Source organism: Heteronotia binoei, chromosome 13 (assembly GCF_032191835.1).
Source record: "Heteronotia binoei isolate CCM8104 ecotype False Entrance Well chromosome 13, APGP_CSIRO_Hbin_v1, whole genome shotgun sequence".
In the NCBI taxonomy this organism is placed as follows: domain Eukaryota; kingdom Metazoa; phylum Chordata; class Lepidosauria; order Squamata; family Gekkonidae; genus Heteronotia; species Heteronotia binoei.
The window spans coordinates 78,990,637-79,134,815 of record NC_083235.1 but is presented as its reverse complement, the minus strand read 5'-3'; positions in this window follow the sequence as shown (position 1 = coordinate 79,134,815).

The window sequence follows — 144,179 nt, the reverse complement described above, 5'->3', positions numbered from 1 at the left end:
TTAAAAAAATTGGGACTAAGATAGTGTCAAGCATACAACTTATTCTTAGTAGAAAGCTGTATTATTTATTATCTTGCTATGCTGGTGCATATCAAAGCTATGTAACCCATTTTCTAGTTCGCACCTCTTGTAACAAATGTAGGAATGCCAGCTTTGAAGATAGTGCCTCCCTGGGATGATTCCCAGGCCTGAGCCTGGGACCCAGGTTGTTGCTAACCACAAAAGATAACTGAACCTGTGATTGTAGCTTTTCACATGCATATGCTAGAATTCCTAACAATCTTTAGTATCTCTTTGATGTATCCCTTAAAGCCAGCTACTATGTGTTAAACTGTATCACTTTCAATCTGGTCTTTCCATGAGCACAATGGATTATCAATAAACCAATACTTTGTTTCTAAATCATTGCTTGGTTCTTTTGCTATTCCTATGCTTGACAATTTGAAAGTGATCCACGTTAAAGTTCAGCTGACCTGGTAACTTTTGAACAAAATGGCTTAGGGAGTTCCAAATAACAGCGAACCTATTAATCCACTGGAGAGAGGGCTGGGAGATAGAATAGAAGTGCGGACACCCCCCCCCCCCGTGGCACTTTTTGGACGCGAGGAGAGTTGCGGGACACAGGTCCCCTCTACACATACAACAACTTTTCATCACCCCGTGGATGTGGGAGCCATGGACTTCGACCACCCTGATGGAAGAAGCCCCAGCCCGATGAGACGCCATCCTGAGAAGGCATGCCCAGCCCCGGGAGGTGAGCAAGATGGCAACCCACCCGAGGAGGGCGAGGAGCGAAGGGAGCCCCGACCTGATGACAGCGGCGGAGCGCCGGGGGGCTCCGACTCCGAGGGCGAGGATGGGGGCAGGGGGCCAGGTGAGCTGGACGTCCTCGAAACAATGAGGGAGGAGATGGGTACCATGGCGAGAGGCTTGAGGCTCAAGCTCTTCATGGCCTAAGAGATGCGGAGGCAGATCGAATGCTTGCTGAGACCGGGAGACCCGAGAGTGTCAAGCATGGTAAAATTCCATTGATAATTGATTGTTTTAGGGTCCTCCATAAACACTGGTCTGTGAAGTATCTTGGAGGACCAAGGTCTGTTAGCTTTGTTATTCTTTCCCCTCCCCCTTCCTGCTTTATTGCTTGCAAAGTAGAAGTAGAGAGAAACGAAACTAACTATAATATAAACTTGAGAAGAAATAATCAGCACCTTCCCATACATTCCTGTTAGGGAGTGCGACACATCTGGGGAAAGCAAGGACAGATTCCTGATAACGCTATGAGAATGTTTATTATGATATTATTATTTATGTTTATTATGATATTATTATATCATATTAATGTTTATTATGATATTATTTATGATAGTTTATGTGTGAGAGCTATCCCTCGCCCCCACCTTTTGGAATCCTTTTGAAGTAAGCCTTAAAAGTATTGTATCAATGTATTTGCAGCATTACTCTCAAGAATCTGTTACACTGAAAGTATCGGCATATCAATAAACATAGTTTTGTATCAACTTCGACTCGTCATTGAAACCGCATGCTTGACAGAGAGGGATACCAGGGATCCTTTGGGGAAGACCACCACTGCCCCCCCAGCTACCAGTGCAACTGGTGATACCGCCACCACCAATCCTGGCCCCGCAGCTTCCCGCACCGCCAGCAGTACCGGCCCAACTGCTGGCGATTCCAGCCCCCCGGGACTATGGTAGGGGGAGAGAGCTCGATGCGACCTTTGATGGGGACCCCAAAGAAGTGGAGTACTTCTCCATCTAAGCCAATAGTTACATGCACTATTGGGGGAATACGTTTCCAGATGAATTCAGTAGGATGGACTACCTGGGTTCCAAACTTAAAGGAGCCGCCAAAAGATGGTATGTGAGTCTGTACGAGACCAGAAGCCCAGAGCTGGACACTGTAGCGGCGTTCCTGCAAGCCCTGCTCACCCAATACGAGGACCCGCTGCAAGAGACTCGGGCCCTAACCACCTTGCGGGACATGCAACAGGGGTCGAAGTCGGTGCGTGAGTATGTGGCCAAATTTAGAGCCAACTCTGCTAAAGTCCGGGGTTGTAATGAGCTGATGAAAATAGAGCAGTTCCAGAGGGGCCTGAATGCTAGTGTACTGGATCGAGCCCTCCAGCAAGTGCGCCCCACCACGCTGGTGGGGTGGGTGCAGCTGGCAGGAGAAATAGAAACCAATATGAAGAGGGTGGCCCTACAACGGCAATGGCAGCAAGGGGGAAAGGGGGGACGTGAGTCTCGGTTGGGGGCAAAGACAGAAGTGAGGAAGACCCTGCAAGCGGGGGGAACCGCTAAGATCCCCCTGCCACGTAAGTGCTATCAATGCGGGGACCCGAATGACTTAGCTGTGAACTGCCTGGAGAAACCTCGAGCCCCCCCCCCCGACCCTGAAGCCCATTGCGGCAGCACCAAAGAAGGCCCCATTCGCGTCAGGGAGTCAGTGAAAGGGAGCACCACCACTCCAATCATCACCGAGGAGGAAACCATCATCATGGACGAGTTGAGTGAGATGTCCTGGGCGGAAAACGAGGATGGACTGCACTGAAAGGTGTCGAGCAGCAGGTCATGGATCTAACGGCACCACTGAGGGTGAGAATAACTGGATCTTTGTTTTTTGTCCTGTTGACTTTACTAAAGAGATTTGTACATGAGAGAGCCCTGATGGACTCCGGGTGTACGAGGGAGATAATTACGCCCAAGTTGGTAGAAGCCCTCGGCCTCTCATGAACCTCCTTGCTCCACCCTATCCAATTTGAGCAGATGGACGGTTCGGTAATGAGGGGGGAGCCCTGCATAGAGCAAACCCAGGCAGTGCCCATGGGCATAGATGTCAGAACTTGTAACTTTATTATTGCTAGCTTAATGTAGAACCAGTATAATTGATGGTTGGCAAGTATGCATAGGGTGGACCTGAACGTTGAACCAGACCGACCCCATATTGTAACCTTTCTTAACCTGAGTAGTAGTTAACCCTGCCCCGATGGTATCCAAAGTATTTGGGGGCTGTGGACTGAATAATGTTGTATCTCTGTACTTTCTCACACTGACACCCTTTGAAGCCGAATCGTGTGGCCTTCAGAGTAAGGAGGCAATGTCTTTGCTGATAGCACTGGTGGGAAGACAGATGTGCCTGTAACGGGGTGAATTAAAGCTTTGTGGGTTGTTTGTTTTACTATATAAAACTGGGCCAGTGCTGGCTCTCGCCATCACTGTTATCTTGTACCTTGTATCTAACAGTTCTTAGTTCTCTCTAATAAAATCCTAGCTTGGAAACTAAGTATGGGATCTGCCTGGAGTTCTTAAGTTCTGACATTATAACAGTGATCCCATTGTTTTGGAGCTTATCTGAACTGGAAACCCGGCCCGATGGCTGCAGAGGTTCCAGACAACGGAGAGCCCACCACTCCAACGGAGGACCCGCCGCTCGACCCGAAGGTGACGGGGGTGAGGCGCAAGATTAAGGTGCCCGCACCTTTCTCGGTGGACGCGTTCGCCGCACCCCGATCCTGGAGCCCGCGGAAGTCCACAGCGGCGATCGACGCGGCGGAGCAGCGGTACAGAAGTATGCTGGGCGACGGGGCAAGCGGAGACGGAGACGACGACCAGGGCGAAGGTCCAGAACCGCGAGGCGGGGACGACCCGGTCCGGAGCCTCCGCAACGACCTGTTCGACTATGTACGGGAAATTCACAACGACGTACACGCCTCCCGAGTTATAATGGCCGAGGAGATGCAACAGAACCTTGGCGCGATCTACGACCAGCTCCGCACCTTGCAAACGGCGGTCCTGGGGATCCCCGTGGGAGGGCTGCCGCTGGGGCAACCGCCCGTGGCTCCACCGGCCCCGCTGGCCCCCGCGCCGCCGGTGGTGCCCGCTCCAGCCCCGCCGGCCCCACAACCAGTGGCGCCTCCGGCCCCGGGGGCCCCCGCGCCGCCGGTCCCAGCGCCCCCGGCGCCGCCAGTTCCGGCGCCCCCGGCGGTCCCCGTGCCCGCACCGCCGGCGCCGCCGGCCCCAGCTGCACCAGCCCTACCGGCCCTGCCGGCCCCGGTGCCCCAACCCGCGGCACCCCCGGCCGCAGGGGGGGGGGAGAGAGCTGAAAATTACATTCGACGGGAGCCCAGAAGACGTGGAGTACTTCACCATACAGTGCGACACGTTCTTTACCCACTGGGGTGCGGACTACCCGACCGAAGCCAGCCGGGTGTACCACATTGCGTCCCGACTGAGAGGTCCAGCCCGCAAATGGTACGTCGGGCTGTTCACCGCGAGGAAGCCCGAGCTAGCAACCGTAGCGGGGTTCCTGCACGCAATGCTCCGCCAGTACGGCGACCCGCTCCGCGAGGAGAAAGCCATCGCAGCCCTCCAGCGCATCGAACAAGGCAACCGATCCATTCGCGAGTATGCCACGGAATTCCTGGGCTACTGCGCGGCAGTGAGAGGGTGGAACGAGATTATGAAGTATACTGCTTTTTGTAACGGGCTGAACCCGAACGTCCTCGACCGCTGCTACAGCCACGGGCGACCCGACACCTTGGTCGGGTGGATCCAGCTAGCCGGAGAGGTCGAGACCAACATCCAGCACGTGGGGCTTCGCCGACAGCAACTGGCGAAGAAGGGGTTGAAATCCACACCCACCAAGGCGGAGGGGCGACGGGCCCCGACAACCTCGACCCCTACCACTGCCCGAAAGTGTTACCGGTGCGGCGACCCGGACCACCTCGCCTCCAACTGCCCAGCCAAAGCGGGGTCCACCCCGCCGACAGCCAGGCCAACCGCATCGGGGCCCAAGAAGAAAAAGAGTAATCGGCCGAAAGAGCCCGGACGGGGCTCCGTCGCCACCACCCGGGCGACTGACGAGGATTTTACCGCCGAACCAGAAACCGTGGAAGAATCGACCGGGGAGTCGGACGACACCGAGTCGGCGGGAAACGACAACGACCTGCTTTAATGGGTGCCGCGAAGCAGGTCCAGCAACAGCCGGCACTCCTCACGCTTACTCCGGAAAGACCCTGGTGCCACGTCCTTCCATCCCAGGGCTCCGCCGCCCCCTCCGACGACAGTGAGGGGTCAGAGTCACCATGAAGTCCACGAAATCCTGGACTCCAAAGTCAAACGGGGGAAACTGTATTACTTAGTCAGGTGGAAGCACTTCCCCCCGAGCTGTGATGAATGGGTCGAATCTCAGAACGTAGCTGCGCCGCAACTGTTAAAAAAGTTTCACCTGCTGTACCCGCACAAGCCCAAGCCGCCACCCCCCGGGGGAGGGCGCTTAGGGGGGGCAGTATGTCAGAACTTGTAACTTTATTATTGCTAGCTTAATGTAGAACCAGTATAATTGATGGTTGGCAAGTATGCATAGGGTGGACCTGAACGTTGAACCAGACCGACCCCATATTGTAACCTTTCTTAACCTGAGTAGTAGTTAACCCTGCCCCGATGGTATCCAAAGTATTTGGGGGCTGTGGACTGAATAATGTTGTATCTCTGTACTTTCTCACACTGACACCCTTTGAAGCCGAATCGTGTGGCCTTCAGAGTAAGGAGGCAATGTCTTTGCTGATAGCACTGGTGGGAAGACAGATGTGCCTGTAACGGGGTGAATTAAAGCTTTGTGGGTTGTTTGTTTTACTATATAAAACTGGGCCAGTGCTGGCTCTCGCCATCACTGTTATCTTGTACCTTGTATCTAACAGTTCTTAGTTCTCTCTAATAAAATCCTAGCTTGGAAACTAAGTATGGGATCTGCCTGGAGTTCTTAAGTTCTGACAATAGAGGACCAGTGGGACATAGAATTGTTTGTGATCTCCCCCTCCGCATCCTTCGATGTGGTCTTAGGAGTCGGCTGGCTAGCCAAGCCTGAACCAGACATTAGGTGGAGGGATCAAAGCATAGACTTTACGGACAGTAAATGCAAACGCCACCAGTGGATCAAGGCGTGGGGACCAGACCCTCCTCCCCGAAATGAGAAAATATGCTTAGCTGTAGAGGAGGTCCGGTCCATCCCTAAAGAATACCGGGACCTAAAAAGGGTGTTCAGTGAGGAGGAAGCGAATGAACTCCCCCATCACCGAAGCACGGATTGTGTGATTGAACTCATCCCCGGCCAGGAGTTATCCAAGGCAAAATTGTACTCTATGGGGTGGGCTGAGAAAGTAGAGCTGAAGAAATTTTTAGACAAAAACCTCAAGAGGGGCTTTATTAGACCGGCGACTACCCCACATGCCGCACCCATACTTTTCAGGAAGAAGGACGGCAGCCTCAGGCTCTGCACAGATTTTAGAGGGATTAACGGGATTTCAACCTCCAACGCTTATCCCATCCCCCTAATCAGAGACCTCCTGAGCACTGCCTCAGAAGGAAAAATCTTCACCAAACTGGACTTGAGAGACGCGTACAGATAAAGGAGGGGGATGAATGGAAGACAGCCTTCAATACACCGTTGCGCTAGTTTGGGCTAATTTGGGGGCAGGGGGCCAGGTGAGCTGGACGTCCTCGAATTGTCCTCCCTGGGACAATAGTACCCAGGCCTGAGCCTGGGACCCAGGTTGTTGCTAACCACAAAAGATACCTGAACCTGTGATTGTAGCTTTTCACATGCATATGCTAGAATCCTAATGATCTTTAGTATCTCTTTGATGTATCCCTTAAAGCCAGCTACTATGTGTTTAACTGTATCACTTTCAATCTGGTCTTTCCATGAGCACAATGGATTATCAATAAACCAATACTTTGTTTCTAAATCATCGCTTGGTTCTTTTGAAATTCCTATGCTTGACTACCAAAATTCCATCAATAAGAAAAAAGTTAATAGCATTATTCTGCTCTGCAGCCAAACTTTTAGCACGCTCTTGGAAGTCTGATCATATACCTACAGATTCTGAATGGCTTACAAAATTGTGTGATCTTTGTGTAATAGATAAAATAGCTTCAAACATTCACGAGTCAGAAACTGGGATTTTTACCACTAATTTTACCACTAATATATATATATATATATATAAGAGCCCCGTGGCACAGAGTGTTAAAGCTGCAGTACCTGACCAGGTCTGCTCATGACCTGAGTTCGATCTCCAGTGGAGGGCTGGGTTCAGGTAGCCGGCTCAAGATTGACTTAGCCTTACATCCTTCCGAGGTCAGTAAAATGAGTACCCAGCTTGCTGTGGGGAAAGTGTACATGACTGGGGAAGGCAATGGCAAACCACCCCATAAAAAGTCTGCCATGAAAACGTTATGAAAGCAACATCATTCCAGAGTCAGAAATGACTGGTGCTTGCACAGGGGACCTTTCCATTTTCTTTCTAAATTACCTTTCTAATCAAGAACCTATTCCATCGTTGTCGAATACTATCAAAGCTATACTTATTTGAATAGTCATGTCTGTAGACAATATGGTTTCATTATCGAAACATGTAGTCTTTTGAAATGTATGTTAAGACTGTTTTTTTCTTAATGCTATATAATTTAGTATGTTGCCTCTTTGATGTTTATATAATATTATCCCACTGATTGTTCATGTATTTACTACTTGCAGTTGTCATATTTGGTCTAGTTTTTCTAAAATTTATTTTAAAAAAGCAACTGTCTCCACAGTTCATGACCTTTAATTGTTCAAAAATAAACTGCCAGTTCAAATTATCAAAGGCTTTCTCAGCGTCAAGAAAAATCAAAGCCAATTGTTTTTCTGAGTATACTTCATAGTACTCCAATACATTCATAACTGTCCTTACATTATACCTCATTTGTCTTTTAGGCAAAAAACCAGTTTGGTGTATAGTCTGCACCAATACTTTCTTCAGTTTTACAGATAAAATTGCTGCAAAGATTTTATAATCAGCATTAAATAAGGAAAGTGGCCTATAATTTTTAATTTCAATGGGGTCTGTTTTTTTCTTTATGAATCAACAATATATTAGTTTCTTTCCAAGAATCAGGTATTTCCCCCTGAGCAAAAATAAAATCTATAAGTTGTTTATTTGGACCTATCAGAGAGTCTTTAAATGTGGAGCAATATTCTGCTATTATTCCATCTGGGCCTGGAGTTTTCCCCTTTTTTGATTTTTAAAAGTTTCAGTAATTTTTTGCATTGTAATTGGGGTGTTCAAAATCTTTTTCTGATCTTCATGTAGCTTTTTAAGCTTCTGGTTTTGCAAGTATACATTCTGCTTCTCCTTACTAATTTCTTTTCTTTGGTAGAATTGCTCATAAAAGTTTTTCACAATCTCCTTTAAATCCATCATCATATTTTTTTAAAAACCATTTTTATCCTTTAATGCATAAATTAATTTCTTCTCCTTTTCTTTCCTTATCTTGTATGCCAAGCATTTTCCTGGTTTATTGGCTGACTCAAAAAAGTTCTGTTTAGCATAATATCCTTTGCAATTTCTTCTAAGAACAGGGTAATAATTTGATGTTGTACAAATTTAATTTTCATTTTCAAATCTTTCTCTGTGGCATTTATTTTTATTTCTTCACATTTTTTAAAATGTAGGTTAATTATTGTGATTTTTCTTTTCCTCTTTATTTTGCCTTGCTCTATGTCTTATTGTGATACCTCTAAAAAGGCATTACGTGTCCCAAACTGATTTAATTGCAGTCTCTTGTCTGATATTTTGTTGGGGAAAGTTTTGCAGTTCATTCTTTGTCTTTTCCTTAAATTCTTCATTCTTCAGAATTTGAGTATTCAATATCCATCTAAATTTTTTCAATTCATCTTTCAATGTAAGCAAGACTGGACTATAATCTGCAAAGACTTCCTCAAATCTCAGTCTTCCTCAAATCTGTCATCAAAATAGCTGAAAGTCAGCAAATATCTATTCATGACCATAATTCATGCCTCTGTGAATAAAAAGTATCTAGTAACTGGGTTTTGAGTTCTCCAGGTGTTAGCCAGCCCATATTCCTCTGCTATCGTCAAAAAAACCTCTCAGAAATTAAGGCCCTTTTCTTTAGGTATGTTTACCAGTTTTTCTGTCAGTTTAAGAGCCCTGTGGTGCAGAGTGGAAAAGCTGCAGTACTGAAATTGGAGTCCTCTGCTCATGACCTGAGTTTGATCCCAGCAGAAGCTGGTTCAGATAGCCGGCTCCAGATTGACTCAGCCTTCCATCCTTCCGAGCTTGGTAAAATGAGTACCCAGCTTCCTTGGGGGAAAGTGTAGGTTATCTTCACCCCCCCACACACACACACACATTTAAACACTCCTCTCTGGTGTTTAAAAAGGGGGGAGTCTGGAGGTCCCTTTGTCTTCTCCCTGTGATGGAGAAGGCAAAGGCAGGTGATCCCCCCATTTTTAAATGGCAGGCGATCTCCCCACCCCTCTGGGCTCTCCCTCATTTAAACACCCGAGCGGGGTGCCTGCTTGTCTTTGCCGTCTCCCTATCAGGCAGGGAAATGGAAAAAAGAGCTCTGGGTCCCCCCCCCCTTTTAAACACCCTGATGGGGAGTTTAAAAGAGGGTGGGGAGGAGAACGTCTGCCTTTGCCATCTCCCTGCTAGGTCCCCCCCTCCCAATGGGGTGTTTAAAAGGGGGGGAGGAGATCACCTGCCTTTGCTGTTTCTCTGCCAGGCAGGGAGATGGTAAAGGGAGCTCCGGGCTTCCCCCACTTTTAAACACCCCAATGGGGTTTTTAAATTGAAGGGGGAGAGATCACCTGCCTTTGCCATCTCCCTGCAATGAAGGGAGATGGCAAAGGGAGCTCCGGACTTCTGCCCCCTTTTTAAACAGCCAGGCAGGGTGTTTATATGGGGGGGGGGGAGAAGGTTGCAGGGAGAAGATCACAGGCAGGTAGGAAGATGGCAAAGGGAGCTCCGGGCTCCCCCTCCTTTTAAACACCACGTCAGGGATCCAGGGATGTGGCAATTTTATTTTCAAAAAAGCTAAGATTTCAGCTCAATGACTCATTAATTGACCCTGATGGGAGGCTTTTATTTTTTTAAAAAAACAACAACTGGAGGACAAGATGGTAACAATAGACTCAATATATGTCAGATAAAGATCAAATCCTGTACATTAAAATATTTTTTTTCCAAAATTAGAGACCTTTAAAGAAGGGGAAGTAATCCTTGGAGGGAACTTAAACTATTTTGTTTGTTTGTTTGATTTAATTTATATCCTGCCCTCCCTGCCGAAGCAGGCTCAGGCAGCTTACAGCATAAAAGCATTACAAACAGTTAAAACAATACATATTATAATTTTAAAGCAATATATACTGAACAACATGCAAGGCTATGTATAAATGCTGATCTTACAGAAGACATGATAATTAGTAAAGGTACAAGACAAGGTTGTCCACTTTCTCCACTGTTGTTTATAATGACTCTTGAAATATTACTGATGCAAATTCAAGAAGATAAAGAAATAGAAGGATTAAAAGTAAAAAGATTTACTTACAAATACAGAGCATTTGCAGATGATATAATGTTTATAAATTAAAACCCCATACAAGTCACACCTTTGTTGTTAGCCAAAATACAAGCATATGGGGAGTTGGTGGGACTTTGTATTAGGTAAGGTAAGGTAAGGTAAAATTTTATTTTTATCCCTCCCTCCCCGCCTAGGCAGGCTCAGGGCGGCTAACAACATCTTATACATATACAATAATAAGTGTAAAAACTTTAAATTTAACAATAAAACTTAAATTTAACATCATAAAAACCCGTTAATGTTAATAAAGAAAAATCAAAACTTCTATGTAAAAATATGAAAATAAATAAGCAACAAGAATTGCAGAGACTAAGGGGCTGTGAAGTTACCTCCAAGGTAAAATATTTGAGTGTGGAGATGACAATGAAGAATATTGATTTGTTCAAAAATAATTATGAGAAGCTATGGCGTAAAATGGATGAAGATATGTTAAAGTGGAATAAACTTAATTTGTCACTGTTGGGTAGAATAGCCGCAATTAAAACGAATATTCTACCAAGAATAATGTATTTGTTTCAAACTATTCTGATTGTGAAAGACAGTAAACAATTTAATAGATGGCAAAGAAAAATTTCAGCGTTTGTGTGGGTGGGGAAGAAACCAAGAATTAAAATGAAAATTTTAACAGATGCAATACAGAGAGGCAGATTTCAATTACCAGGCTTAAAATGATATCGTGAAGCAGTTTGCTTAGTATGGATAAAAGAATGGATAATGTTGTTAAACAAAAAACTCAGCGTTGGAAGCTCATGGAAATAAATTTGGCTGGCACGCTTATATGTATTATGGGGGAAAAAAGATAGACGGCTTTTTCTCTTACCATTATATAAGAAACAGTTTGCTAAATACATGGATGAAATATAAGAAATATGGAGATGAGATAAAACAGTTATGGATAGTGCCAGCTGAAGTGATAAAAATAACAGATGAGATGGGTGAAGAAAAGTGGTTGTCATATAATCAACTATTAAAAATACAAAGTGGCAAAATAGAATTGAAAACTGCTGAAGAGCTGACTAATAAATTTGATTGGTTTCAAATGCAACAAATAAAGAGAATGACACTAAAACTGAAGGAATAAGAAAACAGCAAACAGAAATGAAAAAAGTTCTGCTTGGAGACAACGAAAAATTAATTTCAAAATTATATAAATTACTTTTAAAATGGTTTACAGAAGAAAGTAGTGAAATCTCAAATGATTAAGTGAGCAATTAATGTAAATAAAGAAATACAGATGGAAACTTGGGAATATTGTGGAAGAACTCTATGAAGCTTTCGACGTGTTATAGTATTAAAGAGAACTGTTTTAAAATGATGTATAGATGGTATATGACTCCTAAGAAATTGGCAAAGATGAATAATAAGATGTCAGACAGATGTTGGAAATGTAAAAAACATGAAGGTTCTTTCTACCATATGTGGTGGACTTGTGAAAGAGCAAAAAAGTATTGGCAGATGATTCAACAAGAAATTTCTCGGATCTTGGGATATGAATTTAAGAAAGTTGCGGAGACTCTTCTGTTGGGATTACAAATGGAAAAATTTCCAAAAGAAGATAGAACTATAATTTGGTACTTGCTTTCAACTGCTAGGACATTATATGCGCAGTTGTGGAAGCAAGAAAATATACCAGAGAAATGGGATTGGATTGTAAAAGTTATGACATGGAGTGAAATGGGACAAATTAACAAGAATTTTAAGAGACTATGATTTAGAAGTTTTTAAGATGGAGAGGAAAAAGTTCAGAAGATATGTAGAAAAAGAGTAGAAAATAAAAGGACATCGGACAATTTTTGATAATGATTAAGTCTTAGAAAAAAGAAGAATATTAATTTTTAGGTCCTACTGTATATATCCAATCTTATCCAGATACTATTTCCCATTGGAGCTATGTGTGACCTCTTATTGGCAGATATTGACTGTCCCAGTAGTAAAATACTTGGCAGTTATAACGGCATTATAATTGCAAACATGTGGCCAAACTAAATACATATGAGGCCAAATTGAATGCACATGAAGTTGCAAACATTAGGCCAAGTTTCAAGATGGTGACTGGCGTGGAGCACTAATGTGGAGCTCCTGGCTGTGGATTAAATTATGCAATTATTTGATCCCAAAAAACAGCAGAGCGACTCACCCTTGGAGAATGAGGAAGGCGGTGTCATGGCTTGTCAATCAATGAGTCAGTTGGCACTGGTTGGAGACCAAATGTGGGAACAATAAGAGGGGACCTTACAGACCAGCATTGTCTCCTTGTGGCAGCATCTTCCAATCCAGCTGCAGGATCTGTCGTAGCATCTGCTACCTCCACCATAGCTCTTGCTCAGTGTTCTTGCTGGACCTGCCACCACTGTCTCTGCTGCCATTGGCAGTGGTCTTGTGCGACTGAGGGAGGAGAGTTTGATGGGTTCAATGGAAATACCTGGCTGAATGTCCATAGCTGAGTATTTCTGACATTTCTAACAGAACTTCTCAAGCAGTTTCTCCTAGAGCCAAACTAGACATTATAGTGGCCACATGTCCAATCCATGGCATCTGATATCATTTTACAGAAGAATCCAGGGCAATCTCATTTCCCCACCCTCAACATGCCTTTTCAAGTGCCAGAACAGGGCCTTTGAGGTATATTTAATCAGCCAAATCCTTCTCTAAAATAGGATCTGTGGCCATGGAATGGATCTCTGACTACTGTAATGTCTAGATTGACCTCTAGACTAGGTTGGTCAACATTTGGTTGGTGTTAAGAGACTGGAAACCAGAGACCAGGCAATTGGTGGGTCCAGTTGCAATCAGACATGGCTCTCAACACACTCTTGAAATGAAATAAAAGTGATGCAGAAAATAGCCTTAGCCACAATCAGGCAAAAAACACAGCCCAAAATGTTGGTAAATTGAATGTTAGAAAACAAAACCACACAGAATCCAGTACAGAGATGCAGGTAGAAGCATAGTAATCAAGATTAGGCAGGAGAAGTTCCCTGGCATTTCCTTTTCTTAGAGGCCAAAAGAACCCAGCTGCTTATATGATACCCAACACCCAAAAGAAGAGGTATGTGTGTGCATTTTAATGGATACCACAACCATTTTTTCTACTACAAGAATACATTTGAAGTAATGTCTAAGTTGGGAAATTTTAAATCTATCCCTAAATTCATGTATTTATTAATGTGTTTTAAAATATGCAGTTGATTGTGGTCTGATGGTTAAGTGGTCAGCCTAGGATGTGGGAGACGAAGGTTCGAATCCCCAGTCTCCTGTGGAAGCTGACTGGGTGATCTTGGGCCAGTCACTCTCTCGCAGCCTAACCCACTTCACAGGATTGTTGTGAGGATAAAACTGAGGCAAGGACAACAATGTGAGCTGCTTTGCATCCCCCTTGGTGAGAAGGGTGGGTATAAATAAAGTTAATAAATAAATGTGCTTAAGATGTTTTCTTCTGTGAAAGGCAATTCAGCTCTAATGGCATTTTTATGAACAACTCGGGACTTTTTTTTAAGCAGGAACACTGTTCAGCTGGCTGGTTCGTGCCAAACTAGCTCCAGGGTATACTCCAGAGCTACAGAGCATGAAACAGGAGCTGAGATGACTTGAGTGAGGGTGGTATGTGTTGGTGACAAAGCCACAAGGACATCTTATAGGGCGTTTTTGAAAACCTATTAGGATGAAGGGAAAGCCACTAAGGAGGGATTCTATGCAGCCATCATGCACAGCCCAATTATTTAGAATGATTTGATCTTTGACATCATTGCTGCAGGGCAAACCAAACAGTATTGAATTGGACATTGGTTTTGAGGCTTTAGTGAGGCATTTCATGGATAAAGTCTTGTCACTCTCTGTGACCTCCCTACCACAGCTGAAACAATAGTGGAACTGGAAGCCCCTTGGCCATCTTCTGGCCCTATTTTGGACCATTTCAGCCGCCTCTCCCAGGAGGAAGTCAACAAGGTCCTTGAAGCTGTGAAGCCCACCAGCTGCCTTCTTGATCCATGTCCATCTTGGTTGGTCAAGGCCTGAAGAGATGGGGTATGGGCCCCCCTGTGTGAGATTGTAAATCTATCCCTGATGTCATGGGTTTTCCCAGGGGGATTGAAGGAGGCAGTGGTGCATTCACTCTAAAAGAAGCGATTCTTGGACCCTATAGTCCCAGCCAACTGCCACTCAGTCTCAAACCTTCAATTCCTGGGTAAGGTAGTTGAAAAAATAGTGGCCAAGCAGCTGCAGGTTTTCTAGGATGATGCCACCATCCTGGATCCCTTCCAATCTGGCTTCTGCTCTGGTCATGGGACCAAGAATACTCTGGTTGCCCTTACAGATAACCTCCAGAGGCAGCTGGATCCTTGATCTGACAACAATGTTCGACATAGTCTATCATGATCTTTTGATGCACTGCCTTGCTAATGCAAGAATGGGGGGGGGGGGGAAGTCTGTCTTACAATGGCTCTCCTCCTTTCTCCCGGGTTGGGGACAGAGGGTGGTAATAAGGAAGGGGGTTTCTCCATAATATCCACTGGACAATCCTCTCCCTGATGTTTTTGTGTTTTAACAATTTATTGATATCATATGGTTATACAACTTAGTTATTTCTTAATTATCTCAATATTAATCCGTATGACATTTCAATCCCCCCTCCCTCCAATGTTGTATTTTAACAATTCATTAATAACCTACGGTTACGATGTTTAGTTATATCTTTTCTATCCCTAACCCATATGATATTTTCAATCCCCCCTCCCTCCGTTATAAGACTTACCCCGAAGTTATATATTTAAATCCAAATATAAAGGTATCCCAAACCCATCAAAACACACTGTCTTTTTCTTCTCATTCATATTAAAAGATTGTCCAATGTCTTTTTAAGTTCCATTCTAACTCTATATATTTTTTAAATTTCTTCCACTCCTTTTTAAACACTTCCAGATCATAGTCTCTCAGAGTTCTTGTTAATTTATCCATCTCGCTCCACGATAAAACTTTCACAACCCAGTCCCATTTCTCTGGTATTTTTTCTTGTTTCCACAGCTGCGCATACAATGTCCTAGCAGCTGAGAGCAGATACCAAATTAAAGTCCTATCTTCTTTTGGAAATTTTTCTATTTGTAATCCTAGCAGAAAGGTCTCTGCCACTTTCTTGAATTAATTTAGGGGAACATTTTATAAGAATGACGAAAGCAATATATACAGAACAGCAAGCAAAATTGTGCATAAATGCAGATCTTACAAGAGAATTGATGGTAAGCAAAGGCACAAGACAAGGATGTCTGTTATCACCATTGTTGTTTATAATGACTCTTGAAATTTTATTACAACAAGTGCAAAACGACAAAGAAATAGAAGGATTAAAAATTAAAGGATTCTCTTATAAATATAAAGCTTTTGCAGATGACATTGTGTTTATTATAGAGAATCCGATTCAAGTAACACCGTTGCTCTTAACCAAGATAAAAGAATATGGAGAGATTGCAGGACTATATATAAATGCAGAGAAGTCGATGTTTTTATGTAAAAATATGCAACCAAGTAGACAGAATGAATTGCAGGCACTGACGGGGTGTAAAGTTACTTCTAAAGTAAAATATCTTGGTGTAGAAATAACTATGAAGAACATAGATTTATTTAAAAATAATTATGAAAAGCTTTGGTGCAAGATGGACAAAGATTTGATAAAATGGAACAGACTTAATTTGTCTTTATTGGGCAGGATTGCTGCAGTTAAGATGAATATTTTGCCAAGAATAGTGTATCTGTTTCAAACTATCCCGATTGTGTAAGATAGCAAACAATTCAATAAGTGGCAAAAGAAGCTCTCTGACTTTGTATGGGCCGGGAAGAAACCAAGAATTAAGATGAAAATTTTAACGGATGCAAAAGAAAGAGGAGGCTTTCAGCTCCCGGACTTAAGATTGTATCAGTGGCGTAGCTAGGGCTTTGGGGGCCCGGGGCCCAAGATTTATGTGGGCCCCCCCATGTGTGTGCACGCCTCCAGAAACAGGATATGATGTCACTTCCGGTGATGTCACTTCCGCAAGATGGCCACCACTTGCGAGGGAGCCCTGCTGGAAACAGGAAGTGATGTAACTTCCCCCAAACGGCCACCACTTGTGGGGGGGGACAGGAAGTGGTGTCACTTTGGGGGCGGCACCCCCCCCCAAGATGGCACTGCTGGTGCGATCTAGGTCATGTGATTGATAACCTGATTACCCCACCACACCATGTGACAGGGAGAAATGCCACAAGCAGCCTGCTGGCCCAGCTGTTCCCCTTGTGCCCTGAACTTGTGGGACTTCTATATTAAGCAAGCTTACAAGAAAAACAAGGAAAACAAAAACAGGCATACTGATGGAAGATGGGTCAGGAACCTCTGAGATGAGAAATGCGAAGGTTATAGAGAATCATTGTTGAATTCTGTATGGGCGCCGACTCCCATGAGTTAGGGTCTTTAACTGAGATTGCCCATTTGTATACTGCTATTGAACTTTTTAAGGGAAGAAACACCCATAGTCTGGAGCATTGTTTATGTATGCTTACAGTCTGTACTGTTCCATACTCGGTCTTTGACAACAGGCCGTTTATGATATTATATACTACAATATAATAATACAGTATATGTTTGCAGTTTATTGGGTAGCACAGAGATGTCTGTAATGAGTACTTGGTTGATGGCCCATTGGTCAGTGTAATTTCTTGCATTGTTCCTTGAACGCTGAACCCCCACAGTTGTTGTTCCCTTACTGGAGTGTCCCAGAGGGCCCAAGGGAGGCAGGTGGGGCATAAGAGAAGCCCTGTTGGATCAGGCCAATGGCCCATCCAGTCCAACACTCTGCGTCGCATAAGAACATAAGAGAAGCCATGTTGGATCAGGCTGGTGACCCCTCCAGTCCAACACTCTGTGTCACATAAGAACATAACAGAAGCCATGTTGGATCAGGCCAATGGGCCATCCAGTCCAAAACTCTGTGTCACATATAAGAACATAAGAGAAGCCATGTTGGATCAGGCCATTGGGCCCTCCAGTCCAACACTCTGTGTCACATAAGAACATAAGAGAAGCCTTGTTGGATCAGGCCAATGGCCCATCCAGTCCAACACTCTGTGTCACATAAGAGAAGCCATGTTGGATCAGGCCAATGGCCCATCCAGTCCAACACTCTGTGTCACTTAAGAACATAAGAGAAGCCCTGTTGGATCAGGCCAGTGGCCCATCCAGTCCAACACTCTGTCACCCAGTGGCCATAAAACCAGGTGCCATCAGGAGGTCCATCAATGGGGCTAGAAGCACTCCCACCGCGCCCCCCCACCAAGCACCAAGTTAGTCTTTAAGCTGCTGCTGCTGGACTCTGACTCATTTCTCCTGCTAGTAAAGGTAAAGGTAGTCCCCTGTGCAAGCACCAGTCGTTTCTGACTCTGGGGTGATGTTGCTTTCACAAGGTTTTCACGGCAGACTTTTTACAGGGTGGTTTGCCACTGCCTTCCCCAGACATCTACGCTTTCCCACCAGCAAGCTGGGGACTCCTTTGACCTACCTTGGAAGGATGGAAGGCTGAGTCAACCTGGAGCCGGCTACCTGAACCAGCTTCCGCTGGGATCGAACTCAGGTCGTGAGCAGAGGGCTCTGACTGCAGTACTGCAGCTTTACCACTCTGTGCCACGGGGCTCTTATTTCTCCTGCTACAGACAGACTAACTGGGCAACCCATCTATGCACCAAAATTCCCTCAGCCTCCAATTTGCCACTGGAGTCGATTTCAGCAGGATGAGCTCTGAAAGGCCTTCTCTGGGAATGCTCCCACGAGGGCTCTCTGGACATCGAAGAATAACACAGAAGGTGGACTGAAAAGAGTCATGCTGGAAGTCAGACCTTCTTCCAGAGTTGTCAAAGCTTAACTATTCCCCCACCTCACCCCCAGTCTTCTCAGGGCCCTTCTGAAGACCTCCTCTCTCTGCTGGGGTTGCCACCTCCAGTTAGGGTAAATCCTGAAACTTTGGGGGGTGGAGCTTTGGGAAGGATGGGGTTTGGGGAACGGGTCAGCACTAGTAGGCAGTGTTCCTTCTAAGCTGAGTTAGAATCATAGAGTTGGAAGGGACCTCTGGCAGTCATAGAATCATAGAGTTGGAAGGGATCTCCAGGGTCATCTAGTCCAACCCCCTGCACAATGCAGGAAACTCACAAACACCTCCCCCTAAATTCACAGGATCCTCATTGCTGTCAGATGGCCATTTAGCCTCAGCTTAAAAACCTAGAATCCTAGAGTTGGAAGGGACCTCTAGGGTCATCTAGTCCAACCCCTTGCACAATGCAGGAAACTCACAACACCTCCCCCTAAATTCACAGGATCTCAATTGCTGTCAGGTGGCCATCTAGCTTCTGTTTAAAAACCTAGAATCCTAGAGTTGGAAGGGACCTCTAGGGTCATCTAGTCCAACCCCCTGCACAATGCAGGAAACTCACAACACCTCCCCCTAAATTCACAGGATCTCCATTGCTGTCAGGTGGCCATCTAGTTTCTATTTAAAAACCTAGAATCATAGAGTTGGAAGGGACCTCTAGGGTCATCTAGTCCAACCCCCTGCACAATGCAGGAAACTCACAACACCTCCCCCTAAATTCACAGGATCTCCATTGCTGTCAGATGGCCATCTAGCCCCTGTTTAAAAACCTCCAAGGAAGGAGAGCCCACCACCTCCCAAGAAGGAAGCCTGTTCCTCTGAGGAGCTGCTCTAACGGTCAGGAATCCTAGAGTTGGAAGGGAGCTCCAGGGTCATCTAGTCCAACCCCCTGCACAATGCAGGAAACTCACAAACACCTCCCCCGAAATTCACAGGATCTCCATTGCTGTCAGAGGGCCATCCAGCCTCTGTTGAAAAACCTCCAAGGAAGGAGTTAGCATGAGCGAGCTCACGGATTTTTCGCCTCCACCTCACACATTTTTGTCTTAGCTCAGGAAAAATGTCCCCAGAGCACAATCACTTATGCAGGGGCTCACAAAGTTGAATTTTTGCTCACAAGACTCTGAAGCTTAGAGGGAACATTGCTAGTAGGGATATCGATGCACCTTGAGTCCCCCCCAGCCAACCTCTAAAGCCGCCCTTTTCTTTCTGCTGAACTCTGCTGTCTATAACTGTTGTCGGAGGCCTCCCTGGAGGTTGGCAACCCTGTCCCAATCGGGGCACGCATCCCGCAGCAGCCCACTCCCCATCCTTCCCCTGGACGCCCCCTACCTTTCCCAGCCCCCCGGGGCACCCCCAGGGGTGCCCAAAAGCTGCAAGGAAGCACCAGCAAAGGGGCGAAGGGAACCCAAATCCCACCCCCAAGAAATCTAGACTGGGCTTCCCTGGGTCTTCCCAGCCCAGGAGGTGGAATGCAAACTCTCCTCTCTCCTCCACTCGTGGGACCCCCCCCCTTCCCGGGTCTGCAGCTCAGGCCCTGCAAAAAGCGCACCCCCAGCGGTGCCCAAAGGGTGCAAGGAAGCGCCAGCAAAAGTGGGAGGGGCAAACCCAAATCCCCCCCCCAAGAAAACTAGGCTGGTATTTGTTTGGAATCGAGTCCCGCTGAATGCTATCAGAGGGCGCAGGCAGGCCAGTGCCTGTGCCCTGAGATTGCTGGGAAGTGTGCTTGGAAGAACGGCAGCTGGCGGTGTCAGTGTTCCACAAGCATCTCTCTCAATCTCTCATTTGCTCTCGTCGCAGTTCTCTCGGGAACTGCAGAAAGCAGCCCGGCTCTTACGCGCAGGCTCGGAAGAAGACTCCTTTGGCCTTGGTGAATGGCGGCAGTTCTCAAAGCAGGCAACTCACCGGGCATTGCTCGGCTGCCAAACCGCCCTCCGGCCGCATCTCCTCGGTGTCAGCACCACCACCCCGCCGCGCAATCTCTTCCTTCGCTCCTCCTCCCGCCTGTCGCTTGCGGGCTGGGCAAGGGGGCGGGCCGTGGAGTAAACTCAGCCCCGCCCTCCAAAACCTGATGGGCCAAAGCGCCCAGCGAACTGCAGCCGGGCTCCAGGCGCTTCTCTTGCGCTGCCTTGCAGGGAGGCTGTTGCGGCTGCCCTCGTAGCTCCTGCGGGAAGAGAGCTGGAGCCGGCCCCGCTCTCGGGAGCCAGCGGGCTGCTGCCTCTACCTCGGCCTCGACCCGCGCCAGGAGTCCGGTCAAAGCCGTTGTCGGACATGTCGGCCTCCTCAGTCCTTCCCGGCGGCGGGGACGCCAGGCAGCCGGCTTCTGAGGGGCCCCTTGGCATTGCCAAGGGGCCCTCCAGACCTGGGGCGACCCGCCACCCCCGCCACCCCCTCCCTACGCCACTGGATTGTATCATGATGCTGTTTGTTTGACGTGGATCAAGGATTGGATAATGCTGTTGGATAAAAAACCTTTAAGGTTGGAAGCTCATGGGAATAAATTCAGCTGGCACGCATATTTGTATTATGGGAAACACAAGATGGATGGGTTTTTTTCTCATCACTATATCAGAAACACTTTATTAAATACTTGGATAAAATATAAGAAATATGGTGATGAGAGGAAGCCGCTTTGGATAGTGCCAGCAGAAGTAATAAAAATAACAGCTAAATCTGAGGAAGAAAGAGTGATGTCATACAATCAATTGTTAAGGATTCAAGGTGGGAAAGTTGAATTAAAGTCAGCAGAAGAGCTAAATAATAAATATGACTGGTTCCAAATGCAACAGATAAAAAGTCTGATGGAAAATGATATGAAATCTGATGGAATTAGACGTGAGCAAACAGAATTGGAAATGGTTTTGCTTGGAGACAATGAAAAATTAGTATCAAAAGTATATAAACTATTATTGAAATGGTCTACAGAAGAGGAAGTAGTAAAATCTCAAATGGTTAAATGGGCAATCAATATAAACAGAGAAATCCAAATGGATACTTGGGAGCACCTTTGGAAGAATTCGATGAAGATATCAACATGTCAGAATATCAAGGAGAACTGTTTTAAAATGATGTATAGGTGGTATATGACTCCGAAGAAACTAGCAAAGATGAGTAAAAAGATGTCAGACAGATGTTGGAAATGTAAGCACCATGAAGGTTCTTTCTTTCATATGTGGTGGACCTGTGAAAAAGCAAAAAACTTTTGGCGGATGATACAACAAGAAATTTCTAAAATTTTGGGCTATGACTCTCCCTGATGTTTTTTAACATCTATATGTGCCTCCTTGCCCCATTAATTAGGGGGCTTGGGCTGAGGTGTGATCAATATGCTGATGACACTCAGCTTGATCTGTTAGTGGATAGCCAGCTGGACTTGACCCCAGATATCCTGCACAAGGCTTTGGGTGCAGTAGCTGGTTGGTTGCAGCAGAGCTTGCTAAAGCTGAATTCAGTGAAGACAGAGTTCCTATACCTGAGCCACAGGAGACGAGATATGGAAATTTGGTTCTCAGCACTAGATGGAGGATTACTGACACCAGCACAAAGAGTTCAAACACTAGGGGTGATACTGGATACCTCACTATTGTTGGAGGCCCAGGCCAGCTTTTTTCCATCTGCAGCTAGTGCAGCAACTGGTTTCATACCTCTCCACCCATGACTCAGCTACAGTGATCCATGCAATTGCCACTTCTAGATTGGATTATTGCTCTATATGGGCCTATACTTGTACCTGATGCAGAAACTGCAGCTAGTGCAGAATGCGGTAGCACACATGCTGACTGAAATTTCTGCAGGCACATTCAGCAGGTGCTGTGTCAGCTGTACTAGCTGTCAATAGAATTCTGGATCTATTTCAAGGTGTTGGTTTTAACCTTTAAAGCCCTTAGCAGACAGGGATCAATATACCTGTCTCTTCCCATATGTGCCCCAATGCACCTTGCACTTACTGGACCAGCACCTACTGATAAGCCCTGGTCCAAAAGAGCATCTAGCCTCAACAAGAGCCAGGGCATTCTTGGCCCTGGCCCCAATCTGGTGAAACAAGCTCCCAATAGAGATCACAGCCTTCCAGGATCTTTTACAGTTCTGCAGGGTCTGTAAAGGAAGGAAATCAATAAGATCCTTGCAGCTGTGAAGCCCGCCAGCTGCAAGACCAGTGCTAGGGGTTCTGCCATCCCACCCCCACCGCCTGTGTTGCATGCCCTTCCTCCCCACCACATGGGGGGCTGGAGGCAGCAAGAGCAAGTGTGGCAGTGGCTAACAAGAGCGGTGAGTGGCACACATCTCGCTGCCACACTGTGCCACCACTTTTGCCTGTCTGAGTCTGTGTTCAGCACAGACACTGGCAGGTGAAAGTGGCAGGGCAGAGTGGTATTAGGAGCAGTGTGCACATTGCTGCTGCACTGCTGGTTTCACCTGCCCAGGTCTGTGCACAGACCCAGGCAGGCAAAAGCAGAGGGATGGTGCCTGTGCTGCTCAGAGCCTTCCTTCTCTTGAGGAAGGAAGGCTCTGAGCGGTATGCATATCACTGCTGTGCTGCTACTTTTGCCTGCCTGGGTCTGTGAAAGCCTGCACCACTTGGAGCCTTCCTTCACACATCAGGGAATGGACTGGCACATCAGGGAGAAGGGTGGGGGGTGCTTCCCTGCAACTGCTGAAACAATAGTGGAACTGGAAGCCCCTTAACCATCTTCTGGCCCTGTTTTGGACCATTTCAGCCACCTCTCCCAGGAGAAAGTCAACCAGGTCCTTGCAGCTGCGAAGCCCATCAGCTGCCTTCTTGATCCACTATCTGCCCTACTCCTACACGCGGGCCCTGACCACCTGCCTTCTCAATCCATGCCCATCTTGGCTGGTCAAGGCCTGAGGAGATGGGATATGGGCCCCCCTGTGTGAGATTGTAAATCTATCCACCAGGCTTTTGGGTGAGGCAGCAGATGTCAAACACAGCTGGCCTTTTCTGCTAAATCTGTTGTATTGCTGGACTACAGTACCTGCTCTGAATCTTTCTGAAGAGGTATGAACTTTACCATCTGGAATTGTTATAAGCTCTGACCTCTCTTTTCAGTTATCTGGTGTTGGGCACTGTGAAATCTCCAGAAGCTGAATAAAGCCAGCTTCTTAGAACAACAAGGATCTAAGAGCCCAATGAACTCTGGATGTCAGTTGTTTTGATGACTCTCTTCCCCAAGAGTTTATGATCCTTTTCTAACTTATTGTTTAGAAAATAGAATTCACAGACAGAACACAGTAGTCTTCACAGTATTATCACTGCTATGCAAATATTCTCCATTCAGCTTTCTTGACAATATCAAATGTTTGGAAAATAAAATTCACAGATGGAAACCAAATGGAAAGTATTTACATAGCATAGATAAGCTATGAAGGCTATAATGTTCCATCTGTGAATTTTATGTATTTCAGTGTATTGTTTATATTAAAAGTCAAATTGGGTCAGATCAAGAATAGATGAATATATATGACATATAATTTCTTTAAAATATGCGTAACCTGCTTTTCTCTGAATCAGCAGGACTCTTAAAATAATTTATTTCAAAAACCCCTAAAAGCTACAGCTGATAGAGGAAATTGTCACAAGTCAGTAGAAGTAATATTTTTGAGGGAATGAGGTATGTAAGAATTACTATAAATATGCTGTGTAAATTTTAATTATTATTATTATTTAAGAATTCCTGGAATTCCTGACAAGCTGCACGTTCCTTACAAGGTCCCAGTCAGGAGGTGGTTTTGTCAGCTAGGTCTTAGTATGAATTCAAGCAACATTTTGTGCTGACTTCAGCAGCCAACTCATTTTCCCTCTCCCTTTTCTACAGACAGTGAAACAACTTTGACTGTCAAATAGATACAACAAAGAGACAAGTGAACCCTTTCTACGGCATATCGAATCCATGATGACCTTCATAATTAGCTCCTATAATAAAGCAATTAATTTGAAGTAAATTCTCTTACTAGATGGGGGGAGTTGTCAGAGCTTCTTGTCTACTGTGGAGACCACTGTCCTCCAAAGCCCTGGGAACCAGGACCCACCCACCATAGTCTGGAACACCACAAGAGTTCCAGCACTCAATTAGCCTTGCAATTCAGAAGAAAAGCAATTCTCCATTTTCTCATTAAAAGACAAAATGGAGGGTGGGAGGTTTAAAAATCTACAGAGAATGATAATACTGCTGATACAAGAGAGAAGTTGCTTTTCTTCCAAGAGCCTCTTACAAAAGACAATGGGATTAGTTCAAACTAGGCTGAGAGTCCTTGGTGACTCCTTTTGTTGGCTAAATTGCAAGAGAGTGCGGATAATGGGAGATTGATTAGGGTTAATAGACTTATTTTTACAGGTCATGCCGCATAGCACTCTGGGTTGTGGTGCTCCAAAACTTATTATCACAAGCCATAAATTAGGGCCTTGGAGGGATTCATGCCTCTCTCTCTCCATCTGAATGGATGGTTAACAATTCACTTTTGTGTACTAGCTGATGCCTCTTGGCTGGTATCTTCCTTTCAGGAGCCTGACTCTGCTAGGGGATTGAGTAGGTCTTGGAAAAAACATTTGACATGTCCCCACCAACATTTGAGAAGGAATAGATGGACTGGTTTGCCTTCATACAAGGCCCTCCAGTGCCCCAAAATATTTGTCATTTCAGTGCTAGGAAAAATTGGTTCTGAAAGACTAGAAGGAGTGTTGGTGTAGAAGGGAAGGGGATATTTTTAATTATATTGGGCTTGGTTGTGAAAGGAAAACTGAAAAGTAAGATGTGCTGTATTCTCTAGTGCTTTCCTTCTTCCTTTCTCAAGTTATCTAAGTGTACCCAGCAGCTTTGAAAGGCTGACAGATTGGCCTGTTAGTAGAAATGAATGTTTCTAAAGACATAGATCTTGTAAAAGCGGCAAGAAAAACTCCTTTCTTCACCATCCCCTCCACCCTGATCCTTTATGCCAGTATATTAATACTTTTTGATATGCAATGCAGAAAAAAGTAGGATGGCTGAAGATACTTCTCATTCTTCATAAAAGTGGTTCAGTCTATAAATCAATTGCCATTTGTTGCTGAAGTAATTGATGCTATTAGGTTTTAATGACTGTTGATTTGATGTTTTAATTACTGAATAATTTGATTATGTTGTTTCATTGTTTGTTGTAACCCGCCTTAAGCCTACTGTGCTGGAGACGGCAGGACAGAAGTAAAAATAAATGAATAAATATCTGTAAATTTTGGGAAGCTTTCAAACGTTAAACATTCAAAAATTAAGCCAACTTGAAATGCAAACAGCAACGCAAGAGGAAAGCATAAGTAGCAAACAACCTATAAATGATATTGTTATTTAAAAACATCTTCAGTTTTGTAATGAAAATAGGGAATAATCCAAGACTGACCATGTAAAGAGTACTTCTTATTCACACTTTGAAGCCACTGGGTGTACTTTAAGCATCAAACAGCTTTATTTGCACAATGTATTTTTACTATACTTTTGACGGAGCAAAATCAAAGAATAAGACTTTTTTCACAGTATTGGCTATGTGTGTAGATCTATGCCTTCCACTGCAGAAAATGGGAGAAAGCAAAGTTTAAAGGATAATCCACCCAGTCTGCTGTATGCTCAAACAGGGGAACACAAAGATTACAAAGGGGAACACAGGGAAACACAAAGATTACATCTGTCTAGTGTGTTTTTATCGCAGACTTCTTAACAGGAGTTGAGGACAACATAGATGACTCTCCTTTCCTGATCTTAAACTCACAAGAGCCCTGTGGGGTAGGGAAGGCTGAGAGGAAATGACTGGCCGAGTGAGCTTCATGACTAGGTGGGGTTGTGAAATAAAACCAAAGTCCACTGGCACACTAAAGATCAATAGCATTTATTTAATATGAGCTTTTACAAGCTCTTTGTCACTTCTTCAAATGAGTATAGTAGTCAAATTGACATTCTTATGGAGCAGGTTACAAGGCGAGGTTAAGACAGAGGTTTAATTCTAGGCATGTACGTTCAGATATTTCAACGGTGAATATATATCAAAAATACCTTATTGCAATTGTTCAGACATATCCTAGTTTCCAGTGTGATTTGAATTCTTGGGATACTGATAAATGGGTCCTAAATATTTCTAGAAATATTTGTGAATATTTGGGGTTGGTATTTAAAGTTTCCAATATTTGTTTTTCTTTCATTTAACAAGTTTTCCAGGCAATGGGAGGGAGGGAGGAGGAAGGCAGTTCTCTTAACAAATAGGATCAGACATTAGAGGGAATACTAGAACTATCTGCCCGATCATGATGATGATTCTTCACTGCCCTCCCTGATTCTCTGAGTATGGGCAGGCAAGGCGGGGCGGGGGGGGGGCAGACCTGCAGCTTGACTCTATTTCAGCGCCAGATTTTTTTGAGTCCTGGTGGTACTTTCTATCATGACTTTTTTGTAGAAAAAGCCCAGCAGGAACTCATTTGCACTTGGACATCTTCAGGACTGCCTTACTCACAGTGGACATTCTCTCTCTCTCTCTCTCTCTTTCTCTGATATGGAACAACTGATTGGTTTAGAATAGGAAAAGGAGTTTGACAAGGATGTATATTGTCACCCTGCTTACTTAATTTATATGCAGAGTACATCATGTGGAATGCCGGCCTGGATGAAGCACAAACCGGAATTAAGATTGCCGGGGAAAACATCAACAGCCTCAGATATGCAGATGATACCACTCTAATGGCAGAAAGTAAGGAGGATCGAAAGAACCTCTTGTTGAGGGTGAAAGAGGAGAGCACAAAAGTAAGCTTGAAACTCAGCATCTAAAAAAAACTAAGATCATGGCATCCGGCCCCATGACTCCTTGGCAAATAGAAGAGGAAGACATGGAAGCAGTCAGACTTCACATTTCTGGGATCCAAGAACACTGCAGATGGTGACTGTAGCCATGACATTAAAAGATGTTTGCTCCTTGAAAGGACAGCTATGATGAACCTAGGTAGTATAATAAAAAGTAGAGATCACCCTGCCATCAAAAGTCCGTAAAGTCAAAGCGATGATATTCCCAGTAGTAATGCATGGCTGTGAGAGCTGGACCATAAGGAAGGCCAAGCACAGAAGAAAAGATGCTTTCAAGCTGTGGTGCTGGAGAAGAATCTTGAGAGTTTCTTGGACTGCAAGAAGATCAAATCAGTCAGTCCTAAGGGAAATCAACCCTGATTGTTCCCTGGAAGGTCAGATGCTGAAGCTCAAATCTTTGGCCACCAAATGAGAAGGGAGCACTCACTGGAGAAGATCCTGATGCTGGAAAAGATAGAAGGCAAAAGAAGAAGGGGACGGCAAAAGATGAGTTGGCTAGATAGCATTACTGATGTAACTAACATGAATTTGAACAGACTTCAGAGGATGGTGGAAGACAGGAGAGCCTGGCATGACTTAGTCCATGGGGTTGCAAAGAGTTGGACTCGACTGTGCGACTGAACAACAACGATAATATATATATACATACATATGTGTGTGTATGTATACACACACATATATATTCAAAATAATTTCCCTTGGTTTTGCTTTGTGTTGTTTTTTAAATTGTTTAAAAGGCTTGTGCTGTGGCGTTCTCTTCTCTTGAATTGCTTTAGAGCTTTTATCTGCTTTGGATTTTTTTATGTTTCTAAAGTATTTTTATTTCGGCACTTTGAGGGAGGGCTTCCAACTTATTTTCTCTGGTTTGACTCTGGTTCTCTTGAGATTGCCACATTGACTCTAAGGGCGTTTTCGCACTGACCTTCAAGTGGTGCGACCACCCTCCTCACGCCGGCGGATCTGCAGGGATTTCGCACCAGAAGCGCCGGTGCACCCAAAAGAGCCGGCGACTTCCGTCGCGAAACCAGCTCAAACGTTTTCCTGCTTCTTGGCGGTTTCCGTTTGAGCTGGTTTCGCGACGGAAGTCGCCGGCTCTTTTGGGTGCGCCGGCGCTTCTGGTGTGAAATCCCTGCAGATCCGCCGGCGTGAGGAGGGTGGTCGCACCACTTGAAGGTCAGTGCGAAAACGCCCTAAGTTCTGTTTGGCTTCTGCAATTTGACATTGGTACTAGGTTATGTTTGGCTTCTGCAGTTTGACATTGGTACTACTTGCAAGCTGGCTTGGCTTGTCTTCTCTGGTTTCACATTCATTGTCTTGGGCTTGCTACATTGGCCCATGGTTCTGCTGAGATTCTCTGATCTGATGTTGACTCTGTTTATATTAGGGGGCATTTGTTGAGTGGTTGCTCTTGAATGTGTAGCCCTGGAGTAAACATGGATTTTTTCCCATAGGAAGCAATGGAGAGAAGTAAGGTGGCTGGGGAAGGGGACCATAAAATTGAACCCTTTGGTCCAATATGCTTGAAATTTAGAAGCTATTTAGTGGATGAGAAGGACAAGGTTCTCTGAAATTTTGATGTCATTTGCTTGAAAAACAGCCACTCTAGTACCCAGAACGTCTCCCCCACAGGAAACAATGGACCTCCAAAATCTGAAATTAGAAAACAAAACAAACAACAACAAATACAAATCCCAAAACACTACTGGGGACTGTCAAGTACTGCAAGGTCTTCACCAGTTAACGCACCATAGTTCCATTAAAGATTTTTATTGAAGGGAAAACATGACAGTTAAAAAGATCCTTGCTAAAACTGACGTTGGCAAGCAAAGCCCCCCTACATATACCTGGGGTCCATCCGTTACATAATTGAAAAGCTTAAGCACCAAAACCCACCAATCACATTCCCTCCCCCCTCAGTTCAGTTGAGCTGTAGTATTCCCAAAGCAAGCAGGTGCAGTCTCTGTGAACGAGATAAGTCGACCTTGGCTTAGTTTAGTACAGGGTGGAAAGATACTTAATGAATGGTACAGTGTGTGAAGCAGACTCTGTGAACGAGATAAGTCGACCTTGGCTTAGTTTAGTACAGGGTGGAAAGATACTTAATGAATGGTACAGTGTGTGAAGCAGACAGATAGCATGCAACCTGGGCCCCCCAAGGTAACTACATGTCAGAGCAATGAAAAGTATACATCATGGCAAGACTGCAGGGCAACCTTTTTATGAATGGCAGAAATTTCAGTGACCAGAGACTTTACCCACACATCATTTACTATAACTGGTTCCAGGTCTGATTGGAGGCTTGTATCTAGCCAAAAGGCCTCTGGGAGAACCATTTGTCTGCCAGTCATTATTTGATGTGGTGAGAAACCACAAATAGCTTTAGTACCTCGAAGGGCCATAAGAATGATGGGGAGTTTTTCATCCCAGTCTCTGCCAGAGGACTTAACTATTTTGCACAGTGCCTCCTTGAGTGTTCCGTTTGTACGTTCTATATTTCCAGAACTTTGGGGGTGGCCAGCCACATGGAATCTTTGCTGTATGCCTAATGCTTTGCATAATTCCTTTGTGATGTCACCAATGAACAATCCTCTAGGGTCACTATCCATTTGTCAACTTACACCCCATCTGGACCAACATTGTTAAAGAGGAGGTGAACTGCAGTTGCTGCTGTTATTTCTGCAGGGAAATGCTTGTACCCACTTGCTGAAGGGATCAATTATTGTCAGTCTGTGCCGGTTGGCATGGGATGTGAGAGGGAGGGGGCCAATGAAGTCAATCTGAATCCATGCCCAAGGGCCCTCTATTCTCTGGTGTTGTATAGGGGCTTTGGCTCCTGTGTTATCTGCATTAACTATGGCACATGCTAGGCAGTTGTCTATCCATGGCTCAATGTCCTGTCTCATGTTTGGCCACCACCCTGTCTCTTTAACTCTTTCTAGAGTGAGCTCTTTCCCTCTGTGTCCTGGCTCATGGGCAAGTTGAATTAGATCACCTCTGACTTCTAGAGGGACTATCCAATGCCCGTTGTGGTTCTGATCCACAGTCCAGTAGACTCCTTCTAGTTTCTCAATAGTATATCTGCCTGTGGGGTCTTTTCCTACAGTGGTTAGTCCTTGGATTTGCTCATCTACCTCCTGGAGAGTAGATAGGTCTAGGAAGGGAGCAGGGTGTGCTGCTTTTTGCCTGGTTGTAACTGGGTGTAAAGGGTGAGAACTAGGCTGTGGATTTGCTTCTGGGTCCTGGTCCTTCAGGGCAGCTTCTTTAGCTAATGCATCAACTCTGTTGTTCCAGATGCTTGCATCTGAATTATCAGCCTTTGACATGTGTGACCCAGGTTGCAGCTTGCCTGTTCTGAATGAATGCAGCAACATGGATCCATTTGTCTCTGTGTGAGATGGACTTCCCCTCTGAGGATTTGAACTCATTTGCCAACCAAACTGGCAGCCATACAGTTGCAGCTTTTGCTGTCCAATCTGAATCTGTATATATGGCCAGGGGGCAATCTGGGGATTCAAATTTAAGGATGGCATGGAGGGCTGCTACCTCTGCTGTCTGGCTAGAATGTGGACATACTATGCCTTTTAGAACATAAGAATCATGTGCTCTGACTGCTACATAGCCTGTCTTGGGGGAATCATTTACATGAAAAGAGGAGCCATCGCAGAACCAGCACACAAAGCCTTGCTACTGTGCTTCTTCTAGAGACTCTCCCCATATAGCTGGCCACTGAGTGTGATTCATCTGAGGGAGGAGGCATTCATGTTGTTCCCCTGAAACTATGAGGTGATAAGGAACAGGAGATTCAGTTTGTTCTTTCTTGTAGTCAGCTCCTCTGCTCACTAGTGTTGGTGTCCATTTAGCAATCCTTGCATTGGAGACCTGACCATCTTGCACTTTTCCCGAGAGGATGTATTTGAGAGGAGTGTGTGTAGTTTGGACTATGACTTTTGTACCTCCTATAATGAATTCCCAGTGTCTGAGGCTCCAAACTAGAGCTAGGCAATTCTTCTCACAGGGGCTGAATCTGGCTTCTACAGGGGTGAGATTCCTAGAGGCATAGGCAATAACCCTTAGAGAGCCTGCTTGTTGCTGCAAGAGAGTGGTCCCTATGCTTTAGTCTAAAGTGGCTAGCTGTATGTAGAAAGGCTTAGTCATATCTGGGTGTGCAAGCACTGGGGCTTGAACCAAACTACGTTTGAAAGGCTTTCTGTTGTTCAGGTCCCCAGTTCCAGCATACTCCTTTCCTTAAGAGTGCATATAAGGGACGTGCTTTGTCTGCAAATGATTCTATGAAATCCCTAGAGAAGTTGAATGTTCCCAAAAGTGCTCTTGGAGTAGGGGGGTCAGTGGGGGCTGGAAACTTGGAAACAGCTTCTACCCTCTGAGAGTCTGGAGTGCATCCATCAGTTCCTAGGTATTTCACTTCAGTCTTGACCAATTGGGCTTTCTCTTAGTTTGCCTTAAAGCCTGTCCCTCTAATGAGGTTTAAGACGACCTTTGTTATTTCACATGTTTTCTCCTCTGTGTCTGAATGGGTGAGAATGTTGTCAACATACAAAAGAACATGAGGTCGGGAAGCAGGCCTCAATTTTTCCCACATTTGAATCACGCGTGCATGGCAAATGCTGGGGCTAGAGTGGAAACCCTGGGAGGTCCTTTTGAAAGCATATTGCTGACCTCGGAATGTGAAGGCAAATTTTTTACCAGCAGGACTCATGTAGTTTAATTGAGTGAAAGGTGTTAGCCAAGTCCAGAACACTATAATATTTGACCCCTGCAGCAATGGCTGTCAGGATTTCATTGTATTTTGCCACTACTGGAGCCACAGGAGGTGTGATGGCGTTGAGAGCTCAAAAATCCACAGTCAATCTCCAAGTTACTCCGTCTGCTTTGAGGATTGGCCATAGGGGCACATTGCAGATGGATTGCATGGGTGTAATTACATTCCATTGCAGGAGACCTTCAATAGTTTTCCCTATCCCTATTTCTGCTTCTTTAAGATATCTGTACTACTTCTGAGGGGGTGGGTCCTTCCCTTCAATGAGAACACAAGCACCTTTGGCAGTTCCACATTCTACTTTGTCTGTGACCCAGACTTCAGGGAACTCTTCCACCCAAGGGTCGCCTGCAATTAGGGCTAGGGATAAGGGAGCCTTTAGAGCAGCACATCTGTGGATAGCAGATATTATTTCAGGTCCATTCTGAACTTGCAATAAAAGACCATTGGTCAAATTGACTTTAAGGCTCTGTCCTCTAAGAAATGGCATTCCTAAAATTCCTGTGTCCTTCCTAAGGTTCTCACTGACTGCTATTATAGTCTTGAGCATGCCTACTGTTAGGGGTATGTCTTTCCAAATCTTGGTCCTGTGGAACCCTCCTGCAAAGCCCTCCAAAGTTGTGGCCTTGTCACTTGGTGTCCCACAAGCAGCCAATTATGGGTGCAGCACATTCAGTGAAGCTCCTGTGTCAACTGGAAGTGTGACAGATAACTCTTTCCCTGAGGTCCCAACACCTGCCTTGTTGGCCTTCCCCATTCATCAGGGGCTAATCTAGCTATGAATTCCTGGGTAAAGGCAAGGACCTTGGGCAGCCCTATTGGTGGTGGCTAGGCCCTGGACGTTGGTTGTGGCAACCCTGTGACTCTGAAATGGCTGCCACCTTTGGGACACTCTGGGGGTGATGTCCTTGAGGGGCATGGAAAGTATTTGAATTCTGTGCTTGTGGTGGGGTTGTGGGCCTCGAGTGTGAAGGTTGACCCTGTGCAAGCTGGTTATGTACAAGCTGACTGTGTGCCGGTTGTCTCTGTAAAGGCTGACTTTGTATAGCAGCAGGCATGGGTGCAGCTTGATTTTGTATAGCTGCAGACAGCATAGAATTCAGAAGGCCTGCAAGAAGCACTTGCAAGGGTTGCTTGTCCTGTGTCTCTGAGCTGGTTCCAAACTGCCTTTTGAAGTGTTTCTTGTGGGGGAGGCTGGGGTGCCTGACTATGTGGTGGTCCCTGAGCAAGTCATTGAGTCATTTGTGCTAGAGCTGAAAGGGGATTCCGACTAAGAGGGGGAGTTGGGTGAAAATTCTGGGGTGGAGCAGCTCTAGCAGGGTCATGTCTGTACCCAGGTTTTTGATTCCTGTTTGGGTATCTATTGTTGCATGGCCTGCATAGAGGGGCTGAGGTGCATTAGGTTGGTTGTCTGTCTCATTCCGGTACTGTGAATGAGGCCCATTGTTAGCATATGTGTTTACCTGAATTGGCTCTGAGTTTTTGGGTTCCTGATTTTTACGATTGGAACGGTTTTGCAGTTTCAGGCCTCCTGTCTCTCTCAGATAGTCAGTAGCCTACCTAATTCTGTCTGCTAAGTTGTCCCAAGGGATGGCAAGGGGATCAAGTAGGCCAATGATGGCTTTTGTCTGTGCATTTAGTCCTGCCACAAGTGTTTTAAAGTCTGCATCATCAAATTCATAGGGCGTTTTCGCACAGGGCTTACCCCAGAGCAACGTCCCTCTTCACCGCGCAGCGTCTGCGCGGATTTCGCACCAACTGCTCCGCAGAACCGCGGCTTTTGTGTCGCAAATGTAAACTGGGTTTTGGCGGTTTACATTTCCGACGCAAAAGCCGCAGCACTTTGCGGCTCTTCCGGGTTCTGCAGAGCAGTTGGTGCGAAATCCGCGCAGACGCTGCGTGGTGAAGAGGGACGTCACTTCGGGGTAAGCCCTGTGCGAAAACGCCCATAGTTTCCATGCAGGCATTGGACTCGCCTAGCTAGCATGGCCAAAAGCTTTTTCCTATCTACATATGCTTCAGGGTTTTCCCCTGGGCCTTGGGTTTCTGTGATATACAGATGTTCAAGTGGATGTCCAGGCCAGAGCAATTTTGCAACCTCTCTCATCCAGTCAAGCTGGTTTCTATAAGTTGAGAGATGGTGTGTGGCTATGCGTGCGGCTGTCTATTCTATTTGTACAGAGCCTTGCTAACTGAGAAATGCTTCCCCTGTAGCATTTGGGTAGGTGTTCTGGATTGCAGTGAGCCAGGCGATCCCAGTCTCTCTGGTAAGAGGCCCAATTTGGTCAGCAATAACCTTTGCCTCCTGGAGCTTCCAGGTTACCTTTTCACTAATTTCCTGAACATTCAGTCTCCCACTAGCACCACGGGTAGAAACTGTTTTTGTGGTTACGGGGTGGACAGGAGCTGGCTCAGGAGCTTGCTCTGAAATAGGGTCTGTGTCAGCCTGAGTGCTGACTGAATCACTGGTGACTGGGCGGGGGGGGGGGGGGTGCAGTTGCTGGCTTAGTTGGTCAATTATGGCCAGTCTGGATTGCAAAGAGGAGATGGGGGCCTAGCATCCTCCTGATGACTGTCAGCCAGGCCTAGCTCAGAGAAATCCATGTCCACAATAGTGCCTGGATGTACAGAGGCAATCAAGGCCTTCTGGAGTCCTAATTTGCATGTGAGGGGGGTGTATTTCTTTCCTGCAGGCATCATGTGACGACTCGAGTTTTTGTGCAGACTGGTGCTCTACTAAAAATTTGGCAGCATGCTGAGTCTCTGTGAATTATTTTTTCAAGCCTGCAACCCTCTGTTCTGCTGCACTGGCATGGGCCAAAGCATCCTTAAGTTTTTGTTGGGCATCTAGTGAACTGGAGGCATAGGCCTGCTTGTCAACCAGTATATCATATTTCTCAGCATGCAAGTTTTCTATCTCTGTCTCCTTTAATTCCAATTTTTCATGCAACTCTGTGTATAGAGAGACCCATTTATTGCGTGCCTCAGATTGTAGTGTGCCTATCTGTTCTATGTATGATCGTTCAGTACCCTCCAATTTATCCTCAGATTCTTGTTTTAGAGTGTTCAGCTTGTCTGTCAGTTCCTGTTCTAGCTGTTGTAACTTCTCTGTGGATTCTTTCTGCATTCTTTCTGTTTTCTCAGCCAATTCTTTGTCTAGTTTTGCCAATTTTCCTGCAGCTTCCTCATAATTAGCCTGCATCTCCTGTGCATATTCTGCACAGTCTCCCAATGCTGACCATAAATCCCACGATGCATACTTGTCTTGAGTGGATAAACAGGGCTTAAAACCTTCACAGAAATCTTGAAAGGCATTTTTCAGAATGCTGCGTGGGTCTGGCCCTTTAAATACACCTCCCTTCCATGGGTTCTCACCTTGTTTGATAAGCCACTTCTGAAGTTTGCCTAATTTCTCTTTGGGTTTAAATGTTGTTTGGGATGGGGAAGAGGACTCTTTTTTGTCTGACATGATGTCTGTTTTGGCTCATCAGAGCTGCTTTTTAAGGGTAAAATTGTTCTCTCTCTTTTTCTCTCTCTTTTGAGCTGCTATTTAAAGGGACAGCATCCTGCCTGAGACAGGGAATTTTTGCACACAAGTGAGACTTTCCCCTAATCTATGAGAACCCAACCAGATAGCCCTGGATAAAATAACAAACAGGGAGGCCCGTGATGGGCACTGATTCCCAAAGACCTCAGCTGGTGCTGCCCCTTTGCATTCAGCTAAAGCTCATGGCCGTTTGCATGCAATCTCATGGCCCAATCGGTGTGGCTGGACAACACTCAACCGTAGAGAGGAAAAAGAGAAAGCTGATCCCACCGATAGTTTTCAAGCACGCAGAGTTTCACACACAAACACTTAACAAGGATTTTTCAGGGTCTTTTCTCTATGTCTGTAAATTTGGGTCTGTAAATTTGGCTCACAGCTTCCAAAAGTACAGGACATGTCCGCATTCTCCACAAATCTGTTACCTCAACCAGCTTTTTATTGAGGAATATTCATATTCCTTAGCTCAAAATGGCAGGTCTACAAGAGGTGAGGTGAAGCAGGATCTCTGTCAGTGTTTATGGAGATAGGCCACTGAAAATTCTTTGGTTAAATTAATGGATTTTATTATAGGAAATGATTTTCAAATAGTTACATCCCGTTCAAATAATGTTCAAGCATACAAGAGGAATTACAGAGTTTAGCTGAAAAGGTAGGAGCGGGGTTATACAATTACCTAGTCCTTGCAGAGTAGGCTCAGTCAGAGGAAACACAAGGCCTCTGGAGAGCGATTTCTCTTGAGAAGGGGGGGGGAGTGAAGGCAGGAAGGGATGGAGGGAGGGAAGGATGCCAGGGATGATGGGAAGGTACACGAAGCTACTCTGGACAAGTAGGGTAGCCTGTTTTCTAGGGAAAGTTACATCACATCAAGAGGTCCAAGTGTCCAATGGGGAAGCAGAGTGTCAAAAACCCAAATACCCAATAGGAAAGCAGAATATCCAATGAAAAGGCAGGGTGTCATACATGCATTCCCCCATGCATCTTAATTAGTTTGGCTAAATGGGTTTATGGCCCTGTTGTTGCCGACACTGGTTCCTTTGAAGCTCACCAAAAGTGATAGATTTCTCTCTACATGTCAGGATGGATGGCCATTAATCACAAATTCAGGAGATTGTTTGACTTTGATCGCCTTTAGCAGTAATTAAGGAAAAATAGAAAGTCTTTAGAACTCAGATTCCCTGGCAAAAATTTGAAACCAGATTGCAGATATAGCACACATTCACACAACAATATGGCCCTTTGACCTTTAACCTTTCTGTTTCTTCTGTCTTTTCTGAAGAATAGCAGACCATACATACATGTTTATGTGTAGCCAGTTTTATGTTTTGGGAACAGAATTTGAAAGAGGTTACCACAAAGGATGGAGGAACTTTTACAGCTTTGCCCACTATATGTCACTCTCTGGGCTTGGATTTGTTCATTTCCAGGATCAGAAAATGGATGCTCTTTAGCCTTTCAGCACAGCCACATGTCTGCTGAGCCTGTGAACCAGACTTGACAACATGCCAGTCTGCCTAGGACCTGGATTGGACCGGGTTTGCCTCTCTTATACACAAAAGAGACTATCTTAGTTCAAATGGGCATTGCTGTGTCATAATATTCTAGGGTTACGTTGCAATATCACATTCCAGAGGTGCATTGTTTGGGTGTTAGTCCAGGGGTGTCTTTCAGGGTTTCAGTACAGTGTGTGAAGCAGACAGCATGCAACCTGGGCCCCCTGAGGTAACTACAGGTCAGAGCAATAAAAAGTATACATCATGGCAAGAGGCACTCTTGAAGATGAAGAAGATGTTGGATTTATATCCCACCCTCCACTCCGAATCTCAGAGTCTCAGAGCGGCTCACAATCTCCTTTATCTTCCTTCCCCACAACTGACACCCTGTGAGGTGGGTGGGGCTGAGAGGACTCTCTCAGCAGCTGCCCTTTCAAGGACAACCTCTGCCAGAGCTATGGCTGACCAAAGGACATTCCAGCAAGTGCAAGTGGAGGAGTGGGGAATCAAACCCGGTTCTCTCAGATAAGAGTCCGCACACTTAACCACTACACCAAACTGACTCTCTCTTGACAGGGACCCAAATAATTCAGAATACTGGTATGAAAGTTGTTCCTGAAATCTGAATCCAGAACATTCCAAATTATTTCACAAGTGCACATGTCTAGTTAATTCAGTCATTAGTCTCTCAAGAGCAGATTCACTGTGTGACCCTTCATCTTATACCATGCTGGTACTGGCACTGGTACATTCTGCACAATCTCTGCTACTATTTATTTATTTTTAATTACTTAGAACATTTATATCCCATCTTTCTGCCTCCACTTAGCAGCTTAAAACATATGTAATAAAACTAGGTAAACTAAAGATGCATCATTAAAACAATTAAAACATTGATCAGGAAGAAGGAATCACTGAGGGAACACCACATTCACCCTCTAGTGGAAGAATACAACAGAAGGGGACAGCTGAGTCTCCCTAGGGACAGAGTTCCAGAGTTTTAGTGCTAAGACTGGAAAGGCTCTCTCCTGGGTTGCCACCCACCTAATCTCAGAAGGCGGGGATACCTGAAGCTGGACTTCAGAAGATGACCCTAGCAGTCAGGTAGGTTCCTAAGAGCTACCACATAGAGCTTTAAAGGTCAACAGCAGCATCAAACAGACATGGACAGCATGTTCTCTTTCTAGCAATTAAATACAGATTGGTTTACATGCATTGCATTTTATGACATAAGTGAAAAGAAACTTTATCATCGTCAAACAGCGATTCTGCAGACTTCAGACATCCAAAATCAAAGAAGTTAAGTCTCTTCAGGAAGGAGAGGGGGAGAGACATCTCAGTTTCAGATTAAGGATCAAAGAACTAATGAAAGAGTGTGAGAAGACTGAAAAACTTCAATCACTTCCCTTCATTAATATCTTCAATAAACAAGCCTTTGCAACTGGGAATGACTCCCACAGTAATCTACTGTTGGCACTTAAGTAAATTTCACATGGAAGCAGTCTTGTCATAAAACATTCCAAATCCTTTCTGAAGTCAATATATTACCAGTCATTTCAATTGCATTTAATGGCAAGGCTACACTTTTCAAATAAATGACAGCACCACTATCAAAGGATTACTTCATTTTGTCTGTATTTTTTTTTTGCCATGTAGGAATCACAGCAATCCTGGGTGGCTGAATGCAACCTTGCTGGTAGTTCAGACAAAACAGCCAGATTCCAAATTACACTATGAAGGGGGAAGGGGATGATCCAAAGGAGGGGTAAATAATGCAGAATCTTTTTTAAAAAATGGTTTCTGTCTCTCTTTACATCCAGGTGGGTAGCTGTGTTGGTCTGAAGCAGTAGAACATTGTTTGAGTCCAGTGGCACCCTTAAGAACAACAAAATTGTATTCTGGGTATAAGCTTTCAGTCATATATAGAGAGAGTGGGCAATCAATTAGCATACATGTATACGCTCTAAATGTATGACTTTATTTCTATTTTCATTCCATTGTATCTAAAGAATGTGCTTGCACACTTCGGCTCAAACCTTGAATAAAGCTTTATTGGTCTTTAAGGTGCCACTGGACACAAACTGTGCTCGTCTGTCTCTCTTTACATAAGAAAATAACACTGATCTTATCATTCTAGTTTCCCAGTGTTTTTACTATTTCTGTTTCTTGGCCACAATTTAAATGAAAGCTCTGAAGTAAATTCATAATATCAAAACAGTGTTTATACCGTAGTGATTAGGTCAGGAATGAAATGCTAGCAGGTGCCAGAAACTGGGTGGCAGTTAGAAGACAATCCAGTGGAGATTTACTCCAATCCCATGTAGATATTCTCCAGCCTAAACTCCAATCCAATGCAGATATTCTCCAGCCTAGACTTCAACTGCCATAAACTGGAGTAACTCTGTAGAGGACTGCATAGCAAATTGAAGCTGCAGTAGACCAAGAGATGGAAGATTATTGCTAGGTGAAGGGAAAAGGGTAGAACTAAGACCAAAGGACAAGGGAATTCTTGGGAATTTTAGAATGAAATTTTAGAATGAACCATCATTTATTGCTCATTATTCACTGTAAATGGCTTATGACTCCCTCTTTGTGGGGTGGTGGGGGTGTCTCATCCTCCATAAGAAGCTGCCTTCAATAGCATCCCCTTGGAAAGTTTTTCTAAATATTCTTGGAATGTGTTTCAAATAATACCTCAGGCACTGTTTGCATTCCACAGTGGCAGGTACAATCCCATTCAAGTCAGAACTATTCTTAATATGTTGCCAAATCTGCAGAACTTTTGAATAAAGTCCTCATCACTGTGGTGTATTAGAAAGGAAGCACTTGCAGCTAAAATACTGAATAGCAATTTGAAAAATGATCTCAGCCAACTCAATTGTGGAATTAATCCACTGTAGGAATCACACTTGAGTGCATATCTGTAGGCACTGCAGACAAGCAGGATAATTGATTCCTTTCTCAAGCACAAGACCTCTTTGGCACAGGGGATTCCACATCCCCTGGTTTTGGTGTTTGGCTGGGGTCTCTGCCGCAGGCGTGTGTAGTGTGCAGCTTGCCTCGCTGTTTTGGTGATTGATGAGTGCTAAAGCTCCCCTGGGACTCAGCTCTCATTCCCTCTTTGTTCAGTAGATGTTCCCAGTCAGCAACAGATGGCCCTTGATCTGACCAATGATTTGCAAATGCCATCCATCTTCCCCCGTGCCTGACAGATAGAGGATGGGTGAACTTGCTGTAGAGAGACAGGAGGGCACGCAGCCTGTTGTCGATCATACTCCTGGCAAGGTTACTCTCTGACAAGGCACACATGGAATAGAACTGAATGGGTCTCAAGCTGCACTATAGCTAAGAGAGCTGGCTTTTAATCCCCCCCCCCCTGTGTTCCTTATCATACCTGCTAGTTTAGATTTCTTTCAGTGAATTCATTTCAGAATTTGCTTGATCACCTCAAGGAAGGAAGGAGCATCAGTCAGGCACAGAAGCCCTAGAGCAACAAAGTCATTTTTAAATTTAACAATATAAATCTTGCCATATGCGAGAATACTGAGGGATTCTTGTGGGTTTCAAGTGAGTCTTGTTTCTCCTCCCACCCTTTTGCCTGCCCACTCTCTGACTGGAGACACAACACATGTTTTGGGATAAACTAGGAACTTAATTAACAACCAGCTGATCTGCCATCTTGATTAATTCTTAAAACAGGGGTTGCACCTATCACGGGAACACCATCCCGGCTCAGATTCAGATCCAAAAATCCTCCAAACCTTTTCCTTCACATGTGAGATACCAGGATCTGTTCCTGTGTTCCTTGATTGGGCTGGGGAAACACAATGAAACACAGTCTTTCTGTGTATCAAGCGGGGTGTGTGTGTGTGTGTGTGTGTTAATCTCAGCTTAACTCACCTCTCACCCACTGCACACCAATAGGCTGTGCAAACCATCCCACAGATCAGCCCAAACCATGACGGTCCCAACAACAGACAAATGTACTCCATCAAGTCTGAAAATTGTGGCAATAAGAATTTGATCCCAGGATGAGGAATCACCTTTTCTCCCCTTGATACCACCACCTAGTAATTACATTATTCAGCCAACATCAAGCCTGTCTATTCTGACTGGGTTACCAGTCTGGGTAACCAATTAGACCAACTGCTTAATAACATTAAGGTCATGAAGGATGTCTGCAAGCAAGGATAACACCAACCCATTGCCCAGATCATATTTGCCCAAATGCACAACCACGACATGGGGAGGCACTCCCACCATCTTGTGATTATGAATGAGGGGTAGCTAGCCCTAATGCATGTCTCTCTTCTCCAACTCCAATGCCTAGCTGGGTACCAATGGCAGAGCAGCTGACCAACTTTCCCAAAATATGATTGAATGTCCACAAATCAAACCATTGGCACAAGCTGGTTTTGAGTTGCACCCAGTAAAGAAATAAACTGTTAGGACCATCAACACTTTTATTTATTTTTTTATTTAGGAAATATATATTCTGCCCTACCCCACAAATGGGCTCATAAGACCTATATGCCTTGAAGCTCCATTGGCCCAGACATTAAAGTTCCCCCCAGACCAGCAGCTGTTGATGCAGCCCTGATGCAAAAGGAATGACTGTCAAACGTTTGCATGGAAAGCCTGTCCTATGCAAGGCTTTGTGAATAATAGCCCAGAACTGGAATTGTGTCAATGGAAGGCCACCCTCATGTTGGAACAGTGGGCCCTGCCTAGAACCGAACAACTGCACCCATCCCCAAAGTGTCTGAACAGGGCAAAGCATGTCATCTGAGCTCTTATGCAGTTTAACAATTAAGCCGGCTCCTTTCTGATCTATCTTGGTGCAGCATATCCTCAATTCAACTGAGTCACCAGACACAGAAAAATGTGACACAAGGAATACCTGTTCCCTCTAGGACAGGCGTCCTCAACCTCTGGGCTGGGGACTGGTACTGGGCTGTGGCCTGTTTCCAAAGGGCCATGCAGGCTCGCTGCTCCCCCCAAACAGCCTCACCACCCCACTCCCGGTGCCTTCTCTGCTCCCCATTCTCACCATTTTAAAGCCAGGGAAGAAGCCGTGAAGCACCTCCCAGGACCCGCCCCCCCGGCCAATCAGGTGATTGGTGGGAAAAATGCGGCAGCAGCAGCAAAAGAGTGGTGCTGGGACTGCCACTTTTTCAGCGGGTCACTCACCACTGCTGCCGCATTTTCCCCTACAATCACCTGATCGGCCAGGGGGGGTGTCATCCTGGGAGGCACTTCATGGCCCCTTCCCCAGCCTTAAAATTGTGAAAATGGGGGGGGGCAGCAAGGCTGTATGCTGGGAGCGGGGAGGCTGTGCAGGAGTGAGGAGGGAACAAGTGGGAGGAAAATGTGGAGGAGGAGGTGCTGCAGGGGCGGGGAGAGGAGGCACCGTGGGGGGGTCGAATTTGGTGCCCCCACCCTACCGGCCCTGGGGCCGGTCCCTGGGGACAAAAAAGTTTGGGAACCACTGCTCTAGGATCTCCCATGGAAACAAATAGCACCCCCCCCCCCTGAAAAAAGGCCAATCAAAGTCATAATAATTTCAGAAGTGAAGGGATGCCATAGGGATTTAACAAGTGATGGAACAACTGGAATTTCCCCAGTGCTTTTTAAGGTACTACTCACAAAGGAGAAATATAGAGTCAGCATGGGAAGTTCCTTAAAAGGTCTTGTCACCCTTCCTTCCTTAATTTCCTCGTCTATCTTCTGTTACACTACCAACTCTAAACCTGCAATTGATTTCAGGTTTTTGTTGTGTGCATCCTCATAAAAGTGCAGCCAGTGTCTCAAGCCTGATTGGACTGAGTGCCCTTCCCAGAGGCAAAACTGGGAGGCTTCTTTGGGCCTCCTGCATCACAACCTCCAGGCCAACCTCCTGCCCCTTTTCCACATGTGGATGCTGAGTGGTAGCCACCGCAAGTACTATAGATGTGCTTGAACTTGCGAGGTTTTCTGGCGCACCTACTGACTGTGTTAAAATCCCAGCAGATGAGATGGGATAGAACTCACTGCTTTGAAGAAGATCCTTGCTCAGTCTCACCAACGGCACTCACCACTAGATGTCTACAATTGGCATAGCACCCCAATATCATAACTGCTTGGACCATGCACTGTGACCACAACTGCTGATTCTCCCTGTCCCATAAAAGCATAAGAGAACATAAGAGAAGCCATGCTGGATCAGGCCAATGGACCATCCAATCAAACACTGTCACACAGTGGCCAAAAAACCCCAGTTTCCATCAGGAGGTCCACCAACGGGGCCAGGACATTAGAAGCCTGCCCACTGTTGCCCCCCCCCCCCCAAGGGTGATGGGAGCAGGGTGTCCATGGATTATCCGGGAACAGAACATTTAACCATAATGTAGCCAAGCTGCACCTCTTCCTCTAAGCCGAGTCAGCATGAGCTAGTTCACAGATTTTTAGCCTCAGCTCACACACTTTTGTCTTAGCTCAGGAAGGATGACCCCAGAGCACAATAATTTATGCAGTAGCTCACAACTTTAATGAAGTAGCTCACAACTGAAATACCAGTAGCTCACAAAGTAGAATTTTTGCTCACAAGACTCTGCAGCTTAGAGGGAACATTGGCAACAGCCAATTAGCAAAATTATTGTTGACTTGCAGCTGTTTGATTTTTTCCAGCTCCCTAGGGACATCCTTCACCCTTTCTTTCGCTTCCTCATCCTGGAAAAATAGTGTTAATAAATCCACATACTCTTCTCTCCAGATCTCTACTGTCATGGCAAGTGATCTCTCAGGGGAAGTGATTGCTCCAAGTAAGTGAATGGGAGATCAGCAACTGGGTTTGACTGGCTCAGTGCCACCAAGGGCCCTGGCAGTCTGCCACATTAAAAGGTTCCCTCCATTATGATGGTCAAGGGCCTCTCCACACCTGTCCCACTGGGTACTGACGCCACAACATGCGGTGGGACCCCATACCCCATGTACCTGTCAGTGGCTGCTAGTGCCCCCATGCTGGCATGGCCCCATATACCACCATGTCTGGCCAAGATGGTGGCCAGGTGGATGCTCCGTACCCCAACCACCTGCTCTTCTTCATGTCCTGTTTTCTCCAAACACTCACTTGCTGCCTCTTGCTTCTTCCATTGGTTCCTGATGATGAGCAGGCACTGATAGCAAATCCACTTCCCATTCTGAGCCTTCAGGTCTGGCCACCCTTTTGGAAAGATCCCTCAGCAACTGAGTCCTAGTGGATAGCCTGGTCTGTCAGGCACCCAAAGGGATTCCTGACATGCCAGGCCCACCTGCAAAGCACTCCCCTGCCTTGGCCCTCTCCATAGCATTAATGCACTCCCACCAGCTCCCTAGTAGCAGGGGCATCATCATCCTCAGAAAAGGAGCTCAGCTGTGGCAAAGACCTCTCAGCATCTCTTAGCCAAGCCACCCCTCTTTTGCTTAGCTTTTTAAAGGAGGCATTGTCAGGAACAAAGGCTGCCTCAGCCCAGCCAAGAGAAAGGGACCACAGTTGGCACCAGGTATGGCATCAGAACCCAGTGGGACAGGTGTGGAGAGGCCCTTGATCACCTTTTAATGTGGCAGACTGCCAGGGTCCATGGTGGAATCAAACCAGCTGGGAAGGGGGTTGAAAGGTGTAAATCACCAACCCGGGGCACCCCAACAAAATTAAGCTTCTCTCAGGCAGAGGACTTTCACAGCACCCACCACCAGATATTCTAAATCTGATACTGAGAATTGAACCCAGGGCCTTCTGCACACCAAGGAAATAATCCACCACTAAACCACAGCTCCATCCTGGTAATGAAGAAAATAGAAAAGAAGAGGAAAGGAAATTGGGCAGTGTGGGAAAGAGGTTCAGAATTCTTCCACCAGCATATCCAGGGAATTTACCAGAACTACTACTGCCCTAGAAACTTGCACACTCTGGTGTGAATGTGACTGGCCATCCACTGAGCTTCCTCCAAAAGGGATGGTGCAGAGCATCAGCTGGCAGGGTACCACAACCTAAACACCCAGTTGGCAAGCCCCCTCCTGCCCATGCAGCACCTGAAGGCCCATCCAATTGCAGACTACCCAAAAAACATCTCAACCTGTGCCCTGGGCCCATGCTCCTGCATCTCCAAACCTCTTCCTCATAATGAGGACCATTGCTGTGTCCGTGCATGCCACTGTAAAGGTGTGGGCACCACCACCAACAGGCCAACACCTTCAAACAAGGCTGAAAAGAGACCACATGCAGCAATGAGGATCCACTGCCATGTCCTCACCACAGCTCTGCCTGAGCTGAGGAAAACCTCTCAGCTGCTGCTCACTCCTGGGTCATTGCTGCCCGCATCTCCCCAACCCAAGTACTTAGCTGCAGATGGATAAAGCTGGATGTCGACATGGGAGTGTGAAAATAAACCAACTGCTGGAATGGTAACATAGCCAAAGCTCACTTGGGTTTGGTCCATGTTGGGAAATGAGGAGTGCAGGAACCTTTACTGTGTTCATTGGAGAACTGATGAGTTCTCCAGAGTTCTGATGCCCACCTTAAGTTCTTCAAGGTAGATATCAACTACTCCAATTGACTTAATATGGAATCTTGTTCTGGGGTTCGTAGAGTTGCAAATAAAGAGAGCAATGTTGTCTCAACTTCTTCCTCAAGCTCAAGTGGGTTCTTACAATCCAGAAGCTTCTTGTTTTCAAGACAGATAGGTTCATAATCCATTGATTCCTGGAGGTCAACAAAAGGTTCCTGACTAGGTTTCTGCCTATTTGCCTGTCTTGTCACATCCAAAGATTGAGGTGATCTGGTTAGGATAAGTAAATCTGAAGATGTTGAAGATTTTTGAGAATTTTGGAGCATCTCTTTTGCATTTGAAATTATTGGTGTCCTTGCTTGTTTCTTTTCTGCAGGTTTTGGAAATAGTCCATGTGTTATTGTAGTTTAAAATGTCTTTTTATCTTTATACCTAGAGAAGTTAATTTAGTGGTGTGGGCAAACATAAAAGATGGAATTCTCTTTGACCCAAAATGCAAAAGGTGGCATTCATATTTCTCAATCTTTCCACCTTGATAAGATCAATGACTCTCCACTGGAAATCATGTAATGTTGATCAGATGATCTGTAACTTTTCATGTTCCAGTCAATTAATGATCCTTCCCATGGGAACACATTTATAGCTACTTCATTGGGTTATAGACCACTGAAAAGGAATCTTCATGTTATCCTCTGATTCACTGTGGGCAATTCTACATTCATGTTTGAGCCTGATTTCTGAGAACTGAAACCGCCTTATAGAAATCCAGATTATTTTTAAAGCATTCACACTGTTTCTCTCATTTGCTACAGTTCTTGTCTATGGCGGTTGTTTTGACGTGTTTCATCCACAAGGTGGTACTATTGTTCTCAGAGTAATCACTATGAGCCTCTATAGCTCACATGGTAACCATAGGGTTGCGTGTTCAATATGCACTTCCCACTGACTTCAAGAGGCTGAAGTTGGTTCCTTATTCGCAGTTCCTTATTCATTCCTTATTTGTTACTTATTCGTGAATTCAACCAAAACACTGAAGAGAGTTTGAAAGCTCTAACCCCAAAATAAGGTCTGGACCCCATATGTCATACACCCCCCTTGTTCAGGGGACTCTACCCTTCAAGAAGATATGTGAACATAACATAAGAACATAAGAGAAGCCATGTTGGATCAGGCCAAGGGCCCATCAAGTCCAACACTCTGTGTCATACAGTGGCAAAAAATTTTATATTACACACATACACTGTGCTAATAGCCACTGATGGACCTGTGCTCCATATTTTTATCTAAACCCCTCTTGAAGGTGGCTATACTTGTGGCCGCCACCACCTCCTGTGGCAGTGAATTCCACATGTTAATCACCCTTTGGGTGAAGAAGTACTTCCTTTTATCCGTTTTAACCTTTCTGCTCAGCAATTTCTTCGAATGCCCACGAGTTCTTGTATTGGGAGAAGGGAGAAAAGTACTTCTTTCTCTACTTTCTCCATCCCATGCATTATCTTGTAAACCTCTATCATGTCACCCCGCAGTCGACGTTTCTCCAAGCTAAAGAGTCCCAAGCGTTTCAACCTTTCTTCATAGGGAAAGTGCTCCAGCCCTTTAATCATTCTAGTTGCCCTTCTCTGGACTTTCTCCAATGCTATAATATCCTTTTGAGGTGCGGCGACCAGAACTGCACACAGTACTCCAAATGAGACCGCACCATCGATTTATACAGGGGCATTATGATACTGGCTGATTTGTTTTCAATTCCCTTCCTAATAATTCCCAGCATGGCGTTGGCCTTTTTTATTGCAAAAGCACACTGTCTTGACATTTTCAGTGAGTTATCTACCACGACCCCAAGATCTCTCTCTTGGTCAGTCTCTGCCAGTTCACACCCCATCAACTTGTATTTGTAGCTGGATTCTTGGCCCCAATGTGCATTACTTTGCACTTGGCCACATTGAACCGCATCTGCCACGTTGACGCCCACTCACCCAGCCTCAACAGATCCCTTTGGAGTTCCTCACAATCCTCTCTGGTTCTCACCACCCTGAACAATTTAGTGTCATCCGCAAACTTGGCCACTTCACTGCTCACTCCCAACTCTAAATCATTTATGAACAAGTTAAAGAGCATGGACCGAGTTGCCATCGTTAACAGTTGCCATCTCCCGGACAGGAGAAAGCACCAAAATTGTGTTTTTAAATGTGTTTATGATTGTCTGAAGATCAGTTGTTAGTACATCTTGGGGGGGAGGGATGTTTTAGTATAGGTCCTACTGTGGGGAATGTGGAATGTTATGGTGTATAGCCTAATCTTGTCAGATCTTGGAGGCTAAACAAGGTTGGTATTTGGATGGAAGACCACAAAGGAATACTCTGCTGAGGAAGGTCAGACTGCAGAGATCAGTCCCCTTAGAGAAAATGTGGGGCCTAGAAATCTTACAGAATTAACAGCAGATCTCCAAAGATGTTGGAGGGTGAACTGTATGGCATTATAACCTGCTGAGGTGTCTCAGGTATAAAACTATTTATCCTCCTTGCCCTTTCCTGAACCCCACCATACCCTGGCTTCACCCCCAAATCTCCAGTAGTTTCCCACCCAAGAGTTGGGAACCCTATTTGGAATTCTAATTCCACCCCTGAACATGCGGGTGTGAGGGGCGGGGCGTCGTGGTAGATGGCGGACGCCTGAAAAGAGCTGCTCCTTCCACAATCCAACTAAATCACCCCCCATCCGGTCCCCGGACCACTCGCCGCCACCAAGAGATGGTCAAACGGAACCTGGGTAAGTCCACTGCGAAAAAGAATTCCCAGGACTTGGCCCAATATCTCAGGACAGGGGAAAAAAGTTGTGCCTCTCCCAAGGCCCAAGAAGCCTCAGAGGAAATGGCGGATGAAAACCCCTCTCTGAGCGAGGAGAACGACGCCCTCTCCTTAAACACTACTCTCTTTGGCCCGCATCACCCAAGCTACCTCTCCTATTCATGAGGAACTCAAAAAACTAAACGAAACTATCTCTGAAGTGGCACAGACAGCAGACTTAGCTTATGAAATTGCCACTCTAGCTCAAAATGATGTTAAGGCCTTATCTAGAGAAGAATCCTGGGCCAAAGAAAAAATTATGACTCTGGAAAAACAAAATGCGGGAACGAAACCTCAAATTTCGCGGGATTGCAGAAAAAGCGGAAGAAAACCAGGGTGCACGTACCTTCCTGATGAATTGGTTGGCTTCAACTCTTAACATAGAAAATGGCGTGGCCCCAATCATTGAAACGGCGTTTCGCCTGGGGCCTCCTAAACAACGCTCAACAGAATTCCCCTGAGACATCATAGCCACCTTCCCAGATGCCTGCACCAGGCAAAGCATTTTTAGCCAAAGCCCGCTCTGAAAATGGACTGCTATTCAACAGAAGAGGATCCCTGTTCTTCTGGATCTGTCTCCAGAGACGCTGCAACATCGCAAAGAACTGCGCCCGATCGTCTCCCGCCTGATAGAAAACAAAATCCACTTCAGATGGTCTACTCCAGTCCAACTTCTCGTGGTGCACCAGGGGCCAGCGCCTGACTGCCTCCGACCTTGCTTCCGGGCGGGAGCTCCTTGCCGCTCTTCACCTCGAACGGCCTGCCTCGGCCCCGTCGCCAGCGCTGTCTTCTTCCGAACGGACAGACCCAGCCAGCTGGCTCGAGATAGAACGATCGTCTCCAAGCCATCGAAGGAAGCGTTAAGCCCTTTGTTCTCTAATCTCTCTAGCTTCTAGCAGAACTCCTCCACTCAATTGTGTAAACACGCCGAGTCGGAATAAAGGGGGGGGGGGGATCTGGCACATAGACTATTGCTGGGTTGGATTGTAAGGGAGATGCTTTTCCCCCTAAGTTAAGTGTACTTAGCTGTGTAATTAGTATTATCTTTTTGCTATAGCAGAAAATGATGGAAAAATTAAGGTACTGGTTTTATATGGGGTGGGAGAGGGGGGGGTGGGGGAGGGAGGGTTGTAGGGGGGGGTTGGATGGGAGAGGGATGGGGGGGAGGGTTCTTGGGGTGTTCTGCCTCTGTTTTTGCTCTATTTTTCGTTTCTCTTTTCATACTCTGCATACCCAGAGTCACACTTGCTGGCATGCTTTATTTGCTCTTCTTTCCCGGTGCTTCCCGAGCAGCCATGGGTAAGCCTATTCTTAAAAGACGCCACAACTCTGCCCCTAATCTGATAGGCTATCCGTTGCAGCCAATGGCGAACTGCACACCGAGCCCTTCACAGGGCCCAAGTGCTTCATATCATGAGCAATCCAAAAGACAAATCCTTGTAATTAAATTACAGCGCAGTACTGCCACCTACAGGCCTCTTGAATGTAATGCATCTGACATAGTTAAATTTTTGGCTTCCTGCAGACCACGCACCGAGCTGAGCTGCAGCAACTGCCCCAAGCTCCCCAGATGGGTGTCCCCTGTAAGAACCTACAATTGCCAAGCATTTCATATGGAGATCCCCTGTAACAAAATAATAACTATACTGGCATGGGCATGGCAACATGGTATCTTCGCCCTAAAACTTTCAAGCCTTTTCTCCCAGCTAAAAAACCATGCCCTTAAGACTCCAATCTGGACTCCTACCACCAGCCCCCCTGGGCAATTCAAAAGTGGAGCCCTTGCAGTCACCATACTGGGTTACATTGCCACCCGCAGGCCCTCCGTGAGCATTGCATTCTACTTAGCCAGTCCTAGGATCTTATCACAGATCTGCTCTCCTGATGTGACTCACTGGACCATGCCAACGCTACACATAAGGCTACCTCACATAACACTGCGTAGTATCCAAGCAAATCATGTGGTGACCCCCTGTACTAATATCACTAATCCAGCATCACATCTAATTGATATATTTTTCTGCACCGCAACACTCCTTAAAATGGCTATATGTCTTGACTGCAATGTACAACACCTCTCCACTCATCCCACCCCTTTACATTCAGTACCATGACAGGCGACATTAAGCTAATTTCTTTAAACTGCCGTGGTCTCAACAACATTATAAAAAAAAAGAAAACTCAGTCGGCTCTCCTCAAACTCTCACCAGACATTCTTTTTCTACAAGGGACTCATTTGAAGAATAAGGGTCATCCAGTCTTCCGGACCAAACGCTTCCCCCTTCAATTCCAAGCAACAGGAACATCCAAATCCCGTGGGGTAGCTATTCTCATCTCCAATAAGGTACGCTTCCCTCCATTAGCTCAAGAAGTAGACCAAATGGGGCGCTACCTATTCATTAAAGGCCTGCTAGAAGGCTCCTTGTATACTTTTGCATGCTTATATGCCCCAAATAACAATCAGTTCACATTCATGCAGGATGCTCTTGCTAAACTGTCCTCATTCCAAGAGGGACAAGTAGTAATAGGAGGGGACCTTAACTGTATAATGAACAACTCTTGGGATAGATCACACCCCCCAATGAAACCACCCAAGGAAACGTGCACTCCCCTTCACTCTTTAATAAATCAACATCACTTATGCGACATTTGGCGACTTCAACACGAGGGAGTAAAAGACTACACTTATTTTTTCATCATATCACAACATTTTCACCCGCATAGACTATTTCCTGACTTCAAACTCATTGATCCCTCAGCTCAGTTACTCAGACATCGGTCTTAGAACCTTATCTGACCATGCCTGGGTAGAATGTCGCATAAACATAAACATAAGAGAACCTCACACACGGTCTTGGTCTTTCAATAAGGCCCTCTTATTGGACTCTAAAGCGTGTGAAGAGATTGAGAAGGAAATTAAAACTTTTTTGAACTAAACGCAGACTGTGGGGTTTCAAAACCAGTAATCTGGGACGCGTTCAAGGCAGTCCTCCGGGGCAAATGCATTTCACTAAGTGCGGCCTATAATAAAAGAAGACAAGATGCTAGATTAACCTGCAAAAATCTATCCAAGAGTTGGAAGCTTTACATAAACGTACTTGTGCCAAGAAGGCCTACAAAAAATTATACTTGAACGCAAAAAATTGGTAAGGGTATAAGGCTTTAATTGATGATTGGGTATCTGAGGAGATATTTATTGGGAAAATAAGGGATTTAGATAAGTTAGTAGATAACCCTGAGTACCTTCCAAACTCCAGGAGGAAGGGAGACAGTACCCGCCAAAGATTCCAAAGGGTTTTTTAGGTAAAGGGCCATGTCGTCTGCAAATAAGCTAATTTTATAGTTAGCGTTGTTAATGCTGATGCCGTGGATGAAGGAGGATTGCCTTATATAGTTTGCTAGTGGTTCAATTGCTATAGCGAACAACAATGGGGAAAGAGGGCACCCTTGGCGGGTCCCCCTAGACAGGGAAAAGTCTGGGGTTGAAACCCCATTGATATGCAGCAGGGCTTTCGGGGAAGAGTAAAGAGACTCTATAGTTGATAGAAATTTAGGACCGAACCCCATTGTTTTCAAAACTAAAAGTAAGTATGTGGGTTCCACACTATCAAAGGCTTTCTCAATGTCCAAAGCCAAAATACACGACTCGTAAAAATACACGACTCGTAATACAAAATACACGACTCGTAAATAATAATAATAATAATAATAATTCGGTAGTACACGGATTCGGAAATATACTGGGGGGGGGGGATACGGAATCCCATATATTTCTGAATTCCATAGTTGGAATAGCCGCATATACGGTAGATGCGCGGCTATTTCTGAATATACGGCCCCATTATACCCTATGAGCCATTGAAATCAATGGCAAATAGGGTATATTTGAAGCCGCCTGGAGGGGAGGGGGTTTGAGGGAGAGCCCCCAAATTTGCAGGGGACTTTCCCCTACAAACCCCCAAGTCCCAATAAGATTGGGCCAGGGGGTCCAATTCCTGGGGCACCCAAGGCCAAACCTAACTTCACATCAGAGAATCTCTATAGGACCCAAATGCACTATATACATCTATTTACTCTATGAACCCTGCCACACAAAACACAATCTGTTCAAGGTCTGCTCTGCAGACCTGGCTGCAGCAAACCCAGATGCCAGCTCTCCAGCCCTGCCCGAAAGAACGCGGGGCAAGCTGGCCAAGCACAACAAGCATGCTGGCTCTGGGTCTCTCACCCAGATGCCAGCTTCCCTTTCACAGAACACACAATCTACAGATGCCAACTCTCCAGCCCTGCCCCAAACAACATGGGAGAGCTGGTGAAGCACAACAAGCCTGCTGGTTCTGGGTCTCTCACCCAGGTGCCAGCTCCCCCCCCCCCAAAAAAAAAAACAGAACCAGGAAAAGGGACAACAGGAGAAGGCCAAGAAACTCAATTGTTTAAAAAGTGGCCTTTTAAACAATGAAAATTAGGCAAACAGCCCCCCCCCCCCCAAGAACCAGAACCAGAAGAGAAAAGGAACAACAGCAGCACAACACAGCAGCAACAAATCAAACACAGAATCCTTTTAAAACAGTAAAAACTTAACTTTTAACAATACAGGAACTTTACCAACCCTCCCCCCCCCAAAAAAAACCCTTCACCCTAACCCCAAGAAATCCAAGCCACCCAAATCAGGAAAAGTAAAAGGACACTGCACTTTTAAAAGTCCTCTCACTAAAGTAAGATATGGGCAAATTTGCAAAAAAAACCCCACCCCAGGCCCCCTCCCCCAGCAGAACTCCCTAACCCTAACCCCAAATAAGCTACCCACCACCCAAATCTGATAAGTAAAGGGACTCTGAGTCTTAAAAAGTCCTTTTACCAACTCAAATAAAAACAAGAACCCCAAGACTGTCTTACCTTTGACGTCTTCTCTACTCCAGGCAAGCCTGGTAAGGCTGAGAGAGAGCAGCAGCAGCTGAGGGCAAGGGCCAGCACAGCACAGTCTCTCTCTCACACCAATACACACCAACACAGCAGCAATGGAGGAGTCCAGCCAGGCAGACTCCTTAAAAAGGTTCTCTGGCCCTACAGAGAGCAGTTTCAAAAAATAGCACTACTCTGTGATTGGCCAGACAACAGTGCTTACTTGGATACCCAAGTAAGCAAAAGATCAAAAGAACAACAATGTTGCTGATGGCTGGGGGGATCAGCTACACAACAGCCCTGCAAAGCATGCATTTTGCAAATGCATGCTTTGGATTGGCTGCTGGGGCTCCTCTTCCCCCTCCCCCCCCCGATCCCAGGGAGGGCTATGGGAGAGGCAGGAAAAGGCTACCAAAGGCGGGAAAGGAGGCAAGCAGCTCCCCTGAGGCTGCAGAAGCCCCTTTCCCGCCCTTTTCATGGATTTCCATATACTTCTGAACATCTATACGGAAGTATATGGGGAGCCATACTCGGCTCCCGCATAATGGGCCCAAATTGGATTCGGCTGTATGCAATTCCGTATACAGCCGAATCAGGGGTGATTCGGCGGTTGATTCGGTTCAGCCGAACCGAATGCACACTCCTACTGTTAACTGGACACGACATAGGCCCAACGCAAAAAGCACTGCCTGGGCTTATGAGGTGGCACAATAAGGAAGGAGAAGGGAAGGGGAGTGAGGGTTGAATAGGAGGGATTATGCAGATTGTTTTTCTAATGCCTGTTCCACCCTGTTCTGGGTGCATAACCGTTGTCCTCCTCAACCACTATTTTCAGCACTGACATATTCAAATAAGGGATATTGGCTGTTTATCTCATTACACATACTTAACCCTATATTTTCACTATATTTTATTGTATTCTTTTTTTCTAACAGCAAACTAGAAATTTACTAGAAAGTAAATTATGTGGACAAGAACATCTCCAGGAAATACATGTCCTTATGTTTTATCTAGCAAGAGCAATTAACAGGCAATTTTTATTACCTTTTATTGGTTTCCCACGCAAATGCTATCCAGGCCAAAAGGTATTCCAGTTTGCTTATTACACTGTTTTGCCATTTGATCCTAACTTTGTATCAATTTACGCTCTTAACCCACCAGCTATATGTATTTCCGGGGACAGGGTAAAAGCCGGAACCAGCCGGAACAGCCCATAACGAGCATAAAAAAATCTAGACTGTCACAAAAAACACTGTGATGCATCACAGACACTTGAGAACAATATTCTACAGCAGAAAAAGGGGGACTCACACGTCCTTATTACCCTGTTCCAGGCCAAAATGCCTCTGGAACACGATGGAACTGACTGAAATGGGCATCAAACAACCTGGGCTGCCACAAAAAAAACCCACTGGGATGCTTCACAGACACTCGAGAACAGCATTCTAGAACAGAAGAAGAGGAACTCACACATTCTTATTACTCTGTTGCGGGCCAAAAGGCCTCCAGAACACCTCAGAACAGGCATCAAACAACCTGGGCTACCACAAAAAATACTGGATTGCATCACTGGCCCTCCAGAAAAACATTCTAGAAAATAAAAAGTGGAACTCACAAATCTTTATTATCCCTTTCTGGGTCAAAATGCCTCTGGAACACCCTGGTACAGGCTGGAATGGGTATGAAACAACCTAGGCTGCTACAAAAAACACTGGGATGCATCACAGACAGTCATGAACAATATTTTACAAATGAAAAGGATGAAATCACAAGTCTTTATTAACCTGTTCCAGGCCAATATTTCTCCAGAACACCCCAGAACAGGCTTTAAACAATCAATGGAAGAATGTTTTGGAAATAAAAATGCAAAAATGTCATTCTGTTATTTTCCTGTTCCAGGCCAAGATTACTCCAGAACACCTCCAAACTGTCTGGAATGGGCATTTAATAAGAAAGCATACCACCAAAATATGTGGGATTCATTGAAGGCACTCCAGAACAACATTTTAGAAATTTGTTATGTATGTGGACTCAAGAGAACACTTGGATATTCCCGCCAGCTTATTTGAGCCAGGCAGACTGAGCTTGGGGATGTGGGAACAAAGGGCTGCAGTATCCAAATCCCTGCAGCCCTAGACCAATCACAAGCCCCCACCAGTTTGAATGACCCAATGATATGCTAGCACGGGAACCTAGAGATGTCTTGTATTATAACCTTTACTATGTGATTCCTAATAAAGAGCTTGTTATCACTACGTGAGACTCTGCCATGCCTAGAACCCACTATATTATAAAATCCAAATGCATAAATACTGGGTACTTATTAACCTGTGGCAAGTTAAAATGCTTCTAGAAATATTGTGTATTCATTTCCTCTTTCCAGGCCAAAATGTCTCTGGAACAAGCCAGAAAAGTCATTAAACAAACAACAGTTCCTGCAAGTTCCCTAGGTAGAGCTAGCAGCCACGGATAGATAGGAGATACGTTTCTACAGATATGAGGGATGTCCTGGTTTGTGGAAAAAGCTGAAAAGTAGAATTAAAAATGGGAGTCATGTGCCACAGCACAGCCAACATATAGATGCCAGCAAGGGAATTTCAAACAATTGAGAAGCAGAGATGGTTTGCCACTGCTATCCCATGCCACTTTCTATCCCATCCAAAATAGCCATCAATGTTTTCACTTGCTCAGGCATCACACAAAATTGTCTGAAAAGTTGTGTCGCCTAGCACCTGGAGATCCCCATGAAAAGGTAGAGATGACCTAAGAGAGTGCTGTGGAAAGGACAGTTGGTCAGATTACAGGAGGCGAGAACAACAGAGGACTAGGTGGGAGTGGCAGGCAAAGGGTCAGGGCTCCAATGCACTCGGCATACTTTTGACTCCAAGGCCCCTGAACTGTCCTGTCTGGTGTGGTTTGGGGCTGAAATCATGGCCTTAAACTAATGTGGGTCAAGTAGCTGCAGGCTACACAGCCTAGAAAGGGCTAAGAAAGGGGCTGGCAGTGGAAGGGCTCCCCAAGGGTTTTTGCAGGTCCCCCCCTCACACATCAGTCAGTTTGTTTGCATTCCACAAGACCTGGTGCAGTATTTAGCCAACTAACAATAGAACAGAGATGTCATATTGAAAGGAATAACTGGAACGGTTTATGCACTGCTCCACATAGCCAGTCGCATCTATTCAGACTAGTGGTGGTTGTTGCAGGTTTTCTAACATAACTAGTTTTCTAGGCTGGCTTGCAGAGATCCTTCTTTAATTGAATATGATAAAAAGTGAACCTTCTGTGGTATTTTCAATCACTGTACTATACCACTTCTGCAGGACCACCTTAATCCATCTTAATCCACGCAGTGGATCAAAATAGTAAAACAATGGGGGATGTCCCTAGTGCACTGTGGATCAATTAATGTGAACAAAACCAGTGTTGTAAATACTGGGTTTAAATGGTTGGAAAGTTAAATGAAGCACAGTTAGCTGAAGACAGGAAGGGTTAATAAAAGTGTACTCTTTCTGTGTTTTGTTTTCCAAAATTTTGTTCTGGAGTGCCTGTAATGCATCCAACCTTTTTCAGTGATGCTATTATTTCTTGAATGTCCATCTTGTTGTGTTCTGGAGGCATTATGGCTCAGAACACATTAATAAATGTGCTAATAAAGACGTGTGAGTTCCGCTTTATCAGTTCTAGAATATTATTCTGGAGTGTCTGTGATGCATCCCAGTGTTTTTTGTGGCAGCCCAGGTTGTTTGATGCCTGTTCCAGGATGTTCTGGAGGCATTTCAGCCTGGAATGGGCTCATACAAATGTTTGAGTTCCAGTTTTTCTTTCCTGGAATCTTGTTCCTCAGTATCTGTGATGCATCCCAATGTTTTTTGTGCCAGGACTGAACAGGGATATTGTTTTTTTATCTCATTACAGATGTTAAACCCACTCTCAGAACTTCAAAAACAGAATGGAGAGAGGGGAATTGCTGAATTACAAACTATTATGAAATTTGGAACAAACACCTCCCCAGGACTGAACAGAGATGTTGCTTTGTTTTTTTATCTCATTACAGATGCTAAACCCACTTTCACCAAGTATGGCGATATAGCCACACTATTCCAATGTATTTCTCTTTTAGGATAGTGTATCAGAATAATGCTTTTGTATTGACATACTCAAACAAAGGATATTGGCGGTTTATCTCATTACATATACTACACCCATCTTCTACTATATTTTAATGTTTTTTTCCTAATGGCAAACTAGAATGATGCATATATTTATGTTGCATGTTAAAAGGTAAATTAGTTGGACAAGAAAAACTTCTGGGAAAGAAATGCCTTCTTTTTGACCCAGGTTTATTAGCAATAGAATAATTAACAAGCATTCTCACATTCTGACATGTTACTGTTTTATGGTTTCCCACACTAATGCAACTGAGATCAAAGGTTTTCTGAATTTGTTAATTTTACTATTCTGCTATTGGTTTTTAACTTTGTACCACTTGGCATTCCAAACCCCACCAGCTATATGAGGCTCTGCTTACTGTACTTCATCTGAAGAAGTGTGCATGCACACGAAAGCTTACGTTCTGAATAAAACTAAGTTGGTCTTTAAGGTGAAATTGACTCCTATTTTGTTCTACTATTTCAGACCAACATGGCTGCCTATTTGGATCTATCTGTTTGAAAAGAGTTCCTTTGAACAGTCTTGAGAAATGATCATTTATTGCTTTATTGCTTTATGACCCTTTAATTGCAGAGGGGTTTGTTTACTTTATAAAAAAAAACAGGCCAACTTCATACCTTAAGTATTCAACCATGATTGGAATGTCTGTCTCTCTCTATCCTCCAATATTCACTGAAGGATATATCTCAAATAAACCTTCACTAGTCTAAATACTTTTATTTGCATATATTATTAATACTGGACTCTATAATCTACTTTCTCTTGAAGTCCCCACTACTCCATTTGCCAGACTGGAGAAAACATTTGTCTCTTTAAATCTCTTACAAACAGGTGGCAGTTCGGAGAAGAATTTGCATTTAAATGTTGCTTTAGCCCCTCATTTCATGTCTATTTGCCTTCCTTTCTTCTTTTTTAAATGTTTTTAATTTCTTTTTTTAATGCCTCCCTTCCCCCCTCCCTCCATCACTTTGTTGAGGCTTTGAAAAACTCTGATCTGCACGTTTTGCTGCTCTCAGAAATCTGATGTTTATTCTATGTGGCTCTTACGTTGAGCAAGTTTGGCCACCACTTATCCTACACCAAGCAAAAACCATGTAAGAAAGCTGGGTTACCGCCTCAGAGAATGTAAATATTCCAAAACGGTTTTGGTGTGTGTTTGTGGAGGGGGGGGGGGTTGATAACGGGTGATTTGGCATTTCCAGGACCCTTGTCCTCCTCAACCGCTATTTTCAGCATTGGAAATGATCCTTTATATTTGAATATTAAATGTGGCACTGTGAGATCTCCAGTTTCCCCCTTTAATTTAGCAGGAAATATAAAGAAATATAAAACACACCATCAATTGATAGCGTTAAACAGTAGGGAAAGGGAATCCCCACACTTCCCACTGGCAGTGCCAGAGGCTGGCAAACCACCTTTCCCCCTTGGATCCAGTCCCAGAGGCTGGCAGGCTATCTTTCCCCCCTGACAATCCCGCCCTAGAGGCTGGCAAACCACCTTTTCCCCTGGCAATCCAGTCCTGGAAGCTGGCAGACTACCTTCCCATCTTAAAAGTTGGAGAACAGAATTGGTGAGTAGCTGGCTGTAGAATGAGAGGCACTTTCAAAGCTCACAGCAGAAGGAACGACAAGAAACACGTCACATAGGAGCTACCAATAGTGATTGCTGCAAAAAACACCACCTGCTGGTGGTAATGAAGAAAAGCAACAAAAAGAAGTAAAGCCATCTACACTCATGCCGTAGATGGGGAGCAAATGGGAAAACTCCACTTAAGAAGTGGTCTGCAAAAGTAAAGAGCAAAACCGTGCTGGAAACGGCTTCACTGCTGATCCAGGATTTTAAGTGTAAATGATAGCCAAAACGCCAGAGCAAGACAGTAGTGAGGCCAGTTTGTAATGTAGATGGTCAAATCTGAAAGGGTAGCATTAATGGATCTTTTGTCCAGTGTAGAATCCCCCTGTGTTTGGTGGAGTTATATTGCATCAGTAAACGTTCTCTGTTGTCTGATGCAGTACTTAACACCTCAGGAGAGGTGCAAAGTCAATGTAGTCTCTTGTTGGGAAAATATTTTCTTTAAAGATCTGCTACCAAATATGTTTGTTGAGCTAAAAGCTCCAATCCCTCCAAGAAACCTGGAGCTTGTTTCTCTCTGAATGATGGCGGCTGGGTTATACCTGAATCAGTTAACTGAGCGGAGTACTCACACCCCTCTGCATCAGCCTCCAGGCATTTGAATCTGTTTTGCAAAGGGGTCATAGCATAATTATCACCTGATTTAGTTTGCTTAAGTGACTGAAGAGAATCCTCCTCCTCCTCAAACGGGTAAGTCCTTTTCCACCTCATTTAAGCTTTTCGAATAAAAAGCTTTTCCCCAAGCGAACAGCAGTATGAAAGATTTAAAAGCCTTTGTGACTTAGAAGGTGCTCGCTGTCAGCGAAGGTTCATTGAAGCTCCCAAAATGAGCAGACTTAGTTACTTGAAACAAAGTTGCATTTATTGTATTCTCCAAAGTTACTTCAGCATGATAGACATTGGAACTGATGGCTAGCAGTTTGAATCATTGGTATTTATCATTATACATCAAAGCGTTTACAACTATCCCCCAATTCCCAAAACAAAAGGCTGTCTTTGCATGTGAGACATTTCACACGGCTCCCCCTTATCTTCTACAGTTGGTGGTTACATTTCCCGGCAGCAATGTCCTTGCTGCCTCTAGGGGGGAGGTGAGAATCTGCCCGGCACTTTCTACTTCAAAGACTGGCTAACAACCTTTGATATTCCTCGGAAGCTACTCTTGGGCTATCCCCTACTTGCCCCCCCTACTACTCTACTAGTATGGGTTCGTAAGCATGTCTTTATTAATCAATATGGTTAGTGATCAGCATTCAAGAAAAGTATCAATGAACAGAGTCTGACACTCGCAACTTCTATGTGAAGATGGATTTGCCAGAGAAACATTTATTAGGTAGATTCAAAACTCTCTTTAGTACAACAACATTGAGAAAAAGAACTCCAAATCTTCAGGGCTAATTGTTTTTGCTCAGCTGCTCCCAGTCAAATGGAGGCTTAATTGGGTTACTAAAAGCAGGCTGCACTCTGGTAAGATAAAATAGTAATAAAAGAAAAAAAAAAGAGTACCAGACTCCTCAAGTCCTTCAGTGTTTCTCAAAAACACTGCATCTGGAGTTGGGAGTAAGCAGTGAAGTGGCCAAGTTTGCAGATGACACTAAATTGTTCAGGGTGTCAGACATGTAACTTACTGGAACTGAATTGTAGATTAGAAATGTTTGACATGACTAACGCCATGATGTACCTTAACATGAACTCTGCTTTACTAACCCTGAGAAATGTAGCAAGTGTCCTTTCCCCAAGCATATTGTAACCACAAAGAGTAAAATCTCACACCCCGCCGAAAAGCCATCTGCAGCTTTGAAGTCCACATCCTCAAGGACTCTTCCTCTGAGAAAAAGATAAAGCCCTGGGAAGAGCCGGCTGTCTCTGGGTGTGTGAAAAGGGCTGTATTGTTTCCTGCTTTTAGAAATGTAGAAAAGGCTGGCCCTAACCTTGGGCCGGTATCAAACTCATTCTGCCTCTCTGCTGACTGTTTGTTCTCAATAAAGGGATTAATTGTTACAGTACTATGATCCGTCTTTACTTGAAGTTCCACATCTTGACATTTTGAGTTTGATCGTTCTGGAGCTTATCCGAACTGGAAACTTCGGCTGGATGGCTGAAAAGGCGCCAGGTAACGGAGAGTCCACCAAACCGATGGAGGACAGGAAGAGACCCGGGCGAGGGGGCCCTCTGGGCACTGATGGACGAGGTCCACGCCAGCAATGCCCAGATCACCCGAGAAATCCAAGAGCAACTGGACGCGATCCGGAGGTGGACCGAGGCTTTGCGGGGAAATGGACCGGAGGGCCCACGAGGTGGACTGCGGGACGTGCCCGCGCAACCAGGGCACCCGACGCTGCCAGCGGCACCGGCCCCGTGGGACGGCGCAAGAGGGTGGGAGCTTCAAATAACTTTCAACGGGGACCCGGAGGAAGTGGAGTTCTTCACGATCCAGTGCAACAATTTCATGACTCACTGGGGGAATTCCTTCCCCACAGAGGCCAGCCGAGTGGACTACCTGGCTTCCAAGGTGGAAGGGGCCGCTCGGAAATGGTTTGTCAGCCTCTATGCCGCGCAGAGCCCTGCGCTGACCTCGGTGTACGAGTTTCTACAGGCCATGCTCCGCCAGTTCGGGGACCCATTGCAAGAGCCGAAAGCGTTGGCCCAGCTGCGCAAGATCGAGCAAGGGCCGAGAATGATACAGGAGTATGCGGCGGAGTTCCAGTCCCTCTGCTTCAAAGTAAGGGGCTGGAGCGAACGCATGAAATGCAAAGCCTTCATGAACGGCCTCAATGTGAGCATCCTTGATCGCTGCTACACCCAAGGCCGGCCCGAGACTCTGGTGGGATGGATCCAGTTAGCGGGCGAGGTGGAGACGAATCTGCAGCATGTGATACTTCGCCGCCAGCAACAAGTGAGTGGGAAAGGGGTACGGACTCCCAAAGCCACCACCAGACTCGGGGCGAAAAAGACCCCCGTCCCCGTGGCGAGCTCCACCCCGAGTGCGGGAAAGAGATGCTTCCGATGCGGGAACCTGGGACACCTAACCGCGAACTGCCCAGAGAAAGTGCAGCCCACCCCACCCCTGGCGAAGGCGCTGGCGAGCGCCCCGAAAAAGGGAGGAGGAAAGCATAAAGAGCCCAGTCGGGGCAACGTCGCCACGTCGGTGGCGATTGACGAGGATATTATGACCACCGAGGACTCCAGCGAAGAGTCGTGGGATGTCGAGCTGGCGGGAAACGACAGCGACCTGCACTGATGGGTGCCAAGACGCAGGTCGTGAAACCACCGGCACCGATCACGGTGAGCATAACGGGAGAACTGATGTTTATACAAGTGACTCTTCTAAACTCCAATCTAAAGAGATTCATGCACACCCGAGCCCTAATAGATTCAGGGTGCACCAGGGAAATAATCACCCCCCGCCTGGTAGAAGCCCTCGGGCTGGCTAGAACCACCCTCCCTCAACCCATCCAATTTGAACAAATGGATGGGACAACAATGAAGGAGGAGCCGTGCATGGAAGAGACGCAGGCGGTGCCGGTGGGGACTAAAGAGCATTGGGGAATCGAAATTTTTGTGATAGCCCCCTCCTCCACCTTCGATGTGGTGGTGGGAGTGGGTTGGCTAGCCAGGCACCAGCCCGATATCCAATGGGGGCCCCACACCATAGACTTTACGGACTGGTGGTGCACCCATCACCATTGGAGGGAGGAGTGGGGCCCAAACCCGCCGCCGCAGAATGAAAAAAGTCTGCGTTATGGTGGAAGAGGTGAGGTCGATCCCCCGGGAATACCGGGACCTGAAGCAAGCATTCAGTGAAGAGGAAGCCAACGAACTGCCACCCCATAGACCCACAGACTGTGCGATCGAACTGATCCCGGGGCAAGAGTTTCTCCGGGCAAAACTGTACTCCATGGGGTGGGCGGAGAAGGAGGAACTTAGAAAGTTCATCGACAAGAATTTAAAACGGGGATTTATCCGACCCGCGACGGCACCCCACGTCGCCCCCGCCCTGTTTCGGAAGAAGGACGGGAGCCTGAGACTTTGCACTGATTTTAGGGGGATCAATGGGATTTCCATGTCCAACGCATCCCCCATCCCCCTGATAAAAGACCTCCTTAGCACGGTGTCAGAAGGGGAAAATTTTCACCAAGCTCGACCTACGGGCCGCTTATTTCCGCGTTAGGATCAAGGAGGGGGACGAGTGGAAGACAGCTTTCAACACGCCTATGGGACAGTTTGAATACTTAGTAATGCCATTTGGCTTACAAGGGGCGCCAGGGGTCTTCATGAACTTTATAAATGAAGTGTTGCGGGAATTTCTGTATAAGGGGATGGTGGTGTATCTGGATGACATCATTATTTATTCAAAAGATCTAAAATCACATGTGCCCCTGGTCCGGAAAGTATTGACCACCTTATACCAGCATAAGTTGTATGCCAAGTTGTCAAAGTGTGAGTTCCATCAGACGGAACTGGACTACCTAGGATTCAGGGTGTCGGGGGAGGGTTTAGCGATGGACCCAGCCAAAATACAGGCGGTACTAGATTGGGAGGCCCCCCGAACCCGGTGCCAGCTACAATCATTCATCGGGTTCACAAACTTTTACAGGGGGTTCATAAAGGGGTTCGCCCAGGTGATATTGCCCCTAACCGAGCTGCTAAAAACCAAAGGGAAGGTAGCCGAGGCGAAGCGACCCGTGGCGGGCTTGTACTGGACGCTGGAGTGCCAAGTCGCTTTTGAAAGGCTGAAAAGGCTTTTCACTAGCGAGCCAGTGCTAGCCCACCCCAACGAGCTGAAGCCCTTCGTGGTGCAATGCGACGCCTCCGACGTGGCCATGGGAGCAATATTAATGCAAAAGGACGAGGAGGGGAGGCTCAAACCATGTGCCTATATATCTAAGAAATTCTCCAACGAGCAGCGGAACTGGTCAGTGTGGGACAAAGAGGCATTCGCTGTAACCTATGTACTGAAAACTTGGCGGTCTTGGTTAGAAGGGGCCAGGGTACCAGTCGAAATCTGGACTGACCATAAGAACTTGGAGGCCCTAACGGGGAAGAGGAAACTAACCGCCAAGCAAATCAGGTGGGCGGGGTTCTTCGCCAAATTTGACTTTGTGCTAAAGCACATCCCCGGGTCGAAAAACTTTCTAGCCGATGTGCTCTCGCGGCTGCCGCAGCACGAGAGTCAAAGGGAAAAAGTAATAGACTCCCTCATTCCACCTTCAGCCGTCGCGGGGGGGGGGGGGGGGGTAATGTCCAGATCAGGGAAGAAAACCGACCCAGAGGGGCCCTGGGGGGGGAACTGAAAGAAGAAGTAGAAAGAGAGTCAGGAAACCTTCCCGATGGGGTCGAAAAGGGGGAAAAGGGGTACTGGTACTACCAAGGGAAAATCTATGTGCCACAGAGCCTCCAGTCCGAAATACTGCAGCACTGCCATTGCAACAAACTAGCCGGGCACTTTGGGTACGTGAAAACCTTGCATCCGGTGAGCAGACAATTCTGGTGGCCACAGATGAAAAGGGATATTTCGGAATATGTGGGTTCCTGCCCGGTCTGCATCATGGCAAAAAGGAGGGGGGGGGAACTCTGGGGCTGCTTCAGCCAATCCCTACAGCGTCCCGCCCCTGGGCCGTAGTTTCCCTAGACTTCATAGTGGAGCTACCCCCTTCTCAAGGCAAAACTGTAATTTTGGTGGTGGTAGATACTTTTTCTAAGCAAGCCCACTTCATTCCATTCAAACAGCTCCCCATCGCATCTATTCTTCCATCACGGGGTACGGCTCCACTCATTCCCTGAAAAGGTAATTAGTGACAGGGGGCCACAATTCATTGCCAACTTCTGGCGGGAGTTTTGCAAAATAACAGGAATGAGCAGGGGCTGAGTTCCGCCTATCACCCTCAAACCGACGGACAGACAGAGAGGGTTAATGGGCTGCTAGAACAGTATCTAAAGTGCTATGTCAACTACCAACAGACCAACTGGGTGGAGCTTCTGGCCTTTGCCGAGTACGAGTACAATAACAGCGTCCACAGCTCCACCAAAGCCTCCCCCTTCCAAATCATCTACGGGTACGAAGGAAAACCATTCCCTTCACTGCCTACCCAGAACGACTCACCAGCCCCCAGCTCATGTCAACAGTGGTGGGAAGGGATCAAAAAGGGGTGGGGGGTAATTCAAGAAAACTTGGAAAATGCCAAAAAGACTTATAAGGACTATTTTGACAAAAAGCACTCCCCCCAATGGGAGTTCAAGGTGGGGGAAACGGTGTTCCTGTCTACGAAGAATTTTCCTTTGCCCCAAACTTGTCGTAAATTGGCATACAAGTTCTTGGGACCATTCAAAATAAAACATGTCATCAATCAGGTTACCATAGAGCTGGAACTACCTAAAATGTTTAGTAAGATACACCCTGTTTTTCATTGCAGTCTTCTTCGGAAGGACCCTGGGCCCACATTTTTGCACCCCCGCCCTCCAGAGCCACATCCTATTCAAGTGGAGGGCCAGAGCCACCATGAGGTGCAAGAAATCCTGGACTCCAGGGTCCAGAGGGGGATCCTGTACTATCTGGTTCGCTGGAAGTACTTTCCCCCCAGCTGTGATGAGTGGGTAAAATCGGAAGACCTACGAGCCCCTCAACTGTTGAAAAAGTTTTACCTACTGCACCCAGACAAACCCCAAGCAAGAGCTTAGGGGGGTCAGTATGTCAGACGTGTAACTTACTGGAACTGAATTGTAGATTAGAAATGTTTGACATGACTAATGCCATGATGTACCTTAACATGAACTCTGCTTTACTAACCCTGAGAAATGTAGCAAGTGTTCTTTCCCCAAGCATATTGTAACCACAAAGAGTAAAATCTCACACCCCGCCGAAAAGCCATCTGCGGCTTTGAAGTCCACATCCTCAAGGACTCTTCCTCTGAGAAAAAGATAAAGCCCTGGGAAGAGCCGGCTGTCTCTGGGGGTGTGAAAAGGGCTGTATTGTTTCCTGCTTTTAGAAATGTAGAAAAGGCTGGCCCCAACCTTGGGCCAGTATCAAACCCATTCTGCCTCTCTGCTGACTGTTTGTTCTCAATAAATGGATTAATTGTTACAATACTATGATCCGTCTTTACTTGAAGTTCCACATCTTGACACAGGGTGGTGAGAACTAGAGAGGATTGTGAGGCATTCCAAAGGGATCTGTTGAGGCTGGGTGAGTGAGCATCAACGTGGCAGATGAGGTTCAATGTGGCCAAGAGCAAAGTAATGCACATTAAGGCCAAGAATCCCAGCTAAAAATACAAGTTGATGGGTTGTGAACTGGCAGAGACTGATCAAGAGAGAGATCTTGGGGTCGTGGTAGATAACTCACTGAAAATGTCAAGACAGTGTGCGATAGCAATAAAAAAGGCCAACGCCATGCTGTGAATTATTAGGAAGGGAACTGAAAATTGAGAGGTGTAAAAGTGATTGCACCGCTTGGGAGCAGTGACCATAACTTTATTGATTTCACCATTTGTATAAATAGAGAGTTGCCCCCAAAAGACCAGCACAACCACGTTTAACTTTAAAATGGGTAAATTCTCTGAGATGAGGAGGCATGTGAAAAGGAAATTGAAAGGAAAGTTTAATACAGTCAAAACCCTTGGGGATGCTTGGAGGCTATTTAAAACTACAATCCTAGAAGCTCAGATAAAATATATACCACAAGTTAGGAAAGGCACAAACAGGTATAAGAGAAGGCCTGCATGGTTAACAAACAAAGTAATGGAAGCTGTAAAAGGAAAGAAGGACTCCTTTAAGTGGTGGAAAGCTAGTCCAAGTGAGATTAATAAAAGGGAACACAGGCTGTGGCAAATCAAATGCAAGACTGTGATCAGGCAGGCAAAAAGGGACTATGAGGAGCATATTGCAAAAAACATAAAGACCAACAATAAAAATTTCTTCAAATATATTAGAAGCAGGAAACCAGCCAGGGAGGCAGTGGGGTCCTTGGATGACCAAGGGGTCAAAGGATTACTGAAGGAGGATAGGTAAATGGCTGAGAAGCTGAATGCATTTTTTGCCTTTGTCTTCACTGTGGAAGATGAAAAGTGTTTGCCTGCTCCAGAACCACTTCTATTGGAAGGGGTGTTGAAAGACCTGATTCAGATTGAGGTGACAAGAGAGGAAGTCCTACAACTGATAGACGAATCAAAAACTAATAAGTCACCAGGTTCCGATGGCATACATCCAAGAGTTTTGAAAGAACTCAAAGTTGAACTTGTGGATCTTCTGACAAAAATATGTAATCTTTCATTGAAATCTGCCTCTGTTCCTGAGGACTGGAAGGTAGCAAATGTCACCCCCATCTTTAAAAAAGGTTCCAGAGGAGATCCAGGAAACTACAGGCCCGTCAGTCTGACTTCAATACCAGGAAAGTTGGTAGAAATCATTATCAAGGACAGAATGAGTAGGCACATTGATGAACACGAGTTATTGAGGAAGACTCAGCATGGGTTCTGTAAGGGAAGATCTTGTCTCACTAACCTGTTACATTTCTTTGAGGGGGTGAACAAACATGTGGACAAAGGAGACCCGATAGATACTGTTTACCTTGACTTCCAGAAAGCTTTTGATAAAGTTCCTCATCAAAGGCTCCTAAGTAAGCTCGAGAGTCATGGAGTAAAAGGACAGGTCCTCTTGTGGATCAAAAACTGGCTGAGTAATAGGAAGCAGAGAGTGAGTATAAATGGGCAGTCTTTGCAGTGGAGGACAGTAAGCAGTGGAGTGCCGAAGGGCTCAGTACTGGGTCCCATGCTCTTTAGCTTGTTCATAAATGATTTGGAGTTGAGAGTAAGCAGTGAAGTGGCTAAGTTTGCAGATGACACTGAATTGTTCAGGGTGGTGAGAACTAGAGAGGATTGTGAGGAACTCCAAAGGGATCTGTTGAGGCTGGGTGAGTGGGCGTCAACATGGCAGATGACGTTCATTGTGGCCAAGTGCAAAGTAATGCAGATTGGGGCCAAGAATCCCAGTTACAAATACAAGTTGATGGGGTGTGAACTGGCAGAGACTGACCAAGAGAGAGATCTTAGGGTCGTGGTATATAACTCACTGAAAATGTCGAGACAGTGTGCGATTGCAATAAAAAAGGCCAACACCATGCTGGGAATTATTAGGAAGGGAATTGAAAACAAATCAGCCGGTATCATAATAAATCGATGTTGTGGTCTCATTTGGAATACTGTGTGCAATTCTGGTTACTGCACCTCAAAAAGGATATTATAGCATTGGAAAAAGTGCAGAAAAGGGCAACTAGAATGAGTAAAGGTTTGGAACACTTTCCCTATGAAGAAAATACTTGGGGCTCTTTAGCTTGGAGAAACGTCGACTGTGGGGTGACATGATAGAGGTTTACAAGTTTATGCATGGGATAGAGAACGTAGAGAAAGAAGTACTTTTCTCCCTTTCTCACAATACAAGAACTCGTGGGCATTCCATGAAATTGCTGAGCAGTCAGGTTAGAACGGATAAAAGGGTGATTAATGTCATGGGTGCTGGGGACCCTGCAGAGGAAGATGAGTCTGCTGAGGAAACTGTACCCCTGCCACCTGCACCAGTACCCCTGCCTGCTGAAGAAGATCCCAGCCCCCCTGCCTCGCCCTCTCGGGTGGCTCGTGTGCGTGACCGCCTCCGTCAGGACCTCAGGGATCGGAGGAGGGCGGCACGCTCACAAGCAAGACGCTCCCTGAGTCCTGAGTTTTGAGAGGATTCTGGCCCTCCTAAGAGCAAGGATGCTTGAGTTGTAACAGGATCCTGGCTGCCTCCCAGAGCCAGCAATTAGCCCAAATGGGCAACAGCCAGCAGAGGGCTATATAGCTGTGGGCTTTGGGAGGAGGCTTTGTGGAAGCAACTAGTCATCTCCCTGATGTTCTAGCATCCACTCCGGCTTGACTTTGGTTTCTGACTCCCTAACTTTGGCTTTTGACTTCTGGACTCCCTGACCTCGGCTTCTGGACCTCGGACCTGCGATACTTGCACAGCTATTTGGATTTGGCACCTCGGACACTCCTGCTTGCTGGCTACAGACCTCGGACTGCCTCTGGACTTTGCCTGACCCGGCCCCAGTTGTGACAATTAACATGTGGAATTCACTGCCACAGGAGGTGGTGGCAGCTACAAGCATATCCAGCTTCAAGAGGGGATTGGATAAAAATATGGAGCAGAGGTCCATCAGTGGCTATTAGCCACAGTGTGTGTGTGTATAGGCCACTGTGTGATACAGAGTGTTGGACTGGATGGGCCATTGGCCTGATCCAACATGACTTCTCTTATGTTCTTAAAAGAGTAAAATAAGAAAGGAGTGGTAAAAAAAAACAGCCATAAATGTCTAGAAGCATCTTAAATACTTAGCATTTGAAGAGCCTTGGTAACATCCATCTGGAATCCATTCAGTCATGTGATCCACTTATCCCCCATCATCAATGATAAGATCTGGCAGTTTAATGTGGTCCCACATATGAGACCCAGGCTGAATACTACAAGGCCTAGGTCAGGTTTTAAGTGTGAAGCTCCCTGCCATGTCTGCTGGGAGTACAACCAAGGGAAATGTAGCTGCATGAAATGCAAATTCAATCATAATTGCAGTGCCTGTTTTGGTCCACATTCCCATGCCATCCTGTTCCCACAATGGCTGGCAGTCCTTTCAGGGATCCTGGTCCTCTTCCTGTGAGAAAAAGGAAGCAGAATCAGGCAATTCCAACACATCCAATAATTCAAAGTAGTTATTCGGGTTTTGATAGGTCCTGTTTTATGATGGCTCACACTCCAGTTCATCACCAGACTTTAGACTTTAGATCCTTTGATGGCATAATATCCAAACAAGAAAATGGTGACCGATTTACAGGATGACTTTGTGTTGCGCTTTTGTATCCCCTTTTCTGGTCCACATATTTCTACACAATGCAGAAATATTAAATCAGCCAAGAATCTGCCAGAGGTAGTCAGGAAAAAGGTTGCAAAGGAATGCTGAGGGCAGAGTTCCAGGTCCCTTTACATCACTTCCTCTCTCTAACCTCAGGGTTTCACCACAGGGGGTGGTCCTTAAGAAGGCCCCCAGTGAATTCTGCCTCATTGAGAAAACCTATACTGCCCCTTTACAATCGAGAGAAATTTTGTGAATATCAAATAGTCAGCAACCAATTATATTTAGGGACCACCCTGAAGGTGTGGGATAATTTCAGGAAAAGATACTTACCAAGAGTATCTTCTTGCTCTTTCTTCACCAATCAGCTGTGGTTCCCTGCTGCACAGGGTAAAACTTCCTATATACTTTTTTTTTTGCAGGGGGGGCTAATAATATAAGATTTATTGATATTGTTAAAGATGAAATAATGGCAGTAAACTGCAATTAGAATCTAAAATCAAGGAGGAAATTCCCTGGATAGAATATTTCCAATTACAGCATTTATGTAGCAGACCAGAGTTTAAGAAAGATTTGTTAAAACCTGTTAGTCCGTTTGAAAAATTACTCAATACGCAGTTGACTTTCTCAAAAGTTTAAATTTGAAAATTTATAATATCTTCACTAGCTATGATAGGTCTATTGTCTTTCCATAAAGCCTGGATGCATGACTGTGAGAATTCTCTAACAGACCAATTGGGGAGAGGGATTGATCTTCTCGTTCTCTACATTCTGTTTCTTTAAATTTTGTATACCAGTCATATAAATTTATCACCCGATGATATTCCACACCTACTAAAACAGTGCACGTAAATTCAAGATATAATTCTCATAGTTTGAGTGGGTGTAGAGAGGAAGGAAGTTACATTCACTGTTGGTGATTTTGTCCAATTGTTCTAAAGTTTTGGGAAGATATTCTACAGCAAATAACTTATATCACTGGACATATAATTCCTTTTACAATATTGTTGTATGTTTGGCCTGACTTAGATATTCCTGACATACAAAAAAAATTAATTGAAACATTATTACTGGTAGCCAAGGAAATAATTGCCTCCTATTGGAAGGTTGCCCAACTGCCTGAAGTAAAGGAGTGCTATATGTGTTTGTAGGATTATATAATTTTTGACAATTAGCAGATGTTAAGAGGTTAAATGAATACCCTAATTCTGAGTGAAACTTTCTGAGTAAGTGGTACCCAGTTCTGGGAGAACTTTTAAATAATGTAGATTCTCCATATTCTTTTAATAATCATTGTTATTTTAAATTTATTTTGCTAAAGTAATAATTAAAATCTGTATAAGATAACAATGGTAATTTTAATTCTGTAGTAATTTTAACTCTCTCATTGTTGTGTTATGTTGATGTGCTGGTATTAAAAACTACTAAAAAACCTTCTGCCTCATACATCACTTTTCCTACCCTCAGGGTTCTTCTGTTAATAATGCTATTCCACCTTAAGTCTGTTCAGTAATCATCTTTTAACCAGACAGTTCATTTGATTCAGTCTTGTGGCCCTGGGGCTCTCACAGTAAAATGCAATATTCAGTCCACATTTCACTTGCCATCAGTTCATCCTGTGACTTTTGCTTGTTGGGTTTTAAACTAGATGGTCTGTGGTGCATGGACAAAGTCATGCCCAAGGGTTGCTCTGTTGCTTGAGCTACCTTTGAAGCCTTTAGTTCATTTTTGGAGCTTGTAGTAAATGGCCATGCTAATAGCCTTCATATCACCAATTACTTTGATGATCTGTTTGTTGGCCCAGCTGGTTTCGCAGAGTGTGCTTATCATTTAGCCTTAAATATGGCTTCAGAATTGGGTGTTCCTCTTGCTGATGGCAAAACCAAGGGCCCTGCCACTTAACTTACATACCTGGGCATCTTACTGGACTCAAAATTGGGTGTGTCACATCTTCCATCCTTATGACAAGGTTTTTGCCCTGCAATCTTTGCTGAAAAGTATGATGGTTGTGAAAAAATGCACCATAAAGATGATGCAATCCCTGTTGGGGGTAGCTGCACCTGGCAGGGCTTTCTGCTGTCAAGTCTACCCCAAACAACAAGAGTGAGTGCCAGATTCCCAAATCCACTAAACATTTTTGCTATCCTCTTGTCATATAACATCTTTTCATTGTTGTGAGAATGACCATGAGCATATTGTAACTGTTGAGTGAGACAGTCTGCATTCTAATCTGAAACATATAATTGCTGCTTTGTTTTGCTTTCACTTTTGCCAGCCAACGAATAGTTATCTCTGCAGCTTGTTAACATGGTAACCAAGGTCGAGCTGGAAGGGACCGGAGGAAATATTAGATATTGCACCTGGACTGGAGTAAGAGGGGAAGGGGGATGTGGAATGCCCACCAAATGTGCCCGTCACTTTTTGCCACCCTTTGCTTGAAAATGATAACAGCCCACCGAGGGTATATAGGTGGTGCCTCTGAACTGGAACTCCCGTTCCAGCAGCTTCTTGTATTGCCTTAAGATGCTTGGAATAAACGTCTGAATTAACCATCTGTGTGTTCCTTGACTCGGGGCCTGACATCTGCACTCCACCATCATATTCGTTCATTCATTCGATTTTAATATGGTCAGTGACCATCACAAATCAGAAAGAATTTACAAAAGCTAAAAAACAAAGCTAAAATACAAAATATTCAAATTTTGCAGTATGAATAGTAGGAAATAAGGTATATAAAATACCTTAAATGTTCTGAAGCCAATTAAAATTTGGCTTCAGAACATAATATAGCATTGCAAATTTTACATGCAATTGCAAAAAACCTTGCACAAGGACCTGTAATCTGTGGGTTCACTCCCATAAGAAGCTTCCTAGTGATCTCCAAAATTAGAAATACTGAAATGGCCCTGAAATCTACTTATTGAGGGACTAATTAACCTTGCCCATATCTCCTGGTAAAATTGGCATGAGAGAAGAACATGTCCAACAGTTTCAATGACCCCTGTTCCACCATCATATTAGAGTTACCGAGGCTGAAACCAGATGGCCAGTTTGGGGTGGCTAAAGCCGACTGGAAGAAGAGAGCCCTGGAGCTTCCGGACAGCGCTGGAAGAAGAGGCAGACCTTGGGCAGCTGGGGAGCATCTGGAACGCTCACGTGTCCCGCTTGCAGCTTCCCAGGCGCTCTTAAGGTGCCCTCCGGCCTTCCAGACAGCTGGGTGCCACCTCGGAGCCACCCCAGTGAAAAGGGACCACTTTCCAAGTGGTGCCTTTTTGAGGCTGTTGGAGCATCCTCGAGGACAGGGTAAGTGCAGGACAGGGGCGGGCGGCAGATGTTGCCGTCTGGCTGGTTTTTTTGGGTTAACTTCAGAGGCGTCTCTGAGTCAACCCAAAGTGCCGGTCTGTAATCAGCCCAAAAGTATCTAAAAAGATCTGAAAGTTTGGCTTCAGTTTCCAGAGAAAATCAATGGGATATACATTTGTCAGTCCCCTTTTGTCCCTGGTGAGTCCCTTCAGATCCATACCAATGCAGCCAAGACCCTTGCTTTTGGCACTGATTTTGCTGGCCACTAGTGTGCCCAGTGCTGACTCTGCTATTTGGAGGGGCCTTACATCTTTGGAGTCATGTCCTATTGTGGAAGCATGGTCATTTGAGCGCACAATTTAAGAATAAGCTGATTACATTTTGGTGTGAAAGTCAAGCAGTGGTGTTATTAATTGCCAGTCTTCTTGCTCTGAGCATGTAAATTTGTTCTCAACTGCCTTGCTAGTAACCCTTCTAAGCAAAATATGTTGCTGGTACTAGTAATGGCATTGCAGATGAGTTATCTTGGTTTCAGGAGGAGATCCAGAATCTTGCCCTCAATGTACTGGAGGACTCAGATCCATTTCCAAAGGATCTTGGAAACTCATGATTTGGCAGGGAATACTTCAATCAATTGCCCCTTCTACCTGTAGGTCCTACCTTCATGCTTTTGGAGCTTTCCACTCTTTGCAAATCCATTGGGTCTGGTAGGTCTCTTCCTAGCTCAGTACATCAGGTGTTATGTTTCTTGGTGCACCTGAGAAGTTGTGGCCTGTCACTCAGGACCTTGGGGATTCATTTAGCAACAATCTCATTTTTAACAAAACTTGGTTTTTTTCAGACCCTTGTAATTCTTTTGTTGCCAAGCAGGCCTTAGAAGGTTGGAAGAGGGCTACTCCCTCAATCCCTGACCCCTACCCCCCTGCAATATAATACAGCAGCTACTGTATGAGAAGTCTGAATGCATATGAAAGCTGACATTCTGAATAAAACTTTGTTGGTCTTAAAGGTGCAACTGGACTCCTACTTTGTTCTGTTGCTTCAGACCAACACGGCTTTGTATCTGTTGGATCTGTATATGTGTTGGTCATCATACAAAGTTACCTTGTTCAAAGCAGTTTTTATGCTGGCCTTTTTCAGTGCTTTTCACTGTGGGGAATTATGTACTCCCTGTCACAGTGAGGACAATGGCCCCCTTTCACTCAAGGATATAAATATCATTGAGAACAAGCTCCACTTAAGACTGCATTACTATAAGCCTGATGAACAGAGCAAAGGCAGTGTGATTTTATTGCACCAAGCCAAGCCTCTCCTGCCATACCTTGCCCAGTTCAAAGCACAAGCCAACTTATTTCTATTCAGCCGCCTGTTCATTGACAATAATGGTGCCTGCTTATCTACTTATCAGTTTTCCAGCATTTAGCAAAAATGTTTAGTGGATTTGGGAATTTGGCACTCACTTCTGAATTTGGCACTCACTCTTTTTGTATAGATGCAGCCACCACTGCCACAAAACTTCTTCACCCAAAGGGTGATTAACATGTGGAATTCACTGCCACAGGAGGTGGTGGCGGCCACAAGCATAGCCAGCTTCAAGATGGGGTTAGATAAAAATATGGAGCAGAGGTCCATCAGTGGCTATTAGCCACAGTGTGTGTGTGTGTGTATAATTTTTTTTGGCCACTGTGTGACACAGAGAGTTGGACTGGATGGGCCACTGGCCTGATCCAACAGGGCTTCTCTTATGTTCTTAAAACAAGGGCTCCCAGCTGCTAAAATCCAATCTATCAGTCACAGGTGCTCAACTACTTTTCATTCCTGTATCCTGTATCCACAGGTCATCTAATGAGTGTCTTATCTCATTCTGTACAGGTCAACTCAGAATGGTATGGATCATTGGGCATAGAATTGTTAACCGGGCTGCTTGGCACATGACCTTCTCCAGCTGGGAGCAGTCCCTGGGGCTCAACAAGCAATTATGTGCAACCTGGTCAGGCTGGAGGGGAATGTGTTGGACTTCCCTGTTGGAGAAGGTGTCTCAGTCAGTTTTAGACCATGGTCCACCTGAAGCCCTAATTATTCAATTGGAAGAGAATAATTCACCGGCTATGAAGGGGTCTGCGCTGCATCACATTATAGCATCTGATCTAGAGATCTTCACAGCATGCCTTCCTCACACCAGATTGTTCTGATCAGAGCTTTTGTAGTATTTGGAATGGAGAACCATCATCAACCAGAGAAATTGGTCTTGGCAAGAAGAAAGGCCTGCAATTATGGGTGGCACTATAATTGAACATCTGAACATATCCTTTAAGCAGAAGGCTTTATAGGGTAGGCAGTGTTCAGCTCTCCATGTAGGGAATGGACATTCAGCTGTATAACATACAGAATGCTCAGCTTTGTTGGCTGCAGCTAAATAGCTTTGATGGTTTTGAGCATCTGGGCAGATCCTGCTGGGGAGATGGGCCTGTGTGCCCACATCCCCTGATAGGGGACTCTCTTATGGCATCTTGGGGTTAGAGCCACCACTCTGCATGCCCAGCTTGGGGGCAGTGTATGGGCTCACCCCAGGTGACAAATGATGCCACTCAGTGACCGCTGCACTTGTGATACCACATATATTTGTTACTCCTTGAGTTTCCCCAGCAGGAAGGTTGTGGGGCATGTTATTGAGCAGCAGGCAGGTCACTTGATATTTGGATCCACCCTCATGCTTTGCCAATGCTTCTGGGTCTGTAATCTATAAAAGCTGTGGCCTGTTTTTATTTCAAAGATGGTGCCATGTAGTTTGTTACTCTCTGGAAGACCTCTCCTTATTAAGCCCTGGACCAGGAACAAGAGGGCTAGTGATATAAGTGAGTCTCAAGACCTGGTGAGAGATGTAGAGACTGTTATACCAGTTGGGAACAGTACCACAATGCTATAATGTTCAGCATTCAGATAAATGGAAAGTTACTCTCAAATGGTAACATTTGATTTCAAAAGAGGGACATTTACAAAAATGAGAGGAATAGCAAAAAGGAAGCTGAAGGGGAAACACAAGGGAGTCAGATCCCTAGGGGATGCTTGTGAGCTGTTTAAAACTACACCAATTGAAGCCCAAACAGAATGCATTTCATAGGTGAGGAAAGGCACTGCCAATTCTAAAAGAAGACCTGCATAGTTAACAACACAAGTCAAGGAAGCTATAAAAAGTGAAGATGCTTCTTTTAAAAAGTTGAAGGTCTGCCCCAATGAATTGAACAAGAGGGACCACAGGCTCTGGCCAAAAAAATGTAAACTAATAATTAGGCATGCAAAAATATTTTGAGAAGTGGGTTGCTAAAAGCATCAAAACAAAGATAATTTTTTAAAAAATATATCCAGAGCAGGAAATCATCTAGAAGCAGTGGGACATCTGGATGAGGAAAAGATAAAGGGATTGCTAAAGGAAAATGGGGAAATGTCAGAGAACCTCAATGACTTTTTTTGTTTCTGTGTTCACTGTTAGAGGCATGGGGCATGTACCCTTGCCACAGTCTTTGTTTTCAGGATTGGAGTCTGAAGAATTGAGACAGATTGAGGTGACCAGAGATGAACTTACAGACTTACCAGGAAAATTAAAAACTGATAAGTCTCCAGGTCCTGATGGCATATACCTAAGAGTTCTTAAGGAACTCAGTTGTGAGATTGTTCATCTACTAACGTGCATATGTAACCTATTACTAAATTCAGTCATTGTACCAGAAGACTGGAGAGTAGCAAATGTAATACCAGTTTTTTTTAAAAGGAATCCAGAGGGGAACCAAGAAATGACAGGTACCTCACCAAAGCCTCCTGAGTAAACTTACCAGTCATCATCTAAGAGGATGGGTTCTCTTATGGACTAAAAACTGACTAAATGACAGGAAGCAAAGGGTAGGAATAAACGGACAATTCTCACAATGGAGGGAAGTAAGCAATGAGGTCCCACAAGGATTGGTCTTGTGGCCATTACTATTTAATTTATACATAAATGATCTGGAACTAGGGGGTGAATAGTGTAGTGGCCAAGTTTGCAGATGACACAATATTATTCAGGATGGTGAAAACCAAGGCTAACCATGAAGACCTCCAAGAGGACCTCTGCAAACTTGATGAGTGGGCAACAATGTGACAAATGAAGTCCAGTGTTGGTAAGTATAAAGTGATGTACATTGGGATAGGAAATCCCAACTTCAAGTATAGGCTAATGGGGTCTGAACTTATTTATTTATTTATTTATTTCGATTTATATCCCACCCTACCCCACCGAAGTGGGCTCAGGGCGGCTGAGACTGAGAGGGAAATTCTTGGGGTCATAGTGGATAGTTCAATGAAAGTGTCAACCCAGTGTGCTGCAGTGGTGAAAAAGGCAAAAATAAAAAACAAAAACCCACACCTATATTAGGATTATTAGGAAATGGTTTGGGAATAAAATGGTAAATATTGTAATGCCCCTATATAGATCCATGGTGCAATCTACACATTTGGAATACTGTGTATGGTTCTTGTCACAATATCTCAAAAAGTACATTGCAGAACTGGAAAAGTGCAGAGAAGTGTAACCAACATGATTAGAGTGTTAGCAGGCCTGGTGCATCCCAGTAGGTCAGGTAGGCGGCCACTTGGGCACCACCTGTGCACATGGGTGGGCAGTGGGTGCCCCCTCCCTCAGAGTTTGTGCTCGTTGGAGTCAACCTTCCCTCCCTTGCTATGCTGCCCTGCCACCACCATGCTCTCCCTCACTGATGTGGGGGTGCGAGCAAGGGGGGCCAGGGGCCTAGGGTGCTAGAAACCCTGGCACTGGCCCTTGGTGTTAGAACACCTTTCCTCTGTGGAAGGGCTGAAGTGTCTGGGACTTTTCGGTCTAGAAAACAGATGAGTGGGGAGGCATGATATACAATTATGCATGGGATGGAGAGAATAAATAAGAAAATTTTCTCCCTTTCCCAAAATACTAGAACTTGAGGGCAGCCAATGAAGCTGCTGGGCAGTAGGTTTAGGACAGATAAAAAGAAATACTTCTTTACGCAGATAGTGATTAAAATGTGGAAATGTGGATATAGTCATGACCACAGGATTAAACAGCTTGAAAAGGGGATTAGATAGCTTTATGAACGGTAAATCTAATAATAGCTACTAGCCATTGTGACTGAGGGGAACCTCCACATTCACAGGCACCAAGTCTTCCAGAGTCAGGGAAAATCCTTGTCCTCTCTGCCCTGTTGTTGACTTTCCAGAAGAACTGGTTGGCCACAGTGTGAGACAAGATGCTGGACTAGATGGACTATTGGCCTGATCCAGCAGGGCTCCTCTTATATTCTTATGTACCTGAGACTGCAGAGATCACTTTAGACAAGGCACTATGCCAGACTATCACACAGACAGACACTTGGGCCTGGCTGCATCACAAAACAATTTTTGGACTACCCCAAATGACACATCCTCACACTCTGGAAACTGTGTCCTCCAAGAAGTCATGCAGTGGAGCCCAATCCAAACACTGTTTGCCCTCTAGACTCCAAAGTAAGATCTGGACCACCGTATATCACAGGGGTGGCCAAACTGCGGCTCAGGGGCCACATGTGGCTCTTTCACATATATTGTGTGGCTCTCAAAGCCCCCACTGCCTCATTGGCCAACTTAGAAAAGGCATTTCTCTCTTTAAAACATTTCCCCAAGCCAACCAAGCTGGTAGCTTGAGAATGCATTTAAAGTTGCTTTCTTTTCCCCTCCCCCCATCTATTTGCCTTCCTTCCTCTCTTCTCTCCCTCCCTCCCTGCAGCTCCCAAATATCTGACATTCATGTCTTGTGGCTCTCAAACACATGATGTGTTTGGGGTGGTCCAAATATTGTCTTAGGGTACAGCCTGGCCCCAGTGTCTGTCTGCTTGAGTGTCTTTGGGGCACCTTGCTCTGGAGCAGCTGGCATGAGAACCGCTGTTTGGACCATGAGGCAGCACATGTTCTCTTAAAGGGCAGAGTCCCCTGAACCAGGGGGTTTATGAGATATGGTAGTCTAGACCATATTTTGGGGTTCAGAGCTTTCAAACTCTCCTCAGTGTTTTAGTTAAATTCACGAATAAGTAGCAAAAAAGGAATGAATAAGGAACTAGAAATAAAGAACCAACTTCAGCCTCCTAGCAAAAGGCAAGACTTTCATTTCCTCAGGCAGTATTTACAATAGATGGAAGCTAGACAGAGGCCTGAGAACAAAACAAGCAATTGATCTGGCAAATGGTTATATTTATGGCTCTGAAGGTGTCAACAAATGCTAATTTCAGGGAGACATATGCAGCTGGAATTGGGAATCTCAAATTGTGCTAACCCAGAGTAAAAACACCAGTCCACATTAGTATGCATTGAAAACACGCAGAAAAGGAGTAAGACAGGCTCAATAAAGGGTTCCACTCAGTGTTCTGTAAAAAGGATAAAGTTGGGCAGAGGGGGGAGGAAAGCCAAGGCTGGGGGAGGGGGGCTGTAAAAAATTCTAAGAGGCCACATCCCCTCTGGCCCCTGGAGCGCTACAGTGCTGGGTTGCAAATACAATAGAAGACAGAAACAGGATACAGGATGATCTTTCTTGACAAGACTGGAATACTGGGCTAAAACAAATAAAATGAATTCTAACAGGGATAAATGTAAACTTCTGCATTTAGAATGTTTTGAAGGCTTCCATGGCTGCAGTTCACTAGTTGTAGATTTTCTGGGCTGCACGGCCGTAGTCTTGGCATAATAGTACCTGGCACTTCACCAGCAGCTGTGACTGGCATTCTCAGAGGTATAACACAGAAATATAAAATTCTCTCTGTGTTGAAGTGAAAGGAAAGAAAAAGAAACGTGGGAATTTATATCTACTCAGGAAGGTGAGGTAGGGGTTCAGGGTATGGCTGAGTCATTATCTTGTAGGAATTTCCCAGGCTGTGACATGTTAATGGAGGAGCTTTCATGAGGAGGTTATTTCATGAGGAGCCTGCCTTGGCGGGGAGGGTGGGGTAATAATAATAATAATAATAATAATAATAATAATAATAATAATAATAATAATAATAATAATAATAATAATAATAATTATTATTATTATTATTATTATTATTATTATTATTATTATTATTATTATTATTATTATTATTATTATTATTATTATTATTATTATTATTATTATTATTATTATTATTATTATATGGAGCTTTCCTGAGGAAGTTCTTTGCATATGGAATGGCTGTTTTGGAATTCTCTTTTTATCTGTAGTGCTGTTGTAAACTGTAGAGCATTTTGTGTTTTTTCAGGACTGGACTAGACCAACCTGAAAAATCAGCAGTGGCTAAATATAGCCTAACTCAAACAGGACACAGTATCTTATTCCAAGACACTATAATGCTGAATTTCCTGTGCAAGCACCAGTTGTTACCGACTCTGGGGTGACACGTTTTCATGGTCGACTTTTGTTGCGGCATGGTTTGCCATTGATTTCCCCAGTCATCTACACTTTCCCCCCAGCAAGCTGGGTACTCATTTTACCGACCTCGGAAAGATGGAAGGCTGAGTCTGGCTACCTGGCTTCCGCTGGGATGGAATTCAGGTGGTGAGCAGAAAGCTTGGACTGCAGTACTGCAGCTTACCACTCTGCATCACAGGGCTCTGTGTAATGCTGGACAACACATCTAATTACCACATCCAATTACACAGGGAAGCTACTGAAATCCACAAACATAAACACAATTTCAACAGGAAAGAAGAGAGTTTAAAAGTGCATAGGGCAAGGTTTCCAGTCCTGAAACACAAAACATTCTACAGCTTACAACAGCACCACAGATAAGATGATAATTCCAACAGCTATTCCATAGGCAAAGAACCTCCTCAGGAAAACTCCATATACAAAAGAACCTCCTCAGGAAAGCTCCTCCACTAACATGTCACAGCCTGGGAAATTCTAACAAAATAAGAACTCAGCCCTACCTCACCTTTCTGAGTAGATATAAATTCCTAGCATTTCATTTTCTTTCCTCTCACTTTGACACAGAGAGAACTCTATATTTCTGTGTTATACCTCTGTAGATGCTAACACCACAGCAATACAATCTGGAAAATCTACAACAACTAATTCTGCATTTAGGTTGGAAAAATCCAATGCATCTTTATAGGATGGGGCAGAATTGTCTTGGCAGTACTATGTGCAAAAAGGATCTAGGGCAGGAGTGTCAAACATGTGACCCATTGGCTGAATCAGGCCCCCCAAGAGCTCCTATTAGGCCCCTGAGCAACTGACTGTCATCTGCTTCCTTCTCCCTCACTCTTGCTCCCTTCTGCATAACAGCTTGCTTTGCAAGGCTTGCTCACTCACACAGAAGCTACAGAGCAAAACCTCTATTTGCTCCATTAGCTGAGGCTCTTTCCTTGGAGAGGAAGTGAGGGAGGCAGAGCTTGCTTTGCCAGGCTTTCTCACTGCTGGTCTTCTCTTTTTTCTCTCCAGATTTTTAAAACATACCTTTAAAAAATAATAATAATAAAGTTAACTTTTATTGAAACTTTATCATAGATTACAAACCAACAAAGTAAAAAACTCCCTAAATAAATAGATAAATAAATAACTAAAAATTCTAAGCTGAACATAGTAGCCTTACATTCAAGGTAAACTGTATACAACATAGGCTGTTAACCAATATACCTGTCCACAGTACATTAATATAATTCAAGATCAGCATATTTGAGTGGAATTTTACAGTCTTCAGGACAAATAGTCTTACAGTCTTCAGGACAAACCATTTTTCAACAATATTATTATCCATTTCAGGATTTTCCATCAGTAATATCTGAGTAGCCAGCTTGTCTTTTATCACTAAGTCCCATATCTTTGAGAACCAAGTTTTAATACTAGGTGTTCTATTAGATTTCGAAACCTGGGCCAACACCATTTTCCCAGCAAGCAATAATAAGGAAATAAGTTCAGCTTGAAGAGGACAAATTGAATGATCTGACCAATTATTTAATAAAATTGAAACAGGAGTAAAAGGAATAATAACTCCTACAATCTCTGTAATTTTGCCAACAAGCGATGACCAAAAAATCTGGACTTTAGGGCATTCCCACCAAAGATGAATAAAGGTTCCAATGTGTCCACAACCCTTCCAGCAATCTGGATTTTGGAGTATTTTACTTTTTAAAAGTTTATATGGTATTAAGTACCACCTGGCAAATAATTTAAACACTGCATGTGAATGTTAATATATTTGTTAAGCATTAGGGGTCTTCTCTTTTTATGGGGAAATTAGCAAGAGGGTGACCCTGGTAGAGCTAGGAGGTGATCTTTTCCCTATAATATGGAAGTCCAGTATAAGAATAAAAACTCCAAAGTTAAAATAGTTTAAAATGTTTACTTAGAAATATATGTAAAATACAATCATACATACAAGCAATACAAAACATACAATCAAGAGTCTAGGAAATCAGGGGTGAGGAATAGAGATTTTAGGAATTATTGCAGAGGTGATATTTACCTTTCTAGGTGTGGTCCAATGATCCATGAAGCAGAGGAAATGAATAATGGAAGTGACCCAAACAGTTCGGCGGTGCAAGTCTCTGGCAGGACAAGATGCACTGAACTGGCCAAAAACCAACTTAAATATAGCCAAATTCATAACCCCAAGCAATGACATCAGGTGACCCATGACACCAGTACATGTGACCTGTGACATAGTGACATATGACCCCTGACATCATTGAGGGGCAGGCTCCCAAGCTGTTTGGAAAAAGGATTAGTGGACACTGATGAGTTTACCTGTTGTAAATCCTTGCTAAAACAAAGAAACATAGGTGGGGAATTTAGAGTCAAATTGCTATCTATTTTAACACCATAGCAAACACAATAGGGATGATCTGCATGACAGGATTAAGTTCTTGGCAACCATTTCTCTCTTGGGCTTCTTCTTTGTGTTCACCTATCTCTTAAATGGTTGACAGGAACAGTCTTTTGTTGGTAATTGGTTCCTTCATTAACATCTCCAAAGCTTGCCTGGCTTCTGAAATGTGGTGCATGATCTACATGGCTTCTCTGCATGGTGGTTTGCAGGAAAGAATGCTGTCCTTTTGGAACATCTCAGGAACATGGCTGACTTGGGCTGCCTTTCACACTGTCTTCTGGGGACAGGAACACAGTTGCTGTCTGCAGGACTTGGCAGCTCAACTGGAAAGCATACTCTTGGAGTCTTCTTTGCAGGGCAGGCATAAATAGGCACATATTAACAGGCACAAACAGGGAGCTGACTGGAGACTGGCAAGAAACACTGCTGCATGATTCACACAAAGTAAATTTCTGTATGGAAGCTGGCACAAATGCCAAATGCTTAAAAGTCAAACAGGATTCACTGCCTATAGACAGTAGGCAAGTGGGTATTAGGTATTAATGTCCATATTGGGTTGGTTCTTGGACCAAATACTTTCTGTTTAAATACAGTATTTATAAAGAATTTCATAAAGGCAGTTTCTCTGTGCTTGCAGTGGCACAAGTCCATAATCAATCAATCAATCAATCAATCATTTTATTTATATCCCGCCCTCCCCGCCAAGGCTCAGGGCGGCTAACAACATCAGTCAATACAGTAAGTTATACAGTGATTTAAACAATAACTAACAATTATTAAAATTCTAAAAACAATAAAACAATAAAATTAACATTAACATAAGTCCATAATAACTGAGAGTCCTGTATGTCTGGCACTAGGCCAGAATGAACACAGTCCATAAATGGTAGAAAAGACCTCACCTATAGTATTGTGTTCACTTTTGGCCCCACATTTTAAGAAGGATATAGACAAGCTGGAATGGATCCAGAGGAGGGTGATGAAGATGGTGAGGGATCTGGAGACCAAGTCCTATAAAGAAACGTTGAAGGAACTGGGCATATTTAGCCTGGAAAGGAGGCAGTTGAGAGGTGATATGATCATCATCTTCAAGTACTTAAAGGGCTGTCATATAGAAGATGGTGTAGAATTGTTTTCTGTTGCCCCAGAAGGTAGGACTAGAACCAATGGGTTGAAATTAAATCAGAAGAGTTTCTGGCTCTACATTAGGAAGAACTTCCTGACCGTTAGAGTGATTCCTCAGTGGAAAAGGCTTCCTCAGAAGGTGGTGGCCTTGGATGTTTTTAAGCAAAAGCTAAATGGGCATCTGACAGAAATGCTGATCCTGTGAACTTGGGGGGATATTTGTGAGTTTCCTGCATTGTGCAGGGGGTTGGACTAGATGACCCTGGAAGTCCCTTACAACTCTATGGTTCTATAAGGCTAGGCATGGGGGCAATGCAGATTTATGATGGTGTAAGTTATTGTCATATCAGTATTTCATTTATAAACATGTAACAGAGTCTTACTGTAGAAATTCAAAAATGGTGTAGTTAGCTTGTGGAGAAAAATGCATTGAGATTCCCTCCAAAAGCCTTGGCAAGGTGCTCTGTTTTCATAGCCCAAGTGCTCTTATGTTCAAAACAAGTCTTCCAAAATGTCAACCAGCTACCACAATTATATCTTTAAAAGCAGCTGCATCTGCAGGTGTTAGCAGATGATAAGCATTATTTCTAAGATGAGAAATCTTTGCCTGTGGACTTCTGCACACAACCAAGGTACTATTTAAAGCACAGAGTCAGAGCAGGCTAATTTTTTTGTCACTTGGCCATGTTAATTCAAAATTATTTTTATAATACACAAGGCTATGTTTTATGCATGTCACCAATACAGTGCAAGGGTGGGGTAATGCCAGAATGGTAGAAAAACAGTTAAAGAAATGTGTCTGTCAGGGAGTTCCATAGAGCAATGTTGTGATTAGCAACACTTCAGATTGAATAGGTGGGATGGCTGAGAGGCATTAGAGCAATCTCATCTCTTATTCTTGAAGGCACAGTGCATTGGAGGATAACTAACCACTGGTGGGAAAGACACATCTATGAAAAAGTTTGATAAAAGGAGAAAATATAGACAAAAAAAGAGGTAGTAAGAAAATGAGCTGCCAGAGCAGGTTGGTATTGGTATACGCCTGTGTTCTTTTGTCTTGCACCCAAGAACTAGTCTAAGTTTTGCACAACTTTACCTACTGATGTTAGAGGCAAAGCTAATCCCTTTGCACAGACATAATATTCATTGATAGGAGCTTCTCCCTTAATGTCTATTGGTATGTGGTGAGCTAGGCAGGTATAGGATGGATTCAGTTTCAGGTTTTCTTTGATTCATTACACTGTCACATCAATTATGGTTATCAGAATAGAGTTATGATGTTCAGTGCACAATGCAATTCTGTTGACTTAGCTGAAGCATGAGATTGGTGTGATAGGTATATTACTTCAATAATGCCACTCCTTTCTCTTGTATACAACTCAGTGTGTGGCCATTGGAGATGCTCAGTTGAGGTGCTGCATGCCCAGGGATTAATCCTCTCATCCAGGGCTTTTTTTGTAGCAGGGACTCCTTTGCATATTAGGTCACACACTAATGATACAGCTAATCCTCCAAGAGCTTACAGGGCTCTTATTATAAGGCCTACTGTAAACTCTTGGAGGATTGGCTACATCAGGGTTTATAGCCTAATATGCAAAGGAGTTCCTGCTACAAAAAAAAGCCCTGATCTCACCAATGTTGTTTAATATTTATGTTTTACATGCGATTCTCCAAACATTTCGGGTAGGGTGTAATCGATGTGCTGAGTATAAAGATAAAGGTAGTCCCTGTGCAAGCACCAGTTGTTTCTGACTCTGGGGTGACGTTGCATCACAACATTTTCACAACAGACCTTTTAACGGGGTGGTTTGCCATTGCCTTCCCCAGTCATCTACGGTCCCCCCCCCCACCCCAGCAAGCTGGGTACTCATTTTACTGACCTCGGAAGGATGGAAGTCTGAGTCAACCTTGAGCCAGATACCTGAACCCAGCTTCTACAGGGATCAAACTCAGGTTGTGAGCAGAGAGTTTGGACTACAGTACTGCAGCTTTACCACTCTGCACCACAGGTCTCTTTATGCTGAGTATACCCAGCTCTATAGTAGATTAACTAAGCAGCCAATGACTGCTATTTCTGCTTTTGGCCACTGGATGGATTCTATAACCTGTCAGCTTGTGATTCATTGAAGCAACTGTATTGTGTGATCCTATATATTTCAGCTCACTAACCCCATTACTGAATAAGCCTCTGCCTTACTAACCCATGTGCACTGCTAGAGAAAGGGAGGGGTGGGAACCGAGGTTGCTAGAACTCCAAAGGCCAGTGAAACCTTTGAAGTGTAAAGCGCCAAGCTAGCCTCTCTGGTGCCTCCTAAACGGAGCAAGGACACCACCAGGGGGGAGAGCGCAGCCATCTCCAGGAAGAGGTAACGCGGCGTGTGAAAGTATCACTTGTAGAACTGACTGTAGTTTTATTATGAGAAATGGTTTAAAGACCCTTCCTTTGATGTGCAGGCACCCATATATGCCAATGTTTCAAGCTATCCCTTATCACTTTCAATGACTTCTAGTAGAGAGTAACATTGGTGTAATCAATAAAAGAAACTTAGTTTTTAACAAAGACAAGTCTGATCATTTTGGAACTTCAATGAACCCTTTGCTGACATAACCAAGAGGAAACAAGCTGATTCAGACAAGGCAAAAGTGGTGCTGGTTGGAAAGGCTGATTGTCCAACCCAACTAACAATGGAAAGCATGCCACTGTCATCAATGGGTTAGGTAAAATGTTTGGAGTACAGCTAGACTTAGCTCTATCAGTGTTGTTGTCAGTTCACCTTGTTTCACTTATACTCGGATTGCAAACTGTATACATTCAGCCAGCCTTCCCTGAGATGGTTTACAACAATAAACAATACAGTCAGTTTTACAGACTCAACATTACAACTTTAGTTGGAAGCCTAAAGATAAGAACAATCTGTTCAACTGATTAATGTAATATAAAAGCTTGCTTGAACAAGTTTATGGATAAAGGATAATGCCTCTGGAGGGAGGGGAGGATGATCAGGTGGCTGGTCAGACACTGAGTGCTGTGTCAATAAGTGACTCTCACACCTTCCTTCTTCCAAGGATTCCATGTCCCAACTCCATCTGGAAACAGCAGTAAAATATGTTGTGAGGAAAAGACCCTCTTTCCCCAATATTATAATCACCAGCATGGTTGCCAGGGCGCCTGGAGAAGTGAGCTTGCACCCGTCTGGCCAGAGAGTGCGAGTAAAGCCATCCAGGAACCAAAAGGGACTCGTGTGTACAAACAGCCTAAGTGTGCAGGCATTCTAAACAGGTACAGAGTGCTTGCCAACATGCACAGACGTTTCCCCGTCATTGCGTGGGTCTGCCATGGTAGGGAAGAAGCTGCGCCGCCACGGAGCTTTCCAGGCGACCGGTGTTGAAGTGCTGAGCATGGAATCCACTGTGTCTCGCTAACACCACTCGTAGCCACCTTCCTGCCAGGCTGGACTTCATTCCTTCATAGTGGGAAACTCACGTACACACCCTGGGTCACTCCTAGCCCGCAAGCAACCCATTCGTTCTATGAATGGATTAACAGCTCAACTGTTAGTCCTAATTGCAGAGCAATACCCTCAACAATAACTCTTGCCCAGAAGATGATGAGAAAAGAGGAAGTACATCTCCTGTCACGACTAAGTCTTTTGTCCACACCGGGGATACCTAGGCCAATATTTGATTCCCTATTGTCACCTTCCCAGATAAACCCATTTAATCTTAAGTACCCAGCCATTCCCATTCTTACCCCAGTCTAACTCTGTGGAGCCACCCCAGGCCATGTTGCAACTTGGAACTCTCCAGGTTCACAGGACTAAGGTGAAGTTCATTGGTCCAAACTGGCACCCAATTAGGAGCCACCAAGGAACCCACCACTGGCTCTGGTGATGTCCAGCCTTCGTGGTCATCGCAGAACCTCCCATCTCTCCTCCCCATCACCTCCCATCCCCTTGGGACTTAGGTGACTCTTTATAACCTGTGGACTAGCTACCCACAGGTGTGCTTCTATTCAGCAACCCACCTTCCGCTGTATAGATCCATCCCCGATTCCTGATCAGTTTCGGGTCCTCCCCCATTCCCTCAACTGTCGCCACCGGAGCCTTCCTTGAAGTCTGCGAGAGGTAAATATTACCCTGTCTGTATACCCTTATATGTTCCCCTATCAATCTATCTGTGTTTCTTAGACCTGTGTGAATGTGTGATTGTTTGTATTTTTTTTATCTTGAGTGAAAGAACTATTATTCTAAATAAATTACAATTGGTTTTATCAAATTAGAGTCCTTTTTATTGAGCAATTACCCTCTGGATGGTTGAGCCTGGTATAAATTGGTAAAAAGATTCCTAATGAGCCAGGTGCCCACCTAACTAATTCCCCAACCTCGTTTTGAGGGCATTTGGCTTAACAATGTAAAAGGCTAATTCCACAATATACTTATTTGAATACTAAACATCTACACTGAGTCCATATGTGCATATTAAAGGTAATATGAAAGATCTAAATCCTGGTTTAATCCTTCCAGTTCCAGTGTCTTGAATCACTCTGTGTGTGTGTCTCTGTGCGTAGCTTGCCCCCTATTGTAATAAAACTCTGTGTGCATCTATTCTGTTAAAGAGAGATGGTTGATATTTATAAATTATTCTGAACCTCAGCTCTTCTTCTGTGTCTTATGTTTTGAAAGTGCATCTGTAATATTATGGTGTATTTGTGATTTATGTTCTAATAGTCTAAACTTAACTGGTCTCATGGAGTAGTTTATGTATCTTTTTAAAAATTGCATGACGTGTAGGACCTGATTACTATTGCAATTACCAAAAAGTCCAGTTTAATAGTGCCCTCTGGATGATGCGAAAATTCCCTAATCTCTGTGTTCTGACACGCTGAGCAGCTATTTTATTCTATTAATTATTCTATTAATTTAAAGTCTCATACTAGATGTTTCTTCTCTGCTAGGTTTTTGTAAACAATGAGGATTTTTAAAAAATACTTTATTTAAATCTTCTATATAATACAAAATTAAAAAAGAAATATCAGTTTACTTTTTTACAGGTAAGAGGAGTGATAGGTACATAAAATAACATAGGTAAGTGTTTTCAATTGTACATTATCAATAGAAACTTCTGAATAGGTAGAACTAAAAATATAGCATATTTTTGTAGATTATCCTGCGTGGAAGAATATCTTGTTTGGATAAATAACTAACTATTAGAAACCAAGTAGCAATGAAAAAACTTTCATATTTCTCAGAAAGCTGGTTTTGAGTCTGTACTGAGATTTTTGACATTATAAAATACTCCCATACGTGTTGTTGCCAAGCTAAGATAGTTGGAAGAAACTTATCTATCCAATGTGCAGCAATTGTTGTACGCACTGCAGATATTAAAATATGTATCCTTTAAGACTTTATTTTGTCATTTGCAAGGTCCAACCATTTGCCAAGTAGGAATACTTCAGGGTTTAAAGGTAAGTATGTATTTGTAATTAAGAATATATGTTCTGTTATTTTCCCCCAACAGTTTTGTATATAGTCACATGTCCACCAGCAGTGGAAGTAATCCCCTAGTTTCCCACACTGTTTAACACAAGCTGGACATATTTGCATTAATATGGTGGACAACATTTGTAGCTAAGTACCATTTCATTATTAATCTATACAACTGAAATCTAACAGGTAAGATTTTTAAGATGTATGATGGAGAGGACCATACTTAACCCCAGTCTTTAGAGGTAAATTTTCTATTGCAGTCGAGCTGCCATAATTTTTGATACTTCAGTAGTAGCTTCAGTTCTAAATTGAGTATAATTTTATATAATTTGGATATAAACTTTGTGTCATTAATGAACAGAGTATGTAGCTTCCTGTTTTAAGGATGGTGAAAAAAATTTCCACATTTGAAAGTAATGTAGCCATGAGATTTTAAAACCAGTCTTTTGTTCCAGTCTCATCACCATCTGTACTCTCCTGTTCTGAGCTAGAAAAAATAGATTCATCCCATTGTTGGATTTATATATATGGTGTTTCTATATGACTGTTTATGTGAAAGTGCCTGGATTTTCTCAATAAAGAATATCTGGGTCTGAGAATACATTTTGACCGAAGGTTGATCTAAGGTAACCTATTGACAAAAAACACATTTGGAGGTCTTTCCATGTTGTATAACCACAAGATATTGGCGAAAACAACATGTTCTTAAAACATCTGGAAGTGATAAAATAGAGAACTTTGACAACGTGTCCTCAACACATCTGGAAGTGATTTGCTGTGTAATAGGGAAGATCTGATAAACAAGTCTATTAATCTTATCGAGGAAGAGAACTTTGAAAATGCCCTTGTATGGAAAATGGGTCCGGCATGGAGAAATATTGCCAAACAGCCTGAATCTTATGGAATAATGTATGGATGTTTGTGTATACCCTGTTGGAGGAAAGATGAGAAGGATAAAGGGCTGGAAGAAATTATTTCTTCTAAGTTAAGGAGTTTTTATAGGGAATTATTCAATGCCATAATGGAATAGAGGAAAGGAGGGGGAATGAGAGAGAGAGATATTGCCAAGTGGGGAAAGCCTGTCAGAACCTAAGCATAGATACAGAGAAGGAATTTTTATTAAATGGATTTGTATAGGGCTTGTTAGATTTTCTTTATAGATATAATAGCATGATGCTTTAGGAAATTATAGATGGGGTTAGGGAATTATAGTGGATCTGATGGTTTGTAAATCATAACGTTGAAATGAAGAGCAAGCATACTTGCTTACATAGAATCTTTGTGGGATTATATAAGACTCCCTGTATACACACATAACCTTTTCCTTTTTATATTTACACATATTTATATATGGGGGGAGGGAAGATATATCTCTGAACGCCTATATGCATAAATATTGACTGTATTCTTTGTTATGATATATAGGTATTGATGAATATGATCAGAATGGGTTAGATTGGGTTCTCAAGCACCCATGGAGAATCTGTGGTCCCAGATTAGGAGAATTGGGATCCAGGGTATCAGATGGAGATTTTCTTTTAGAGTTCATTGACCTCTCTGGTACCAATTATCAGAGCTGATATTTGGCAACAATAGGTGGTTTCCTTATGTATCAGGGGGTTTTGGTGCTTTCCAGCCAAAAGATGACTGAACCTAGCTTTCTTGTCTCTGATTGGTCAAAGGGAAGGGGCATACATCTTAGGGAAGAGTATAAATTGAGAGGAGGATCTAATTTGGGGCAGCAGTAATACCAAGCCTCCTGAGAAGCCTGACCCCTCTATTTCTGCATAGATAACTACCTGAAGCCATGGGAGAGGTGAGGATGAAATGCTCTTTGCTCTATACAATGGCTTTGCTTTTACTAAATGCAATAGGCTAGGGAACCTGACTATAGGAAAGGCTATAGCCATGTAATCATGTAACCATGTAATCATGTAATCTTGGGATCATATATTATCCCTAATCTTTTTAAATGCATGTATTGACTAAGATTTAAATACTCCATATATTTCACAGCTTGAAGTCTGGTGTCCTTTTTCCTGAGGGGTGTTCTTCCCAGAGTATTTGAATAAAGATCCCCTTTTTATATATATAGGGTAGACCCTGTATATTTTATCTGTTAACACCATGTCACCCTCTTTTTGTTCTTAACAGTTTTTGAATTTCACATATATACCCTTGATGATGAATAATCTTTAGCATCTCTGTCAAACTCACAAAGCTTGATCTCTCTTAATTTATTTTCTAGTTCTTTAAAAGAAGTTTCCAATTCTATTAATGTAAGGTCTCATATTAGATGTTTCTTCTCTGCTAGGTTTTTGTATACAATGAAGATTTTTGTGCTAAATGAATGTTCATAATGAACAAATGTGCACTAGATCTAATGTTGTTAATCATAGAGATTTCCAACTCAGAGACAGAATTGGTTGATAAGTACATAGAGACTTTACAGGCTAAAATTAAGGAGGATACTGGAGATAGGGAATATGACCTTAAATTAATAGAGTTTTCCAATTGGAGAACTTTTTGCCTTGAAAACATTTGGAGAGCTTTGTACTGTGAGTGTAATTGTTATCAGCACTGGTTCCCTTTGTTAATGAATTGCAACTGGAATAACAGAATAGTATAATAGAAACATATTTTTGTCAACCTGGGATGCATGTTGACAACATATTTCTCAATATGCTAGAAATTGACAACATATTGTGGAATTCATCACAGGCACATAAACTGGCAGCACTTTGCTGCAGTCAACACAGTGAAGTTTAGTAGGCTGATGAACATTGTTGTTTGTCAATTGGACATATTATTGTGAACTTGAAAATAGCAAATACAGTGAAATATGAGAATAAAAGAGACTGCAACATTTTTTGAGTAATATATAGTTTATTGGACAGTAGGTGTAACCTTGTAACACAGTATTCCTGGGGATCTCCTAGAATTATAGCTCATCTATAGTCTACATTAATCCCCTGGAAAAAATTGAACCTTTGTGGGGTGAACATTATGGCATTATATTCTGTCGAGCTCTATTGGACCTTCACAAGGCTCTACCCTTAAATCTCCAGGATTATTTATTTATGTATTTATTTATAAATTGGACTTTTAAATCATACTTCCCTGCACACACAGGGCTCAGGGCAATGAACAATAAAACACATTATTAATAAAACAGTAAAACAATAGTATAATACACAGTTAAAACTTTCAGATGCAGCTAAAAACTTCAGATTGTAATGTTGCCTTGTGGGGGAAGCAGGAAATAGAGAAGGGAAAAGGGGAGTTCCAGGGAAGGTGGAACCCATCACTGTCCTCAATTAAAGTCTGGTGGGACATCTCTGTTTTACAGGCCCTGTGAAATATTAGGTCTCTCAGGGCATGGATTTCATTTAGCAGAGACTTCCACCAGGCTGGAGCCAAACCCAGGAAGGTGTTGACTCTGGTTAAAGACAGCTGGACATCTCTCGGGCTGGGGATCACCAATACATTCTTCTCTGTAGAGAGTAATGCTCTTTTGGGGATACATCAGGAGTGGCAGTCCTAAAGTTATGTAGGTTCCAGGCTGTTTAGTGCCTTAAAGTTTAACACCAGAACCTTGAACCTGGTTTGGTATTCCACCTGGAGTTAGTACAACCCTCACAGTGCTGCTTGAATATGTGCTGTCCATGGTCTTCTGTTAAGAACCCACACAGCTGCATTCTAGACCAGCTGCAGTTTCCAGGTCAGTCTTAAGGGTAGCCCTGCACAGATTAAATTACAGTAGTTCAATCCAGAAGAGACTGTTGGATGGATTACTGTGTTCAGGTCACAACAAGACAGAAAGAGGGTAACCCTGGAGGGGAGGGCAATTATATGTGTGTGTACTTATGAACATGTCTGTATTTGCCCAGATAGAGATGAGGGCTCCCTATCAGACCTTATTTCTGTTTATACTGTTTGAGATGAGGGGGATAAAAGTGTAGTGTATTGCAGTAGCAACTATTTCATTATAACAGAAACCATTTCGTTATAACGCAACAACGTAGAAGTGTTAGTCCGCGCGAGCCGCGGAGGCGACGGGGGACACCCCGGCGACTCCGCGCAGGGCGCTGAGCATCCGCCAATCACCATCGGTGGCGGGAAAATGGCTGGCCAGCATTGGACTGGCCAGTAGGAGATATAGTTCCGAAGCTGTATATGAGCAGGGCCCGGCCTGCGTGTTCTCTCTCTCCATCTTCTAATGTACCTTGAATAAAGCATGTTGCCCTACGCTCGTTTCTCCGCCTGGTACTTTATACTGGTGACGAAGGTGGGATTCTAGCCCTTCAGACAACCGGGCTACCGAGGAGACTCAAGGGCAACCGAGCGCTACATCGCTATGACCACCGCCGCTACTGCCACCATGGCCAACTCAAGCGGGAACACCGGTCACATCGAAGCATTCAACCCCGCCAATCCCGAAGGATGGGAGTCCTATTCGGAAAGGGTTGATTGCTACCTGAGGGCGAATCGCATAACCAAGGACAGCATGAAGAGGGACGTTCTCCTGAGCGTCTGCGGGGCCGCCACCTTCGAGATCGCAAAGGGTCTCTCGGCCCCCGCCCGCCTCACGGAGAAGACCTACGTAGAGGTAGTCCGCCTCCTCACGGGACATTTCCTGCCACAGCCGTCGAGGGTGGCCCACCGGTTCCTCTTCCACAAGAGGGACCAGGTCCAGGGAGAGTCGGCCGCGGACTACCTGGCCGCCCTGCGACAGATCACCGGGAACTGCAACTTCCCAAACCTGGAAGAGACCCTGGCCGACCGGTTTGCCTGGGGCCTCCGCGACGAGAGGCTCCAGCAAAAGCTCTTCGCGAAGGAAGAGCTCACCCTCCAGGGCGCCTTCAGCGAAGCCGTGGCATTCGAGAGGACCACCCGGACCTTTCCCAGGGCAAAGACCGAGGTCACCCACCACGAGGAGTTGGACCCCGACCACCAGGATGAGGGAGAAGCGTTCCAGATGCGCCGCACCACTGGACCAACCAGCCAAGCTCCACAGCGCCCCTGAACGAGCGAGCGAGCGAACCAACGCACTAACGAACGAAATGAGCCAGCTGCGGCGACCCCCACGACAGATGGGACTGCCAGTACCGGACCTGGGACTGCAGAAGCTGCGGGAAGACCGGCCACATAGCGCGGGCTTGCCAAGCCAAGTCCAACCGCCAGAGGCCAACCACACACCACGAGGCTGCTGAGTCCCACTCCACGGCCTCCACCACACTCCAGGTACTGAACTTGCCCTTTACCACCCCCAACAAGATCCAGATGGCGGTCCTCCTAGAAGGAGCCCCGTGCCTCATGGAGGTGGACTCAGGCTCCTCCATCTCCATAATCACAGAGGAGACCCTGAGGAAGCTGTGCCCCCGTCGGAGGGTACCGCTGCGGCCGGCCGATTTTATTTTACGGGACTTTCAGAAAAACCCGGTACAAATTGCGGGGTGGGCCAAGGTACAAGTAGAGCGGGGGTCTTTCAGGGGCCCGCTGGACATCCTAGTGGTCACGTGTCCGCTGACCACCCTGTTGGGCCTCGCATGGTTCGGCCCCTTGGGAATCCGCATAGAGGGGGTAGCACAGACGGTCTCAGCCGGAGGGTTTCGGGAAGTGTGCAGAGAGTTCCCCGATGTATTTGACGGGTCGCTGGGTAGCTATAAGGGGCTGGCCATCTCCCTACCGCTCGACCCAACGGTCAGGCCGATCCGGCTCAAGGCGAGGAGGGTCCCCTTCGCCTTAAAGCCCAAAATTGAGGCAGAACTGGACCGCCTCACGGCTCAAGGGGTCCTGGAGCCGGTCGATTATGCTATGTGGGAGACCCCCATAGTGACTCCGGTCAAACCGAATGGGGAGGTGCGGATATGTGCAGACTACAAGTGCACAATAAACAAGGCACTCCAAGATAACCCCTACCCAGTGCCCATAGTCAGCCACGTTTTGGCAGCCCTGGCGGGGTCAAAGATTTTCGGGAAGTTGGACTTGGCACAAGCCTACCAACAGCTCCCGGTGGACGCCAAAACAGCAGAGGCCCAGACTATAGTGACCCACAGGGGAGCCTTCAGGGTGCGGAGGCTACAGTTTGGGGTCAGTGTGGCTCCGGGGATTTTCCAGAGTATAATGGATGCTCTCCTCAAAGGGATCCCCGGAGTCCAGCCCTTTTTTGACGATGTTTTAATCGCCACCCCGGACCCCGCAGAGTTCAGCAACCGCCTCTGGGAGGTGCTACGTCGTTTTCAAGCTGCTGGACTAAAAGTGAAGAGGGAGAAATGCTTGCTGGGAGTGCCATGGGTGGAGTTCCTGGGCTTCACTGTGGACGCGGAGGGCATCCACCCGACTGAGGAAAAAACCCGGGCCATCGTGCAAGCCCCGGCTCCCACGTGTAAAGCGGAGCTACAGAGCTTCTTGGGGGTGCTCAATTTCTATCACACATTCATACCCCACAAAGCGGCCATCGCTGAACCCCTACACCGCCTACTGGACAAAAAAGCTCCTTGGGTGTGGGGCAAGCGACAAGCCGCCGCCTTCCAGGCAGTGAAGGATGTTCTGGTCTCCAATGCAGTGCTGCATCACTTCGATGAGCGCCTACCGGTGGTCCTGGCTTGCGACGCATCGCCTTACGGGGTGGGACACCAACTACCGGACGGCCGGGAGGTTCCGGTCGCTTACTACTCCCGCACCCTCACATCGGCGGAGCGTAATTACGCTCAAATAGACAAGGAGGCTCTGGCCATCGTAGCGGGGGTTCACAAATTTAACGATTGTCTGTATGGGTGACGGTTCACAATCGCCACAGACCACAAACCACTCTTGGGTCTGCTGGCCCCGGACCGCCAAACCCCCCAAATCCTGTCCCAAAGGGTGTTGAGGTGGAATCAATTCCTCAACTCCTACACGTACACCTTGGTACACAGAGCGGGCAAAGTGATGGGCCATGCGGACGCGCTCAGCCGCTTGCCGCTCCCGGACACGGGCCCCGATCCTGCCCCAGCACACCATGTCATGTCGATCGAGTCACTCCCGGACCAGCCACTCCATGCCGCAGACGTAGCCAAAGCCACCGGGAAAACAAGACTCTGGCCAGGGTTCTCGACTGGGTGGTGAGGGGGTGGCCGGAAGGCAACATGGGGGAAGAGTTCAAGCCCTACAAAATGAGAAGGGAGGAACTAGCAGCCCACAAGGGGTGCCTGCTATGGGGGAGCCGGGTGGTAGTCCCCCCCCCTCTACGGAAGCGGGTCCTGGAATCACTCCACGAAACACACCCCGGCATAGTTAGGATGAAGGCCCTGGCTAGGAGCTATGTCTTGTGGCCTGGAATGGACGGGGAGATAGAGAGCTGGGTCCAGAGATGCAGCGCATGTCAGAAGTCGCGGCCGGACCCACCCAGCGCCCCGGCCACACGGTGAGAAACCACAAGGAAACCTTGGTCCAGGCTACACATAGACTTTGCGGGGCCATTCCAGGGGCAGATCTTCATAATTATAGTAGACGCATACACAAAATGGCTAGAGGTCATTCCTGTGGGGTCCACCTCTTCCGCAGCCGCCATCCGAGCCCTGCGCAGGGTCCTGTGCACCCACGGCATCCCAGACACTATAGTCTCGGATAACGGGGCAGCCTTCACCTCGGGGGACTTCCAGGCGTTCCTCCAGAGGTACCTCATAAGACACATAAGGTCTGCCCCCTTCCACCCGGCCACCAACGGCCAGGCGGAGCGGATGGTCCGCACGACCAAAGAGGCCCTGGGCCGAATCGTGCAAGGCGATTGGGACCACAGATTAGCCGCGTTCCTCTTCGACAACAGGGTCATTCCAAACCCAGTCGCTGGGGTCAGCCCAGCAGAACTCCTCATGGGGCGCAAGCTCACAACAAGGTTGGACCGGCTGCACCTCGACCGAGCCTCTTACGGGTGAGGGTCCCCAGAGGTCAGAGACGCGGCTAGGGGGTTCTTCACTGGGGATCCAGTATTCGTCCGCAACTACGCCACGGGGCCTGAGTGGCTAGCAGGGTGGGTACTACGGGTCGTGGGATCCCGCCACTACGAGGTATCCACCGAGGGGGGCCAGATCCTACGCCGGCACATTGACCAGATGCGCCGCCGGACCCTACCGGAGAGACCCACGGAAGCGGCAGAAGAAGCAGGGACCCGTGAGCCACCCATGACCGCTGCACCAGTCGCGGGGTCCCCCCCGCTGGCAGAGGAGAACCAACCCCCAGAACCAGCCCTGCAGCCCATGGACACCCCAACCCCCGGAGGAACCCCGGACGCGGAAGTCACCCAGCCACCGCAAGCAGCCCCACGGCGTTCAACACGGGAGCGCCGGCCTCCCGCCTATCTCCAAGATTATGTGCAGCAACTAAGGGGGGAGGAGTGTAGTGTATTGCGGTAGCAACTATTTCATTATAACAGAAACCATTTCGTTATAACGCAACAACGTAGAAGCGTTAGTCCACGCGAGCCGCGGAGGAGACGGGGGATACCCTGGCGACTCCGCGCAGGGCGCTGAGCATCTGCCAATCACCATCGGTGGCGGGAAAATGGCTGGCCAGCATTGGACTGGCCAGTAGGAGATATAGTTCCAGCGCTGTATATGAGCGGGGCCCGGCCCGCGTGTTCTCTCTCTCCATCTTGTAATGTACCTTGAATAAAGCATGTTGCCCTACGCTCGTTTCTTCGCCTGGTACTTTATAAAAAGGGAGCACCTGCACATGCTCCTTCAACCTCTCTGAAACCAACATTCAGGTTCATAAGACTGTCAGCTCCAGGCTGGGAAATTCTTAGAGGTAGATATGGGGGAGGACAGTGGAAGGAGCAGGTTTCTATGCCATAGAAACCAATACTTGATCTAGTCCAACTCCCTGCACAATGCAAGAGTCACAAATACCTCCCCCCTACATTCATACCTTCCACCTAAGTTCTGCCTAAGATCACAAAATCAACATTGCTGTCAGATGGCCATCTAGTTTCAGTTTATTTCAATTTTTATCCCGCCCTTCCCACTAAAGCGGCTCAGGGCGGCTCACAACATAAGATCTAACATTTTGGTTTTAAAAAATACATCAATTTACAACAATTAAAACAGTAAAACAATAAAACAAATAAAACAGCGATCTGTCAGAATACTACACTACAACCTTCTATAAAGTTTCCAATGCCAGTTAGTTATAGGCCAGCCAGAAGAGGGCTGTCTTACAGGTCCTGCGGAACTGGCCAAGGTCCCGCAGGGCCCTCACCTCTTCCGGCAGCTGGTTCCACCAGTAAGCAGCCATTACCAAAAAGGCCCTGTCCCTGGTAGATTTCAGACGGGCATCCTTTGGCCCGGGGATAACAAGTAGATTTTGAGAGCCCGATCTTAGTACTCTCTGGGGAACATGTGGGGAGAGAAGGTCCCCAAGGTAGTCAGGTCCTAGGCCATATAGGGCTTTAAAGGTAATAACCAGCACCTTGTATCGGACTCGGTATATTATTGGCAGCCAGTGCAGATCCCGGAGCCCTGGCCGGATGTGCTCCCATCTTGGGAGCCCTAATAACAGCCGGGCAGCGGCGTTCTGCACTAACTGCAACTTCCGGGTTTGGCACAGGGGCAGCCCCATGTAGAGGGCATTACAGTGACCATTGCATGAATCACCGTTGCTAGATCGTCATGCTCCAGGAAAGGGGCCAACTGCCGCGCCCGCCTAAGATGAAAAAATGCAGACTTAGCCGTGCCTGCTATTTGAGCCTCCATTGTTAGGGAAGGCTCCAATAGTACCCCCAAACTCTTGACCTTGTGCGCCGCTGTCAGTGGCACACCGTCAAAAACTGGTAGGGGGATTTCCCTTCCCGGACCACGACGACCCAAGCAAAGGACCTCTGTCTTCACCAGATTTAGCTTCAGCTCGCTCAGCCTGAGCCACCTAGCCACGGCCTGTAACGCCTGGTCCAAACTTTCTGAGGCACAGGCAGGCCGACCGTCCATAAGCAGATAGAGCTGGGTGTCATCAGCATACTGATGACAACCCAACCTATACCGTCGGGCAATCTGGGCAAGGGGGCGCATGTAGACGTTAAATAACATCGGGGAGAGTACCGCCCCTTGAGGCACACCACAGTCAAGCCTGTGTCTCCGGGACAGTTCACCCCTGATCGCCACCCTTTGTCCCCGACCCTCGAGGAAAGAGGAAAGCCACTGTAAGGCCAACCCCTGAATCCCCGCGTTGGCGAGGCGGCAGGTCAGTAACCGATGGTCAACCGTATCAAATGCTGCCGATAGGTCCAACAACATCAGTACCGCCAAGCTGCCTCGGTCCAGATGCCATTGAAGGTCATCTACCAGGGCAACCAGCACCACCTCCGTCCCGTGGCCCGGGCAAAAGCCTCAGATCTAGCCTCTGCTTAAAAACTTCCAAAGCCCACCACCCTCTAAGGAAGCCTGTTCCACTGAGGTGTCAAGTACCTTGCCATGAATTATGTTTCAGTACCAATTGCTAATTGCATTATGCATCACTTGCTGCTTTGCTGTTTTATCTTTGTAACAAGTAGCAAGATTCATCTCCTCCGGCCAGAGACAGAACCTCAAGGCCAGGCAGTAATAGCACAGCACCTGTTTTGAGAAAGGGACTGGACAATTGGGGAGGGGTTATGCTTGCCTGCGCTTTTGCTTCCCGCCTTGCTTTGAAAGTGTAACCATTATATTAAGGTATATATAAGGGGGCCATTGCTCTGGCTCACCAGTCTTAGCAAAACCTATTTTGCATCCAGTAGCATCAGTGTTAATAAATCTGCCATTCAACAAAGTGAACTGTTTATGTTGCTTGAGTTACTGGGGTCTTGACATTGTCAAGTCAGCTGGATTCAATAACGAGTCCTTGGTTGAAAACAAGCTTCTAGTTTATTGAAAGCCGAAAAGTAGACCATGATAACAATTGAAGGACTAAGGTACCAAACATGAACCAAGCATTTTTAAGGTGTAGATCAAAGGATTCCTACGGGCGGGGTACACTAAACAACAGGTTTTCACACTAGGATGTTAATCTCTCATTCTCACACCAAAGCCGCGGCGCTCTGTACTCCCACAGCCCTTTTGGTCTGAGAAGGCTCCAACATCTCATTCCCATATCAGCATTTCAAAGTACACTACCCAACAAAGGCATAGCTAGGAGGAGGGGGGGGGGAAGGAGAGTTAGCTAGCAGCATTCGGTGTTCAGTATGGACCCAGAATCCCTTGCTTCTGAACCAGAGTTAGAAAATATATTCCCAAAAATACAGCAGACTTGACATACTGCCCCCCCTAAGCCCCCCCTACGGTGCGGGCTCGAGGTTGTTCTTGATCATGCTTTCGTGCTTTGAAGCCTGGGGGGGGCTCTGCACTCCCCCGACCCGAGAGGGGCGTTGATTCCGTTTGATGCCAATTGGTCGAGGTTGGGCTTCGACGCAGCAGGCTGCAATGAAACACAGGGTGAACTTTACCAAGGGCCGGAGGCAAATCTAACTCCACAGTTACTGGGTTAATCACGCGTTTGATCTTGAAAGGCCCTATGAACTTAAAGGCCAACTTTCTGGATGGTTGGGAGAGAGGTAGATTTTTCGTTGACAGGTACACTGAGTCCCCAACCTTTAGTTCCCAGACTGGCACATGAGACTTATCATATTGCTTCTTGTAAGCCTCCTTTGCTGCTTTTAAGTTCTCCTGGATGGAGGGCCAGTATTGGCTAGGTCCTTGCCACCATTGCTCAAACGCAGAACCCGTTTCTGGGCTCTCCCCCCCCCGGCAGCAGCGGGATTGGCTTTCCCTCATATCCCAACACCGTGGCGAAGGGGGAGGCTTTGGTGGAACTGTGGGCGCTGTTGTTGTAGGCGTACTCTGCAAACGGGAGGAGGTCTACCCAGTCTGCCTGGCGTTGGCCCACAAAGCATCGTAAATACTGTTCTAGCACCCCGTTCACTCTCTCCGTCTGTCCATCTGTCTGGGGGTGGTATGCTGAACTTAACCCCTGCTCCATCCCTAATAGTTTGCAGAACTCCCGCCAGAAGGTGGCAACGAACTGAGGCCCCCTGTCACTAATTACTTTGTCTGGGATTGTATGGTGTTTGGCCACGTGATCGAAGAATAGGATGGCCAGCTTCCTGGCTGTGGGTAGTTGGGCACAGGGAATGAAATGGGCTTGCTTGGAAAACGTGTCCACTACCACCAAAATGACCGTCTTCCCCCGTGAAGAGGGGAGCTCTACTATAAAATCCATCGACACAATGGCCCAGGGGCGTTTGGCTGTTTCTAGCGGCTGCAGGAGACCGGGGGGCTTCCCCCCTCTCTTCTTCGCCATTATGCACACTGGGCAGCTGGTCGCGAATTCCGACACGTCCCTTCGGAGGGACGGCCACCAGAACTGCCGGTTTACTAGGTGCAGCGTCTTTACATAGCCAAAGTGGCCCGCCAATTTAGATGAGTGGCAAAGCTGCAAGATTTCTTTTCTCAGATTCATCGGGATGTACAGTTTCTCCCCTTTATACCACAGTCCATCCTTCCCCTTCTGCACCCCCTCAGGCCGCCCGCCTCCCTCCCTCTCGGCCTCTAGAGCGATGCGTTCCCGACTGATTCCGTCCAGCTCCCTCCTCTTTTGCGAGCGGGTGGTGACCATGGCTGCCACTTGTGTGGGGGAAATTAAGGAGTCGACCACCTCTTCCCTCTGGCTTTCGTGCTGCGGGAGCCTGGACAGGGCATCAGCCAAGAAGTTACGTGTCCCCGGGATGTGTTTCAGAATGAAATCGAACTTGGAAAAGAACCCCGCCCATCTGATCTGTTTCTCACTGAGCTTTCTTTTCCCCGTGAGTGCCTCCAGGTTTTTGTGATCCGTCCATATTTCAAATGGCACTCTAGCCCCCTCCAGCCACGATCTCCATGTCTTTAGCGCAAACATGACTGCGAAGGCTTCCTTGTCCCACACTGACCAGTTCCTCTGCTCATCTGAGAATTTCCTTGAGATGTAGGCACAGGGTCGCAATTTCCCCTCCCCATCCCTCTGCATGAGAATGGCTCCTACGGCGACATCGGAGGCGTCGCACTGGACCACGAAGCCCTTGAGCTCGTCTGGGTGACTCAGGACTGGCTCGCTAGTGAACAGTTGCTTGAGCCGGTCGAAAGCCGCCTGGCAAGCGGGTGTCCAGTTAAGCTTCGACCTCGGTCGCTTTGCGTCTTCCCCCTTCCCCTTTGTTTTGAGGAGGTCCGTCAGGGGCAGGGCGATTTGAGCGAACCCCTCAATGAATCCTCTGTAAAAATTGGAGAATCCGATGAAAGATTGGAGCTGTCTACGTGTCCTCGGGGGGGCCCATTCTACGACTGCCTGCACCTTCGCGGGATCCATGGCTAGTCCATCTTTGGACACCCGGAACCCGAGGTAGTCTAATTCGGTGCGGTGAAACTCGCATTTAGACAGCTTGGCATACAGTTGGTGCTCCAGCAGGGTGGTTAGCACCTCCCTCACTAGTTTTACATGGGACTGTTCGTCCTGGGAATAAATAATGATGTCATCCAGGTACACCACCACCCCTTTGTACAGAAATTTTCTCAGTACATCATTTATAAAATTCATGAATACCCCAGGCGCCCCCTGCAGCCCGAATGGCATGACTAGGTACTCAAATTGTCCCATCGGGGTGTTGAACGCCGTTTTCCACTCATCCCCCTCTTTGATGCGCACTCGGAAGTACGCGTCTCTCAGATCAAGCTTTGTAAAGATCTTCCCCCCCGCCACCGTGCTCAGCAAGTCTTTAATGAGGGGGATGGGGTAAGCGTTGGACATGGAAATCGCGTTTATCCCGCGAAAATCAGTGCAAAGTCTAAGCGTATTGTCCTTCTTCTTTCTAAACAGCACCGGGGCCGCGTGGGGCGCCGTGGCGGGCCTGATGAAACCCCTCTCCAGGTTCAGGTCTAGGAACTTGCGCAGCTCCTTCTTCTCAGCCCACCCCATTTGGTAAAGTTTGGCCCGGGGGAGGGTTTCCCCGGGGATCAGTTCTATGGCACAGTCCGTGTTCCGGTGGGGGGGTAGTTGGTTGGCTTCCCGCTCACTAAACACTTCCATGAGGTCCTGATATACACTCGGGACCTGGTGCACCTCCTCTACCAGGACGCACGCCCTCTCTCGGGCGGCGGGCGCCCGCGGTCCCCACGCCGTGTCCCACGAGTGCCCGCTGCAATCAGGGTCGGGGAACCGGATGGTTTGTGCTTTCCAGCGGATAAGGGGCTCGTGTTTCTCCAACCATCCCACTCCCAACACCACGGGGTAGCCACAAGCCGGGGCGATGACAAACGTTTCCCTGTCCCAATGGCTCTCAATCCCCAGGGGGCATGGTTCTGTTTCCTGCGTGCAGGGCTCCCCCCCCCATCACTGACTCGTCCATTTGTGCAGACTGCATGGGGTGGGGAAGTTGCAACCGCTCTAGTCCCAGGGCCTCCACCACCTTGGGGGAAATTAGTTCCCGGTTGCACCCCGAGTCTATGAGGGCGCGGATCTGCAGGAACCTTTTCAGTTTTGGGTTTAGCAGCTTCACCATTACAAAGTACAGTCTTCCCGTGGTTTTTACCGTTAATGGTGCCTCCTCCCGATCGACCTGCTGGCTGGCACCGTTCAAAGCAGGTCGGCGCCGTTTCCCGCCGGCTCCTCCTCCCACGCGAGGTCAGCTAACTCTGCGGAGAGACGGACTTCTTCCTCCTGCAACTCCTCTTGCACCATCAGAGTGCTGCTTTTCGCCACGTCCTTAGGGCGGCCCGTGGTTTTCTTCGGACCCGGGGTGCCTTGCCTGTTCAGCCCCGGCGTCGGGGTGGCTCCTGCGGGCGGCTGGGGGCAGTTGGAGGCGAGGTGTTTGGGGTCGCCGCAACGGAAGCAGCGGCGGGGCCCTGCCGGGGCGGCCGCTGGCGGCTTCTTGGTTTTGGGAGGCTCGACCTTTCCGGGTGGGGTTTTGGGTGCGCCTCTTCCGGCAGTCAGTGCCTGCCGCAGCATTGCCACCCGCTTCAGGTTGGTCTCCACCTCTCCCGCGAGCTGGATCCACCCCACTAGCGTGTCTGGGTGGGCCTGGGTTAGCGCCCGGTCCAGGATGCTGGGGTTCAGCCCGTTGGTGAAGTGTTCAATCTTCATTACTTCGTTCCAATTCCGGGCCCGGGCGGCGTTAGCCTGGAAATCCGCCGCATACTCCCGGATGGATCGGGCCCCTTGCTTCATATTTCGTAGCGCCGAAAGCGCCCTGGCCTCTTGCAGGGGGTCCTCGTATTGGGTCAGTAGAGCTTGCACGAACGTGTTCACGAAGTGCAGGATCGGACTGTTGGTCTCACACAGGCTCACATACCACTTCTTGGCGGCCCCCCGCAACTTCGAGCCCAAATAGTCCACTCGGCTCACTTCATCGGGGAACAGATCTCCCCAATAGTACATGTAACTATTCGCTTGGATTGCAAAATAGTTCACCTCCTCCGGATCCCCGTCGAATGTTGCATCCAGCTCCCGGCTCCCCCCAAGGTCTCGCTGTCTGACCGGGGCGGGGCCCGCCGGCGCTTGGGGCGCCGCCAGCGCCTGGGTGGCCGCCACAGCGGCGGGTGGGGGTTGGCTCGGTCGGCCGCGTGGCCCCCCTGGCCCCGGCTGCTGTTGGCGAGTCCCGGTTACTCCCAACGCTCTCCCCAGTTGGGCGGTCAGGGTCTGTAGTTGGTCCTTGAGGTCCCTCACTGCCCCGTTGACCTCACGGCGCACCATTGACCGGAACATCTGGAAGTCCTCGTCGTGCGGGTCCTTGGGTTTCAGCCCCCCTTCGTCCTCCTCCCCGCACTCTACGCTTTCGCTCCCGCCGCCCGGGGCTTGGGTCGCGGTCGCCTCGGCTCCTTCCTCCGGCTCTCCCGGGTTGGTAGCCGTGGCTTCGGCCAGTTGAACCCGCTTGGTGTGGCGGGTCATGATCGCCTCTCGGCGGATCGGTGCCTGGTCCATCAACGTGGTCGAGGTCCTCGGCTGGTATTGCCGGGGGGTGCCCACCAACTGGAACTGGGGAGGGGAAGCCGCGGTCCTTCTGGCAGTGTGGATGTGCCAGGGTGTCTCGGCCCCCTCCGCTCTGGCTGGGAGTTCCCCGTTGTCCGGAGGCTGATCGGACATCGCCTTTTCAGTTGCCGGAAAGGTTGAACTCCAATAAAGGGAGTCCTTCAAAATGTCAAGTCAGCTGGATTCAATAACGAGTCCTTGGTTGAAAACAAGCTTCTAGTTTATTGAAAGCCGAAAAGTAGACCATGATAACAATTGAAGGACTAAGGTACCAAACATGAACCAAGCATTTTTAAGGTGTAGATCAAAGGATTCCTACGGGCGGGGTACACTAAACAACAGGTTTTCACACTAGGATGTTAATCTCTCATTCTCACACCAAAGCCGCGGCGCTCTGTACTCCCACAGCCCTTTTGGTCTGAGAAGGCTCCAACATCTCATTCCCATATCAGCATTTCAAAGTACACTACCCAACAAAGGCATAGCTAGGAGGAGGGGGGGGGGGAAGGAGAGTTAGCTAGCAGCATTCGGTGTTCAGTATGGACCCAGAATCCCTTGCTTCTGAACCAGAGTTAGAAAATATATTCCCAAAAATACAGCAGTGGACCAACTACTCTGAAAATGTCAGAAGAGGAAAAGGTCAAATCTAAGGACATTCAAAATGACCTGGTTGAACCCGAACTACCAGTGCCAGAGGGGCCACCGCTGGCACCCACGTTTGTGACGATCAGGAGAAGGGACCGGAGTGCAGGGAACTATGGGGATCGAGAGACCAGAGACATTGCCAGTTGTCATTGACCCCATTCCTCAGCCCTACACAGGGCCTTTCAGGGCTTGGGCGAAGAAGCAGAGGAGTCCAAGCTAGCCGCACGCCACGGGCAAGCAACGGAGCACCTGCCTGGCTCCAAGACACATTGCTGATGCAAAGCCAGCAGATAAGAGATGTGGGAAGTGAGGAACCTTGCCCGTCAGTTACAGGAATTAACTGTTCAGGTTTCTGGGGCACCTCCCGCTCAACCACACCCCTGCGGCACCCCTGGTGGTCCCTGATGGAGCTGTGGGCAATGGAGTGCTGGCCCCACTAGCTGGGCAACCAGCCAACCCAGGGCAACTGAGAAGTCCTCCTGGGGGACTCCCAGAACCCCAAGCTGTGTAAGAAAAAGCCCCCCCTACATTTCATAAACATGGACATCGTGATCACCAGTATGGTTGTCAGGGTGCCTGGTGTTTTGACTCGCACACATCTGCTCTAAATAGTGGACTTTGCCCATGGTTTCTAAGGCTTATGTGGATACTATAAGCCTCAGCTTTGCAGCAGCATTCTACATCTCTGGATGGGGGGTTGCCAGAACTACAGATGAACTTCCCGCCGCTCCTTGTGTGCACAATCTTGGCTGTTGCAGTAGAAGAAGCCATGCCACCATGAACTGTACAGGCAAACAGTTTCCAGCCTGTTTCCATGAAGCAAAGGCTAACACCACCAGAATTCATCTTGTTTTCCTGACTCCGTTACAGCAAAACAAGAGACTCATGTATCCAACAGCTGCTTCAACTTTTGCATAAGGCAATAAAGCTTATCAGATTGCCTAAGCTTTTGTCCAACAGAACCCAAGACAAAGGATGGTGCCAGTAAAAATGTAAAGAAGAGGAAGAACAGCTTCACCTAGAGTCAGACTTCTTTGTATAGATCGGGTGTCACCTTAGGTAGCAATTTGGCCCTCTATTGTCACCTTTAGATAAGTTTGATAGCTTGTTAATCATTTCCACCCCAATACCCTCACCCATTCTTTGCCCTAATGTTCACCCTGGAGCTTCCCCCTTTGTCCATTGTTACCTGGAAGCCCAATCAGGTAACCAGGGCAAGGTTCGCTCATTGGCCAGGTATGGGCATCCAATCAGGTACCCCAAATAAACTGGCCATTGGCCACCGCACAAGTCCAGCCCTTATGGTCACTGCGGAGCCTCCCCTTTTTCTGAGGTCATGTACCAGCTGACCACCTGTCATCTGCCCCTGCACCTCCTACCCGCTAAGGGTTCAAGGTAGTCCTTATAACCTCTGACCCAACTCCCCACACATGTGCACCTGACAGTACCACATACTTCGCTGTTAGATACGCCCCCTATACCTGATCAGTTGAGGGTCCATCCCCCATCTCCTTTTTCATCATCATTGGAGCCTTCTTTGAAGACTACGATAGGTAATTATTAACCTGTTTGTCAATCCTTGTGTCAAGCATCAGATCTCAAAGTAACCAGCCGTTGATTTTGAAACAAAGTATTGGTTTATTGATTGTGCTCGGAAAAGAAACAGAGTTTACTTACTATTCCCCTAGTCACCAAACTTGGTCAAGAATTTATATGCGCTGGCTTTCTACAAGTTTGATCAAAGACCTAGTGGATACAGAAATTCAAACAAGAGTCATTTCAGATCATAGCCCTGTAATGATAAAACTAAAAGGTTCACGGATAAGAAGATCATGGAAGTTAAATACTTCAGTTTTGAAAGATAAAGATTTTCAAGACTCTAAGGTGGAAATGGAATCTTTTTTCAAACAGAATATAACACAAGAGGTAAAGATGCAAGTAGTTTGGGACACTACTAAAGCTTTTTATAGGGGTCTTGCAATTAGATACAGCATTAAAAAGAAGAAAGAAAGCACTGAAAATTTTCAAAATTTAATGTCACAAGCTGAAGAAGCTGAGAAGAATCTTAAAAAACAACCAACAAAATATGAATTTCAAAAAAAGGTGAAAGAAATGCAACACAAATTGAATTTAATTCTTATGAAAGAGGTGGAAATTAAATTAAGGTATGCTAGAAAATTTTTTTTGAACATGCCAATAAGCCTGGAAGGTGGTTGGTCTATAGGATGAGAAAAGAGACGGCTAAACGAATAATTACAACATTGAGAGATGAGAATAATAAAGAGAAATCTCAAAAGCAAGAAATATGTCAAATCATGGAACAGTTTTATAAAAAATTATATGAAGATAAGCTAGTTCATAAAACAGACTTAGAAGAATATGTTAAACAAAATAATTTTAGGAGCTTGGAGAGGCAATAACATCTCAAAAGACTGGTAAATCTCCAGGATCAGATGGATTACCTGCAGAATTTTACAAAGTTTATGAAGAGTCTTTACTTTTACTATTTAAATGCCTGATTGAAAAGATTCAAGAGGAAGGCCAAATTCTAGCTTCATGGCAAGAAGCTACAATATCTTTGATTCTGAAATAAAATAATGATTTGAAAGATATTAAAAATTACCATCCAATTTCTCTTTTAAATGTGGATTATAAAATTTTTGCTGCAATATTGGCACAACATTTGAAGAAAGTTTTATAATCAGGATTTCTTCCTAAAAGATATTTGAAAGATAATGTCAGAATAGGCTTCCCAAATCCCCCGCCCTGGCGGGGGACCCCCGGTTTTGCAGCTTCCTCTCCCGCGCTCCAAAAATCTGGAAGCGGGGGGAGGGACGGCGCTTCCCCCTCACAGGGCCGCCGCAGCAACACCAGCGCCGCCGCCGCTGACCCAGGCCCCGGCGCAGACACAGGCGGCAGCCGCCGCCAGTGCCGCCGTCGCTGCTGCCGTCACGGGCCCGGGCACAAACATAGGCAGCAGCCGCCGCCAGTGCTGCCGCCACCGTCGCGGGCCCGAGGCCGGGAACAGACACAGGCAGCAGCAGCTGCCGCCACCAGTGCCACCGCCGCCGCTGACCCGGGCACAGACACAGGCAGCAGCCGCCGCCGCCAGTGCCGCCGCCGCTGCCGCCACTGGCTCGGGCCCGTGAACAGACCCAGGCAGCAGCAGCCGCCAGTGCCGCCGCCTCCGCTGCCGCCCCGGGCCCGGGAACAGACACAGGCAGGAGCAGCCGCCGCCAGTGCCGCCGCCGCTGCCGTCGTGGGCCCAGGCCCGGGAACAGACACAGGCAGCAGCAGCCGCCGCCAGTGCCGCTGGCGTCGCGGGCTCGGGCCCGGGAACAGACCCAGGCAGCAGGTACAACAGATCAGACTCAGATCCCTAACATAGTGAATGCTTTTATTTCAGACTTGAGGCAATCTTTCTCCCCTTTCCGCCTTTCACTTCCCTTTCGTTTGCTGTGCCACATTGCATTGACTGTGTTTGCCCCACACATGCAAAACTGTATTGGATGTGACACACAGCCATGTGACTCCTCTGGGCATGGCACAGCAATGAACTAAAAGCTAGGGAAAACCATTCTTTTCGGTGGATCTGTAGCTCGAGACAGCCCTGGATAGAACTGACTGATCTGGCAGTAAATTATCTGCTCAGTGGGTAGTTCAGTCCCAAGTCACTACCTGCGATCTCTGTGAGCAGATTTAAGGAACAGCAAAACACACTGAATACCTTTTAAGGCCTCACTTCGATTTATGGGCTGCTTGTCTTGCTGACTTTGCTTATTGTGGGATTCAAAGAGAGATCAGAAGAAACAATCTGGCGAGGAACCATGTGGGTTTATTGAATATCATTTCATCTTTTGGGATGTATGTCCCTCTCCCCTCCATGTTACTTAATTGCACTTGCCAGATTCTATATGTTACAGTGATCTTTTGGATTATGTACAGATGGGCAAAAAACTATTTTAGAGCCTTATTTTCCCCCTTGCAAAGAGCCTGAAGTGCATGTTAATGTTTATTGAATATGACTGAGCTGAAACGAGTTTGGTGACTGCTCTGAAGCCTTGGCAGCCACTGCCCACAAAGTCGGCTGATTCACTGAAAATGCTTCAGGATGGCCTACAGTACAGTATTTAGATTCAGGTTCAGGCTGTCTATCAAATCTCAACATCTTACCCAATTTTCAGGTGTTTGTGTAAGTTCAGTCATTTATGAGACAAAAAGAGAAGTTTGGGTACTAGATGACTAAAACTCCTAAAAGGAATCTAATTTCTAGTGCTTATTATTATTATTTTGCAATATACCTAATGCCGGGGCGGAGGGGGGATCTGATTTTGTAAAAAAAAAATTGTCCAAAAATATTTGGGAAGATACACTAGAAATTAGGAAGCATTCTGAGGCATGTATGTTATATTATTGGCTATATTATAAAGAGAAATAAATGGAGCAAAGGTGTTAACTTGAAGCTAATGACAGGCCAGTGTGGAGGGTAGAATTTGTTCTTCCTTTGAGATTGTTGTTTATTGTTTTGAAGAGCAAAGTGAGGTAACCACATTCATGTCAACCACTACCTAATGCAGACAATAGGGAGCTGGTGCCAGTGTGTGTGTGAGAACTAGGCTTCCCAATCCCCAGGTCCCAGAGGGGGATCCCCCAGTTTTACAGGCTTCCCCCCTCCCCCAGCCAGCTGGCCAGCGGGGGAAGCATCATGCACCTCTGTGAACGATTCCCATAGGGAATGATGGGGAATTGATCCGCGGGTATCGGGGGCTCTGGGGGGGCTGTTTTTTGAGATAGAGGCACCAAATTTTCAGTATAGCATCTAGTGCCTCTCCCCAAAATACCTACCAAGTTTCAAAAAGATTGGACCAGGGGGTCCAATTCTATGAGCCCCAAAAGAAGGTGTCCCTATCCTTCATTATTTCCTATGGAAGGAAGGCATTTAAAAATGTGTGCAGTCCCTTTAAATGTGATGGCCAGAACTCCCTTGAAGTTCAATTATGCTTGTCACACCCTTGCTCTTGGCTCCGCCCCCAGTCTCCTGGCTCCGCCCCCAAAGACTCCTGGCTCCACCTCCAAAGTCCCCAGATATTTCTTAAATTGGACTTGGCAACCCTATGTCAGAACAGTTTGAAATATTTTAGAATATTATGAGAATCATCCAGAGAAGCAATTGGCTTTAATTTGTTTAGATGCTGAGAAGATAATGTTCGTTGGTACTTTATGTTACAGCAACTGAAAGGTATGGAATGTGGTGAAAAATATTTGAGAGCAATATATTCTTCACAAAATGCTAGGGTGACAGTGAATAGTGAACTAACAGAAGTAATCAACATTCAAAAAGGTACAAGACAAGACTGTCCACTGTCTCCTCTACTTTTTATTTTATCTTTAGAGGTATTGAACAATCAAATAAGAGAAGATACAAGCATAAAGGGAGCTGTGATAAAAGATGAACAATATAAACTCAGAGCTTTTGCTGATGACTTAGTTTTTATATTAGAACAACCAATGGATTCAATAGTCTTATAAATAAGATTAAACAATTTGGCTATGGGGCAGGATTAAAGATTAAATTATTATAAAACAAATTTTTTGACAAAAAATATGATGGCAGAACAAATTCAGGCCTTCCAGCAAAAATTAGGATTTTTGTATGAAAAAAGAATCAAATATTTAGGTGTGGTTATTTCAAACAGATGTAGCAATTTAAAAGCAGATAATTATGACAAACTACTTAAATAAATTAAAAAAGATTTGGAAATTTTTTTGGAAAAATGGCATGATTTGACCTTATTTTTAATGGGAAGAATAACCCTAATAAAGATGAATATGTTACCAAGGTTACTATTTTTGTTTCAAACTATCCCAATATTTTTAAATAGTGGATTTTTTCAAGAACGAAACCAGATGGTTGTTAAATATGTATGGCAAGGCAAAAAATCTAGAATCAAATTAAAGACATTGCAGGACTCTAAATTAAGAGCAGGTATAAGCCTGCCAGACTGGCAATTGTATTATAAAGCATCTGCACTTCTGTGGATAAGAGATTAGGTTTTGTTGAAAGACAAGAGACAATTGTTGTTAGAAGGACATGATTTGACTATGGGATGGCATGCTTATTTGTGGTATCAAAGACTTGAAGACTACTCTTATTTCAAGGATCATTGGTTTTGGAAATCCTTATATCATACCTGGTCGTGGTTAAAGCCTAAAATCTACCAAAAAATCCAAAATGGGTTTCACCAGTAGAAGCATTTATTCACCCAAATCTTTTAAAATTAAATCAGAGTTATAGGCATGATGATCTGTTGGGGAAAGACAATCAACTGAAAACCAAAGAAGAATCGGAAAATATGGACATTAAAATGAATTGGTGGTTGAGAATGCAAGTTGAATCCAGATATGCTAAAGACAAGGCGATAGGCTTCACTACTGAACAATACTTATTTGATAAAATTCTTTTGGGCCCACAAGAATCTCCAAGCTAATCTCCAAATTATATGCATATCCACTTCAAATGAAGACACAAGATGAAGTTGTAAAGGACTGCATGGTTCAATGGGCAAAAGATTTTGGTTATAATATTACATTAGAACAATGGGAAAGACTATGGAAGCTTAATGTTAAATTAACCAGATCAGTAACCTTTAAAAAAAACCTTTACAAGATGTTTTATAGATGGTACCTGACCCCACAGAAATTGTGTAAAATCTATATCAATATGCCTAACAAATGCTGGAAGTGCACTAAACAGATTGGTACTTTTTACCATACGTGGTGGATGTGTGAGATGGTGAAAGACTACTGGAAAATGGTACATGAAATGTTACAGCAGATTATGAAGATACATTTCAAACCAGAACTTTTTTTATTGAACATATTTCCAGAGGACTATTCTAAAGAGATGAGACACCTGTTGGCACATTTTAATACAGCAGCTAGGATCCTTCTGGCACAGAGATGGAAATCTCAGGAAATTCCCACAAAAATGGACTTGGAGGGGAAAGTTTTAGAGACAGCAAAGCTGGACTTTTTATCCCAGTTGATGGCTGGGAAATCTAAAGAAGAAGCAAGAAAAAATTGGATGAAACTGTATGCCTGGTTGGACACTCAAGACTCTTAAGATTCTCTGGTGTGAACTGATTTAGTTTTTCTTTTCCCCTGTACATTATATTATAACATTTACCTTTACTGGAATTCTCAAATTCATTTTTACTGGAATTCTCAAATTATTAGATAATAACAAAAGATTTATACTATAAAATTTTAAAATGGATCATATATAGCTTAGATAAAATAATATGGGACAACATATGTAAAGAAAATACTGTAGAATTATCCTTCTGTTTTTTGGAAAGTATTTTATATTAAACAAGGCCAGAATGTATTGTGCTTTCATCTTTCTTTTCCCCTAACCCTATCCCTCAATCTTTTCTGAAACTAATAAAACCTTTGAAAAAAATTGAAATAAACTCAATGTCAAGCATGCGATTTTCAAAAGAATGAGTCAAGTGAATACAAAACTACTTTTATTGCTAAATTGAGATGCTCTCCTGGTACAGGACCTTGAGGGTGATACCAACAAATGCTTGACACTCACTATGTTATCAGTATCTCATCCTTGCTTTCCCAGATGGTCTATACTCTCATGCAGGAATGTATGGAAAGATGTCATTTCTTCTCATCTTAAAACTAGTTTCGTTTCCTATTCTACTACACTGTGCATCTTCTCTCTTAAGCCTCAAGAAACTAATACACTTGTTTTTGGCAAAATTCCTGAAAGCTCTTGGTCTCCATTAGAAATCTGGATTCCTCAAATGTACTTCAACTATTTGCTCTCTGAATGTCATTTATAGTTATGTTCCATCTATGAACTGTACATTATCAATCTTCCCATTTAGCTATTTGGTGAATCTTGAGTTTTAATTTTAATTTAATCCAGTCTGCCTGTGGAAAGAGGTATTCACATGCTTACCTACCTTGTTACACAATTAGATCTTATAAAAAGGCCCCACCTACTGGGCTCAGTATCTTTGTTTGGTCTTAAGCAATATAGTGACCACTGAATGGTTCTGCCTCCACCTATAGTATATCTTGTTAGAGCTAGACTTTTTCTGAGTGAAAACCCTTTTCTATTTTTCATGTTCTCAAGGAAATGAGCAACAACCTGTTAGATTCTTAACGTATGTTCTTAAGAGTTCATTTCTGATCATGATTTTCTTTTTGCTACTAAATGTCCTTTTGTGTTACTTTTGCATCTATAACCAGTTGGCTGAGCCTATCAAGGCTTCCCAAATTAAGTCTTGTTGTGTTATGCTTTAATTTTGGTCTACAATCTAGACCTGACTTGCTACTTGGTATTTCTGACTGTTATATTTCAATCTAGAATTGGTCATCTGCCTTGACCATTCTGTCCCCCTCAGTGATTATGATTACAGCATGTTGGCTTGTAGCAACATGATCTTTGCACTCTGCACATGCACATAGGAAAACTGTTCTCTGGCACAAGCCTTAAGTCTGAAGCATTATGCCACCATACAGTTCTGCCTTTTGCTCCATAAAAGGTTTCTTTTGCAAGGGATATGTCCTGCAACCTGCTTTCATGCCTCAGTCTTTCTTTTGACTTGTTCTTGCAACAACTCAAGGTTTTCTCTTGGTACTACAAATGCTCTGCCACATTTTTTCTCTTTTTATGCTTATATATTGCATGCTTATTATGTAGGTTTAGGAATTGTTTTGTGTGTAATTTATTGTTTCTGCATTAACCATAATTTGATTTCTAGGATTTTCTCATTGTTTTGTTGTTTGCTCATCTTTTCTTTCAATATAGCTGTACAGGAAATCTGGACTTGCAAGTCAAGTTTATGGCATGTTTAGTTGTTTTAAGAGTTGTTGGTAGGTCTGTTAAGAATTGTTTTATGTATGTGTAACCATTATGTTGCTTTTCAGAATTCTTGTTTTGTTAAGTTTTGTTGAAATCTATGCTCACATGTGAGACCCCCATCCCAAGAGGTTTTAGCTGAACTAGCTCAGAGAAAAAACTGGATTCAGTGGGACTTCATCACCTCTTTATGTCCAGGTTTTTAATTTCTCTGATCTAGCTCACCTAGCATTTTGGGTCTGATCCCTCTTATATAAAGCTAGCTAGCATTGTTCTATCAAGGCATCAGTTTCTCTTGTTTTGACAATTTATTATATTCCAAAGCTATAGCAAAGGTTTTTCGTTCCTCCCTTGTGGGACTATTTTCATTATATGGGGGACGCCCCAACTCTGGTCATTTCCCTGAAGCTCCAACCTTGTGCACAATGTTTTAGGTTAAGTTTTTTTATGTTGCAACAAAGTATATTTGGGAATGTGTTTTCTGAATTGTGTATGTTCTTTTCCTTCCTTGAAAATGAAAAGGCCTCCTAAAGTCCTGAATGCTTAGTGTAATAGGTAAACCTGCCCAATGCAGGCCCCTATCATGACATGTGCAAGCTTGTGATGTAAAAGCTCACTGGTCGCCATACCCTGGATGGAGAACACTTTACAAATAGCTTTTTAAGATTTCTTTCTTCTTGGTTGAATGCATGCATTTTTGTTCTGCTTTCACTGCTCCCTGCAATGGTACAGAATCATCTTCCATGTTGTCCTATGTGAATGTTTTGTTCCTTTCTGTTTCTTTCCCCCAATTCCACATGGTTGCTCCATGGACCATAGGTGATACAGGCTGAAAAGCCAATTCCATGCTGGGTTACAAGAAGAATTCCTTTTTTGGCAATAATAAAGACAGCTGTCCCCAGGAGCCCAAAGGTGTGCGAAGCCCGGTTCAACGGAGACCCCGCCAAGCTGCGGTACTTCCTGGTCCTAGTCAGAGGGCACTTGAGAGTCTGGATGGAGAATTTCCCCACTGAAGAAGCAAAAGTGATTTACATTGGGGGTGCCTGAAAGGACCTGCAGCAGACTGGTTTGTAACGCTCTATGAGGCCAGGTCTCCTGCCCTAGACATGGCAGTATAAAAGAGGACTCAACTCCTCCATCTTTGCGGAAGTCATCAATTCGGGGAACCCCCAGACCCTAGTCAAGTGGATCCAATTGGTGTGCGAGATCGAAGACTGCCACAAAATCATCATCCTCCACCATAAGCAGCAAGTAGAACAAGAAGTGAGAGAGTCTAAAGACTGGGCCTGGGAGAAAGGAGAGCCCCCCAAGAGAAGCTCCATGACCCCTGGGCAAAAGGAGAGACAAGTACAGAGTTAGTTGTGCTTCAAGTGTGTGGGGGGGAGAATCACCTCGCCAACAAATGCCCCAGCAAGTGCCGGGAGGTCCCACCTCAACCCCCGAAGAAAGGAGACCAAAAGAAGAAGACTGGAAGGAATGCTCCAGAACAATCTGGGGAGGGAGCAGTCCTCCACTACATAGATCAAGTGAATGAGGCTTCAGATGAAGGGAGCAGAGAGGAGCTGCCATAGGAGAATGACAATGACCTGCTGTGAGAAGTGTGCAACAGCAGGTTGCCTTGATAGCAGCACCTTTATGGGTGAGAATTTGTGGAACTTTGTATTATGTATCCATCACGCTAGTGAATCCCAGTGAATCCTAGTGAAAGATTTTCATGCGTGAGAGCCCTCCTAGATTCAGGGTGCTCTAAAGACTTGTTATCCCCCAGTTTGGTATAAGCGCTAGGCCTAAAATGGGAAACGCTACCCATCTTCCTTACTTTTTGAGCAAATGGATGGGGAACCCATGAAGGGAGAGCCTTACACCCAACAAACCGAATTAAGTGCCCTGGGGGTGGGGGAACACTGGGAGGCCAGAACATTTGTAATTGCCCCAGCCACATGTTTCCAAGCAGTTTGGGGCCTGGAGTGGCTGGCTGACCACGACCTCTTCGTCAAATGGAGTGGTCGAGCCATCTACTTCCAAGATGAGGGGTGCCAGATGGAATAAAGACTGGGTTCCAAGCCTCCCCTCCAAATGGAAAAACAATGCCACACCATCCAGGAGCTGTCCGTCATCCCAAAGGAATATAGGGACCTCTGGGGGGGGGGCAGGGGTTGAGGCTGCTGAAGCTGATGAGCTCCCACCTCACCAACCCACAGACTGTGCCATTGAGCTTATTGAAGGGGAGCCCTTGCCCAAGGCCAAATTCTATTCTATGGACTATCGTGGCTTGAACACCATCTCTATGAACAATGTGTACCCTCTTCCCCTCATTTGGGACCTCCTCAGTGAGGTATCCCAGGGTAAGATTTTCACCAAGTTGGACTTGCACAATGCTTACTTCTGGGTGCGCATCAGGGAGGGGGATGAGTGTAAAACACCATTCAATACTCCATGGGACAGTTTGAGTACCTTGTAATGCCATTCAGACTTAATGGGGTGCCCAGTGTCTTTATGAATTTGAAACCTTGCAATGATTCCTCTATAAGGGTGTGGTTTGTTACCTTGATGGCATTTTAATTTATTCCGAGGACCTCCCTTCTCACATCACACTAGTGTGTGAGGTCCTACAGACTCTGTGAGAACAAATTATTTGCTAAACTGTTCAAATGCGAGTTTCACAAGACAGAGTTGGATTTTTTGGAGTATAGAGTGTCAGCGAGTGGACTTGGAATGGACCTAGCCTCAAACAGCTATTCACTTCTCCTCCACCCACCTGGGTGCCCTTGTCACAACACGCAGCCAATCGCGGCCACAGAAGAAGGGGGACCCAGATGAGACTTTCCTCCCCATGCTGCGAGAAATGCTTGCCAAGCTCCCACCCCTCCTGAGCTAGAGCTCTCTCAGGCCACAGATGGACTGTGGTACAAAGACTCAAAGCTATACATACCGGAAGCATTACGCCCCATGGTGCTGCAGCGGTCACACAACTCGAAACTGGGGGGGGGGGGCACTTTGGGTTCGTTAAAAACCTTACACGATACAATGGCAATTCTGGTGGCCAGGGCTATGGTGGAAAGTATCCCGGTACATTCAGAGGTACACTACCTGGCAAAGAAATGAGGGTGAAAGCCCCCCAGAAAACTCCAGCCGCTGCCTACCACTTCTAGACCCTGGAAATGCATTTCTATGGACTTTATAACTGATCCACCCCCCTCCCAGGAGAAGACTATGGTTTGGGTGGTGGTCGATACATATTCCACTTTATTCCATGTAAGCAACTATCCACAGCCAAGAAAATGGCCCAGATGTTCCTGCAACACATTGCTAGGACCTAGTTTTCCAATCGAGGTCATATACAACCGTGGGCCCAATTCATTGCTAATTTCTGGGGTCACCTGTGTAGGCTGACAGGTATCAAGCAGGGTCTAAGCTCTGCCTACTACCCCAAGAGAGATGGACAGACTGAATGGACGAACACTGTGCTCGAGCAGTTTTTGCGCTGTTATGTTTCCTTCCAACAGGACAACTGGGTCAGCCTCCTTCCCTTCACGAAATATGCTTATAACAATAGCTACACATTAGCATGCACAGCTCCACCAGCACCAGCCCATTTTTAATTGTGTATGGCTATGAGGGCAAACCTTTCCCAGAACTCTCCTCACAGCCACAGAAAACCTCGGAATTTGATGAATGGTGGAGTTCTATAATCTAAGGGTGGGGCCTGATCCAAAAGGAGCTCGCTAAAGGCAAAGAGACTTACAAAGCCCAATATGATAAGCAACACTCCAAATTAAGGGACCTCAAGGTGGGATTTGGTTTACATCTTCATCAAGCTCCCCAACTCCCATCCAAAAAAAACCTAGGACTTAAATATTTAGGACCTTTCCCAATCAAGCGGATTATAAATAATGTGACTATTGAACCGGAAGTACCTAAAGCTCTAAAAAATGTTCATCCTTGTTTCCATGCTAGCCTCCTGAAATGCTATCCTGGACCCCATCCTGGCACCCCCAATGAACCCTCCACCTCCAACCTTAGTACAGAGTCAGATTCACCATGAGGTCCAGGCCACCTCGACTCCAAGTGGAAGAAAGGCGAACTGTACTATCTAGTAAAGTGGACTCACTTTCCAATCAGCCAGGCGGAGTGGGTGAGAGCTACAGATACTTGCTGTTCCTGTTTGATCAAAGACTTCCACCGGCCTACCCAGGGGGGTGAGGGGCTTCGGGGGGCAGTATGTCAAGTACCTTGCCATGAATTATGCTTCAGTACCAATTGCTAATTGTATTATGCATTGCCTTCTGCTTTGCTCTTTTATCCTTGTAACAAGTAGTAAGATTCCTTTCCTCTGGCCACAGAAATAATCTCAAGGCCAGACACTGGTAGCACAGCACCTGTTTTGAGACAAGGACTGGACAACTGGGGAGGGGTTATGCTTGCCTGCGCTTTTGCTTCCTGCCTTGCTTTGAAAGTGTAGCCGTTATATTAAGTAGTAGTAGTAGTAGTAGTAGATTTTATTGGTATCCTGCCCTCCCCGCCAAGGCGGCTCGGGGCGGCTAACAACATTCCATACATTAACATAAATAGGTAAAACTTTAAATTTAACAGTTAAAAAAAATTAAACATAAAAACCAGTTAATTGAGTTAAAAACATAATTTAAGTTACATTAAATGTATCTGGCAGCAATAAAACTGTTCTGGCGCTGGTTCTGCCAGTTTAGATAGTTCCATGGTAGTATTATAGATGGCGGTTCTTTTATTCCTAGCAACTCAGCAGTCGATATCAGCATAGGCTTGTCTGAAGAGGGCGGTCTTGCAGGCCCTGCGGAACTGGTCAAGGTTCTGCAGGGCCCGCACTTCCTCCGGAAGCTGGTTCCACAGTGCAGGAGCCGCGGCTGAAAAGGCCCGTGCTCTGGTGTTTTGGAGTTTGACCTCTCTCGGCCCAGGGGTGGTCATTTTCTTTTTACCCATTGACCTCAGTGCTCTCTGGGGTTCATATGGGGAGAGATGGTCCCTTAGGTAGGCTGGTCCTCTGCCATATAGGGCTTTAAAGGTAATAACCAACACTTTGTACTGGACTCGGTAGGTGATTGGCAGCCAGTGCAGTCCGCGCAGCCCCGGCCGTATGTGCTCCCATTTCGAGAGCCCCAATAGTAGCCTGGCCGACGCGTTCTGCACCAGCTGCAGCTTCCGGGTCCGGCACAGAGGTAGCCCCAAGTAGAGGGCATTACAGTAGTCCAATCTTGAGGTGACCATTGCATGGATCACTGTTGCGAGGTCACAGCGTTCCAGGAAGGGGGCCAACTGCCTTGCCCGCTTCAGGTGGAAGAATGCTGACTTGGCAGTGGCTGCTATCTGGTATATATAAGGGGGGCATTGCTCTGGCTCACCAGTTTTAGCAAAACCCATTTTGCATCCAGTAGCATCAGTGACTGAATAAACCTGTCATTCAACAAAGTGGACTGTTTATGTTAAGTTCCTCCTAACATTTAGTCGAAAACTCTTGATTTAATTTCAACCCATTGGTTCTGTCCAACCTTCTGGGGCCACAGAAGAAAACTTGACACCATCCTCTATATGACAACCCTTCAAGTACTTGAAGATGGTGATCATATCACCTCTCAATCGTCTCCTCTCTACGATAAACATACCCAGCTCCTTCAGCCTTTCCTCACAGGACTTGGTCTCCAGATGCCTCATCAGGCCTCAGATTCAGTGGGAGCTCACAGGAGTGCAGCTCCAGAACCTTTCTGAGAGTTCCACCTCCTCCTTCCCACCTTGTCCATTGAATAGTAGGTGCAGCTGCATAAGAATCCCTGGATGAGCTCCACCACCTATTTTTCTACAAAACAACCCCTGCCTCTCATTATCTTCGCTGCTCACCTCTGGACATGTTCTAACTTTTCTACATTCTTCTTAAATTGTGGTGCCCAAAACTGAACACAATACTCTAGGTGAGGTTTAACCAGAGCAGAGAAAACAATACCATTAATTCACATGATCTGGATACTATACTTCTGTTGATACAGCCCAAAATTGCTTTGGCTTTTTTAGCCACTGCATCACACTATTGACTCATGTTCAGTGTATGGTCCACTAAGACCCCTAGATTCTTTTCGCACATATTACTACAAAGACAAGTTCCCCAATCCTATAATGATGCATTGGATTTTTCCAACCTAAATGCAGAACTTTACATTTATCCCTGTTAAAATCAATTTTATTTGTTTTAGCCCAGTTTTCCAGCCTGTTAGGATCATCCTGTATCCTGTTTCTTTCATCTACTGTATTTGCTACCCTTCCCAACATAGTATCATCTGCAAATTTAATAAACTTTCCCTCAGTAAGCTGCAGTACTGCACTCCTAAACTCTGCTCACGACCTGAGTTCGATCCCCAGTGGAAGCTGGGTTTTCAGGTAGCCGGCTCGAGGTTGACTCAGCCTTCCATCCTTCTGAGGTCAGTAAAATGAGTACCCAGCTTGCTGGGGGGGAAGTGTAGATGACTGGGAAAGGCAATGGCAAACCACCCTGTAAAAATTCTGCCGTGAAAACGTTGCGAAAGCAATGTCACCCCAGAGTCTTTTCCTTCCTAAACCACAGCCTTCAACAGGAAGAACTGAGGAAAACACAATTTGCATTCCTTCACCTTGTACTCAGAGCCACATAAACTCTTTTAATAAATTTGCAGGGTGACATGATAGAGGTTTACAAGATTATGCATGGGATGGAGAAAGCAGAGAAAGAAGTCCTTTTCTCCCTTTCTCACAATACAAGAACTTGTGGGCATTCAATGAAATTGCTGAGCAGTCAGGTTAAAATGGATAAAAGGAAGTACTTCTTCACCCAAAGAGTGAGTAACATGTGGAATTCACTGCCACAGAAGGTGGCGGTGGCTACAAGCATAGCCAGCTTCAAGAGGGGGTTGGATAAAAATATGGAGCAGAGGTCCATCAGTGGCTATTAGCCACAGCGTGTGTGTGTGTGTGTGTGTGTGTGTGTGTATATAAGACCAGTTTGTCAAGTCGACGGATTCAAGAATGAGTCAAAGTTGATACTAAGTTCCCATTTATTGATAACTGGTACTCTGGCACAAGCCTCTAGCTTGCTAAGAATGATACCAATACAGTGATACATGGGTTTTAAGGTACACTTCAAAACATTCCTACGGGGGAGGGGGGGTTACAGGAGGAAACATTCACACACAACTACTAGATACTTCCTCAGACAATAGCTAGCAAATGCTCTTGAACTGTTATGCAAGGCTTCCTCCCACCTCAGGCCCCGAGAAGGCGCCGGCTAGTTCCTTCACCCCAGTTACAAATCAAAATAAGAAAAGGGGGGAAGGGGAGCAACTAAAGTAGAACATTAGTAGCAGTGGATCCATTAAGATTTTAACAGGGCCTAAAGGATCTGTCCTGGGACATGTTTTAATATCTTTATAAATTATTTGGATGAAGGAACTGGAAAGGAAAGGTCCCCTGTGCAAACACCAGTCGTTTCCGACTCTGGGGTGACGTTGCTTTCGCAATGTTTTCACGGCAGACTTTTTACGGGGTGGTTTGCCATTGCCTTCCCCAGTCATCTACACTCCCCCCCCCCCCAGTAAGTTAGGTACTCATTTTACCGACCTCAGAAGGATGGAAGGCTGAGTCAACCTTGAGCCGGCTACCTGAAAACCCAGCTTCCACTGGGGATCGAACTCAAGTTGTGAGCAGCAAAATTAGCACTCACTTCACCAGCAGTTCCCAGCTCCTTCCCCCATCAGAGCTGTAGGATGGAGATCAGTTGTAATTCCAGGAGATCGCCAGACCCCATCTGGAGACTGGCAACCCTGTGAGTAGCCTCGTGTGCTTTCCTGCAGAGCACTACCTTTGGACAGCCTGGTAGGGTTGCCAAATCCAGGTTGGAAATTTTCTGGAGATTTGGGGAGCATGCCTTGGAAGGGTGGAGTTGGCAAAGAGAAGGGATTTTGGTGGGAATGTGATACCATACAGTCCACCCAATGAAGATGTCATTTCTTAAAAAAAAAAATGGTATCTGTAGTTTGGAGATCATTTGCCATTCCAAGTGTAGTGTATTGTGCTGTATTAAGTAGCACCGCGCGGCCATGCAGCAGAGGCGTCCAGGGGAAATCCCTGGGTCACTCTGCGCAGTGCGGGAAAGACTCCGCCAATCAAGACCAGTGGCAGGAAGTTTGACTGGCCAGGATTGGACTGGCCAGCTGGAGGGCTGTTCCGGGGAGAATGTATATAAAGCGGGTCCCGGCCCGCGTTGCCCAGTTCTGTGATGTACCTTCGAATAAAGTATGTTGCCTTCTACATGTCTCGTCACTGAGTACATTACACCAGGAGAACTCCAGTCCCCACCTGGAGGCTAGTGAGCATACAGCCTGGTAAGAAATTCAATGGTATCTGAGGTTCTAGACCTGCCTGAAAGGCCCTAATAGTTTTAATTGCTTTGGACTGTGTCTCAGGCAGAGTCCTCATAATCAACATGGATGTACACTTCCTCATGTCAAAACACAACAGGCTGAAATAGCTATTCAGAAAAACAGCAGGAATGGCCTGGCTTGTCATTCCTGGCTTGGTGCCTAGGACTTTTCACTTTGCTCTCTTTTATAGCTGAGTTGAGTTCATGAATTATTGCAGGGATGTTGCCCTTTCCTTGAAAGAAAACTCTGGAACAGCTGTGCATAGCACTGGAAGAGAAAGTGGCAAGGGTGTTGTTAAGGTCACTTGAGAGTCCCATGCTGGGGTGCAAGAACAATCCCTGACAAAATGAGGTGGTTAGAAGAATTCAGAGATAAAGGACTGACTGTCATTCTGTTACATGAACCTGTATTCCAATTTTATCTGGTGAATGTGTTTCTCTTTCATCTGGTTTGCTGTTTGAAGGGATTTGGAGCAGAATAGATAATCCTAACTTTGAACATAAATCACTGAGCTATGTGGCTGATAGATGCCTTGCACTTTATTATGATAATGCCTGATTGGAGGCTGGAAGGGAAAATGCCAGGGGCTTATCTTCCAGAAGCAGCATTTAAAGGGGCTGTGGAAAGTGCTCCATTAAAGGAAGAGAGGCCATGTGATGAGGGCCTATTTATTTACTTGTTTTTAAGACCTAAACTTCTGTGGAAATTCAAGTTATGAGCTTTTATGTGGACTTTCACTTCTTCAGATATAGGGTCTGTCTTTAGTAGAAATGCCACAGGGATGTTGCACAGAAATAAGGGTTGAAAAAGAGGCATCAGGCTACAGGAAGCCAAGAACAGACTTTTAGTCGGAGAGACAAGAGGACCTGCTGTAGCTATGGGCCTGTTGCTTAGGTTTGCTTTGTTATTAACATAACAACCAGACAGTCTCTTTATCCTACTAATTAGCTGAAAGAAGAGTTAGTACCTAAGACTATGCATCAAACAAAGTCAACACAATATTCTAGTTATTCCAGTCTGATACAAGAACTTCAAGACCAAAGGTCTGCAAAAGTCCTTTTGTCCATTGGGGTAGGCAGGCACTTTCATGGTTTGCAACCTGCCAGTATTGTGACCAGGAGAGAAGGGAAGAGTTAGCTTTCTATCCCTAACTGTGATAAAGAACTTGCCTAAAGATCCAGAGGGCAAATGTGCACTTCCTGCTTAAAGGCAACCAAGCATCAAGGCTTTGCATTTTCTTCAGGCAAGATAGACAGTTCCCTGTACTTACATAAAACTTGTCCCAGCAGAGATAAGACCTCACCCTGAGATGTCTGCTCGCTTGCAAGATGTAGGCTGAAGTTGCCCCCCCCCCCAATACTGCCTCCGCCAATGCCCACTTGACAAGGCAGGCCCCAGCCTTGCCCTGCTGTGGTGGCCCAATGCACTTGCCTTCAGCTGAGGAGCGCTCCTCCCCCGAGGGCAAGTGCACCCAGCCCAGCTGAGCAAGGCAAGTCAGGCCGGGCCTGCAATGAAGGCCACAGATCACCCCCACCCCCTTCCCTCGAGGACAAGTGCACCCAGCCAAGCAAGGCAAGGAAGGCCAGACCTTCAATGGAGCCCAGAGATCACACACACCCCCGCCTTCGCTCTAGTGCAAGTGTGCCCAACTGAGAAAGACAAGGAAGGCAGACCTGCAACAGAGGCCAGAGATCACCCCCTTTGCTGCCGCCCTTCCCTCGAGGGCAAGCGCACCCAGCTGAGCAAGGTAAGAAAGGCCAGGAATGCAATGGAGGCCAAAGATTGCGCCCCCCCACCACTGCCCTTCTCTCGAGGGCAAGGGCGCCCAATCATGCAAAGCAAGGAAGGCCAGGCCTGCAATGGAGGCCAGAGATCATGCCCCCCACAGCTGCCACCCTTCCCTCAAGGGCAAGTGCACCAAGCCGAGCAAGGCAAGGAAGGGCAGGTCTGCAATGGAGGCCAGAGATCACACACACACTCCTGCCGCTGCTCTTCCTCGAGGGCCAGTGCACCCAGCGAAGCAAGGCAAGGAAGGCCAGGTCTGCAGTGGAGGCCAGAGATCCCCCCCCACCTCTGCTGCCCTTCATTTAAGTACAAATGCAGCCAGCCAAGCAAGGCAAGGAAGGCCAGGCCTACAACACAGGCCAGAGATCACCCTGCTGCTGCCCTTCCCTTGAGGGCCAGTGCACCCTGCTGAGCAAGGCAAGGAAGGCCAGGCCTGAAATGGAGGTCAGAGATCACCCCACCCCCCGCAGCCACCCTTCCCTCTAGGGCAAATGCACCTAGCCAAGCAGGGCAAATGAGGCCAAGGCTTGCCTTTTAGTGTGGGCTGAAGACCACCCTCCCCCATCCAAAGAAGTCCATCCCCCCTCCTCACAACTTACCCAACAACAGCCAGTTCAGCGGTATTGCCAGGTAGGCAGTAACTCCAAGCAAGGCCTCAGCCTCCCCCCTTGCAGGGCTGAGGGGGTGGGGCCAGATTTCCAGAGAGCCTATACTGCCTTTGAAGAGCGGATACTGTAGCCTTTGAAGCTCCAGCTGACTGCAAGAGAAGCAAAACTGGAGCAGAGACAGGCACAGAGAACTTCACCATGTGCTTCTGCCTTATAAGTTAATAATGAATAAATACTTTGTTTCTTCTCTCCCAAAGGTCGTTCCTGTGCATTCCCACTGGAAATGAGCCCTGGTTATTACATTTGCACTTTCCTCCCCATCTTGGTCCTCTAGAGGAAAATAAGTTACATCACTAAGAGAATAATCATCAGTTTTGTCCATCCATTAATAGGGAAGAGAGGAGAAAATAAAATGCAGGTTAAACTTTCATCAGTAGATGTCATCAGAATATGTCAATTCATCAGCTTATTCCGGTATCTTGTAAGCATTCCATGTGTTGGTCGAGAGTCAAAAATATTTTCCCTAAGAAATAGTGGGAGAGCTAGAAGAGAAACTGAGAGGAAGTTCAATTTACTCCTTATCCGGTGTTAATAAATTCCAGAATAATATCCAACCAAGACAAGCAGTACTGAAATATAATATATACAGCCACAAAATTACATGCAAAGGGTAAACAAATCATGCTATTTCTGCTGTAAAGGGAAAAAAGGAGGGGAACCCCACAGGTCCTGTTAGATGAATTTGCTGGGTTTTGTTCAGCTTTATAATCTTTTAAATTGCTCTTGTTAATCCTTTACAAATCTTACAGTGACATTGGATGGGTAGAGATGAGTAGACACCCTGGAGATAAGGTCAGGTTTTAATAATCTTCCTTGCTAATTTATAACTGTATTTCCACAGTCAGTCAGTCTGATGACAGCTGAGCAGATTTCTATAAACAGAGCAAAAAGGCTTATTTCTAAGCCATTCCAAGAGGTTGAAAACTCCAGCTGAAGATAGCAGCCTCTTAGTCCAGCATTTATTTATTTATTTATTTTATTTGTATCCCACCCTCCCCGCCGAAGCAGGCTCAGGGCAGCTCACAGCATAAAAACACTAAAAACAGTTAAAAACAATACACATTCTATAAATTATTCATGTTATAGTTAAGCAATCAAAATTCGTTTGGTGTTATACATATTTCAGTTTTTCAGTTTTTCAGTGGTGACGGTATTCCTTTTATAATGTAGACTCCATGTTAATTAAAAGCCAGCTGGAATAGAGTGCTTTTGCAGACCTTGCGGAACTGGGCAAGGTTCTGCAAGGCCCGCACTTCCTCTGGCAGTTGATTCCACCAGTGGGGGGCTGCAATCAAGAAGGCCCTTTCTCTGGTGATTTTGAGTTTGGCCTCCTTCAGCCCAGGGATTACCAATAGATTTTGTGAACCAGATCGAAGTCCTCTCTGGGGAGAGACAGTCCCTAAGGTAGGCAGATCCTTGGCCACATAGGGCTTTAAAGGTAATAACCAGCACCTTATATCAAATCTGGTATACTATTGGCAGCCAGTGCAGTTCCCGCAGCCCTGGCTGTATGTGCTCCTGCCTAGGGAGCCCCAATAGCAGCTGTAGCTTCTGGGTTTGGCACAGGGGCAGTCCCATGTAGAGAGCATTACAGTAGTCCAACCTTGAGGTGACCATTGCATGGATCATTGTTGCCAGGTCATTGCACTCCAGGAAGAGGACCAACTGCCTCACCCACCTGAGATGAAAAAAGGCATATTGAGCAGTGGCTGCTTTCTTCATTGTTAAGGCAGGCTCCAGTAGCACCCCCAAGCTCTTGACCTTGTGCGCCATTTTCAGTGGTGCACCATCAAATGCTGGTAGGGGGATTTCCCTGCCCAGACTGCCATGACTCAGGCAAATGACCTCTGTCTTCACTGGATTCAACTTCAACCTATCAGCCTGAGCCATCCTGCTACGGCTTGCAACACCAGATTTTCTGGGACACAGTCAGGCCGGCCGTCCACCAGTAGATAGAGCTGGGTGTCATCAGCATACTGGTGGCAACCCAACCCATACCTCCAGGCAATCTGGGCAAGGGGGACATGTAGATGTTAAACAACATCAGGGGAGCACCACCCCTTCTGGCACCCATGAGATAGGGGTATCTTCCATCTCTCCTTTAATTTTTTAATTTTAATTAATCCTTTAATTTTTTTTTCTTTATGACTTGATGCTAGTCAAAGAGAAATATTTCCCTTCCAGGGCAGTTTGTCATAACAGACAAGTAAAACAAAAAGGGGTGGGGTAGGAATTCTTTATTAATCTTCTTATTGTCCTTTGTCCTGCCCAGCCTGGGCGAGGACTGCGCGAGGGGGACCCCCCGGTGCCTGCCAGCTGTTCCCGGTGCCGCCCTGAGAGCCTCCCACACCTTCCCAAGCCCCCGCGGCGGCCCCACCCCTCACCTGGGCTGACAGGGCGCCAACAGTCGCTCGAACGACGCCTCTCAGCAGACGAGCCCGTCTCCGGGTCCGAGGAGCCTGGCCAGAGCGAGACGTCGGGGAGCAGGAGGGAGAAGCTGAGCCCAGCGCTGGGCAGAGAGGAGGAGAGCCGCCTGACCCGTGGCGGCGAGAAACGCCACACCCCAGCACGCTGCAGAGGTCCAGGACGTCTGAGGCACGCCCAGGCAGCCCAGCCCCGGCTCGCCTCTCCCGGGTGTCTGGGGCTTTGAAGGGGGGAGGAGGCAGAGAGGGGCAGAACCCAGGAAGGGGGAGGATTGGGACGGGAGAATAAAAGGAAAGGGAGGCAGGAGGTCGGGGAGGAAGCTGGCCGGTGCTTATTGAGGCTGCCTCGCGTGAGAGAGAGACAGGAGCCGCAGCACAGCCAGGAGGGGAACGGAGGCCTGGGGTGAAGTAACCCGGCTCCCACCCCCTGTTTCTGAGACCTCCAGGGAATGCCCCAGAGTGCCCGGGAGGAGCAACGGCGGCACTGAAAGACCAAGAGGGGTGCCCAGGGTGTGACAACGTGGTGGAGGATGCGGGCCCTCTCCCGAGCCTAAGACGGCCACGCCCCCATATTCTGGCCCCGCCCGGGTGGCGCTCAAGTCGAGTGGCGACCCCACCCATCGAGCCGGAGTCCAGCGACTTGTCAACTGACGAAACGAGTGAGGACTCCGTGATAAACCTGGAACTGATGTCCGCTATGGACACTAACCCCGCCCCCGTGGATTTGGCCCAATTTGGGCAGTGGCTCGCAGACCACCAGGCGCAGCTCCTACGGGAGGTCACCCAGCAGCAGACGGCGGCTCAAACCACCCTCATGCGGGACCTCCACCAGGCGCTCCTGGCCCGCCCGGAGCCGGCAGGGCCACCACCATTTGGCGCCGGAAGGAGCCCCTGGCCCCCTCTGACGAAGCTGGGAGCAGAGGACGATGTCGAGGCCTACCTGGAGGTGTTTGAGCGAGTGGCTGAGGCTGCTCGTTGGCCCAGGGAGCAGTGGGCCTTTATCTTGGGACCCTACCTGACCGAGGAGGCCCAAGCTGCCATGAAAGCCCTGGAGCGGGCCCAGGCTGCGGACTATACAGCGCTCAAGGCAGCCATCTTAGACCACCTGGAGATCACGCCCGAGGCCCACCACCAGAAGCTGCGTTCCTGGCTTCTGACGGGGGAGACTCGACTACGCTCGGCGATAGCGACCCTCAAGGACGCTGCCATCCGTTGGCTCAACCGCACCACCAGCGACGGGCGGCGCATCGTGGAGCTGGTGGTAGTGGAGCAGCTGCTGCAGGTTTTGCCGCCGCGTACCCGCCATTGGGTGGCCTGCTGGAAGCCAACCCGCCTCAGTGAGGTCCAGGAGCTGTGGGAGAACTTTCAGGCTGCCAACCACCGCAGCCTGCCCCCCCCCCCGCGCAGAGGGCAGCAAGCCAGGGAAGGGGTCTCCCCAGCCTGGCGGACGGGCCGCCCCAGGAGCAACACCAGGAAAGGCGCCCAGAACCGGAGACCACGGAGGTCGGGCGCGGCTGCTGCCGGCCCGCGCCATGCCTGGGTGGTGGGGGCCCGGAGGACGCTCGACATTACCCGGACCGAGTCTACGCCTCGGAGGCCGCGAGGGGGAGAAGGAGGGACGCCCGCCGCCGGAGGCCCGCTGCATGGCAGGAGACGTAGGGCCCTGCTTTACCTGTGGCCAGTGGTGCCATCTCAAGCAAGAGTGCCCCCTGATGGAGTGCGATGTGAGCTGGGAAGAGTCCTGGCAGATGGCCGAGGTGAGCTCGCCCCCCCCCCGGATGATTCCGGTGTCCTTGGGAGGGCGGCAACTGCAGGCCATGGTTGACAGCGGCAGCTCACTGTCCATGATACGGGCCCACCTGGTGATCGCCCCGCTGCCTGTCATCCGCACTGCCGCCATCAAGTGCGTCCATGGGCACATCGAAAGGAGCCCAGTGGTGTCCATCCCACTGAAGTACTTGGGCCGCTACTGGAGCGTGCCGGTCGCCAAAGTAACCAGCCTGCCCTACCCAGTACTGCTCGGGCAGGATGCTCCGTTTTTTGGCGACGTAGTAGAGGCAGCAAACCCCAGCCACCCGGGCCAGCCCGCCGGGGCCGGCTATGACGCCGCCACCCCCGCTGGGGAGACAGAGGATACCAACCCCGGGGAGGGCCCGTCCACTGCAGAACGTCCCACGACGGGCGGCTGAGAGACGTGGCCGGCGGACCCGCAGTTCGTGGAAGCTCAAGCCGAGGATGAGGAGTTGGAGGCGTTGCGACGGCACGAAGCAGTCCGGGACGGGGTGGTCGTGGATGAGCGCCGGAGCCGGCACCTGCCTTGGATCATCAGGGAAGAAGGCGTTTGGTTCAGAGAGGTAAAAGGGTGGCTGGGCCCCTGGAAACAGCTGTTGGTCCCTCACCGGTACAGGCCTGAGGTCCTAAATGGTGCCCACGACCACCAATGGGTGGGCCACCAAGGGGTGAAGAGTACTCTGACCCGGGTGTTAGCCAACTTCTTCTGGCCTTCCGTAGCGCGGGAGGTCCAGGCCTACTGTCGCTCCTGCGACATCTGCCAACGCCTCACATCTAGGGCAGAGCCGCAAGCCCTCCTAGCCCCCTTGCCGGTAGTGGGGGTTCCGTTCGAGCGAGTGGCCATGGACTTTGTGGGGCTCCGACCCCGCACCCCTCGGGGGGCCCGCTACATCCTGGTCCTCATGGACTATGCCACCCGTTATCCTGAGGCTATTCCCCTGCCCACCATGAAGAGTGCTGGCGTGGCCAGGGCCTTGATGCATTACTTCGCACATGTAGGGCTGCCTCGGGAGATACTCACAGACCGGGGCACACCGTTCACGGCGAGCCTCATGCGACAGGTGTGCCAGACGCTGCACATCAAGCAGCTCTTCACCTCCGTCCACCACCCCCAAACTGAGGGGCTGGTGGAGCGGATGAACCAGACCTTGAAGGCCATGCTGAGGAAGACAGCATACAACCACCCCACTGCCTGGGATCTCTATGTGGATCCGCTGATCTTTGCCATCCGAGAGACGCCCAAAGCATCCCTGGGGTATTCCCCATTCGAGCTGCTGTATGGGAGGCAGCCCCGGGGGATCCTGGGCCTGTTTGGAGAACAGTGGGTACAAGGCAGGGGAGGGCCAGAGGAGACCCCAGAAGAATACATCAGGCAGCTGCAGGAGCGCCTGGAAGATGTGCGGTGGGAGGCCCGGGAGAACCTCACACAGGCCCAGGAAGCCCAGAAGAGGCGTTACGACAGGGGCACTAGGGCCCGGGGGTTCCAGGTGGGAGACGACGTCCTGGTTCACAGGGGAGTGATGGGCCAGAACCAAGGGGACCCATGGCGGGGACCCTTCCAAGTCACCCGAGTCCTAGGTCCCCTGACGTACGAGGTCCAATGTGGGCCCCGGGCCCACCAAAGGAAGACCTTCCACGTGAACAGCCTAAAGGCCTGGGTGCAGTGGAAGGCGGGGACTGAGCAGGGGCTCTTGGCTGAAGATCCAGGCGAGCTCCAGGATGGAACCCTGCCCTGGATGACTGCGGAGTGCGCCGGGGGAGGCCCGGTGTTGGATGCCGCTCTCACCCCCAGCCAGCAGCGGGATCTGCAGAAGGTCCTGGCCGAGTGCCCGACGGTGTTCTCCAACCAGCCGGGCTTGACCACCCTGGTCAAGCACCAAGTAGTAACCCCCACCGGCCAGATGGCTCGCGCCCATCGGAGGCCCGTGCCACAGAAGCGCTGGGACATCATCACCCGGGAGGTGGAGGAGATGTTGCGCCTCGACGTCATGGAACCATCACAGAGCGAGTGGCGCAGTCCGGTGATCCTGGTGCCAAAGCCCGACGGCAGCGTGTGCTTCTGTGTGGACTATCGGGAGGTGAACAAACTGGCCAAATTCGATGCCTACCCGATGCCACGGGCAGATATCCTGATCGACCAGCTGGGGGAGGCCTGGTACCTCTCCGCCTTGGACCTCACCAAAGGCTATTGGCAGGTGCCCATGCACCCGGCTGACAGGGAAAAGACCGCCTTCGCCACCCTGCAAGGTTTGTTCCAATTCAAGCGCATGTCCTTCGGCTTGAATGGGATTGCGGCCACGTTCCAGCGGCTGGTGGACAAGGCCCTGGCCCAGTGCGAGGGTTTTGCTCGGGCCTATATCAACAACATCGTGGTGTGTAGCCCCACCTGGGAGGCCCACCTGCTCCACCTCCAACAGGTGCTCCAAGCCCTGCAAGCCGCCGGGTTCCACGCCAACCCGCGGAAAAGCCGCCTCGGCTTCCAGGAGCTAAAATATCTAGGATTCCTAGTGGGGAAAGGCCAACTCTGACCCCTGCCGGAGAAGGTCGTCACCCTGGAACAACAGCCCCGCCCACGCACCAAGAAGCAGTTACGGTGCTTCTTGGGATTCGTGGGCTACTACAGCAAGTTTATCCCCAACTTTGCGGCGATGGCCACCCCGTTGACGGACAGCCTGCGGAAGATGTGCCCGAACGCCCTCCAGTGGGGGCCAGCCCAGGATGCAGCGTTTGAGACGCTGCGCACTAGCCTCTCCCGTGACCCCGTGCTGCGCAACCCGGACTTCTCCCAGCCCTTTGTGTTGCACACCGATGCTTCGGGGACCGGTATCGGGGCGGCCCTGCTCCAGGGAAGCCCCGGGGACGAACGCCCAGTGCTATTCATCAGCCGCAAGCTCCTGCCCGCTGAGCGGGCGTACTCCACGGTAGAGAAGGAGGCCCTGGTGGTCAAGTGGGCCGTTGGGGCGTTGAAGTTCTACCTCACCAACAATCCCTTCTGGTTGGTGGTGGACCACGCCCCCCTGCTGTGGATGTCGAGAATGAAGGTCTCCAACAACCGTGTCCTTCGTTGGTATATGTCTCTTCTCCCCTTTTCCTTTACAGTGCACCATCAAGCTGGGGCGGACCACCGCGTGCCCGACTACCTCTCCCAGATCTTCGAGGAGGAGACGGAGAAGCAAGGGACACTGAGGGGGGCGTGTCCCGCCCAGCCCAGGCGAGGACTGCGCGAGGGGGACCCCTCGGTGCCTGCCAGCCATTCCCAGCCCCTGGCGTTGCCCTGAGAGCCTCCTACACCTTCCCAAGCCCCCGCGGCGGCCCCACCCCTCACCTGGGCTGACAGGGCGCCAACAGCCGATCGAACGACGCCTCTCAGCCAACGAGCCCGTCTCCGGTTCCGAGGAGCCTGGCCAGAGTGAGACGTTGGGGAGCAGGAGGAGGAAGCTGAGCCCAGCGCTGGGCAGAGAGGAGGAGAGCCGCCTGACCCGTGGCGGCGAGAGACACCACACCCCAGCACACTGCAGAGGTCCAGGACGCCCGAGGCATGCCCAGGCAGCCCAGCCCCGGCTCGCCCCGACTCATGACTTCCGGGCTTCTCAGCCGAGGAGCACACCAGAGCTCTGTTCTGGGCAGAGAAGGTGATCTTAACACCTGCTGCCTACTTCTTCCAGGCAGGGAGAAGGCCAAGACATGCATATTAAATTCTGAGGGGATTTACTTTGGCTGATGAGGAATTCCAGTGGGGTTCCTTTTTGGCTTTGAAGAGTCCCTGGAGAAGGATTGCATTCAACAGTCTACAGAGGATTTCTGAGGTCATTAAATTGACTTAAATCCACCAAGATTCAAGGCTTCTTTGGAACTGATTAACATCCATCTTTGAAAAGAGCAGTGTGCATAAGGATAACAACATTAAAGGTAAAAGATCTATATCTATCACTCCGGGACTAATATAAGACTAATCTAAAATAAAAAGAAAGGTCTGGATCCAACTATGTCATCTTAAAATAAGGAAGATAAAGGAAGGGGTAATTTTGGGACTAACAAAGTTGGAGAAATAAGATTAAAAGAGGAAAAACAAACTTTGTTTTGAATACCTGTGGTCAGGTCAGACAACCCCCTCTGAAGCAGAACTGCTGACTTAGTAAAGATGACACAGGAAATGGCATCACAGAAACAACGTGAGACTTTTTAACCATTGAGAACGAGACTTCGTGGCAAGAAAGAAAGGAAGAAGCCATTGAGAGAAGGGAAAATTGTAAGCCTCTCAGCCCTCTCTAGGACTTTGAATCATAGAGAAGTATTGGTGGCCATTAAAAGAAGGTAAAAATTTTAAAAATTAATTAAAAGGAAATGGGACTTTAAAAAATAGTGGAGCTGGCAGATATCACTAAAAGGTGAAATCTATTGGATTATATGCTTTGAATCAATTTTGGTGCAGTCCAGTAGAAAAAAGGAAAAACTTTTTATAAGGGACAGAAAAACCGCGGACACCATTTTGAAGAAATTAAAACTTTAAAAAATTAATATCTGGACTTAGGAGCCTCAGGGCTCATATAAAAGGGCAGGGTCTAATCTATAAGACTGTGTAATTAAAAACTGAATCTGTGAGGTCAACCTTGGAGCCTATTTAAGCAATGGGCAGGCATCACAGGCAGTGATGTCTGTGCAAAAATCAGGTGCAAAGCAGATTCGAACGAGGACTGGGTCACTTGAAGAAACAAAAATGGCTAAATAGCAGGAGGCAATGGATGCTATGGAGGCAATACTGGTAAAAATAATAAAGGAGTCATTAATAGAAAGTAAGAAGGAAAATAAAAAAGACATTGCATTTGGTGCAGAAGAAGTTAAAAAAGAAATCAAAAAAGAAATGGAAGGTCTCAGAAAAGATTCTCAAGCAGCGTTAAAGAAAGTGCAGGAGGTGGAAGAAAAGGTGAAAGGCCAAGATTTAAGAATAAACACAGTGGATTCCACTATTCAAAAAATGCAGGAGAAAGCATTACTACAAGACTGTAAACTAATGGAAAATCAGATACGGTTGAGAGGGGTGCCTGAATCTGCTGAGACTGATTTAAGGACATATATAATAAAAATCATTGCTGAATTCTTAGATGAAGACCCAGATGAAACCAGCTATTTTTATGACTACATTTATTGGGTAAATTCGGGCTATGCCAGGAAAAACAAACTACCAAGAGATGTGGTAGTGAGATTTGTGACAAGAGATATGGTGGGAAGGATTTTGAGTAAACAATTTGAAAATACATTGGAGGTGGATGGCAGTAGTGTAAGAATTATCAAAGAACTGCTAAGGAAAGTCATCAATGACAGGAGGCTGTATAAAAAACTGACAGAAAAGCTGAGAGAAAATGAAATGAGATACAGATGGATACTTCCAGAAGGTTTAAGTTTTGAATATAAAGGAAAGAGATTTACAATTACAAGCACTCAGGAAATGACAAAGTTATTGGAGGAGCATAAGGAATTTGGGGGAACAGATTAAGAATAAAAAAACATCATGGATTACAAATTAATATCTTGGAATGTAAATGGACTAAACTCACCACAAAAAAGAAGGGCAACCTTTCATTGGATTGGGAAATAAAAATGTAATATAATTTGCTTGCAAGAAGTACATATTAAACAAACGGATTACAAATTTTTATGGAACAATCAATTTGGTATAGAATTTTGTTCATTGGCCAAAGAGAAAAAAGGGGTGTTTTTTTTATATTAAACAAGAATTAGACCCAAAATTAATTTTTAAAGACAATAATGGCAGATATATTGCAATGGAAGTGACATTGAACTATAAAAGAACTCTGTTATTGGGATTGTATGCCCCAAATGGTGCAAAAGATTCTTTCTTTAAAGACATTATGCAACAATTAGACCAAGTGGTGTATGAGCAAATTATGATAATGGGAGACTTTAATGGAACAGTTAAAATATTTTGGACAGGTCTGGGGGAAAAAAATAATGAAGGGAAATTACCAAAGTGGTTTTTTGAGTTGGTAAAACAAGAGAGTTTGGATGACATTTGAAGGGAATTTAACCCCAAAGAACGTGACTATACTTTCTTTTCAGCAAAGCATAATTCTTTCTCGAGAATTGATATGTTATGGATTACAAAAGATCTTGGACTATTAACAAAAAAAATAGAGATACTTCCTAAAATAGGAGCAGATCACAATCCAATAATGTGGTCTGCAAAACCAGCAAAAAAGACCCCAAGATGGCGGATAAATGAAGATTTGCTACAGAAGCAGGAGGTAGTGGTGTCTCTGGAAAGGAAGACTAAATTTTTCTTTAAAATAAATGAAAAAGAGGACACTCAATTTCAAATTGTGTGGGATGCCTATAAAGCAGTAATGAGGAGCATTTTAATCACATTGAATAATAAAGATAAAAGAGCCAAAAATAAGCAAATGATGGACATTCAGAAAGAAATTGGAAAAAAAGAAAAGGAACTGAAAAAGCAACCTGGGAAAAAGAAAATTATAAGAGAGATTACAATATTACAAAGCCAACTGAGACATTTGTTGAATAAAGAAGTGGAATGGAACTTAAAAAGACTTCAACAGAAATCTTTTGAAGGAGCGAATAAACCTGGAAAATATTTGGCCTGGCAAATGAAAAAAAAAAAAAGGAAGAATAAAGTCATTAATAAAATTATATCGGGAGGAAAAGACATTGTTGATCAGGAAGGCATTAAAAGAGAATTTTATAAATATTATGCCAAGCTATTTAAAAGTCAAAAGGTGGATAGGGAAAAAATTGATGCGTATCTACAGAAAATCAAGGTAAATCCCTTATCAGAAAATATGGAGAAAGTACTGAATGAACCAATTGAAAAAGGAGAAATAGAAGCGGCGATTAATTCAATGAAGTTAGGATGGTTTCACAGCAAAATTTTACAAGGTCCTCTCAGAGGCGCTATTACCAAAACTTCAGAAATTGATGAATATTATAAGAATAGATGGGAAAATTCCTAACACATGGAAAGAAGCAGTAATTTTGTTGATACCAAAAGAAGACAGAGACGCTGCGAATGTAAAGAACTAAAGACCAATTTCACTACTTAACAATGATTATAAACTATATGCCAGAATTTTAGCAGAACGCCTTAAACAGCATCTGAACAATTTTATTAAAGAAGAGCAAGCAGGATTTCTTCCCAGGAGGCAAATTAGAGATAACATCAGATCAGTTATTGACATTATTGAATATTATGAGAAACATCCTGAAAAAGAAGTAGCATTATTTTTTACAGATGCAGAGAAAGCATTTGACAATGTGCATTGTGACTTTATGTTTGCAGTGATGGAGAAATTGAGATTGGGAGAAGATTTTATAAGAATGGTGAATACTGAACAAGCAAGGCTCTGCGTAAACGCAGATCTGATGGAGGAAAGGTGGAATTAAAATCGGCTGAAGAATTACAATATAAATATAACTGGTTTCAATTGTAACAAATTAAGAGTTTGCTTGAACAGGACATTAAAACTGATGGAATAAGACACGAACAAACACAATTGGAAAGAATGCTGTTTGGGGAAAATGAAAAATTGATTTAAAGGACCTATAAACTACTACTGAAATGGTCTACGGAAGATGAAGTAATTAAATCTCAAATGATAAATTGGGCGATACATATTAATAAGGAAATACAGATGGAGTCATGGGAATACCTATGGAAGAACTCTATGAAAATATCGACATGTTACAATATTAAAGAAAATTGCTTTAAAATGTTATATAGGTGGTATATGACACCTAAAAAACTGGCAAAAATGAACAATCAGGTGTTGAATAGATGTTGAAAATGCAAAAAAACAAGAAGGATCTTTCTACTATATGTGGTGGACTTGTGAAAAGGCGAAATAATTGTGGCAAATTATTCAGCAAGAAATTTCGAAAATTTTGAGATATAATATCGAAGGCACCAGACATTTTTCTGTTGGGATTACAAATGGAAATATTTCCAAAACAAACAGAACGATGATTTGGTATATGCTTTCAGCTGCATGGACTGTCAAGCATATGGTTCATATTCAGTATTAAATGTTAAAGTTGATTTTCTTTAGAATGCTTACCCATGTAATTGCATATCAAAGCCAGAGGCCCATCCGGCCCTCTACCCCCCCCCCCTTTTCTCTTTCCCACCTTTGAGTAGCAAATGTAGGAATGCAATGCTTTGATAACGGGCGCCTCCCGGAAAGTTTCCACACTGTAGTCATTAGATGTATGCCTGAGACCCGGGAAGTTTAACCACAGAGATACCTATGTGTAGATATCTAGCAATTCACACATCTTTGTTATGTCTTTGAACTATCATTCCCAATGCGCTTTGATTTAACCCTTAAAGCTTTATGCATAGCAATACTTTGTATCACTTTCAAGGTGCTCCACCGACGAGCAACAATGGATTATCAATAAACTATGACCTTGTTTTAATCACTTCCATGCTTGACACGGACATTATATGCGCAGATGTGGAAGCAAGACAAAACACCAGAAAAGTGGGACTGGACTCTAAAAGTTATGCATTGGAGTGAAATGGACAAGCTTACAAGAATCTTAAAAGAACATGATTTAGAGAAGTTTAAAAATGAGTGGGGAAAATTTCAAAAATATGTTGAAAAACAATGGAATGTTAAAGGATATTTGGTGATTTTTGACAATGGTTAAACTTTAAAGGAACGTTAAATGGATTATAGTCAAAAAGTAAGATTATTGGAATACATTTTTTTCTTTTTCTTCGTTCTTTTGATATGATGAAAGGATTACAATTATAACATATGGTTTTTTCTTTTCTTTCCTTTTCTCTTTTTTGTTTTAAAGATTTTTTATGAAGATTCTTTAATAGATAAAATTACCTTTTAAAAAAGCAATTTAATTAAAATACACTGCCAGGGGTCATGAAAAGGGGGAGGGGGGAGAAAATGTAATGTATATGTATTCATTTTTTAATAATAGATGACAAATGTCATGACAATATATTACAGCAAAATAAATTGTTTTACACCCCCCCCCCCCAAAAAAAAAGCATGCTCACTCACTGGCCAGACCACTGCCTTTGTGGCCCAGTAGCTCCCCATGTGGACCATGGGGATGATGAGTGCCCACCTGCCATGTCAGTTGAGAGCATCTCTAGCAGGTCTTGAAGGGCCCAAGTGTTAGGCAAATTGCCCTAAAAATAGGGTTCTGGGGAATTTAGCGTGGTGGGCAATTAGCCTTTTAGCGAGATTTTGAGAACCTATATATACAGAAGGCGTCTGCTTTGGAAATCATCCAATAACGAGGAGATTTGGTCTTATAAAATAAAGGCAAACACACAAGGGTATAAAATCATACAACATACATACAGGCCTAAGAAAACAGATATGAAATTGATAGAGGGGTAACACAAGGGTAAAAACATAGACGGGGTATACGACCTCATCCTGGTGGCTTAGGGTCCAGTCACGACTAGAAGATATAGACATGCACTGTGATGTGCCATGCCTGATGCTCCTTACTTAGAGTAGGGAGGGAGGAACAATCTGGTTATATGTTGCTCAGGCAGAGAGAGCAAGCATGGCTTTCTCTCTGGTTATATTATTTTTGGAAAGGAAAAGGTCTTCCCAAAAAGGGGCTGGCTTGTTGGTGGGCAGTATCTAGTCTATTCTGGGTACCTGATTGTATGCCCACCTCCAACCAATGAGCAGACTTGACTCTGGTCACCTGAATGGATCTCCAGGTAACAATGGGACAGGGGGAGGCTCCAAAGTGGCAGTTTGGGCAAGGCATGGGTGGAAGCATGGGTGGAGGGAATTAAACAAGCTATCCTAACTTATCTAAAGGTGACAATAAAGGGCCAAATTGGTACCTAAGGTGACACCCGATCTATACAAAGAACTTCTGGCTCTGGGGGAGACTGGTCTTCCTCTTCTTGCTCTTCTGGCTAGCACAGTCCTTTGCTTGAAGTTTCGTTTGACAAAGACTTGGGCAGTCTGGCAGGATCCACACCTAAGCTAAGCTTGATTGCCTTATGTAGATGTAACAGCTGTTGAGTACGTGAGCCTCTCGCTTCTCTGTCATGGAGTCTGGCACTGCAGGAAGATGGTCGCTGATGATGTTAGCCTACCAACATGGCTTTCATGGTCAAGGCTGGAAATGGCTTGCCCAGATAGTTCCTGGCGACACGACTTCTTCCATTGCAACAGCCGAGATGGTGCACGCACGGAGCGGCTGGAAATCCATCTGTACTTCTGGCTATAACTCTTCAAGAGATATAGAGTGCTATTGTAATGCTGAGGCTGTTAGTATTCACATAAGTCTCTGGGTGCGCATAAAAGAGGGGGATGAATGGAAGACCGCTATGGGACAATTTGAATATCTAGTCAAGGAGCCCCTGGAGTTTTCATGAACTTTATAAATGAAGTTCTGTGCAAGTACCTGTACAAAGGGGTAGTAGTGTACCTGGATGATATAATTATTTATTGTATTACTTAAATGGAAACACTTTCCTTCTAGTGAAAATGAATGGGTAGCAGAAAAAGATGTATTAGCTCCTGATTTAATCAATAAGTTTCACAGAAAATTCCCTCAGAGACTGATGGAGTCAGCTTGAGGGGGGCAGTACGTCAAGCTCGACTGATTCTGATCAATAACTGATGGGTTCCTGGCCTGCCACAAGCAGGCCTGGGTAAGATTACACTGAACCTAATGCTGCTAGTTTATTATCCTTTCCTGGCTCCTCTTTGTTTTATGACTGGTAATTACTGAGAGCAAAGCAATCAGCACCTTCCCATAAATCCTCTTGCGGGAGGAGGCGCCGTCTGGGTGATACAAGGCCGAATGTCTGATAACGCCCTGGGAATGTATGTAGTTTTGTGGCTTATGTGTGAATGCTCCCCTGCTTCCCCTCCCTGTAGGAATCTCTTTGAAGTGTACCTTAAAATTTATGTATCAATGTATTGGTTTCATTCTTCTCAAGCCAAGGCTTGAGCCTGTCAGGCTCTGTAATGTCTATGAATACTAACTGCAACATACTAACCATATGGACTTGTGATACTAACCCTTAAACCTTTCCTGTCATGTAGTCTGTATGCATATCAAAGAGACAGCCTTTAATGTGTAAACATTGTTGATGCTCCCAGGACACAAAAGAATGAGACTGTTAAAAGATAGCTTGGCTGGAAGGCAACTTCTCAGGGGAAGGAGATAAGCTGAAGCCTGTGTGAAAGTTTGCACCTCCAGCCCCTTGATGTTTTGGGAAAGGGAGCTTTTGTTTAGAATTGCTTTGATGTAGAATCTTTTAAGAGTGACCCATGCCTAGGCATTGGTATTAGCCTCAATCTCTGTATCCAGTTATGAGTTTCCAATAAAGTGTCATTTTGTTTCAAATGAACATTGCCTTGAGATTCCATAGCCTGACAGAGCCAAAGTAACGGTCTATCAATAAATGTAGTCTTTGTAGCAACTTCGACTCGTCATTGAATTGTCTGCTTGACAGGTATCACATATGTGAAGAAAGAAATTCAAGAACTATTTGAACCCTTTTTTCAAAGCTTTATAAGATAGATACTTCATCAGCTGATGGATATATAAAAGATATCCGAGTCAGCAAATTCACAAATGAAGATAGAAAAATTCTATATCAACGCATTTTGATCCACGAGATCTCACAAGCCATCAAGAAACTGAAAAAAAAGATAAGGCACCAGGACCAGATGGACTAACTATGATATAAAAGTTTTGAATAGACAATAATTCTGCCACTGAAAAAAATGATAAATAAGCAAAAAGAATATATTACCGTTATCTTGGCAAGGGTCTCACACAACATTAATACATAAAGAGAATAATGACCCAATGCTACCCACAATCATACAGGCTGATTTCATTGGACTATGAAGTCTTAACTTCAATTATGGCTGAGGAAAAAATAAAATAGATTTCAGGATGCTATATAACAAAAAAACCCAGTTAAATATTTAGGAATATATCTTGCAAGACAAAATGATACATTATTCAAGGATAATTATATGACAGTCTGGTCAAAACTACAAAATGATTTTGAAAGATGGTCAAAATTAAAACTATTCTGGCTAGGAAGGATTTTTGCTATGTAAATGAATGTATTGTCAAAATTATTCCAGATTATTCCAGTTTCCGTTCCTGAAATAACTTTGAGCAGCAAAAAACAAATAGATAAATTTATATGGAATGGTAAGAAGCCAAAAATTCTTAATTATGGGAACTGAATCTTTAAAGTTCCTAAATTAAATTTTCTTCTGTTGTACTTTGTGTATTCTTAAACTGTACGCTGGCCTTAAAACAGTAATAAACAAATTACAACAATATAAAAAATGATATTATTGAGCTGCTGGGTTAGTTTGGATAACAGATTGGAATCAAACTCAAAAATTTCAATAAATAGAACAAAATTCTAAAAAACTATAATATAATCAATTACATTTATTCTGTCTACCAGCCAATAAGTAAACCCCCTGGGTGGCCATTCAAAACTGAACCATTTAATATGTACAAGTTATTTCGGGTTCCCATTTGCATCAGGAGATACCTTGAATAATAGGCTTTTGTGTCTTTTCAGAGTCAATCTTATGGTAAGAATTGATTCAATATACTAAGAGGGCAGGTCTTAAACTGAGCATACAAACTGTTATGGTCCAAGCCCATCTGGGCATTAAAGTCTCCATCCACTGTTAGATATGCATTGGGCTATGTTGTAGTTGACTGACCAGCCCTGTCCAGACTCCTTCAGTCTGGTCTTTTGTTTTAGCAAGTGGCAAATAGACATTAACAATGAAATAGAAACAATGTTGCAGATGGAGAACTACTGCCTTAGCAGGCAACTTATATGAGGGGAGCTCAACAAATTCACCATTTAATGAGACCTCCTTTTGCTCTTCCATGTGAGGATGGCTCAGCTGCTAGGGCAAAAGTTTTATAGCTGTTCAAAATCAGAGTCTCATGGCACCATGTCTCCTGAATCAGTATTATATCAAATATACTACTATTCTCCTTACTTCTATAATACCACCCCATTACATTCCATGATAGTAGGGAAAGTTCCTGTCTATTTGTTTTAGAATTTCTCAGAAGTTTTTGATTGTCAGGCAATATAAATAATCGTGTCCAGTTCTATCTTATTTATTTTAGTATATTTCTATTCTGCCCATTCTCTGTAAAGCTCAGGGTGGAGTACAACATATGATAAAACAATAAAATACAATAAAACATTCTATAAACAGACAACTCAACAGCACTCAGATGACCATGTCATCACATATTGCCCAGCCTAGCCGTCTCACATCATGATATCTCATAGAGATGGCAGTTTTTATTCCATTTCCTAGCGCAGATGACAGAGCTGGCCAGGGAGGCCAATCTGATCAAGAATAGACACCCGCAGCCTCGGATAAAAGCCTGGCGGAGCAGCTCCATTTTACAGGCCCTATGGAAGGCTAATAAGCCAGGTAGGGCCTGGATCTCAATAGGGAGCTGATTCCGCCAGGTCAGGGCCAGGACTGAAAAAGCCCTGGCCCTAGTTGAGGTGAGGCAGGCATCTCTTGGGCCGGGGATGGCCAACAGATATTGGGAGGCCAAATGTAACGACCTCCTGGGCATATATGGAAGGAGACGGTCCCACAGGAATGTTGGTCCCAGGCCACATAAGGCTTTAAACATTAGAACTAAAACCTTGAAGCGGATCTGGTACTCAATGGGCACCCAGTGCAGACTGCGGAGCGCCAGCCGAATGCCCACCCATAAAGGTGGTGCAGTCAGCAGGCGAGCCGCCACATTCTGCACCTGCTGCAGTTTCTGGATCAGTCTCAAGGGTAAGCCAGCGTAAATTAAGTTACAGTA